The sequence below is a fragment of the Rosa chinensis genome, chromosome 2 (genome assembly GCF_002994745.2).
Source record: "Rosa chinensis cultivar Old Blush chromosome 2, RchiOBHm-V2, whole genome shotgun sequence".
NCBI lineage: Eukaryota > Viridiplantae > Streptophyta > Magnoliopsida > Rosales > Rosaceae > Rosa > Rosa chinensis.
The window spans coordinates 69,748,614-69,888,010 of NC_037089.1; the positions used below are offsets into that span (position 1 = coordinate 69,748,614).

Sequence of the window (139,397 nt, forward strand, 5' to 3'; positions counted from 1 at the left end):
TTAGGAGAGGAATTCTTCATATATCACTTATTGTCCTAGCATACGATGCAAAGATGACCTCTCAAGCGGCAAAGAAGAATGAAGCCTAAACTCAGCAAAAACATTTCTTCCAACATTTTTTGGAGTAGCCAAAATTGACTTTGTAAGAAGTATATTGATAAACTCATGCCAGCTCTCTAGAGGACTACCTTAACAAATCATTTTTGACTCCATACATTTACATTGGTGAAATTACAAATAAAATTCTTGCCATATGTGTGCCTGTGTGTACAACTTCTAACATGCATGCCGTGAAAGGAAATCTATCAACATGTATAAAATTCACATGAAAATATCAATTGCTAAATGGTGAAGAAGTGTAGCTACTAGCTAGCTAGTCCAAAATCACATTTGCTTAGCTATTCCTGGGGCAACCAGTCTACCACACTACTAAGAGCAAGTTCACCCGTTGGGTCACCGAATCACCCACTATTCACTGCTTTTTAGTGTTATTTTCACCTTTTGGGTTACGAGTACAGTGTATTTCGTGCCCTGGGAATCCTGGATCACTTTCTGGGTCACCCCGCACAGTGTATTTCGTGTCCCCTGAATCACGGGCACAGTGTATTTCGTCACCTAGACAATGAAAATATACACTTAAAAGCATTGAATAATAGGTGACCAGTAATCCAAACAGTGAACTTGCTCTAAGGCTTTCCACTTTAGTATTAGGAACCAATTAGTGAATGCCGGTTGCCAGGTTGCTACTCATGTACGGGGCTGTACGTGATAGTTTCAATTACCCAAAATGCCATATAATTGGTTGACACCTGCACTTAATTGCCACTGGGAACAATAGTCGACCAGACAGACAGTGAACCAACTATAGCACTTGTACAACGGTGCTTTGTTACGTCACTTCACATTACACACACTTTGTTCGTGAACTCGTAGTTGATGAGTTCTACCAGAAATTTCATTCACCCTAATTGGTCATGCCCTACAATCAAGGAGACTGCTCAAAATTTCACCCAAACCAACCATCTTTCTCAGCTTATGAATGTGGAGGAAGGTGCTTCAAAGGAGCACTACAAGTTTCTCTCACCCTCATCATTAGGCATACCTCCTTCCACAAGCTTTATTTTAAATTTGGTCCCATTTCGATGGGAAGCTAACGGTGTTGTCTTTCTATTTTGAGCTGGTTATAACATCTTGATTCTCTATCTTGGCTCTTTATTTTAGAGGGTATGTTTAGTTTTTTATTTATTTATTTTAGTAGCTGCATTAGACTCTTAAGTGTCTCTTCATTATAACTTTTAGCTATCTCGCTCATAAATATAGATAATGAAATGAGGTTCTTTATAATTTAAAATATTCATTTTAAGTTATTTTATGTAATTTATAAATACATTTTAAACTAATTAATTTTTATTTTTAAAAATAATATAAATTCAAAACTAGTTAAAATAGAGAGCATTGATGCAGACTTATTTCTAAAGTGGTTAGCTAAAATGATTTTTTAGCTACTTTGGCTAAGATTTGACTTTAAAATGGCTAGCATTGCTAAACTGCTAAAGACACTCTTAAATTTAAAGTGTTTCATCACTTTTAGGTTTGCAGATTTTTTGAAAAAAATATGTAATTTCTGGATAACTTTATATTTTTATCAATTTCGGCGGGAAGCTATCATATTAGTTTACTATTTTTAGTCCGCTACTTTCAAAATGCGTCATAACTTCAGATTTGGAGATCTGTCCCAAAAATAATGTAATAATATTCTTCTATATGAAAAACAAATAATTGTTAAAAAGAAAAAAAAAAACAAATAACGTAATAGTTTGGTGCATGACTTCCTCCTCAATGTTAGACTGTGAAAATGCAAATGAAACTCGACGACCATAACAAACGCGGTTTTGCAAAATCTTCCTTTTTAATCTTAGAAATTTTTTTTCTTCTTCTAGGAGAACTAGTTGATATTCCTCAACTCCTCTGTATAAAGTTTTTTACATTTCTTGAAAGGTAAGTAACATTGACTTACAACTTTACAAGGTGAATTATTTACAGTGGAATGAGTTAAAGTTGTTTTTTTGTCCGACCAAAAAAGGGTTTGTTTCCATTAAGTTGTTTCTCTAGAAACAAACAAGCTTTCCATGAAGGTGATGAGATAATTGAGAGCATCATCCTAGTCAATGGTTGCCAATCCTCCACTACGATGACATTATTGAAAAATTCCAACACAAACACACACAGGCCTCACAAGCTGCTGTCCACATATTTCTCACTTCCATTTATCAGCTCAGTGCAAATTCTTTGAATATGGCTGCTCTTGGTAAGAGAGCGAGTAACATCCACACATGGTTAAAAGCAACGTAGATGAGCGCTTTTTAATTTTTTATATTGTTAGAAGCTCAGAAAAAACTATTGGTCACCCATTTGCCAACCCATTCTTCCAAAACCTTCTCTTATATTTTTGCTGCATTCTCCACTTTCCAATCTCCATAAGAGCTGGCTAACCTAACAGCTCCCACAACAGCCTTGCACTGGAAACCCAGAAGCCAAAAAGCCACAAAGCCAAAATTTCCAAAACCAACTCAGAACTACCAATTCTAATCCTCCTTTGATATGTCTGGTGTTCTTCTTTGGGTGGTGAGTCCCAAAGAGAATGCCACCTCTTTGCTTGGTCTTATGCCCAGAATTGGTAACCCAAAGAGGTCCAAGTTCTGCTCCAGGCTGAGTTTCTCACCGGGGATTTTAGCCTATTCAGGAGCTGTTGCTCACCCATCAAGGTCTTCAGAAGAGAGGGTCTATGAAGTGGTGCTCAAGCAAGCTGCTTTGGTGAGAGAGCAGAGGAGGCCCAAAGAGAAAGCTTTGGACTTTGGTGAAGGGGTTGAAAGTAGTGATGGGATGACCAACTGGGATTTGCTGAATGAGGCTTACGATAGGTGTGGTGAGGTTTGTGCTGAGTATGCCAAGACTTTTTACTTGGGTGAGTGGACTCTCAGCTTCTCCAACTCTTTCTTTCTCTGGTTCTGGTTTAACTTTCTGTATATTTTATTTTGTATTGGGTCTGGTCAGATTCTTGGATATACTATTTTACTTTGAATATCATGAAAAGCAGAAAAGGGGAGCAAGCACCATACTTGGTTTCTTTTTCATTAGTCAAGAATTAGTCTTTTGGAGAGGATTTGGATTATTTTAGTCCCACTTCGTAGAAAGGCAATGCTTTCATCATATTCGATTTGTTATTGTCTGCTAACTATCAAGGCAGGAATATATGATGTTAGGAAATTTTCAGCTTTGATGATTGATTGGCAAGGCACTGTTTTTAAATCAACTTGTTTCTGTGATTTTCAGGCACATTACTTATGACACCAGAGCGGAGACGAGCGGTTTGGGCAATTTATGGTTCGTATAACAGTTCTTCTTCAACATCGATTCTAGTCCTGTCGTAATTCTTGTGGTTCATAACACTTCAGCCATATCTTTGTGGATAGAGTTTGTGCTTAGAACTCCTATATATCTAGTCAATTAGGTCTTTGAGCATCTTTGCCTCTTGTAATACCAAGAAAACAATTGAGACCTCAAAGCCCCTGTTGAAGAAACCATCCAGTATTTTTGTTGAATTAAAAATTGAAAAACATAGGGTCCCCATTATGAAGTTAGATGTCTAGAAGTTGCAAATGACACCCATTATGAGGTTAATTGACTTGTTTCTTTTAAACATCAGGTGTTTGACCATTTCTTTTTAGACAACTTGTGCATAATCTAAAGCTCAGAGATCAATTCATTCTCAATTAACAAGTAATGGATTCTTTTATGCAGTATGGTGCAGAAGGACTGATGAACTAGTGGATGGACCTAATGCTTCATATATCACACCTAAAGCTCTTGACAGATGGGAAAAAAGACTGACTGACCTTTTTGATGGTCGTCCATATGATATGTATGATGCAGCTCTATCTGATACTGTCGCAAAGTACCCAGTGGATATACAGGTACTAACTACCACATGTCTAACATCAGGGTTTGAATTCTCTTTTCTGTATTTGAAGTGAATGATTCACCATACAACTTTTTTCTCTCTTTGGTGACAGCCCTTCAAGGACATGGTAGAAGGAATGAGGTTAGACTTGAGAAAGTCAAGATACCAGAACTTTGATGAACTTTACCTCTACTGCTACTATGTTGCTGGAACTGTTGGACTGATGAGCGTTCCAGTAATGGGGATCTCCCCTGAATCAAAGGCTTCAACAGAGACTGTTTACAATGCTGCATTGGCCCTTGGAATTGCTAATCAGCTCACTAACATACTTAGAGATGTTGGAGAAGAGTAAGCTTCGTCTTATAAACACTTGAAGACTTTTAAGCATTCCATGAACTTTTTCGGTGCATTAAACTTGTTGGGTTAAACGCTTCTGCAGCATAATGTTTTATTCCCCATCAGATTGCAACTTGCTTTATGTTACATGTCATGGTGCGAGCTTGTCAATCTGAAGCATTCATAATATGGAACTTTGTTTATTCGTAGTCGTTTAGATTAACACTTCCACATCATAACATGCCAGAGAAGATTTACCCACAAAATTTTGTAATCTTTGATCTATGCGTTCATGATTTCACTGCATTCTCAGTAAAATCTTACCCTTTTGAATTTTGATCATTTCAGTGCTAGGAGAGGAAGAGTCTATCTCCCACAAGATGAGCTTGCCCAGGCTGGACTATCGGATGACGATATCTTTCGCGGGAAAGTGACAGACAAGTGGCAAAGTTTCATGAAAGACCAAATAAAGCGAGCTAGGATGTTCTTTGATGAGGCTGAAAAAGGTGTTGCAGAGCTCAACTCAGCAAGTAGATGGCCAGTATGGGCTTCTTTGTTGCTATATAGGCAGATTCTAGATGCCATTGAAGCAAATGGTTATGACAATTTCACAAAGAGGGCTTATGTAGGAAAAGCAAAAAAGTTGGTATCATTGCCAATAGCTTATGGCAGAGCAATTATAGGCCCCTCAAAATTAACTAAGCCGTTGGTGGCAAGATGAACTAACATTTTTTGATGTCTCAGTTTGTAGCATATGTATACCATATTAGAGAAAATTATAGTTGAATCTCAAGTTCATGTGTAAATGTAGATTCATTTTTATTTAATTAATCTTCATCGGATTGATATACGATTCTAGACTCGCTTAATGTTGCATACCCTATCATCCCCAAGTTGTAAAGCTGTAATGTATAACAACTATCATTGGTATGGATTTAGAATTAATACTTGCAATTTGCTGCTTCTAGATTGCCACTAGAGAACTATTACAACTACTTACCAAGAAAAGAAGGGAACTACTACCATGAGCGTACCTAGGGGTGGTCGATAAGGGTCAATTGACCCCTCTCACTTTAGCTTTTAAGTTTAGTTTCACATAACTTGCAAAGCCTTGTTGACCTCTCTATGTCTTTCCAAATTTTGTGACTTTCCATTATTATTATTATTATTATTATTATTATTATTATTATTATTATTATTATTATTATGATCATTTTCTACTTTTTAGTAAACTATCCAAGTTTCAATAAATTTAAGCCACAAACATACAAAGAACCATAAAACTATCATTATTATTTACTATGAAAATTCAGTTCTTTGTACGTAAGGTTAGTGAGCTATTTCGATAATGTTCTTGACCCTCCTTCATAGAATTTCTGGCTACGCCACTACTACTACTATTAGTAAAACAAATATGTAGTTCTACTACTAGTGATACAAATATTGGTTAGCATCTAGGACCAGCCATCCCTTAGAGAGTTAGAAGATATCATTAAACGATAATCGATTCCTAATGAAATAGATGTTGTGCGTAGTGGCTTGTCGAAACCATACAGGGCTTCAGTTGATCTAGAATTGATGTAAGTGCAATGTATGTGCCATTCCAAAGTGATCTATTAATCTACTAATTAGCTATACGTTTAATAGCAGTTCCATCTCTCGATCATAGAGGAGTGCAATGATATATGGCGGCCCACCGCCCACCATTACTCACGATGGTTCATCCATTGATTTGATCTAGGTCAATACCTTAATGATCATCAATTTGGCTGAAAATTTGCATAAGTGATCTACTCATAATGACTTAAAAACTGAACAGTTGAGATGACGAAATGTGATAAAAAAGTGGGTCTCACAAGAAATCCTTTAAAATGGCCAAAAAGTGAAATTCCGGCGAAATTTCCATGCACCACCATAAATGGCGGTCCACCACTACTCACGATGGTGCATGTATTTTTAGATCATATTATGGATGAGTAAGTAGGAAAAGTAACATTGCACCTATTCCATCATTCTATCATAACCAAATCCTAAACCTTTTGGTTAAACTCAACTTCATCCCTTTTTCCTTTCGTCCACACAATCTCAACTCTCCATGTGTTAATGTTTAAGATTTGGGCGGTAGCCTAATCTTGGTTAATGCGGGTCTGGTGGGCGGACCGCTACTTGTGATATTCTCAGAGCTTCCGCTATCTGTCAAATAAAATACAAAGTGGCGTCAAAGGGAGACCGCGCTGGGCGGTCTTCTCTTCTCCGATGCCTAAGTTAGTCAATGTATTTATGTTGACAAAATAACAGTAGGGAAGTAGTAAATGCGTAATTAATGAAGAGAGATGAGTGAACCTTTTATAGGTGGGGAAAAGGCTTTTATAGGTGGGGAAGAGGCTCACCTCTTCCTTGTTTTCGATGTGGGACTGATACGCTTCAGTTCTCAGTTTGTGGAGCTTCTGATGCTGTTTTGGCGCGGCGCGTCAGCAGTGATTTGGCGGTGAGCCAGGGCTCAGGCGGTAGCCTGCTTAGCTGTGTTTCTGTAGGTCACACCGTTAGTGGTTATTGGTACCGCTGGCGGTAGCATGAGCGTGGCTCATTATAGCTAATTATGTTTGGCAAATGCTCACGCAAGTACACCATGTTACCCAAAAGTCCACCCTCATCATCACTTAAAAATCTGCCTTGTTTTAGGGTGTAATCACCATCTTTTCCCTATAATTACCTACCATAATCTACACCATCCTCTCCTTACATTTTTTCCTTGATTTTGGGATCTATTACCACTCTAACACTCTTCCTCTTTGCCTCTTACAAGAATCTAGCTGCTCTTTTTTGCTTCATCTATCATTATCACACATCTTCTTCCCCTATATAATCACCTTATCTCCTTACAATTGAAACCATCACCCATACCACCCCATTACATCTCTTTTCTATCTCCATCTTTACTAGGGCTGGGCACGGGCCGGGCCCAAATTTTGTGTTTAAATTTTTGGGACCGCATCAGGCCCAGACAGTTTCTTTTCGGGCCGAGTTTCCTGGCCCATTTTACTTGTTTTGAGAGAGAAAAAGAAGAAAAAAATTTCTCTGTCAATGCTTCAACCAAAGGCTACCTGTTTGGAGGTCAAGACGCTGCCATTAAAATGACATCGGAGACCTTCTGTCGGTGCTTCAATACTAGACCCAATTAACCAAGATCATGACCATGTAAGTTAATTATCAATTATGAATCTTTAAAGTATAACACTTTGGCAAAACCACTCCATTACCCAACTGAAGATATATTAACTACAGTGATTCAATTCGAAACATAGTCTGACTCTTCCTCTGTTATACAACAATGATTTACGTCATAAAGCAATATGCTTGACAAAGAATGAATAAAAAGGATGAAAACCTAGTGTACATACTACTAGGTAGTTTACTAGGTTTGGCAGTAAACTAGGGCCCGTAGGAAGACCAAGGTACCAGGCCACAAGTCGTGGGTTCCCACCATGACGGTGCTCATCGGGGACGACACCACGGCTACCTGGGGCCTGGGACATGATCAGCACTGTCCATCTAAATATACACCAGAAGGTTGATATAGCTGTAAGGGGACAACATGCGTCCCATATCGAAGATAGGGGAAACCCCTTTCCCTTGCTCAAGTATTAAAGCATCATCACAACCACCTTTTACGGGTAATAACTCCTTTATCCACTATTTACTTGATCCACGTATATATTGGTTTCTCACTCAGGCATCGGAGAGGCGTAAACCGTTCGGTACGGTTTACCCCTCTAACGCCGTGTTCTTGGTTCAGGATTTAGGAGTTGGATCGATATCCCAGGCGGTATAGCATTCTGTGTGAGGTACCCAGAGAAAGCCACCAGAAACACCTAAATACCTTTAGGTCTTAATGTAAGAGAAACAACATCAGCAAGCATGAGACCAATTAAATTCCATCACCCAAATCCAAAACAAACCCAGAAAAAATCCAATGCTCTTCCTTTACATTGAGAAAAACTGATGGTCAGGATAGCTCCTCCATCTCTATCGAGATTGATGCCATCAGCGACATGAACATGGCGCAGCTCAACATGTATCATGGAACGCGTGATTGGCAGTGCACCGCGAGTAGGTTTGAGATTTCTTTTGGTTCTTGGAAAGTTGGACTTAGATTGTGAGATTTCTTACTAGATTAGGCTTCAGGATTGAGGTTTCTTTAGAATTGAAGTAGAAGAGGAAGAAGTGAGAGAAGAAAGAAGAAGAAAACACTGAAGGAGAAGAAGTATTTGACGCGTGGAGTGTAGAAGATAAATACCTAATAATGATATGTACGGGAGTGGCGGGCTTTTATTTTTTGAAAACACAAGGTCTGAGCCCGGACCGTCCTTTTACATACTTCAGGCCCTGACCGAACCGTTTCGTATAAAAAAATTTAGGGCCCGGACTAGGTTGTGACAGGTTGGGCCGGGCTTCCGGGCTTTCGGGGCCCAGCCCTAATCTTTACCACAAAACCTTCATTTCCACCTCCCAAATTCAAACTCATAATACCCATACTACTTCATCTTCTTCATCACCACCATCACAACTATCATATTCCACCACCATAAACTCGATCACCACCACCACTACTCTATCACTATCACTCAAGGTTAGCCAAAAGAGCACCATATCTTCAACACCATTCTATTCATCATCAACAAGAAGTTCATCATCGATCCATATATTCCACCATCAAGGAGGATTCAAGGAGCATTGAATGAGGAAAATGAAGGAGAAGCTACCAATTAATTTGTCAAGCTTCAACTAGTTTATTTTTTCCTTAACTCTTTAATTTACCTTGAAATACTTATAGAATTGATGCTGATTTGTATAATTATGAGTGAGTAATTACTTTGTTGGGGTTAGGGTTGAAAGCCTTAGCCAAACTTGTATGAATTGATTGTTTTAATTTACATTTGATGGAATTTGTGATTTTCATCTTCATATGCTAATTCAAGAAGTAAATGCATTCATTCAGACTTAACTACTTTGCATGTGTTGTGTTTTTCATCTCATGAAAAATATTTAGGGAGTAGTTAACCTTGAGCATTGATAGGATGGTAGCATCCTCTATGTGCTTGTGAAGGTTGAGAGTTAAAATCACATAGATCTAGGATTAGTTTGCTTGCATGATTATCTAGACTCAAAACTTTATGCATCTAGGAACAATGAATTGAGACTTAACAGGTGATAAGATTTGTTCTTAGGTAGTTTATTCTCGACTTATCCGGTTGAAATTGATAACATTAAAGGAGTTTAAGCCTTTGTAGTTCTTATCCGGATGCAAGGAGGGTAGTTGGGAAATTAGAATAGTTTCACTTGTATTTGAACTTCAATGCTTGCAAGAGAGGTTAGTGGTAAACAATCCAACCCCTAACTTCATCTATTATTGTCACGCCCCGATTTTCAAGCACAATTTAAAAACAAATAACAATGGGCGTGATGGTTCAGACATCAATACAAAACACTAGAAAAATTTTTCTTTAAAGAACAGCAAGTAAAGATGTCATGAACCCACAATGTCAATATAGAGCCGTTTTTTAGAGTCGTGTATTACATTACACTAAGTTTACAAATTAAATTGAAGTAACAATTCAATATGTAAATAACTCCACCAAACTCTTTACACAGCGAAAGACTAACAAGTGCACACAACAATTTAAATTCCTAAACTCACAACTGCAACGGCAGGGGACCACAGCTCCATCACGTTCATCCTAACCTGCAGGATAGACCCCTACACCATTGAATAGTGCACCGGGTTGAAAATAACAAACCCGGTAAGCTTATGAAAACCCGTGTGAGTAAACTCAAAACAACAAACAAGAAACACATGCTTAAACCATTTCAACCTAACAATATCATTATACCATTATCACAACATAACATATCATGCTCACGTACGTTAACACAATCAAAAACCCACATGCTCTGACAACTCAACGGATGTAATTAATTTCACATATGTATAACTAACAATCAAACTCCAGTAACGTTTTAAAACCATAAAAACTCCAGTAATCCAAAATCACGCTCCTTTTATCTCATTCAAATCATTGTCACGTTAGTGACCTTTCAAAATCAATGTAATCTCAACAACCACTTCTCGGAAAAGTAAAGCACTGATAAATCAAAATCATGTAAAAAGTAATCCCTGCATGTGAATTAGTTCATGAGATCACATCAAAAGCACATCAAGCAAAACATAGTAATCCCAGCATATCATTTAGTTCCGGTGATTACATTAAAACAATCAATAGAAGTCATAGTAATCCTTGCATATAGTTTAGTTCAGGAGACTACATTAAAATTTAAAACCAATCAATTCAGAAAACAATAATCCCTGCATATAGTGTAGTTCAGGAGATTACGAAAGAAAAACAAGTAATTCGTTAATAAGAATAAACAAGAAAATCAATACACGTCCATCTACTGATAACACCAACACTACATCAACAATTTCAAACATCAATCACTCAGCAATAATCCATATCTCATTTCATAACAATCGTCACACAAATCGCCACACTGGTTCCGCCACACAGGTCTTACCACACCACACTCTATTTAATTACTCCTACGCCACACTGGTTCCGCCACACAGGTCCTACTACACCACACTATTTATTTAATCATACAACATTACAATAAAACTGATTGCCTCAAATATCGTTTCCTTATCTCCAACAACCTCAAAACCATAACAAAACATTTCCTAAATCGTTCTAGTTCCTTTCCAAAACGGAAATCTAACACATCCTTATTTCACTTTTCAAATTCATTTATTTTCCTTAAAATCACCTCACAACCCAATAATGATACAATCACGCAAAACAATGTTTTACACTTCTCCAACCAATTCCAACTATATTTCACAATCTATTCAAACCAAAAATCATTTGTAACAAATCCTTGTTTTTACTTACCCATGAACCGTTGACGATGAAGTTCATATATTTCAAAACAAATATTTATTTTGCATCAGATATGATTTTACAGCTAACAATTTATTCTACTAACTATCACTCAACTAATTTATCACCCAAAACTAGGGCTGGGCACGGGCCGGGACGGGCCGGTTGTTGAGTGATACCGAGCCCGGTACCGAAAATATTATTCGGGACGGGCCGGGACGGGACGGGATTACGTTTTTTCAAAGTTGGTACCGAAACTTACCGGGATCGGATCGGGCCCGGGCCCAATTCGGGATGCCCAATTCCTTTTTTTTTTTTTTTCCACATTTAACTACTTAAGTACTTTAACAGCTATCCAAAATTTCCAGATTTCAATCATTCTAGGATGCAGCTGTCCTCTTAGCACTGCAACTTATAAATCTACACAATCAATTTGGCCTTAAACCAAATCAAACAATGTAAAATACTAAAATGAATTGAAGAGCTTACTGGAGGGAACTTGCTGGAGGAAGAGCTTCAATTTCCCGAGGAGCAGAAGGTGAAGTTGAGGTTGGAGAGTCTTCAATCCCCGAAGCGGTTAGATGAGGCCGAGCAGCTACCTTCTTTGCTCTAGCCATCGAACGATTTGAATCAAATAACTGACCTGGAGATGAAGTATGAATCAGCAGCTATCTGATGAGTATGAAATTAATTTATAAACAGAAATAGCTCAAATTTTTAAGTAAAATTCTTCAATTACAGAAACAGGATGAGACTCCTTGACTTGATCATGCTAATTCTGAGCTAACAAACAATGATCAATCTAATGTAATCTATGATAACTTGTGCAAGAAGGAATTAGACCAAATTGTGAATAACAGCAACAAATCAAAGAGTAGTGAAAATCGACATTGCGAAGATGGCAATCATAACTGAGAGAATACGCAAATAGGAATAAGAAAGAGATGAGAGAAGCTCAAGTATCGTGTACAAATTCGCCGCCTCAAGTCTAGTTGCGGTTCCACAGTTCCACTTGGAGTTTCCAGGCGACCGAAACAGAGAAGGTAAATGAGAGGGGAAACAAAATGATGGTTGAGGGGCATCGGGGATTTAGATGAAGAACAGAAGAAGATCCGGAGGGTGGAGAAGAGAGCTTAGAACTAGGGTTAGTGAATTGGGGATCGACTGATCGAGCATGATTTACAACAACCTGGGCCGGTCGGGGCTGAAGGTGAGTCAGCTGTCGTACGGCGCGTTGGTGAGCTTCGGGAACCAGCTGGACGTGAAGGAGGCGAAGTCGCTACTCCAGTGCTGCCGCGACCACGGCGTCAACTTCTTTGACAACGCGGAGGTCTACGCCAGCGGCCGCGCCGAGGAGATCATGGGCCAGGCCATAAGCGAGCTGGGCTGGAAGCGCTCCGACATCGTCGTCTCCACCAAGATCAGAGATTTAGATGATGAACATAAATCTATCTGGAGAGTGGAGAAGACTGGAAGAGAAGTGAATTGGGGATCAGAAGATCTTCATTAGTTCGTTTAGCGGCTTAGGGCCTTAGGCCGTTTAGGTCAAAATGTTTTGATCAGGTGTGGTCATTCCTTTGTGTTCCCACATTAAATTACCCAATCAAAACCAACCAAGTAATATAAAAAATTAAAGATTTAATTTAATTAATTTAAACGGGACGGGACGGGATCAATCGGTTTCGACTAGACTAGTACCGGTACCGGGCCCGTTTCCCCGGGACGGGCCCAAATAGTAAATTTCAGATTTTAGTCCCGGCCCGTACAGGTGAATTTCGGGACGGTTTCGGAACGGTACCGGGACTTCGGTTTTGGATGCCCAACCCTACCCAAAACAATGTGAGATTTACTCACCTCCATATCCTGCTGCGTCTTCACACAAAAACCAAGACAAGCACAAAATCATCCAAACTTCGCTCACGCAATTCTGTCAATCACCTAATCACATCAAGGTCACATTCAATACAACACAAAGTACACAATCATTTTAAATTCGAAACACATGAACCATAAATTGAATAATACGTCAATCGAGGCAAAACTTCGTCCGAGACCACCAAAGTCTCCAGAACACTCCTACGGTCAAAACAACCAAAACCACAAGTCAATCGGACGACCTAATCCTCAAGGATCAAAAACTGAAATGAAGCGAAAATGTTAAAACACTAACATGCTTATACAATCTCCAAAAATTACAAACCATATATCGAAATGCTCGTATCGACGAGTAGATCGAAATTAGAAATGGAAACTATCCCTGAGGTGGCCTGAAAACACCACCACAGTGGCGGCGCCGCTGCCGGCCAAAAGTCAGAATTTGGCCAAACTTCCTAAACTAAAGATCTTCATCTCAACTCCAATTACAACTTTCTTAATTACATCAAAGTCAAAATCGAAGCCATACGGCAGGAATTTACCTCGCAAGGTTTGAAATCCGAAGAACCCTAGAATCCCAATCTTTAAAATTTAACCTCTACACTTTGAATCGTTGCAAGCCACCTTGGGAGAAAACATCTACGTCCTCTGGGCTCCAAAAGCCCTCAGAATCACTAGCTATGGTGGCTGGAATCTGAAGTTCCGATCTAGGCTCGACGCAGTGCCGCCGCCAAATTTTGCCTCCTTGCTGCGTCTTCCTCTGCTCGTTTCATGCTCAAATGCTACCACATACTTCAAGAGGAGATTGAGGCGAAGCTATTGCAAGTTGTCTCATGGGCAAAGGTGGCCGGACGACGGAGAACGACGCCGGTGAAGGGAAGGAGGCAAAATTGGGGTCGGGACCGAACAGAGAGAAAAAGTTTCCCATTTTGGAAACTTTGATTTTTCTGATTTTTTTTTTTCGGATTTTTCCTATATATCCCAAAATGGAAACTTGTTCTGATGGCCATAACTTCTTCATACGAACTCCGATTCTCGCGATCCGCAATTCACGAACTCGTATGGATGCCCTCTACAATATCTGTGAAGGAAGTTTTCACAGAATCCTAACGTATAAAAGAGTCAACCCTTGAACCCATGAAATAAAACGTTTCAAGAAACAAATTGTTCCGAAGATCTTGTACTTCACCCTAGAACCAACTAATCGCACAACAATCAAGAAAATAAATTCCGAATGACACTCGAAAATTATAACTAATTTACGGGGTATTACAATTATATTACTATTTTAATTTACTGTTGATCATTTATTTTAGGGTTATTATCACAAATGGTACCTGAACTATACTTCAATCTTATCGATGATACCTGAACTTCAATTTTGATCACAACCAGTACCCGAACTTTTCGATTTCATTTTAAATGGTACCTAGAGCCACCTTCGATAACTATTTCGACTAAAAACGGCATGGGAGGCAATCATAGTGATGATTTTTGATGATTTCGAGGGTTGCAAACATATATAGTGATGATATTTTGGTAATAGACTTGCCTTGAACTTGTTTTTTTGTTTTTTTGTCTTTTTAGATTTGGCTTTTTTGGCTGGAATAGTGATTGAATGTGGCCTTAGGTACCATTTAAAATGAAATCGAAAAGTTCAGGTACTAGTTGTGATCAAAATTGAAGTTCAGGTACCATCGATAAAATAGAGGATAAGTTCAGGTACCATTTGTGATAATAACTGATGCGCTTCTAGCAAGCGCATAATTTAACCCTGAAAATATCGTTAGTAGTATAAGCAAATAGGGATCGTTCTATTCCGGGGATTGAGGGTACACCTGTCATTGTCAAACAATTAAACAATTAAAATTAAAACAAAGTATAATATTCACAAATATATTCACAACTATAAACATTATTTACGAAAAAAGGGGGGATTTTGTTTTTGGATTTTCGAAAATAAAACTAAGTTAACAAAATAATTAAAATGCAAAAACGTAAAAATACTAGTGGAATGAGAGAACAAAGATCAAAATCGAAACATATGATTAAAATTGAATCAAACCCTAATATTGTTCATCTAAGTCATGAGAAAGGAGTTGATCATGGGAAACGTTAAAAGTAAACAATTTCCCATATTTTACTTTTCAATGCTAATTAACCTAAGCGAAAGCACCTAGATCAATCCTATCAAACATGCATTCAAGCACTAGAAAGCTAGTTAATCATAACATGTTTAATGCATTACACATAGAGAAAGGCTATCAACTCAAGTGTACAACTTAGTATGGAAAAGTCCACCTAATTGCAATCCTTGTTAATTAAATTCGATCTTTGTACAAAACCTTTACTACTTTGATTCAAGTTTACACAAAACGAAAAATCGATTTCATGTTCTTAAACCTAGCAACAATTATGCAAAAACCCTATAAGTGTCGACCCAAATAAGATTAATACACAAAGGATATCTATAACGCAAATTTAATTAAGCAAACCCACATAAGCAACTCTCGAAGAACAATGATATGAATCTGAAAATATCAATTAATCATAAAAATTCCAGAAATAATACTTTGTTCATACATATATGTCAACTAGAACAAAACCAACGAAATCAAAGCAAATGTTACAAAGGAGAATCGGATTACACCGTGAGATGGAGATGAGATTAACGAATTGAGGATGTATTCTCTTGAATCTCGAAAGCAAGCTTCAAGGATGATGATGGAGGATGATGCTCACGGAAATTCTTCTTCTCCCTTGGCCTTGCTTGAACTCGTGGCTTGCTCTAGAGGGTGGAAAGGAAAATGGAAAGGAAATGGAGAGACAAAGAAGATGAAATGGATGAAGGAATGTATTGTGTCTTTGTTTTTGCCTCTATTTATAGGCTTCCAAGCAACACTATTTGGCCTTTAAACAAATCATAATGGGTTAGGTTTGAGCACTTAAACACTTAGTGGATTTGTTAGGTGAGAGCACTTAAACACTCAGTGGATTTGTTAGGTGAGAGCATTTTCTCTTCCTTTATTCCTTTAATTTTTATCTCCACTAAGAACTCAGATTTAGCCTTTGACTTCTTCATATGAAATTATCCACCATGAGTGTAGATTACTGTGGTAAAATTTCAGAATCTATTGCCATGTGGTTGGGCCGGAAATGCTGCTGGACCTCTTACAGGTCCAGTTTTCTAGTTTTGCTTATGCAGAAAATTGGACTGATTGTTTGAAGGCCTTCCACTTCTATCTGGATCTTGCACTCTTCATATGAAATGTTCCTTTGGGTGTCTAGAATGGATCTGGAAGGTTTCAGCTCATTTGAAGTTCATTTGATCAGGCGGCCGCTCCTTCTTCTTTGCTTGGCTTGGTTTCTCCTCGCCGGAGTAGGAATATGTGTAAAATTGATCTTTTAGTACATTTCACCTTCATCTACTCCAATGTACCTTCATCTTTGCTCCCCTTGGTGTTCGCAAGCTCCTCTTTCTATTTATGAGTTCATTTCCACTTTTTAGCTCGGAGGTCCTGAAAATAGAAACTAATAAAAAAAATAGAAACTTTCCTAAACTGAAAATGGAAACTTACTAAAAATGATAAATAGAAACTACAAAAATATAAACTTTCTACAAATAGGAACTTTCCCAATCAAAGAATGTAAACTTTCCTAAACAGGGTTTTAATAAGGAAATAACGCAAGAAAAGTAGGGAAATGCAGTTAAAACGTAGCATTAAAATGCTCATATCAATAACCCTTTATTTTAATTTGGTTCACCATTCTATCCAACAAATAATTCCACTACCACCACAATACACATACTCACCATGAGCCTAGATTTCTTTGTGAATTTAGATTTGTGATTCTACATGTGCATATTCTAGCTCTCCTTAGGTTAAGTCCTAGTTAGTGAAAGGAATCCAATCCTTGTGGGTTCGACAACTTTTTTTATACAACCATACTATTAGACTATTAGTTGTATCCTTTTATACTTGAGGGTGGTTATTTAGCTAACACTAAATAGAAATAACATTTAATTTGGGTAAAATAAGTAACTAGGTTTAGCTAAAGCAGTAGCCATATTTCTCTTTCATCTTTACTTTTCTCTTCGGCCACATGTCAACTTATGATTTGATATAACATTTTATATCACTAACTAGAATTGCTGGAGAACAATTGTTAAATAATAGCTATATTTGACATTTTAAACTATTTTAGCTGAAGAAATAACTTATACAGTTAAAGATACTCTTAATTCTTTCTCACGTACTTTGAAACAATCAAGATATAGTGAAAGACAAGTAGAGATGTGGAAAAATAATGAAAACTAGGATGAAAGTGGTTTTATCAAAATTGAATAATAATAAAAAAAGGATGAAAGTGGTATATTTGTGTGGTTTTTTTTTTAATCGAAGGAGGTCAGTCAATTTTATAATTCAGCAAGCAGTACCAGAAACGACACACACCAGAGGGGCTGACAGAAAGAGCCGTCATTTAGGACATACAAATGACCTATTCTAAGAAAATAGAGTCTCGCACTCCCGGGTACACCCATCTTTTAAGGACAATCAAACACCTTTATTCTAACAAAACCTAGAAACTCAGAAACTAATAAAATATCTTTGTGTGTGTGGTTGATTTCCTTTGTTGCTCAATTATTTAGTAAAAGTATTTTGACTATTTTCCAGCAAAAAAAAAAGATGTGAGATGTATTACTGCAGTTTTAGTTATAGTTAGCATTAATGAAAGCTAATTATTTAAAAATTGGATGAAGTTAATGGAAAAACTTGTTTAAGAAAATTCATTCGAAATTAAATGTTAGAAAACACAATAACAACAGTAGATCAGTGGGCAACAAATTTGTGTACGTAACATAGAGATCATTGATCTAGCCCTTTCATCTCAAAGAATCTTTCCTTTTCAAGATTAGTCAGACTCTTATTACTCAGTTCATACAGGATTGCATGGTAGAAAGTGTCTTCATCCAGATCATTATATAATTGTGCCCATATCTCAATGAGGGTTAATAAAGGTAACATTGTCTTTAGGAAATAAAGCAACATCCAAGAAGTATTCTTTGAGTGTTTTCATCCAAGGCATCTAAACTATTTTTGAGGCAAAGAAGCAATTTTCTCTCAGAATCCAGAAGAGTATAACCTTTAGACCTTTCGATTGCTTTCTTTCTCCAAATGTGTAGAGGTTGCCTACAAAGTGATCTTCCCACCACTAATGGCAAGGGGAAAGCCGTTACAATGCTCTACTATCTTTTCTGAAAGTTTCAAATATATGAGATATGTTATCTTCCAAAGATGCTGAATGACGAAAAAGTTTCATTACATTGTCCTTATTCAACAATTGTAAATCATATGAAGGACCAAATCTTAGAAATTCAGATCTTGATGTCACTAAAATCTTGTGATGTGACATTTCAAATTGAAACAGTCAAGAAGAGATTTTGATCCGGACCAAACATCATCTAGAACCAAAGTAAAGGCTTCTACCGTTCTTCCTTGAAAAATGCTTGCAACCGCTGAACTACATGCACTTTGTTTTCACATTCAGGAACTATAGAACCTTTTTGTTTATATAATTCTTTCACAATAAGCTGCAAATTGCCCTTTTGTGAAACAATGATAATGTTGTGGTGGAATTTATCTTTAAGTTGTTGATCTTGACACAACATTTTAGTAAGGTAGTTTTCCCACATCCTTCAGGAGTAGTAACCACAAGCATTGACCAACCCTTATCTATGAGAAGCTCTTTCCTCAATCTCTTTAAAACATTCAATAAGCTGTGGAATCAGTGCAAGTATAAGTACTTTACGTAATGCATGCTGTGTACTACTACTTGAATTTTCTACCGATTGATTTCAAGCAAGAAAATAGCGTTCTCTTGTGGATAATTAAGATATACTATAGCAGTTTCTTGACATGGAAAGACATTGTGATACTACCACACCTAGAAAAGAGAGAAGAATTTAGTAGACTGCACATAGTAAAAATGTTTAAATGATGAAGACTTACCATACTCATAATACTGTGAGCCAACTCTCTTGGTTCTTCATAACGTTCTTTACAAAGAATGTCATCAAAATGGAGTTATGGCTTTTGATGAAATTTGTCACTTTCTGAATGATGTTATGTTTAACCTTTAAACATAAAATTACAATGGTCAACCTAACTTCTTTGTAAGAATTTTTCTTTAAAAATTTCATCACATAGGAATTCAAATAACTTCTTAGCCAAAAAAAAAAGAAAAAAGAAAAATAAAATCCTCGTAGTAATCCTACATCATATAGAAGTTTCACCAGAAAATAAAAATAAATAAGTAGCTAAATAGAAGTTACATTTAATTTTGGGTAAAATAAGTAGCTTCTGTATCATAATGTTTTATGCCCCATCATATTGCAAGTTACTTCACATGCATGTGATGGTGCAAGCTTGTCAATTTGAAACATTCATAGAATGAAATCTTGTTTAATCGTAGTCGTTCAGATTTCGCATCATAACATGTCAGAGAAGATTACCCTACAAAGCTATGTATTGATCTCTGCTTTCATGATTTAACTGCATTCTCTATGAAATCTTACCCTTTTGAATTTTGATCATTTCAGTGATAGGAGGGGAAGCGTCTATCTCACACAAGATGAACTTTCCCTGGCTGGACTATCAAACGACAATGTCTTTCGTGGAAAAGTGACAGACAAGTGGCAAAGTTTCATGAAGAGCAATAAAGCGAGCTAGGATGTTCTTTGATGAGGCTGTAAAAGGTGTTGCAGAGCTCAACTTAGCAAGTAGATGGCCAGTATGGGCCTCTTTGTTGCTATATAGGCAGATTGTGGATGCCATTGAAGCAAATGGTTATGACAATTTCACAAAGAGGGCTTATGTAGGAAAAGCAAAGCAGTTAGTATCATTGCCAATAGCTTATATATGGCAGAGCAATTATAGGCGAGAAAATTATAGTTGAATCTCAAGTTCATGTGTAAATGTAGTCATGTAGATTCATTTTTATTTAATTAATCTTCATCGGACTGATATACATTTCTAGACTCGCTTAACATAGCATCTTGGTTGTAAAGCTTAACAAATGATTGAACTTGTATATGGACTTATAAATTTAAACTCCTTCCCAGGTTGTAAAGCTGTAATATACTAGGTTTGGAATTTGAAATTAATTCTATTCCTAAATTATTTAGGCTGAACTTGCAATTTGCTGCTTTTGTATTGCTACTAGCTATAGGGAGCTATTTCTACTATTTGCCAAGAAAAGAAGGCAACTACTATTACTAGTAGTGTTCAAACAAATATATATCAAAACAAAATGGTTTAGCTTCTTGGACTAGCTAGCCATCCCTTAGAAGCTATTAATAAAATATCACAAATTCCTAATGTAATAGATGTTGTACGTAGTGGCTAGTCGGAACCGGGGAGGCCTTCAGTTGATCCAGGATTGATGTACGCGCAGTATATGTGTCACTGCGAAGTGAACTATTAATCTACTAATTAGCCATACGTTTTAATAGCAGTTCCATTACTTCCATCTATCATAAAGGAGTATTCTCCATCATAAACTACTACACAGAAACACATGAATGACGTTTTCAAAACGCCATCCCCGGACGCTGTGTATACCTATGCCGTCTTTTCCTAGACAAATAAATGGCGTTTCCGAAACGCCATCAAAATTTATTCTATGACGTTTTATAAACATCATCAAAGTTTATCTCATGGCGTTTTGGAAAATGCCGTTAAAGTTTATTCCATGACGTTCCAGAAACGTCATTAGAGTTTGTTTCATGGCGTTTCCAAATGCCATAGATTATCTTTTGATGGTAATTCAAAAACGCTATAGTTTTTTAATGACTTTTGCAAAAATGTCACAAAAGTTTTTAATGGCGTTTTTGAAAATTGCCATGAAATTTTTCTCAAGGTACATATCTTCTTTTCATGGCATTTTAAAACGTTGTAGAAACCATATTACGATGACGTTCACAAATGTCATCTAAAATAATGTTTTATATTTAATATGAGCATAAATTATTATAAATAAACTGGAAAAATGCACTAACAGTGTTTGGACTCAAAGAGGACTGTCAAAGTGATACCCGGACTTTAAAACGTATCAATGTGATACTTGGACTTATATATTTTCGTCAATGTAGTACCTATGTCAAATTTCCATCACGGCACCATCAAATTTGACCACGTGTGACGCACAGAAGGCAGAAAATGAGGGCAAAAAAGACTTTTTACTCCATCAAACCTTGAATGAAAATATTAACAATTGAAAATAAAATTGAATAAATTATTATAATGAAAATAAAAGTTGAATTCTTGAACAACAAAACCGCCGACATGATCCCCCCTCCTTCGCCCCCATAGCCTCAGCGTTCCCCTCCTCCGCCGCCACCGTCACGTTAGTAACAACAACATCTGGCATCGCTTTGATCCCCTCCTCCTCTTCGCCCTCGTCGGCACTCTCGATCCTCGGCCTCTTCACCCTGTTCCACTGACTAACTGCTCGTCCGATTCCCCTCCCGCCGCCCAGTCATCCCCACCTCCGATCGGTTATGGTTTCCCTACTTCAAATCCTATGGCAAACTGGAATTGTGCACAGAAAGTTCGCCGCTCGCTCAGAATTCATCCCCGCCGCCGCCGCCGACGACTTAGTCGCCACCACTCTCGTTCTCTCCTCGGACCCTGATAGGCGCATTTTAATGTGATATTTTAAATGTTAATTCCTCACATTTTGCTTAGTTATTCCTTAACGAATCGATTTTTAACTTAATTTCTATTTTTAGGTACATTGGAGTAGATGAAGAAGAAATGAGTGTTACGTCCATAATTACCTAGAAATGATGGAGAAGAATGAAAATGCACTAAAAAGTCAACCTTGAATATTTTCTTACTCCGGCTAGGAGAATTAGAGCCAAGCAAGGAAGAAGGAGCGGCCACCTGACCAAATGAACTCGAAATGAGCTGAAACTCTCCAGATCCATTCTAGACACCCAAAGGATCATTTCTTATGAAGAGTGCCAGAGAAAAATATGAGTGGAAGGCCTTCAAACAATCAGCCCAATTTTCTACAGAAGCAAAACCGGAAAACTGGACCTGTAAGAGGTCCAGCAGCATTTCCGGCCCAACCACATGGAATAAAGCTCTGAAAATTTGTCAGGATGATCTACACTCATAGTGGAACATTTTTTATGAAGAAGTGGAAGGCTCATTCTGAAGTTTTGATGGAGAAATAATTGAAGGAATAAAGGGGAAGAAACTGACCTGAAAACAGCTCAACACCACATATTCATGTTTCCCACCCATATGAAGAAAGCATTTCTTTTTCCTTGGATACATTTTTTCTACTCTAAAAGATCATCATCACTTCCACATTTCTTCACCTTCATGCTTTGCTTTCATCATTACCTCATCCTTTACATATTTTACAAACCACTCTCATACTCCACTTTCATTATTTTTCTTCATCTCATAATTTCACTCTTCTTTTTCTTCCCTATTTAAACACCTTCTCCTCTCACTCTCAATCACACATTCCTTCATCCATCTCATCTTCTTTGTCTCTCCATTTCCTTTCCATTTTCCTTTTCCATTCTCTAGTTCTTAGTTTTGCATTTTCAAGTAAAGAGAAGAAGAAGAAGCCGTGAGGACATAGCCTTCATCGTCCACCTTGAAGACTTGCTTCCAAGATTCAAGATTCCAACGTTCAAGCTCTCCATCTCCATCTCCCCTCACGGTGTAATTCATTCTTTTTTTCCTTGTAATTTCTTTTGGTTTTCTTTGTTTAGATTTGTAGAACTATGAATTCTAGTTAACAAATAATGTTAAGGGCAAAGTTTAAAGCCCGTTTATATGTTTTGAGATAAAGTTGTGATTTCTATATGTTGATTTTTATGTTGCTTTTGTGGGTTTGTTTAATTAAATTTGCATGATAGAAAACTTTTGTATTTTAATCTTATGTGGTTGCAAACACTTAGGGTTTTGATATAATTGGTGCTAGGTTTAAGAACATGAAATCGACTTTTTGTTTTGTGTAAACTTGAATCAAAGTAGTAAAAGTTTTGTGCAAAGACCGAATTTAATTAAAGAGGATTGCAATTAGGTGGACTTTTCCATACTAAGTTGTACACTTGAGTTGATAGCCTTTCTCTATGTCTAATGCGTTGAACATGTCATGATTGACTAGCTTTCTAGGGCTTGATTGCATGTTTGATAGGATTAATCTAGGTGATTTCGCTTAGGTTAATTAGCATTGAAAAGTAAAATATGGGAAATCATTTGCTTTCGAATGTTTCACATGATCAACTCCTCTCTCATGACATTTAAAATCAACTATAGGAATTGTAATTGGATTTCTTGCATATGGATGTGGTTTTGATCTTTGTTCCTTGCGATCCACCCTTGTATATATGTTTTTACATTTTCTTTATTTTATTTATCTTAATTTTCAATTCTATAATTCTTAAACCCCCCTTTTTATTTTCTTACTTGTATATATTTCTATTCTTTATTTTATTTTTGTAAATAATAATTTTCTTTATTTGTTTCACAATTACAAGTGTACCCTTAATCCCCGGAATAGAACGATCCCTATTTACTTATATTACTAACGACATTTCAGGGTTAAATTATGCGCTTGCTTCGAGCGCGTCAGACCCCCTTGTATACACCATTGATCAGAAACTCAAGACCCGCCAGCCCTCCACTCTCAAATCACAGCTCCAATCCCACCCCGCCATCCTCTCTGTAGTTTCCGACATGCAACACAACCTCCACACCACCCGCACCTGCAACTTCATTGGTCTCGCCGACAACTTCGGCCTCTAGCTCAACTTCGACACCGGAAAACAAACTTTTCAATTTCCTAAACACTAGCCCAAATCAATTTCAAAGAAACAAGCTTTCGAAAGTCATCGTTCAATCTCCTCTCCTTTCTATTAGGGTTTTGAGAAACAGATCAGTCTCTAATGGAGCTGATCTAGGCTCTAAAATCTTCTCCTTATCTTCAATCTTCACCAACTGCTGTACTGGGTTTCAATTTTCACAAAAGATAATGGAAAAGATAGCCACAGATTTAAGGGCAATGTGGTCAACCTTGAATGCAAGCTCTCGATCAGAGGCAATTGCAGGCCAGAGAATTGAGAGTGAAGTCGAAGGTGGATCGATTATGGGTAACTGATGATGAATGAGAGAGAAGAAGAATTTTTTTTAATTCTTTCTTTATTTCTCTCTCTCTCTGTCTGTCTCTCTCTTTATCTTACTTATTTATAAAATCCATTTAAATTAATTACTTTATTTATATTAAATCATAAATCAGATAAAAAAGCAATTTGAGGGGCACATAAGTCATTTAGCTATCTTTTTCAGCGTCACGTGCATCACACGTGGTCAATTTGACGGCACCGTGAGGGAAAGTTAATATAGGTACTACGTTGACAAGAAAATATAAGTCTAGATATCACATTGATACGTTTTAAGGTTCAAGTATCACTTTGACAATCCTCTTTGAGTCCAGACACTGTTGGTGCATTTCCATTCATAATAATAATGGTGCACTATGAATTGTTGTCGAAAGTTACTAATTAATACATATAAAGATCTAACTCATGCTAGTTTGAAAGTTCCATCTCATATTCAAAATAAAACATCAGCAAAATGAGAGGCCCAGCCTTCACCACTGTATATATATAGCTCTAGACTTCCTCTTCTAATCCAACGTACTAACCAGCTTCATGATAGAACTATAGAAAGAATCACTTTTATGAGTCCATCAAAAAAAAAAAAAAACCCCATATGCCCGACAATGATCAAGAAAAAGAAGATGTCATTATGTCCTATCTAACACATAAATGTAGCTGTTGTTAGACACTCATATATTGAAACAAAAAGAGACATTCTTCCAATAAGACAATCTAATCCCACAAAAAGATAAATTTCCAGCAAACTTTAAACCCTTGAACTAAGACAACATGCAGGGCAAGAAATGTTATTTTACAACATGTTTCTTCATCAAAAACAAAGTTCTTTATTGGCCAAGCAATTATGCTTCCAAGTGCATCATCAAGGTTCGCAAATTTAGGCTCAGTCAAATAAAATTCTGCTCTAGGCTTGAATACCTCTTCAATGGAAATTCTATAACAATCGGGTCCAAGTTTGTACCCATGCACAATTGATTTTGGATCTATTGTTGATAGTGAACATCTTGCCACTACTTCACCGTTGCCATCCCAATTTAGCAACTTGCATTTGTCATTAAATGAATGATGGGTGCTGTCCAGTCCCGACTACATAATATGAAACACATTTAGTTTATGAATCTCGTTTGTCATTACATTTATCATTATTTCACATATATATGAAAGAATATTTGAATGTGAGCTGCATTGAGCAATTTCTAGTTCATGAAGACATTAGCCTAATATTGATAGAATTGTGAAAACCCGTGATAGCAACGCTTTTTTTTTGAAATGGAAAGAAAGCATCTAATTTTATTCAAAAAAAAAAGAAATGGAAAAAAAGCATCTAATTAATCTAACAATGATGACATATAAAAGCAAGGTTTCTCCCGCGCTTTGGTTTGATTCCCATTAATTAGGTTTTGCACAGTCCTAGTATGAATAGGTTTCCCAATAATCCTAATTTAATTGGGTTTCCCGTTTCGATTGGTTATGTTGTCCTAATTTAATTGGGTTTCCCGGTTCGATTGGCTATGTTGTCTATAAATACCTCCCACAAGAGATAAATCAAGACGATTGAAATCAACTAAACAACAAACGATAAACGATAAAGATATCTTGACTGACGATAACCAACACTGACCGTAGTGAGGAGTCGCCTAGGATGTCAGAGCTATCACGACCTTCAATAACAAACAACAACCGCAGAGGTCGTCGCAGTGAGGAGTATGAGCCTAGGTTCTCAAACCTTCCACCACTCCCACTACCGCGTGTCAATTACCGCCGGGGTCATCGCAGTGAGGAGTCGCCTAGGATTTCAGAGCTTCCACAATTGACACAAACAAACAATAACCGTGGTCGTCGTCACTGGCAGCAGCAGCCTGCTTGGATCTCTGACCTTCCAGGCTGCGACCGGTGTGTGACTATGAACCTGTCGTGCTCCGAGTGTTGGGAACGTGATCATTTGCGAACATTATTGGAGGACGAGGAGCTCTTTGATCGTGAAATGCAGGAAATGCGAGACTCTTACTGTCGAGAACAGGAAGACGCTATTCGAAGAACAAGGTCGGCGTCAACAGAGACAAGAGAACAGGAGGAAGCTACGCAAAGAACAAGGTCGGCGTCAACAGCGACAAGACACAGTATGTTTGACAGATTGGTGCAACTAGAATTTCAGATGTTTAGGTCAAAAACTACAAGAATTGATGATGTGAAAGCCAAGGTCAGGGGCATGCCAACCATTATGGCAATTGATGATGAAGCTTGTGCAGTTTGTCTCGAAGGCTTTCATTGTGTGTTAAAAGATGACGAGGGTAGTACCGGGAAACAAACACCCTGTGGCCATTTCTTCCACCAAACTTGCATAGCAAAATGGCTTTCAAACCCAAAGTACAATTCTACCTGCCCTCTATGTCGCTACTCATTATAGAACTCTAGCCTACAGTTATATTTGTATGTATTGCTGACTCGAACACAAATGGTGGGTCGCTCTTGATTCAATATATAGTCTTGAACATAATTGCTCGTGAAACAAGTTTACGATCGAGTCTCAGCTAATTATTATTATTTTTTTCTGCTCTGAAATGCACGCACTTCTCATATAAGATGCAAATAGTTGGCTATTTCTAGAGTTACTGTGAGGTCCCAGTATATCTCTATGCTATTTCGTTCTGCTGCAGCTACCAGTTTCATTAATGTAAAATACAAATAATCAAGATAAATGAAAAGACAAGCACAAATATGTGTTTAGTTCTATTCTTTTGCTTCAAATAATAAAAGTATTTTCCAGTCTCAGAAAAAATATTAATCCAGTTTCAATTATAGTTAGCATTAATCAAAGCTAACTATTAGGATTTAGCCCAAAAAAAGAAAAAGACAGCTAACTATTAGGAAATTGGGTGTAGTTGATGACATATTCAATTTGAAATTAATGTTGAAAAAATAAAATAATATACGTAGATGGGCAACAAATTTGGTTCATCGCAAAAAAAGGCCGGCAATTCTTAGTAATATCTAGTTTTGATCTAAACGCTATAAAAAATACAATGCAAAAGATCAAGTAGAAAATAAAAAATCATAACGACAATACAACATATAAAGAAAATACTATACTTCTGCGGAGAACTAGGAGATGCTGCAACAGCCTCTTGACAGGGAAATGCACTGTCAAATCGCCAGACCTAGAAAAAAGAGAATAATTTAGTAGTTGACTACACTAATTCTCTCAACTTTTTAAAAAATAACAATAAAGACTGACCTTGCTTACAATACTACGAGCTAACTCTCTCGGTTCCTCATCACCTTCTTCCCAGAGAAGGTCATCAAATATTGAGTTATGGCATTTTACGAAATTTGCCACTTCCCAAGCAATGTTATTTTTAACCTTAAAGCATACGATTAAAATAATCAATAAATGGAAATTTTTTTTTTGTTATATGAATTTCTTGCAAAGGAAGTCTACCATAATAGAAAGCTCATTAAAAAAGGGAAAAGATGAACAATTTCTCTCTGATTCAATGAAAAAGAAGGCTACCTCGAGAATGTCATATCTATCGATCAGAACCAACAAGCTGAATACCAATCTCAGCATTGGAGTGAATGTCGTCATTCCCTGTTAGTTGCATGAATTAGGTACGTGATTGACAATTAAGAAAAAGTTGCACAAACAAGCACATAAGGGATACTTACAAAAATAGACATTGCCCTGCATGAAGCACAATGCTGGAGGATATCCATTGAAAATAAAACTTGAGCTCCAATGGTCCCATACGTGTGACTAATCCTCAATAATACCGCAAGCTTCGCTTCTAGAGTCCGTGCTTGCTGCATCAACTCTCGAGAATATCCACCCTCCTAAGAAAATATGTAGAAATTATGTAAATTACCATTACAATGTAATGGCCATATGAAAGTTCCCAAAAACAGAGAACTTTAACAGAAGATAAAATTGTACATATAAAATTGGAAAGTTCATTGAATAAGCACCTGATCAGACAGACTCTCAATGCAATTTCTAAGAAAACCAGTGGTTTGAAGCTTCTGTAAAAAGTATTTTTCATCATCAACAATCAAGAGGGCATCTAAGACATAGAGGGACATCGTTTTCATCTTTTCACTTCCTTGACTCGCATCACTTATTACCTGAAGATCAAAGTGAAAATTTGAGAAAAACAAAAATAGAAGAAGAGAAATAGTATATGCATAAAGATATGGAACAACAGTTCAATGTTTAATGAGTTTAGCATTTAGTAAACACTTACCAAATCCAGAATAGGTTGAGCTTCTTTCCTTAATATAGAGAAATTAGTAAGAGCAAACTCTGCCAATGCGTCTGCTCGTTCTTGGTTCATCTGAAAATAAGACAAAACAGTGCCAACGTTCTTCATTTCTGTTAAATAACAACTAGAGCAGATTAAAAAAATTATATAGACTACAGACCAGCCTATCTGGATCCGGCGGATCAATCTCAATATCTGGATCGAGTGCATTTTGACAGTACTGGAAAAAGCTAAGAAGTAAACCATATTGCCTGAAGTAAAAAGAAAGGGAGGTCAGATGGTGTTGGTGACTGAAATACTTAAAAGCATGGAAGCAGCACTAATTTGACCAGAATCTTACCGTACTATTAAGGATTCTGATGATCTATGTTCAAAAATTTTCAATATATGCTTTAACAGGTCGTCATCAGGAAATAAAAATCTCTCATCTCTTAATTTGATCATGCAAGTCAGTGCAACCTAAGGAAACATTACTTTATTAGAGGATAAAGCGATAAAGTATTTTAGATTACAGCAACATTAGGACCAGGAAAAATAAATAAATCATACCCTGCACAATCCCTCTCTCATCTTGTCGTTACAGGCAGGGTAAGTAGTCAGAGTAACAACAATAATCCTGTCAATATCAGAAGTATAAGTTCTGGAGAACATAGAAATAGGGAAAAAGAAAAGAAAAAAGAAACAGGTTATGATCATACTGATATAGAACTTCAGTTCGTTGTCCAAGTGATGATATCCTTCTCAAAGCAGAGATCTACTCAAGCAAATAAAAAACAAAAATGAACACTAAACCGGGCGAACCATTTGGAAAGCGTAACCAAAAATTTAGCACTTAAAACCCAGTGGAAAAGAACAGACCTCAATAATGTCTGACCAGGCCTTGAACATATCAAGGTTTGCATTTACGTCCATGCTGGTATCCCGCAAACCAGATTGGACTATCTCAAGTAACTCCAAGACCTGAAACAATAGAATAAAAAGTCAAGAAAATTGAACAAAACAATAAAAGTCAACACTATTATAATTTTCTTCACTATCATCAATCCATCATGAACATCCTCTCAATCCTTTATAATATCAGGCCTGGTTACTCAATGCAGAGGTTTTCATTATTGCTCAACTCAAAGATAAGAAAGAAGTGAATATGCATAGATTTCCCAAAGGAAAGACAAATGAAGATAAATTTTAGTAACTTTTCCAATAATCATAGTGGAATACGACTGGGGGAAATTCACTTGAAAAGTTTAAGCAATTAACAATACCTTACTCTTGGTATTTTCGACATTTGCATGCCCAAAAAGATGCTCAAGAATGCTATCACATGCTTCTAGATCAGTGGATCCATTGACATCGCCAACATAAAGTTCAACAGCTAATAGTTTCAACAGCCAAGTTCTCTGTGAACAGTAAGAGAAACAGTATACAATTAGTAGTACGAGAAACAGTATACAATTAGTTGTTAAGTTTAGGACAGGAACGCGAGCATAGAGATCTGCTAAAGATATGCAAAGGTAACCAACCATGGGTGTCAAACATATATGTCAAAAACTATGTACAATCTAACTAAGGCTCTAGGTTCAAGAGGAGTGCAGTTAAGATAGACAAACTTACACTGCCCATGGGTCTTTACGCACTTGAATGCCAAATGAGCATATCAAAATGAAAGACATTTAACATGGATTATAACACCTTAATGAAAATCAAATAATGACAGGAAAATTCTACCTAGAGTAGAACAGGGCCATGTCCAGTTCAAAGTTAATTTAATAACACTTCTTGAAATGTTTTTCTTGTAATTCTACAGAGTAATACTAAACTAAATAAAACCCAAGAAGACAGCTACAGAAAAGAAATTCGTGCAATGAAATCTGTATGGCCTTGTCAGAAAACTGCAAAGTCCAATGAAACATGCAATGTTGTGAATGAAAACAGAAAAAGAAAAAAAGCTAAATAATTATGGAAGCAACCTGGTGAAGGGAACTGATGCACAGGGAATGTTCTTCAGGAAGAGGGCAAACGCCAATTGTATCTAGGTGCTGAATGATAAAGGTAAATGCATTTTAGATATACATGAAAGAACACAAACATACAGTGGAACAGAACAAAGACAGATTAACATTTTAAAGTCTTATTAAAGAGCTTCAGAAAGAAATAAATTAGACCCCTTTTACCTTTGCAAAGAACAGATACTCTTTACCCCTCAGCAGCTTCATCATAGAATCGTGTGTCTTAGCATCCGAGCACAACTTATAAAGGAGCTGGAAAGGATCAAACAAATATCAGTGGAACAGAGCGTAGAAAAATTCAACAAGAAACTAAATATGTTATCCAGAGAGAACAATAAGAAGAAAACATTTTCCAACTGTAGAGATTGCTTCAGCTAACCTTAAACCCAGATTCATGAAGTGACATATTTACTTTAGGCTTTGAAAGCTTGTCCAGAATTTCAAGAATAACTTTCAAACAACTGCAAATAACATTTAAGAGTACACTTCAAGAAATAGAAATTGAAACATATAGAGATGAACTGATTGCAGAGCTTTTAAAGCAACTTGACCTGTGAGGAAATTTTGGTTGTAACACAAACTGTCCAGTAGGACTCTCAAGATCAAAATGGAGCAGAAAATGAGTGATATTGGGAGCTGGTTGGCTTATATTGTCTTCTAGAAGCTGTAAAAATGTAGAATAAGAATATGGACATTCTAGAATGTAATAATTAATTCAAGAAGGATGGAATAATGGTATTGTACGAGCCAACCTTCATTATCAGTATAGCTGGTTCACTTGCATCATCAAGGGACTTACAAACTTCTGAGCGTAATTCTAGGCAGGCTGCATACTTTCCAATCAAAGATATTGCAGCATTGGATCTTAGCAGTAACTCCACGAAGCCATCCACGCGAGAACTTTTTTGTTTTGTTTTGGGCAATATATATATATTAGGTCTTATCTTATCAGATACTTTGTATTAAAAGTGTATCCAGAAAAAATAACATCATACGCAAAATTAGGAAAACATATTGTAAGCACAAAGCTGGAGGCCATATAAGAATCTAATGGATCACAGTGAGCAAAGAAGAACACAGAATGGAAGAGGAGGAACCTCAATATAGACATGATCTTGATAGAGCACAGCTGAATTTGTGGTTCAAAATAATATCCGACATACTCCAACAGAGCTAAAATTTGATTGAAGTCTAGAGAGAGCATAACTTCCAACAGTCGCCACTGCAGGAAAAGAAAAAGGAGAAACAAATGACAATCAATGACCAAATATGGCTATTTAGGTCTCATCCATTATGATTTAGACAAGAGGACAGGACAAGTTCATATATATGTTTGTATGTACTCTACTTTTCCAAGTGCTTTTGCTTGGCAAAGAACCATATATAAGAAAACAAGCATAAAGCTAACAACTGCGTAACAAACTTTTTGATATAAAGTGAAGGTTTTATAATTCTGTATTCTTGTAGGTAGTAAATGAACCAGATTTGAGCACACTGTTACACATGCTGGATACAAAGTATTGTGTACTAACATGCTCAACCTGCCAAAAAAATTTCTGAAGTGTCCTAAAGATCACGATCTTTGCAGAAAATGTTAATGATGAAGTATCACCTCATGCAAATGAACAATTATTTTAAAGTTCAAAACCCAAATCAAGTTAAAGGATCCAGCTACTTAAATGGTCAACTCAAGCATTTAAGCTAGCTAAGCAGAAACCTATCTAACAGTAGCAAAATTTTTGACCAACTCCAACTGTCACCCATGAAGGGGAAAATAGACAGAAAATAAATACCCTCACCAGAAACCATAGATCCAAGAGGGCGAAAAGTAGGTATAGATAATGACAAGTTTCCTTCAGTTAGTTAAAAAATTAAATTCACATGCTACGATAATAATACTGACAGCAAATCAGACATTTATTCAATGATATAAATCAATCCTGAAAAAAGCTGTCGAAGTCTTGTGTAACAAAATTTATAAGGAATATTAGAGATTAATATCAGTTAAGAAATCTGTAAGGTCATAACTACCTGGTAAACTGCAAGCAAATCCTTCTCTAATACAAGGACTATAATTTCCATAGACAGTTGGACTGCCTTCTCCAAAAGTTTCCCATACAATTGATTTGTCCTCTCAGACATAAGCTCATTGACACCCGGCAAAAGAATACACATAATGTTTTGGAAAACAGTATTTCCACTTGTGAAATCCTGTAACAACATGTAGAAAAGAAGGAATCCAATGATGTTCTTCTGTATTTAATGTCAGCAATCATGATCCAATCTAAACTTGTACTATCAATTAAAAATGCCCATGAAAATACGGGTTAACTTTTGCAATTAAACAGTTCAACAGCGAAACATAAGTTTGACAAAAGACCTTCATATGGAGCATGCACAATATAAGTTGCACCAAATAGATAGATATACAAAAGCTTGCTCTAGTATCATAAATAAAACAAATTTGATTCAAATCTATGTTAAGTTAAATGGGAAAAAGAACAACTCCAGCAGGAGTGGGGACTGCCCAGAAGTTTTAGGGAAAAAAAAAATATGCTCTAATATTCATTGAACATAGTGAAGAATAAGAACGTACTTCTAGAAATTCTACTATGGGTATTACTGTTGAACGCTGAGAATTGACAAGGTCACTGTTGATGCCCTCCTCAGAGATGTCATACAGACGCAAAATCCTGAATGTTAAATCGTACGATGATGAAATATTTTCTTTACAAAAGAGACAAGAAAACTTGCAGAGATAAGAAACATGTGAACCCCAAAATCACAAATACAAAGCTTGAGTATAGGATAAACTCACGTGTGAAAATGCTGGAGGCAAGCAACTACCAGCTGCCATTTCTGAAAAGGATCTGTATACGCTCTTTGAGGGAATAACCGGAAAACATCATTATAAATGAACCAAAAGAAAATTGCAACACAGCTGCCAAACAGGAAAAAACTACTGATCAGATTGACAAATTCACCAAAAGAAGTAAAAGATTGCAAAGAAATGTTAAGGAAACCAGCAAACTTACCTTTGCTTTAGACAATCCAAGTCTCTTTCTTCCAGAAGAAGAGTGTTTAACAGGTCAAGGAATGATATCGTCGAAGGATAGTTCTGAATCATTGCTTCTACTTCATTCAGCTCAAATTGCATATCATATACCCGTAGCATATATCCACTCTTCCCATACTCCTCAAGTTTCTCCCAAATTTCATCTTTTAGGACTGGGGAGACGTGTACAAAGGCTTTTATTGCCCCCAATAAGGCACCCTGCAACAGTTAGTGGTATATTTTAGCAATAAAATGACTTGAAATTCATATGAAGCTTCTCTCCTACAGCAAAAAATTCACATGATAATATGGCCACCAACCTTCACATAAGGAGGCGCACCAGAGAGAAGGAGCTTGAATAAAGGTTCTACGTAAGCAAACGAGTTTAATTCAAGGAGGTTTCCATGTTCCACAACCTACAACAGATTGCAAAGAAACATAAAATCGGTAATTCATTTCAATAAAAAAAAAACCCATGAGAAGATTGTAATCTACATTTGTATCCACAGCTCTGCCAGAGAGATAAATGGTTCCAACCTAACCTCGACATGACCAACAAGCACTTTTGATAACAAATCATGGAATTTGTCTGCTGCTAATACATTCTGAAAAGGAGGTACTACTAGTAAGAAATAATGCATACCTTTTGAAGAATATTCAAATACGAAGCAAGTTCTTTTCCCTCTTCCTCTGCTAGTTGTAAGAAGCGAGCATGATAACTTGTTAAGTGAGCAAAGAATGTTTCAAACTCATCACGCCACCTAAGTAATTCAAAAACCTTTGAAGTGCTTTCTTGACTAGAGGCCTGAAAGGAACATAAAACAAAGAGATAAAAAAATTGTAGGAAATTGCAAAACAATATTCAAACCAGCCCAAACATTCTTCATACCAATGAACTCAGCATATTCAAGAAAGCCACACGGGTTTGAAAATTTAAAGATCCCTCTCCAACCATATTCACAAATGTCCACAACACATAATTGCCAGACAACAGCTCTTGATTCTTCTGAAGAAAATCATTTGAAAAAAAAAAATTATTATTAGGTCCAACTGATATCAGCATAAGAGGACGAATGAAGTCTCTACAACTCGTACATGAAAAGTTACAAATGAAGTGTTTTGATGCAGACTAACCTCATAGATTTTTCCCACCAGTCCCAAGAGAGAGAGAAATGGTAAAGGGCCAGTTTCACGACCTTGTGATGTTATAGCCATGTCCTTTGATTGTCTGACCTGTGAGGATGAAGGGTAGAATAAACATCATAAAAATGTGTGTGTGTGTGTGTGTGTGTGTGAGAGAGAGAGAGAGAGAGAGAGATTTTACTAGAACTGACCCTTTGTAGGGAAAGTGGGTGAGATACCAAGCAGGTGATCAGCTTGCCAAAATAAATGTTGTATATATAGCTCATATCCTCATCATCATGGTTCTGATATGCTGCAGTACCAAGAATTCCATCTGATATAAACTGGAATACATTCTTCTGAAAAACTAGCTCCAAACAAGAATCCAGGTGATCCAAATCTTGTGTGACTATCATGTGCGCTGCCCAAGCTAATCTTATGCAGCCAATAAAGCCCTCAACATTTGGATCACATCCGGTGGCCATTACCTGAAGCATAGAAGATAAGAAGCATCAAAATTTAAAACCCTTGCAAGTGAAAATTGAAAGTAGATAGACACAAAGTTTATTTCCTTACAATTTCATGAAATTCATTTTTGAATGAATCTTCCAGTGTCACTATAGATGCATTTGGAGAACCTGATACAAATGCGATCACAATAGAGAAAAGAAGACTAACAGCAACCTACAAAAACATGGAGTACATAAATGACCAGATGGTAAGATAAACAATCTCATTAAGGAAAATTGAACATGAAGCAGAATACCTGATGTCGTGTTGTCCGGTGGCCAAGATAAGACAAACAATCTTTCAAGGAAAGAAAAATTTCCTTTATATCATCTTGAGCTGCAAAGGTTAATGAGTGTAAACGTTTCAGTATTTGGTTTGGTTAGAATATGGTACGACCACAAAAGTTTTCACCCTAATAAACCAGTAAAAACACATGTAGCTTACTTGAGCCAACAACCAGTGTCGAAAGGCAAAGGCAATGCCCAAGTATGAGCTTTTCCAAGGACAGTACATCTTCCCGCCGGACGAGAACTCCACTAGAATCAAGAACACATGGTTCAGAATGAGGCCCAACCAGGTCAGCTGGCTCTTCTCGATTAAGTTCCTACAATGGCAACCCATAATCAGTATGTCAAACTGACACATAGGAAACATTTAATCATTGATTAAGGGGAAAAAAGAAACATCCAAAACAGATAGCAAAATTCAGATATATACAGTAAACTTGCCTTGAGAAGAGATAGAATCCTTTGTCTCAGCCCATTACTAAAAATGTTTTCCAAAAACTTGACAAGGTCGGATTGAATTTCAGGTTCTACTTGATCAAGTACTGCAGTCTGGTATATCAATAGTTCCAAATTAGAAAATCAAATATTAAGCAGGTGCTATAGTATGTAACACACATGGGTTAGTATGGCACACAGGAGCAAGAAGAGAGTGATATACCCTCAACAAAGTATACAAATCTTCCAGAATTTCCCTCCTCTCCTTAAACCACAGCCGTATTGCATGCTTCAAAATGTCTTGAGGAGCTCCTCCGATGGAAGCCCACTGACATAAATACAGAAAATGACGTTGCACATTTCGGATATGAAAATCTAATCCAGCTATGGAGTTATATACATGACAAAGGAATATACCTCTAGATGTGCAGACTGAATCAAACGGACACAATGAGTCACATTGAGATGCAGTTCATCACTCATATCCAAAACCTATAAACATACATCATGATCATCAAAAACTCAAAAATCAAAAATCAGAGCTCTCAAACATGTGTTGGAACAATAAGGTCGAGTGAAACTAACCATTTCAATGTCCTCATCGTTATTAAGTGAATCGGGCATTTCAATTTCATCCAGCTCTGCACGAGAAGAGTCCGATGGACCCGTAAAAGCCAAGAGGGACTGAAATGAAGTGATAGACTCGTTGAGTGCTTCGTTCAACTCCCGGCGCTCCGACGGAGTAGGAGACGAACCGCCTCCGCAGAGCAACGTCGCCGAAATCACTTTTCTCAGTCGGTTGCTGCTCATTGCTGCTGCTCCGGGTTAGGGCTCGGTTTTGGTCTTTGCTCTTTGCTCTTGCTCTGCTCTGTGGGGAGACACAACTGGTTTCTGCTACTCGGCTAGTGTTTGGTGTTCGGTTTATGTTTTTGCTCTGTTCGGTACTTTGGGAGGCACAACTGGTTGAAAAGGCACTTTTTGAACACGTCAACTTTGCCACATGGAATTTTCGTTTTGTTTTTCCTTCTTTCTTTTTTTTTTCAATTTTTCTTTTAATAAAAAAGAAAAATTACATTTGAAAATTACTTTATGAACAAAAGAATACTAAAACTAAACAACCAGGTGAGCAAAATTAATATAAAATTTAAAGAAAATGTCAATTTACCTAAATTTGAGTTACACTAACCTCACTTATTCAAATAAATTATAAGCTTACCCAATTATGAATTACCCATAAGATTATTCATTTTTCTCCAAGTTCTAAATTAAGTTTATTTTATTTTTATTTTTTTAAGACTATTTTGCCCTCTCTCCTCTTGTCACTTAGAAATACAAAAGTCATCAGAGGACTTCGCTGGACTCCAGTCATCGGCACCTGAATCCAATCACCGGTCACAAGAGGAGCAATAAAAAATTATTAGAGGCAATGAAAGTCTATGGCGACCTCTCCAGTGTCAAGTGAGGTTTCTGGTGAAGTCTCTGATGACTTAATTGGAGGCCAAACTTGCCTTTTTACCTTTAAATGGGGTAAGTGGACACAAAATGGACTCCTAATGGGACAAATTTGGACATTTAGTCAGGAGTCCTAAAATTTATAGTATTCTTCTATTAATCGATCTTAACACCGTCTATAATTTTTTTTTTTCTTTTTAGTTTTTTTTGCCTCTTGATCTACGTCTTAAACGTTCCTCACCTTCACCTTAAACTTAAATGGATGTGTTCACCTCTTGGTTACAACGGATCCTCGAAAATGATTAATTTTCATCATACTTTTTTTTTGTGTTAATGAAGCATTTATTACATAACCTAAAGTAAGTTCGTTATATCCTTACTAAAAACTGTTATTAGCAACTTTATCCAAAAAGTTCTTCAGATTTATGTTTTAATAAACACAGATATCATTGGAAAATGGATAGTTTCATATTCCAAACCCTGGAGTGAAACAAAGAACATTGTTTTGATTGCTTTCCCAACGTTCCATAGGAAAACTTGGTAAACCTCCTCTCACACAAGAGGATCAATTGTACTGCATATTTATATCATGTTCAGGTTATACAAGGTAAGTATTAAACACAGAGATTAGAAAAGAATAAAATTGGGCAACAAGTTGGCTTAACATAGGCAGAGGTAGACTAGGTGAAGAGTTGGAAGCGATCGGAAACTCTGTATCACGTTCATCAGCTTCAACCGTCTCCAATGCGATTGGTAATCTCCAAAGACTGAAAAGAATTGAATGTAATAAGAGTAAAAAGGTTTTCCTTTCCATTCATCACTAAACAGCATGTGAGATAGAACATTAAAGTGACCTTAAACTAAGAAATTTAAAAGGGTAAACAGATTCTGAGAATTTGCAGACTCGATAATGGAGGGCGGAGAAAGAAGTATTACCTTGTCAGATAACCCAACTTCCTGACACTGCTGAGCAGCTTCATGCAGGAACTGTATCCTTCCTTCCACATCAGTGAAAAACCTTGACAGTTCACCTTCCTTGCCTCTTGAACCAAGAAGAAGGCAGATACCACCCTCTCGCATCAAAAGCTCTGTCAGGACGTGCTTCAGCATCAAATTTCTCTGCCTTTGCTGATCCACATTACCTCTTATAGGCCACGACAACCGTCCACCACCAAGGACAGCAGCAGCTTGTGCATAATATTCTAAAGCCATTGATAGATTATCAGGAAGGAAATTCACAGATCCATACTGCTTGGTGATGCGAGATGCCTTTTCATAAGCATCCATCACACCAATCCCTTGTCCGGCACCAGCAACTTCAGAGAGGACACCGTGGTCCGCTAGCGCAATTGATATGTGGGCAGCATCAATGTTATACCCTTCACCTCCAATTTCATTAGACATGTATACGATAGCTGTTATCAACTGGATACTTAAAAGCAAAACATAAGGATACATCAGAGGGTCTGCTCCATTTGTTGTATAAGTTCCTGGGGCAGAGTTATTCACATAGACCTGCAAATCCTTCAATGTGTATGGTTCCAAGCCAGCATTCATAACAGTGGATGCAGCTCCAACTGGTTCTCTTATAGATGATAATCTAAACCAGTAGAAATCCTCTTCAGTGTCGAATAGAGTTGGCTGATCTTCTAGCAGGCTGTCAAAAAGGCTTCTTGAACCAGATATGAGAGAATATAGTAACAACTTTTCCTTCTCATATCCAGCTCCACCCTTAACATTAACTGGTCTTAACATCATATCCAATTCATCAGAAGCTGTGGCTGCAATCTCCACAGACACCATCCCTCCAGATGTAATCCACTCATTGAGCTGTCCAACAATGAAAGTAATATCTAAGGTTGCATAATTAAATACTAAATTATAGGCATATGAAAAGACTTTACCAGAGGCGCAAACTCCTGTGAAGCATTTGATGATGAAGCAACGGTTCTTGCTTCATCATAATACCCAGCTCTCATGCAAAAGTAAATCTAGCACATATAATAGATAGAGCTTAGTGGAAATCACAAATACAGTTGCTTTAAATTGTAACTACAAATGCAATATTTTGTTCATCAACAAACTGTACCAACAGAAAATAGGGGAGAGAATAAATGAAGCTAGATTTCCATCAATATATTCCTTTTCTGCTTTCAACTATATAACAAGTAACCAAATATACATACTCTTTTACACCTTCTGCATATTATAAACAAGACTGGGGGCTCACATTCCCATTTGTATATTTACTTCTCCGTTTATTCTTAATGTTTAATTCTCTTTTAGTTGTTCTGTCACTGAAGGATCGATTTAAAGATTAAAGAGAGAGGTGGATGTACAAAATGAGCGACAAGCAAAAGGTTTAGAACTGAAGACCTGCTGCCAAGTGGTATCGACAGGAGGCGGACTACAAGCATCATGACCTGCATCAAAATCTAGAACTCCATAATCTTTTAAATGCACCTGCAGAGAAATAAAACGAACACGCTAGTGAATTGCATGATAAAGGTCCTGAAGGATAGCATATATGTAACAAAACAGAAGTTGTCAGACTTTAAGTAAGAAAGTCATCACAAACCCTGAGGAATGCGCGGATTTGTTTCAAGTTTACAACCTCCCCTCCCAGGGCAGCCTGCAATAAGATCAAGAGATGTCCATGAATTATGATTGCTGTGACATAAGTGGAATGCAGTAGCAAAGCAAAAAAAAAAAACACAAATTCAGTAGTACCAGTACAGGATCCTCTGAGATTCTGCTCATGATGTATTTCACATGCCTCCATTCCAGGTAGCGCTTTGCACCAAGTACCAATGACATTTCATTTGAAATGCTTCGGTGTTTACGGCTATGGTGTATGATATCCTCACCTGCCAGCATCTGCAGTGCATTGTAATTGTCAAGCTTAATGGAAATGAACCTAAAACTTGTCTAAAACTAACACACGCACACACACAGAATGTAATCACCATACCCGGACTAAATCCCAGATTTCGCGAATGCTAATTTTTCCTGTGGATTCTCTAACGGATAAGCTCGTGTAGGAATCCCTAAAAGCCGTCGCCGGCTAGTGAATCAAACAATCAGTAAGTCATAATCTCAGATGAAAATGATCAACAAAGGATGTAAAATTGACGCTTACATTGAACCGCAGTGCATTGAGCCTCGCGTGGTTCAATTTCTTCACCACCTCAGCATAAGCTAATGCTTTCTTCTGTTTGTGACCGGTCAAAACCGGACCACTAGAAGAGGTGCGAGGTAAATTGGTTCTGAGCAAGCTCAGAACCTTGTTGTGTTCTTCAATGAACTCCGTCTTCTCCCTCATCCAAGACGCCTCCAGACCCATTCGTATCTTGTTGAAGCTTTTCAAATTGTTGGCGGCAGCCTTCTTCGACACTGACCTCATAGCTGTAATGCGGAGCTCCTTCAGACGATCCTCAACTTCCAATTCCATGGAACGGTCCATTAAACCCTACAATGTAGGTGATAGAAACGAGAGAGTTTAATGAAACTTGCAAGCAAAATCAATGTGATTAGAAAACTTTTAGCTTGTTACTTTGTTAGTAGCACCTGAGAAACAATTGTCTCCACAGCATTTACTTTTCCAATGCTTCCATTTTATTAGCTTTTAAAAATGTCATTGTAAATTTTTTGAATCAAGAGAAATAGTATATTTATCACAACCCACAATAAACTATTACATACTCTTCTTTTGTCATTTAAGAATATAGATTAGGGCTGTCACTCGTTAGGTTTGAATCAGTTATAGGTATTACCAACTTCAAAACCAAAGCTTTCCGTTTCAAAATTGAGTTACCAATTACCAATGAAATTTTTTGATTTTTAATCATAACTACCAAATTCTGTATTTCGGTTTTCGGTATTACCAACTTTAGAACAACTAATTCTTTGTAATTAAAATTAGAACAAACAAAATTAGGTTCTTCAATTTTATAGTGGTAAACTTTGTACTCATCTCCTAATTATACCTTTCTTTTGTATATATGACATCAAGTTTGAGTCATTTTCAATAAAACTAGGTTATTTAACCATCTTTGACTAGGTTACTTAAAATACATGTACTATTAATGTAGTATATGTAGTCATGTTCATACTATTATGAAAAGTTTATGTTTATTTCTTAATATACATGTATGTGTATTAAAAACCATAGTATATAAAGCTAATATTTAGATAATCGGTAGATTCGGTATTTACCAAAACCAAACCAACTTTTTCGGTAATTTTCGATTTCGGTTTTATCGGTTTCGATTACCAAAAAGTCGGTTTCCCAAACTTAAAACATCGGTTGGTATTCAGTCGGATTAAGGTAATTACCAAACCAAGCAGCAGCCCTAATATAGATAGACAAGAAGTTATTGGTAGTACCCACAAGGCCCACAAGTGGTACATATATAGAAATAGACATACTCATTCTACATCTAAATACATAGAGATAGCGGAGATCCTCTTTTGGTCACTGTAAATACTAAAACCTGAACACTTAATAAATTTCATAATGTCATCATAATAATCATTAATACTGGTCTCATTTGCAGTGTAAGAGAATTTGGAAAATGTGACATCATATCCGAAATGCCTCAAGCTCATTTGTAGGAATGTAAACAGGAGATTTTCTCTCCGGTTTTTATTTTGATTGCTAATTTTGGGAACCTAACAGTAATAACACTAATAATTATCCTTGCACACTCCAAATCTTCCATAATTCCAAACTTGTAAGATATAATTTCAAGCATTGAAATCAGTAGGGGTGGGCGCGATGCGGTTCGGTTCGGTTCGGTTTGAGGCCCAAACCGCAACCAAACTGCTTTTTTCTGTTGACCTATATATCAAACCGCAACCGCATTATAGAAGGGATGAACCGATTATTTAGGTTACATCATTTTTCGGTGTGGTGCAGGTCGGTTTTGGTTTCAAGTAAATAAAATGTAATTAAAATAAATTCGGTGTGGGTCGGTTTAAATCGGGCGGTTTATGACCGGAAACCGCAACCGAATCGCTTTTATACGGTTCGGTGGGGTGTGATCATAAAACGACACCGTTTTAGTTCGGTGCGGTTGCCGAACAGTTTTTTCGGTGCTGTTCGGGTCGGTAACTGCATTTTTAGTACAAAATCCCCACCCCTAGAAATCAATTTAGCTTTCTCGAGAGTGACTTTTCTTGGTTTGACAAAGAAACTCAAGATATATAGAAAACAATGAAAAAGAATTTTTTTTATTTTTTGGGATTCTCAGATATTTCCTAATTTGTTTAGGAAAGCTTTCATGCTTAAACGTTGTAGGGGATTTCCCGTTTAATATTCAATAAACACTATTGTCCCCCAATAAATTTTTATTGGGGGCAATAAAAATTTATTGGGTTTCATTGGGGGGGGGGGGGGGGGGGGTAATAAAAGTCTCCGACGACTTCTCTGGTGACCTATAAAATTTCTGATGACCTCTTTGGGGACCTCTGACGATCGGTGACTAGTGAACGGAGTCCCGCATCCGGTTTTATTGGCCTCCAATAATACTTGATAAACTTTTATTGTCCCTCAATAAAAGTAATAAAAGTCTCTGGCGACTGGTGACTAGTGATTGGAGTTCAACATCCGGTTTTATTGCCTCCAATAATACTCAATAATCTTTTATCCCCCCCCCCCCCCAAAATAAAAGTAATAAAACTCTCCGGTGACCTATAATATCTCCGACGAACTTTTTGAGAACCTTCGGTGACCCTTGAATGGTGATCGGAGTCTTGTGTCTGGTTTCATTGGCCCCAATAATATCTCAGAAACCTTTATTGCCCCCCCTAATAAAACCCAACAAACTTTTATTGCCGCCCAATAAAAATTATTGGGTTTTATTGGGGGGTAATAAAAAGTCTCCGACGACCTCTCCAGTGATCTATAAGATCTCCGACGTATCTCTTTGGGAACTCCGGCTGATGACCGAGGCGGCCAATGACTGGAGTCCAATGAAGTCTCCAACGACTTTTTAATTATTTGGAGGACAAACTTGTCTTTTAAATGGGGTAAATGGACATACAAATCTTTTAGTGGAATAAGTGGACATTTGTTGGGCCAAATTAGAAAAATAGTCAAGGCCAATGAATTAAGCCTCGTCAAGGAGTTTTCAAATTAGATGTTGATGGAACTCAAAATAGTATCTTTGGAAAAATTACTGCTGGAGGCATTGTCATATGCTCTTCTGAAAATTGGATCATAGGGCTGTAGGTGAATCTAGGTATTGGTGAGGTGCTTAATTAATGCTGAAGCTTGGAGGTTGTTTCATGGTCTCAAGCTTACTATCAAGTGTCACATTGAGAAGCAAGTAGTGGAATCAAACTCAGTTATTCTAGTTAAACTTGTGCTGGATAGTGATGTCTCTCTTCACCCTCTTGGCTCCCTTATTTCTTGCTATAGTAACTTGATGGAGAACTTCCAATCCTTCTCTCTAAAGCATATTTACTAGGAGAGTAATATGGTTACAGACTCTCTAGCTAAGAATATAACTCTGCATGCTTGACTACCCTCCTGTTCATGCTTTGAAGAGAATTATAGAAAAATGACCTCTTTTGAGAGTCCAAATTGGTTTTTAACCGTCTTTTCTTAATCACAAGATTTTTTATTATTTTTTATCAAGATCACAAGATGTGTCTTCTCTAATCCCAATTACTTTCTCACAACGACACGGTCATAATACCACGTTGAACTCCCTTACCCTCTTCTCCTAGAACCATCACCACCCTAAATATATAGAAGCACCATTTTTTGACATGGACAAAAAGAATCTAATTTTATTCAAAAAAGAAATGAAAAAAAAAACATCTAAATTAATCTAACAATGATGTCATATAAAAGGAAGGTTTCTCCCGCGCTTTGGTTTGATTCCCTTATTAATTAGGTTTTGCACAGTCCTAGTATGAATAGGTTTCCCAATAATCCTAATTTAATTGGGTTTCCCGGTTCGATTGGTTATGTTGTCCTAATTTAATTGGGTTTCCCGGTTCGATTGGCTATGTTGTCTATAAATACCTCCCACAAGAGATAAATCAAGACGATTGAAATCAAACTAAACAACAAACGATAAACGATAAAGATATCTTGACTGACGATAACCAACACTAACCGTAGTGAGGAGTCGCCTAGGATGTCAGAGCTATCACGACTTTCAATAACAAACAACAACCGCAGAGGTCGTCGCAGTGAGGAGTATGAGCCTAGGTTCTCAAACCTTCCACCACTCCCACTACCGCGTGTCAATTACCGCCGGGGTCATCGCAGTGAGGAGTCGCCTAGGATTTCAGAGCTTCCACAATTGACACAAACAAACAATAACCGTGGTCGTCGTCACTGGCAGCAGCAGCCTGCTTGGATCTCTGACCTTCCAGGCTGCGACCGGTGTGTGACTATGAACCTGTCGTGCTCCGAGTGTTGGGAACGTGATCATTTGCGAACATTATTGGAGGACGAGGAGCTCTTTGATCGTGAAATGCAGGAAATGCGAGACTCTTACTGTCGAGAACAGGAAGACGCTATTCGAAGAACAAGGTCGGCGTCAACAGAGACAAGAGAACAGGAGGAAGCTACGCAAAGAACAAGGTCGGCGTCAACAGCGACAAGACACAGTATGTTTGACAGATTGGTGCAACTAGAATTTCAGATGTTTAGGTCAAAAACTACAAGAATTGATGATGTGAAAGCCAAGGTCAGGGGCATGCCAACCATTATGGCAATTGATGATGAAGCTTGTGCAGTTTGTCTCGAAGGCTTTCATTGTGTGTTAAAAGATGACGAGGGTAGTACCGGGAAACAAACACCCTGTGGCCATTTCTTCCACCAAACTTGCATAGCAAAATGGCTTTCAAACCCAAAGTACAATTCTACCTGCCCTCTATGTCGCTACTCATTATAGAACTCTAGCCTACAGTTATATTTGTATGTATTGCTGACTCGAACACAAATGGTGGGTCGCTCTTGATTCAATATATAGTCTTGAACATAATTGCTCGTGAAACAAGTTTACGATCGAGTCTCAGCTAATTATTATTATTTTTTTCTGCTCTGAAATGCACGCACTTCTCATATAAGATGCAAATAGTTGGCTATTTCTAGAGTTACTGTGAGGTCCCAGTATATCTCTATGCTATTTCGTTCTGCTGCAGCTACCAGTTTCATTAATGTAAAATACAAATAATCAAGATAAATGAAAAGACAAGCACAAATATGTGTTTAGTTCTATTCTTTTGCTTCAAATAATAAAAGTATTTTCCAGTCTCAGAAAAAATATTAATCCAGTTTCAATTATAGTTAGCATTAATCAAAGCTAACTATTAGGATTTAGCCCAAAAAAAGAAAAAGACAGCTAACTATTAGGAAATTGGGTGTAGTTGATGACATATTCAATTTGAAATTAATGTTGAAAAAATAAAATAATATACGTAGATGGGCAACAAATTTGGTTCATCGCAAAAAAAGGCCGGCAATTCTTAGTAATATCTAGTTTTGATCTAAACGCTATAAAAAATACAATGCAAAAGATCAAGTAGAAAATAAAAAATCATAACGACAATACAACATATAAAGAAAATACTATACTTCTGCGGAGAACTAGGAGATGCTGCAACAGCCTCTTGACAGGGAAATGCACTGTCAAATCGCCAGACCTAGAAAAAAGAGAATAATTTAGTAGTTGACTACACTAATTCTCTCAACTTTTTAAAAAATAACAATAAAGACTGACCTTGCTTACAATACTACGAGCTAACTCTCTCGGTTCCTCATCACCTTCTTCCCAGAGAAGGTCATCAAATATTGAGTTATGGCATTTTACGAAATTTGCCACTTCCCAAGCAATGTTATTTTTAACCTTAAAGCATACGATTAAAATAATCAATAAATGGAAATTTTTTTTTTGTTATATGAATTTCTTGCAAAGGAAGTCTACCATAATAGAAAGCTCATTAAAAAAAGGGAAAAGATGAACAATTTCTCTCTGATTCAATGAAAAAGAAGGCTACCTCGAGAATGTCATATCTATCGATCAGAACCAACAAGCTGAATACCAATCTCAGCATTGGAGTGAATGTCGTCATTCCCTGTTAGTTGCATGAATTAGGTACGTGATTGACAATTAAGAAAAAGTTGCACAAACAAGCACATAAGGGATACTTACAAAAATAGACATTGCCCTGCATGAAGCACAATGCTGGAGGATATCCATTGAAAATAAAACTTGAGCTCCAATGGTCCCATACGTGTGACTAATCCTCAATAATACCGCAAGCTTCGCTTCTAGAGTCCGTGCTTGCTGCATCAACTCTCGAGAATATCCACCCTCCTAAGAAAATATGTAGAAATTATGTAAATTACCATTACAATGTAATGGCCATATGAAAGTTCCCAAAAACAGAGAACTTTAACAGAAGATAAAATTGTACATATAAAATTGGAAAGTTCATTGAATAAGCACCTGATCAGACAGACTCTCAATGCAATTTCTAAGAAAACCAGTGGTTTGAAGCTTCTGTAAAAAGTATTTTTCATCATCAACAATCAAGAGGGCATCTAAGACATAGAGGGACATCGTTTTCATCTTTTCACTTCCTTGACTCGCATCACTTATTACCTGAAGATCAAAGTGAAAATTTGAGAAAAACAAAAATAGAAGAAGAGAAATAGTATATGCATAAAGATATGGAACAACAGTTCAATGTTTAATGAGTTTAGCATTTAGTAAACACTTACCAAATCCAGAATAGGTTGAGCTTCTTTCCTTAATATAGAGAAATTAGTAAGAGCAAACTCTGCCAATGCGTCTGCTCGTTCTTGGTTCATCTGAAAATAAGACAAAACAGTGCCAACGTTCTTCATTTCTGTTAAATAACAACTAGAGCAGATTAAAAAAATTATATAGACTACAGACCAGCCTATCTGGATCCGGCGGATCAATCTCAATATCTGGATCGAGTGCATTTTGACAGTACTGGAAAAAGCTAAGAAGTAAACCATATTGCCTGAAGTAAAAAGAAAGGGAGGTCAGATGGTGATGGTGACTGAAATACTTAAAAGCATGGAAGCAGCACTAATTTGACCAGAATCTTACCGTACTATTAAGGATTCTGATGATCTATGTTCAAAAATTTTCAATATATGCTTTAACAGGTCGTCATCAGGAAATAAAAATCTCTCATCTCTTAATTTGATCATGCAAGTCAGTGCAACCTAAGGAAACATTACTTTATTAGAGGATAAAGCGATGAAGTATTTTAGATTACAGCAACATTAGGACCAGGAAAAATAAATAAATCATACCCTGCACAATCCCTCTCTCATCTTGTCGTTACAGGCAGGGTAAGTAGTCAGAGTAACAACAATAATCCTGTCAATATCAGAAGTATAAGTTCTGGAGAACATAGAAATAGGGAAAAAGAAAAGAAAAAAAGAAACAGGTTATGATCATACTGATATAGAACTTCAGTTCGTTGTCCAAGTGATGATATCCTTCTCAAAGCAGAGATCTACTCAAGCAAATAAAAAACAAAAATGAACACTAAACCGGGCGAACCATTTGGAAAGCGTAACCAAAAATTTAGCACTTAAAACCCAGTGGAAAAGAACAGACCTCAATAATGTCTGACCAGGCCTTGAACATATCAAGGTTTGCATTTACGTCCATGCTGGTATCCCGCAAACCAGATTGGACTATCTCAAGTAACTCCAAGACCTGAAACAATAGAATAAAAAGTCAAGAAAATTGAACAAAACAATAAAAGTCAACACTATTATAATTTTCTTCACTATCATCAATCCATCATGAACATCCTCTCAATCCTTTATAATATCAGGCCTGGTTACTCAATGCAGAGGTTTTCATTATTGCTCAACTCAAAGATAAGAAAGAAGTGAATATGCATAGATTTCCCAAAGGAAAGACAAATGAAGATAAATTTTAGTAACTTTTCCAATAATCATAGTGGAATACGACTGGGGGAAATTCACTTGAAAAGTTTAAGCAATTAACAATACCTTACTCTTGGTATTTTCGACATTTGCATGCCCAAAAAGATGCTCAAGAATGCTATCACATGCTTCTAGATCAGTGGATCCATTGACATCGCCAACATAAAGTTCAACAGCTAATAGTTTCAACAGCCAAGTTCTCTGTGAACAGTAAGAGAAACAGTATACAATTAGTAGTACGAGAAACAGTATACAATTAGTTGTTAAGTTTAGGACAGGAACGCGAGCATAGAGATCTGCTAAAGATATGCAAAGGTAACCAACCATGGGTGTCAAACATATATGTCAAAAACTATGTACAATCTAACTAAGGCTCTAGGTTCAAGAGGAGTGCAGTTAAGATAGACAAACTTACACTGCCCATGGGTCTTTACGCACTTGAATGCCAAATGAGCATATCAAAATCAAAGACATTTAACATGGATTATAACACCTTAATGAAAATCAAATAATGACAGGAAAATTCTACCTAGAGTAGAACAGGGCCATGTCCAGTTCAAAGTTAATTTAATAACACTTCTTGAAATGTTTTTCTTGTAATTCTACAGAGTAATACTAAACTAAATAAAACCCAAGAAGACAGCTACAGAAAAGAAATTCGTGCAATGAAATCTGTATGGCCTTGTCAGAAAACTGCAAAGTCCAATGAAACATGCAATGTTGTGAATGAAAACAGAAAAAGAAAAAAAGCTAAATAATTATGGAAGCAACCTGGTGAAGGGAACTGATGCACAGGGAATGTTCTTCAGGAAGAGGGCAAACGCCAATTGTATCTAGGTGCTGAATGATAAAGGTAAATGCATTTTAGATATACATGAAAGAACACAAACATACAGTGGAACAGAACAAAGACAGATTAACATTTTAAAGTCTTATTAAAGAGCTTCAGAAAGAAATAAATTAGACCCCTTTTACCTTTGCAAAGAACAGATACTCTTTACCCCTCAGCAGCTTCATCATAGAATCGTGTGTCTTAGCATCCGAGCACAACTTATAAAGGAGCTGGAAAGGATCAAACAAATATCAGTGGAACAGAGCGTAGAAAAATTCAACAAGAAACTAAATATGTTATCCAGAGAGAACAATAAGAAGAAAACATTTTCCAACTGTAGAGATTGCTTCAGCTAACCTTAAACCCAGATTCATGAAGTGACATATTTACTTTAGGCTTTGAAAGCTTGTCCAGAATTTCAAGAATAACTTTCAAACAACTGCAAATAACATTTAAGAGTACACTTCAAGAAATAGAAATTGAAACATATAGAGATGAACTGATTGCAGAGCTTTTAAAGCAACTTGACCTGTGAGGAAATTTTGGTTGTAACACAAACTGTCCAGTAGGACTCTCAAGATCAAAATGGAGCAGAAAATGAGTGATATTGGGAGCTGGTTGGCTTATATTGTCTTCTAGAAGCTGTAAAAATGTAGAATAAGAATATGGACATTCTAGAATGTAATAATTAATTCAAGAAGGATGGAATAATGGTATTGTACGAGCCAACCTTCATTATCAGTATAGCTGGTTCACTTGCATCATCAAGGGACTTACAAACTTCTGAGCGTAATTCTAGGCAGGCTGCATACTTTCCAATCAAAGATATTGCAGCATTGGATCTTAGCAGTAACTCCACGAAGCCATCCACGCGAGAACTTTTTTGTTTTGTTTTGGGCAATATATATATATTAGGTCTTATCTTATCAGATACTTTGTATTAAAAGTGTATCCAGAAAAAATAACATCATACGCAAAATTAGGAAAACATATTGTAAGCACAAAGCTGGAGGCCATATAAGAATCTAATGGATCACAGTGAGCAAAGAAGAACACAGAATGGAAGAGGAGGAACCTCAATATAGACATGATCTTGATAGAGCACAGCTGAATTTGTGGTTCAAAATAATATCCGACATACTCCAACAGAGCTAAAATTTGATTGAAGTCTAGAGAGAGCATAACTTCCAACAGTCGCCACTGCAGGAAAAGAAAAAGGAGAAACAAATGACAATCAATGACCAAATATGGCTATTTAGGTCTCATCCATTATGATTTAGACAAGAGGACAGGACAAGTTCATATATATGTTTGTATGTACTCTACTTTTCCAAGTGCTTTTGCTTGGCAAAGAACCATATATAAGAAAACAAGCATAAAGCTAACAACTGCGTAACAAACTTTTTGATATAAAGTGAAGGTTTTATAATTCTGTATTCTTGTAGGTAGTAAATGAACCAGATTTGAGCACACTGTTACACATGCTGGATACAAAGTATTGTGTACTAACATGCTCAACCTGCCAAAAAAATTTCTGAAGTGTCCTAAAGATCACGATCTTTGCAGAAAATGTTAATGATGAAGTATCACCTCATGCAAATGAACAATTATTTTAAAGTTCAAAACCCAAATCAAGTTAAAGGATCCAGCTACTTAAATGGTCAACTCAAGCATTTAAGCTAGCTAAGCAGAAACCTATCTAACAGTAGCAAAATTTTTGACCAACTCCAACTGTCACCCATGAAGGGGAAAATAGACAGAAAATAAATACCCTCACCAGAAACCATAGATCCAAGAGGGCGAAAAGTAGGTATAGATAATGACAAGTTTCCTTCAGTTAGTTAAAAAATTAAATTCACATGCTACGATAATAATACTGACAGCAAATCAGACATTTATTCAATGATATAAATCAATCCTGAAAAAAGCTGTCGAAGTCTTGTGTAACAAAATTTATAAGGAATATTAGAGATTAATATCAGTTAAGAAATCTGTAAGGTCATAACTACCTGGTAAACTGCAAGCAAATCCTTCTCTAATACAAGGACTATAATTTCCATAGACAGTTGGACTGCCTTCTCCAAAAGTTTCCCATACAATTGATTTGTCCTCTCAGACATAAGCTCATTGACACCCGGCAAAAGAATACACATAATGTTTTGGAAAACAGTATTTCCACTTGTGAAATCCTGTAACAACATGTAGAAAAGAAGGAATCCAATGATGTTCTTCTGTATTTAATGTCAGCAATCATGATCCAATCTAAACTTGTACTATCAATTAAAAATGCCCATGAAAATACGGGTTAACTTTTGCAATTAAACAGTTCAACAGCGAAACATAAGTTTGACAAAAGACCTTCATATGGAGCATGCACAATATAAGTTGCACCAAATAGATAGATATACAAAAGCTTGCTCTAGTATCATAAATAAAACAAATTTGATTCAAATCTATGTTAAGTTAAATGGGAAAAAGAACAACTCCAGCAGGAGTGGGGACTGCCCAGAAGTTTTAGGGAAAAAAAAAATATGCTCTAATATTCATTGAACATAGTGAAGAATAAGAACGTACTTCTAGAAATTCTACTATGGGTATTACTGTTGAACGCTGAGAATTGACAAGGTCACTGTTGATGCCCTCCTCAGAGATGTCATACAGACGCAAAATCCTGAATGTTAAATCGTACGATGATGAAATATTTTCTTTACAAAAGAGACAAGAAAACTTGCAGAGATAAGAAACATGTGAACCCCAAAATCACAAATACAAAGCTTGAGTATAGGATAAACTCACGTGTGAAAATGCTGGAGGCAAGCAACTACCAGCTGCCATTTCTGAAAAGGATCTGTATACGCTCTTTGAGGGAATAACCGGAAAACATCATTATAAATGAACCAAAAGAAAATTGCAACACAGCTGCCAAACAGGAAAAAACTACTGATCAGATTGACAAATTCACCAAAAGAAGTAAAAGATTGCAAAGAAATGTTAAGGAAACCAGCAAACTTACCTTTGCTTTAGACAATCCAAGTCTCTTTCTTCCAGAAGAAGAGTGTTTAACAGGTCAAGGAATGATATCGTCGAAGGATAGTTCTGAATCATTGCTTCTACTTCATTCAGCTCAAATTGCATATCATATACCCGTAGCATATATCCACTCTTCCCATACTCCTCAAGTTTCTCCCAAATTTCATCTTTTAGGACTGGGGAGACGTGTACAAAGGCTTTTATTGCCCCCAATAAGGCACCCTGCAACAGTTAGTGGTATATTTTAGCAATAAAATGACTTGAAATTCATATGAAGCTTCTCTCCTACAGCAAAAAATTCACATGATAATATGGCCACCAACCTTCACATAAGGAGGCGCACCAGAGAGAAGGAGCTTGAATAAAGGTTCTACGTAAGCAAACGAGTTTAATTCAAGGAGGTTTCCATGTTCCACAACCTACAACAGATTGCAAAGAAACATAAAATCGGTAATTCATTTCAATAAAAAAAAAACCCATGAGAAGATTGTAATCTACATTTGTATCCACAGCTCTGCCAGAGAGATAAATGGTTCCAACCTAACCTCGACATGACCAACAAGCACTTTTGATAACAAATCATGGAATTTGTCTGCTGCTAATACATTCTGAAAAGGAGGTACTACTAGTAAGAAATAATGCATACCTTTTGAAGAATATTCAAATACGAAGCAAGTTCTTTTCCCTCTTCCTCTGCTAGTTGTAAGAAGCGAGCATGATAACTTGTTAAGTGAGCAAAGAATGTTTCAAACTCATCACGCCACCTAAGTAATTCAAAAACCTTTGAAGTGCTTTCTTGACTAGAGGCCTGAAAGGAACATAAAACAAAGAGATAAAAAAATTGTAGGAAATTGCAAAACAATATTCAAACCAGCCCAAACATTCTTCATACCAATGAACTCAGCATATTCAAGAAAGCCACACGGGTTTGAAAATTTAAAGATCCCTCTCCAACCATATTCACAAATGTCCACAACACATAATTGCCAGACAACAGCTCTTGATTCTTCTGAAGAAAATCATTTGAAAAAAAAAATTATTATTAGGTCCAACTGATATCAGCATAAGAGGACGAATGAAGTCTCTACAACTCGTACATGAAAAGTTACAAATGAAGTGTTTTGATGCAGACTAACCTCATAGATTTTTCCCACCAGTCCCAAGAGAGAGAGAAATGGTAAAGGGCCAGTTTCACGACCTTGTGATGTTATAGCCATGTCCTTTGATTGTCTGACCTGTGAGGATGAAGGGTAGAATAAACATCATAAAAATGTGTGTGTGTGTGTGTGTGTGTGTGTGTGTGTGTGTGTGAGAGAGAGAGAGAGAGAGAGAGAGAGAGAGAGAGATTTTACTAGAACTGACCCTTTGTAGGGAAAGTGGGTGAGATACCAAGCAGGTGATCAGCTTGCCAAAATAAATGTTGTATATATAGCTCATATCCTCATCATCATGGTTCTGATATGCTGCAGTACCAAGAATTCCATCTGATATAAACTGGAATACATTCTTCTGAAAAACTAGCTCCAAACAAGAATCCAGGTGATCCAAATCTTGTGTGACTATCATGTGCGCTGCCCAAGCTAATCTTATGCAGCCAATAAAGCCCTCAACATTTGGATCACATCCGGTGGCCATTACCTGAAGCATAGAAGATAAGAAGCATCAAAATTTAAAACCCTTGCAAGTGAAAATTGAAAGTAGATAGACACAAAGTTTATTTCCTTACAATTTCATGAAATTCATTTTTGAATGAATCTTCCAGTGTCACTATAGATGCATTTGGAGAACCTGATACAAATGCGATCACAATAGAGAAAAGAAGACTAACAGCAACCTACAAAAACATGGAGTACATAAATGACCAGATGGTAAGATAAACAATCTCATTAAGGAAAATTGAACATGAAGCAGAATACCTGATGTCGTGTTGTCTGGTGGCCAAGATAAGATAAACAATCTTTCAAGGAAAGAAAAATTTCCTTTATATCATCTTGAGCTGCAAAGGTTAATGAGTGTAAACGTTTCAGTATTTGGTTTGGTTAGAATATGGTACGACCACAAAAGTTTTCACCCTAATAAACCAGTAAAAACACATGTAGCTTACTTGAGCCAACAACCAGTGTCGAAAGGCAAAGGCAATGCCCAAGTATGAGCTTTTCCAAGGACAGTACATCTTCCCGCCGGACGAGAACTCCACTAGAATCAAGAACACATGGTTCAGAATGAGGCCCAACCAGGTCAGCTGGCTCTTCTCGATTAAGTTCCTACAATGGCAACCCATAATCAGTATGTCAAACTGACACATAGGAAACATTTAATCATTGATTAAGGGGAAAAAAGAAACATCCAAAACAGATAGCAAAATTCAGATATATACAGTAAACTTGCCTTGAGAAGAGATAGAATCCTTTGTCTCAGCCCATTACTAAAAATGTTTTCCAAAAACTTGACAAGGTCGGATTGAATTTCAGGTTCTACTTGATCAAGTACTGCAGTCTGGTATATCAATAGTTCCAAATTAGAAAATCAAATATTAAGCAGGTGCTATAGTATGTAACACACATGGGTTAGTATGGCACACAGGAGCAAGAAGAGAGTGATATACCCTCAACAAAGTATACAAATCTTCCAGAATTTCCCTCCTCTCCTTAAACCACAGCCGTATTGCATGCTTCAAAATGTCTTGAGGAGCTCCTCCGATGGAAGCCCACTGACATAAATACAGAAAATGACGTTGCACATTTCGGATATGAAAATCTAATCCAGCTATGGAGTTATATACATGACAAAGGAATATACCTCTAGATGTGCAGACTGAATCAAACGGACACAATGAGTCACATTGAGATGCAGTTCATCACTCATATCCAAAACCTATAAACATACATCATGATCATCAAAAACTCAAAAATCAAAAATCAGAGCTCTCAAACATGTGTTGGAACAATAAGGTCGAGTGAAACTAACCATTTCAATGTCCTCATCGTTATTAAGTGAATCGGGCATTTCAATTTCATCCAGCTCTGCACGAGAAGAGTCCGATGGACCCGTAAAAGCCAAGAGGGACTGAAATGAAGTGATAGACTCGTTGAGTGCTTCGTTCAACTCCCGGCGCTCCGACGGAGTAGGAGACGAACCGCCTCCGCAGAGCAACGTCGCCGAAATCACTTTTCTCAGTCGGTTGCTGCTCATTGCTGCTGCTCCGGGTTAGGGCTCGGTTTTGGTCTTTGCTCTTTGCTCTTGCTCTGCTCTGTGGGGAGACACAACTGGTTTCTGCTACTCGGCTAGTGTTTGGTGTTCGGTTTATGTTTTTGCTCTGTTCGGTACTTTGGGAGGCACAACTGGTTGAAAAGGCACTTTTTGAACACGTCAACTTTGCCACATGGAATTTTCGTTTTGTTTTTCCTTCTTTCTTTTTTTTTTCAATTTTTCTTTTAATAAAAAAGAAAAATTACATTTGAAAATTACTTTATGAACAAAAGAATACTAAAACTAAACAACCAGGTGAGCAAAATTAATATAAAATTTAAAGAAAATGTCAATTTACCTAAATTTGAGTTACACTAACCTCACTTATTCAAATAAATTATAAGCTTACCCAATTATGAATTACCCATAAGATTATTCATTTTTCTCCAAGTTCTAAATTAAGTTTATTTTATTTTTATTTTTTTAAGACTATTTTGCCCTCTCTCCTCTTGTCACTTAGAAATACAAAAGTCATCAGAGGACTTCGCTGGACTCCAGTCATCGGCACCTGAATCCAATCACCGGTCACAAGAGGAGCAATAAAAAATTATTAGAGGCAATGAAAGTCTATGGCGACCTCTCCAGTGTCAAGTGAGGTTTCTGGTGAAGTCTCTGATGACTTAATTGGAGGCCAAACTTGCCTTTTTACCTTTAAATGGGGTAAGTGGACACAAAATGGGCTCCTAATGGGACAAATTGGGACATTTAGTCAGGAGTCCTAAAATTTATAGTATTCTTCTATTAATCGATCTTAACACCGTCTATAATTTTTTTTTTCTTTTTAGTTTTTTTTGCCTCTTGATCTACGTCTTAAACGTTCCTCACCTTCACCTTAAACTTAAATGGATGTGTTCACCTCTTGGTTACAACGGATCCTCGAAAATGATTATTTTTCATTATACTTTTTTTTTTTGTTAATGAAGCATTTATTACATAACCTAAAGTAAGTTCGTTGTATCCTTACTAAAAACTATTATTCAACACTTTATCTTTATAGAATTCTTGTACATATTTCCATTATACTCAATTTTAGAAAGGGATAGACTTGACAAGATTGTATAATACTTCGAATACCATCTTCGCCCTGTACTCAATTTCAGAATTCGAATAGACTTGACAAAAAAATAAAAAAGCAAGTGATAGACTTGACAAAAACGTAAAAAAGCAAATCGCTCCACCAACTAAGAACGGATATGGCTTTGTTTCGCCCAATCAGCTTATGCAACACCCTTTACAAAGTGATATCCAAAGTTCTGGTGGCGCGGATTAGACCGTCGTTGAAAAATCTTATAAGTCCTAACCAAGTCAGCTTTGTCTCTGGTAGGCATATTTCAGACAATATCATCATAGCTCAAGAGGTTTTGCATAAATACCAACACTCCTATGGTAAGAAGGGCTACTTGGCTTGGAAAATAGACCTCTCTAAGGCCTATGATCGCCTGAATTGGAGCTTTATAGCCTCTGTTCTTTTTGAAGCTCAGTTTCCTGATAAAATGGTTAAGCTAGTGATGGATTGTGTCTCTTCTACTAGCTTCCAGGTGTGTGTTAATGGAGAATTATCAAAAAAAATTGAAGCTGGTAGGGGTCTCCGGCAGGGTGATCCTTTGTCCCCTTATCTCTTTGTTCTTTGCATGGAAAAATTATCTCATCTAATCACTTCTACTGTGGAAGTTGGACAATGGAAACCAGTTCGTGCATCTGGATCTGGTCCCCTTATATCCCATTTATTCTTTGCAGATGACTTGATATTATTCTCTGAAGCTACTTGTGATCAAGCTAGAGTCTTAAAGAAGTGCCTTGATAGGTTCTGTGAGCTCTCTGGTCAAGAAGTGAGTTACAATAAATCTGTGCTTTTTTGTTCTCCCAATACTGATAAGATGCTTGCAAAAAATATCAGTGACATTTGCGGCTCTGCCCTTACTACCAACCTCGGTAAATACTTGGGAATGCCTCTACTGCACTCTCGAGTCACCAAGCACACGTATGCATCCATCATCAACAAAGTTCAGAGTCGACTGGCTGGATGGAAAGGTAAGTTGTTAAACCTTGCTGGTAGAACAACTTTAATTAATTCTGTAATCTCTACCATGCCAGTCTATACCATGCAAACTGTCAAGATTCCTGCTTCTGTCTGTGATACTATTGAGAAAATGAGTAGAGATTTTCTTTGGGGAGATAATGATGGTGGTAGGAAGGTTCACCTTGCTAACTGGGACTTAGTTTGTAAACCGAAGAGGTTTGGTGGATTGGGGATTAAAAATATTAGACACATGAACCAAGCTATGCTTGCCAAGGTGGGATGGAGGATGTTTCAAAACGATGAAGGATTATGGAGCATGGTCTTACAGAAGAAATATGTGAAAAATATTCCTCAGCTGCACTCTGATTATGTTAGTTCTCCTAGAAGCTCTAGTACATGGAACAGTATAATTCATGGAATCAGATTATTAAAGGAAGGGCTAGTCTGGAGAATTGGTGATGGGAGTTCAACCAATTTCTGGAATGACAGATGGGCTATTGATGGTCCGCTTCTACAACATACTCTGAATCGGGCTTCTGTCAATGATTGTCTCAAAGTCAATGATTGTTGGAATGATGGTGAGTGGGATTTGAATTTTCTTAAAATTCATTTCTGTGATGATATTATCAATACAGTTGTTAGAATTCCCCCTGGTTTTCCAGGTTGTGGTTCTAACAAAATGATTTGGGGAGGAACAAGTAATGGTCACTTCACTGTTAAATCAGCTTATCTCTACTTGGTTAAGGAAGGAAACACAGTGGACTTTCCTTGGTTTTTTTCCTGGAAATTACAAATACCTCCTAAACTGAAATATTTCTTCTGGTTAGTCTGTCATGGTAAACTCCTCACCAATGTTGAAAGAGTTAAAAGAAGATTTGCTGCCAATTATTATTGTCCTGTTTGCCATGATCAACCTGAGACAATTTTACACATGCTTAGAGATTGCCCTGCTTCCCGGATGATTTGGAACAGTGTCATATGCTTAGATTCTATTTCTAGGACTATGCAGCTTGATTGGTATGGGTGGTTCTTTGCTAACTCTCAATGCAAGAAACTATGTTATGGGAATCTTCAATGGTGCTCAATTTTTGTGTATACTTGCTGGCACATATGGAAGTGGAGGAATAAAAAGGTGTTTGATGTGGGTTTCCACTACCCTTTTAATCATGGGAAAGTTGTTATTGATTCTGCTAGGGATTGGAAATCTGCCAACACTCTCAAGCCTCATCAGTCTAGTAAAACTTCTGTCAGGTTGTTTTGGAAGAAACCACCTATGCATTACTTTAAATTAAATGTTGATGGTGCTAGAAGTATTAATGGGAAAATTGGTGTTGGCGGTGTCTTAAGGGATTCTACGGGTGCTTGGGTTTCTGGGTTTTATGCTAATCTTGGATGCGGATCTGTCCTTCAGGCGGAAGCTTGGGGGTTACTTCTGGGTCTACAAATGGCCATCTCTCATCATGCCCATCATCTTCTGGTGGAAAGTGATTCTCAGGTGTTAGTCTCCCTCGTCCAGCATGATGTGGATGATTTGCACCCCTTAAAAACCATTACTGATTGTTGCCAAACCCTCCAAAGACAATTGCATAGCTGCGATCTTAAGCATGTCTACCGCGAAGTTAATCAGGTTGCTGACATTCTCTCCAAATTTGGTTTGGATGCAGAGATTGGAGTTCATTTCATGGAGCAACCCCCTCCACAAGTTAATTCTAGCTTGCTTGATGACCTGTGTGGCAGTCCTAGAATTAGGACTATAAATTCTGAGCTGTAATGTGTTTCTTTGTTTTTTTCTGTTCGGCCTTTTGGTCTCCTTATATCCAAAAAAAAAAAAAAAAACATAAAAAAGCAAGTGATTTAAACTTCATCAGTGAATTGACTTGACAAGATTGATCAAAATAGTAAAACTTGTGAACAAGCATAGCAACAAAAGTAAAATGTCCATCGTTGTTCAGCTTATTGTGAAAGGGAAGCTAACACAGTGACACAACCTCGTTATTGGGTGGACTCTGAGAGTCTTGGCCCTTATATATCATCAAGTAAAATGCCCATAATTTCATTGCCTTAGCTATTTTTTTTTTTTTTTGGGTCAAATGCCTTAGCTACATTGAAGCTTTTTTGAGATGATACTGTTATTGGGTGGACTTCTTTTAAGGTCCTATGCCACAGAATTGCAACTAAAAACTCACATCCATTGAAGGATTCTTAGTCGTTTACTACTTTAGATTTGCATTGAATGAGAAATGATGTAGCTCATATATACACCGAGAACTCTATACCATTTACATGTCATGGAGACAAGCGAGGTTCAGAAGGGGATAGATGAATAAAGATTGTATGCAACTGGATATACAATTAGATTTATCTTCGGTCACACTTCTTAAGTGAATATCAGCCCCATCAAATCTCATTGCCTCTTTGCTAATGTCTTCTTCAATCCCTTCAAAATCTTCCCAAACCATATCAAATTCATGACAGCTAGTATCGGTGGCACCCCGAAAGCTAAAAATTGTCCAACGGCGTGCATTTGTTTTACCTGTTGACAAGAGCATGTAGGATGGTAACGTAAGTCTTAGTATATCACAGGCTTACAGAATAATCAATTTGCAAAGTAAACTTCTAATAGGTGACAGACCAGCACTGTACCACCTCTAGAACTGATCAATTAAGTACTTGTAGGCGTACAAATCACCTGTTCATAATGCAGGTAGAGATGGTAGAACAGAAACATGAACAGAAGGATTCTGGCAACCTGCACATAAATGAAACGTAAGCATGTCTAAGATCAAAGATAGAAGGAAAGAAGAGTCGGAAAAGATTTGTCAAAAGACCCTTCCTTTGGTAGATTTGATGCAGAAAGTAATTCAAGAACAAGGGAAAAGATGGAAGTTTTACAAATCTTATGAATAGAATTGACTCACCAGCCAAGCAATGAATATTATAACCCCGTTTATCATATAAGTTTTAGTCCTCTTCATTCCAGCAGTGTCAAGATACCTTCAAAGGCCCACCACGAGTAAGCACCAACAATGGAAACAAAATATTATCTTTTAGGAATTGCATATTGTAAGAAATTTATACCATCTCAAATTGATACCGGGGGTGGTTGTCTCAGAGATAAGAACCATGTAGGTATACAGTTGTCCTTCCCCAGTCAACATTGCATATGCTACAGATGCTATAGAAAGAAGATGATGAATCACCTGTAAGATCAACATTATGACTATATATTGGAACAGTATCAAGGTGAATTCACTTCATAAACTAGAACCTCCAGCGAGTTTGTGAATTGTGCAGCACAGATACAGTTTCAGCCCAACTACACAATTCAAAAGGAATGCACTTACATATTCCAATCCACCTAAAGCAGGGTAAAACCAAAAGATCATGCCAAGGTCAGATAGGAAGTACCCAACTGAAACCTGCCAAATTACACAAAACTTAAGTTAATACAGAAGGTACTGAATCATCGTTTAGAATCATCTATAACACAGTTTATTCCCAATGATTGGCTTCCCTGATGTCTTGTAATATCGTATGATGAGTTTAACTTTATCAGCATGACTCCACTATAAGACTACATTAATTTCCACATTGATTTCAAACATGCATCAACGCCCCCTCTATTGAAAACAACTATGACTTCAAAATGAGAACACAATTTCCAAATTGGTTTCAAACATGCATTCAGAACCCCCTGTTGAGATTACAAGCATACAAGTTTCTGGGGATCCCAGGTCCTGCTTTAACACAACAATCTCCGAAAACAAGTAACAGCGCGAAATAGAGAGCAGACACAAGCATTGCAAAAGAGTCCTGAACATCATAAGAGAAAGCATCGATCATTACCCCCAATACAAATGTAGACAATGGGGAGCTCTGCAAAGTAACAAATGGCTTGAGTTGGTTGTCAGAATAGTCGGAATAGAGATTCGACCAAAACACCAAGTACAATGACATAGCTGTGATAAAAATGGCATGAAGAGTTGACATAGCCCTGCATAAACAGTTCAATACATGAGCCAGAGATCAAAATTGTAACAGAGGGAACAAACACTGTACCTAATTAGAGGTCAAACAAACCACCTATTGTTCCACTCAATACGTTTCATCCTCGAAAGGCCAGAATATCCCTTGAAGTAAGCAGCACTGAGCAAATGGTTAACATGGTAAACCTGACAAAATCAAAAAAGGGTATTACAAATTCAGAACGAGCTTCCATTGAAAGAGAGTAGCAATGGTGTTTAGAGACAATAAGAGCATACCAATTTGCAGGCGCAAATCCCCAAAAGCATAGATGTGTAAGGAACAAAAGGGTCAGAGAGCAGGTATTGCTCAGCCACCATCTCATAGGATTTGATTGCCATTAGAGCAAACCCTTCTGCCCAGATAGCTCAAATTTTCTGATACGGGGGGGAAAAGCCAGGAGCATCAGCCACAAAGAATCGAGCTTTTTGGGTTATAAAAAAAGGTGACGAAAAATTGAGGATTTTGCGACGAAAGTTTCAGAGAGGAAAAGTGGGTTTACCTGAAAGTGAGAAAGAGAGAGAGGTTTTAGTAACGAGGAGAAAGGATGTTAGGCTTGGGGCGGAAGCAACAAAGATAATCTCTGCGCAAGCAACCTAACACGTGAAACTTCCAGAAACCAAAGGAAACACCAATTCATATTCCCCCTTCTTTTCTTTCATTCGTTTCTTTCGATTAATTTCATTCGTTTCTTTTCGATTAATGACACAACTTTGTTTTTTGTCTTTATTTATTTATTTACTTTTTCTTCTGAAATAAATATATAGAAAGAAAAAAAAAAAAAAAATTGTCTAGCATGTTCTTTTTTTGTCATGTGATCCATTTCTCAATTATCAAATTGCATTCGTAGTGCTTGGACTATCAATTCATATCAAACTCTTATATTAATATAATTTTTTTCTGAGTTAAAATAATGTAATTTCTACGTAAAAGGGATTGGTAAGGACAACAAATACGAACATAATTCAGGGATGATGCCCAAAATGCTCCCTACATTTATCCTAAACTTTCGAAATTGGCCTTATTTTTCCTACTTTTACTAACCGCCCCCTACCAAATACCAATAGGTAAACCGGTATATAGCAGCATGGCTAAACATGTGAAAACATTTTTTATATCAAAATTACATGGATGGAGAAATCGATCCAACAAGAGGGACCTTTTCTGGTAAGTGATAAACCTATAGTGGCTATTGGTCTTCACTATTGTTTCAATAAGATGAACACCAAGATTCGCTTTTCCATTTCTTTGTGCTGAAGAACACCAAGATGTATTAAGGATTCTATCCATCGTCATGGCTAGGCAAAACATAAAGGATCCAAGATAAGATTGAGTAGTAAGACAAAACTCTGATGCTGATTTCTGTTATGTTCCTTCTCAAGAAAATTGACCAGAAATATCCAAACATTGAATGATGAGGTAACAATGCTTCTGTTGTTTCTGGCAATTTGGGAAAGGTAAAAACATTGCTTATGCATCATTGATAGTCCATATCGAAATAGAACAGGATGCTGAACTAATATGACGATACAAATCCAAATTTCTAAGTGAAAATGAGGACGTGATGAACAAAACTAAATCAGAATTTGCAATTTGCATGTATTTATTATTGGGTGGACACTATGGAAGAATATTAAGCTGACAACCCCACAACAGGGAAATACAAAGAACAGGCATTTGCTTTTTTCTTCTTCTCTAAAACTGGTAACTCTTGAAACACTTTACAAGCCAAATACCTAAAGTGATATTTTACAGACTCAATCTATGATACAGAAAGCCAAAAAAAAAATAGGCTCCTAAAGATGTTTGAGAGAACACATACTAATGTCACGGCTTCCTACAAAAAGTAATTAACTTCAACTTTTCCTAACCTTGTTCTGATTTACCCCCTCCTTCAATTAGATGAGGATGTCAAAACAGACTGGTTATTTTCAGCCTTTTCAGCCATGTCCTTGCAAAATGCCTTCTGTACATCGGCCTTGAGTTCCAAGAAACGCCTCTTCTTGTTTTTCTGCTCTTCAGGAGTGCCTTTCTCGAGAAAGTAATCACCCATACCGAGATCATCCAAGAACTTATCAAGAACTGCTGAGCAATGGGGGAAGAAGCGGCGACCCTTTTCCACTGCCATCACCATAAGACATAATTACCGACAGCTCAGAGAATAATCAGGATACAAAATAAGCTATTTTCTAACCTAGTTCCAGTTGCAATGTTACATACAGCTGTCTACCTTTAGACCTAAATTGAAAGGTTATCAAAAACTGTCCTGGGAACTAACTTCAAGCTGTTCTAGAGAAGTTGGATCCCATGTACACTTGACTGCAAAAGATACTTCAATTTTTTCTTTAACTAACTGCTAACAAGATAACAGGGAACTGAAATCTTGACATTGCATCATAGACCCAACTATCTAAAAAATTCCAAGTTTCAATTAATTCTTGACGTTTCTACCTGAAATCTCATAAGAACATTGAGAAAAGGATCCATTGGACCATGGAGACATCAATTGTAGAGTTAAACAAAAGTAGAAGCTAATAAAGTTAAGAATCCCAACATAACTGACCAAAAATAGAGATAAAATCAAACAGAGCTAGAGATTACCATCTCTACTTCAGAGAGAAAAAAAAAGAAAAGAAAAAAGAATAAGATAAGAAAGTGCATGGCATAGCTGATTTTAAAGTGAATTGCTTTACAAACAAGTAACAACCCATCTTGAAAGTATTTCCCAACTTTCTCCTAACAGGAAAACAATGCTAATATGGTGGCAAGCTACAATCACTAAATCAATTTTATTTTTTCACAAGAGATGGGTTGTCTAAACCCATAGTACAATATTGAGAGAACAAATGCCTCTACATTCACAAGATAGCACATTCTAGATATTATTGGATCATAAAAAAAAATGATTGGAAGTTGAAGGAGATGTTAACACATGTTAAGTACAAGGAGACGTGCAAATCACACAGGATTTATAGTAGGGTTTGGGATACATATCAGTTGTCACAAGTAAAGGAACCATACCTGTTTTAATAAGGGTTTGCAATTTTTCTTGGAGTCTTTTGGCCCTTCCAGAGGGTGTTTCATTCAAATCAACCTCACGTAAGTTTCCATTTGAGGTTCTTGATCCTGAAAGGCCAGTGTACCCTGATGTTAAATCAGCATCTGCCATTTCCATAGCAAGCTTGGCTTCGGTAGGAAACAACAAATGTGCAAATGCCACTGCAAAACAAAAACCATTTAACACTCATTTCAAGGATAATAAAATATGAACACAAAGCAAATATCTTGATGAGATTGAGAATGTGGTAAGCTAGTGTCAGACTTTATGAGCTAACAAGTGGAATTTCTACAAGTGGGCTTGTTGGAAGTTTCAAGGTCATACAAGCAGATCCCGGTAATGCTCACTCATGATCATTATCTCTCCTTAAATATTCTTGGGCTGTACCGATCCGAAACAATAAAAACAAGACAAAAACTGAACCCCTTGGTATCAGGGGAAACAACTAATCTGCAGTAGCCTTTATGACTAAATGTACTGTAAGACAACTAAGAAATATCACCTCTATTTTCTAGATAGCTCAGGCTCACGTGAAAATCATCAGCTACCATCTGTGATGTGTTTGACAAGTTCCCACATATCGAGTTTCTTCGCATCTCTCTCTCTAGAAGATCTATACACATTCGGTCTTTATTAGATTCCTCTCCCTGCTTTGTGTTCTCATTATAATCCTTTGGTCTAGTCAACCTCCGGCAAATTGCAACAGCAGTTTGACCATCTGATGTAGTTTCTAAGGCAGAGGCTCCCTTGTTCAGAAGATGAACTATAACTGATGGCTCCTTACGCCTTGCTGCCACATGAAGCACAGTATGTTCTCGTGCATTGCGAAGGTTGACATCTGCCAACCCTAGACCAAGAATCTCCTTAACAATCTTAGGATCACAGTATGCAGCAGCATAGTGGAGAGCATGAGCATCATCTAATGTGATAGAATCAGACTCATTCAGAAGAAGGGTAACAAGTTCAACATCATCAGAGTCTAATGCCCTGAGGATTCTCCTGATGCTTTTAAGCCTCTTATCCTCCCTCGGCTCCTTCTCCAGCATAATTGATTCATCCTTTTCCTGAGATTCGAGACGGAGTGATTTTACATCATCTAAAACTTCATGAGGAAGCTCTTTCTCTAGAGCCACATTGTCGAGATCTGACCTTGAGACCCTCTGAACACAGTGTGAGAGCAGCTGACTCAGTTGGCAGTGGAAAGCAGCTACAAGAATTGGGATCACATCTTCAACAAGAGCTTTGTCAACAAAGTTCCAAAGACGGCGCTGCATGAATTTGTGGAAATAGTCAGCATACACATATGATCATACAGCTGGAATTTGGCTAGTTTTGCAATATAAACAATACTTTTACTTGCATATATTATGTATGTGTGTGTGTGTGTGTGTGTGCGGGGAAGTTGGTTAACAGGTAACAATGATCAGATAGACAGTTGAAATCCCCAAGAAAAAATGATGAAAAGATCTGCTAGATGTGTGCATGTGTTACTCAACAAACTTTAAATACTTGAAAGATTGTGTTTAAATCTAACAGTTAAAAAATAAATTAGAAAGAAAAACCCCAGAAAGAAACTGTTATGATCCTGTTCAAAAATTAGAAGAAAGAAAAAGTAAACATGATATCACAATCCTACCAAAACCATCACAAGAAAACTCAAGTACCTAACCCTTTGCTACACAAGACAAGAATCACAGTATCCCAATAAAATATAAAACCAAAGGACAGTGTTTATGATTTTGGAAAACTAGAGCAAAAAGCAATCTTTATGCTTTAAAACCTCTAAGAACAACAAAACGAGTTGTGACTAAGAAATTATGGGCCACAGGCTAGTGCACTGAGAAGAACAAAATAACATTTGCTGCACCCAAGTAATAATTGTTATGCTTCAGAGCTTCTTAGAACCAAAAAAATAGTTGTGACATAGAAACTACAGGGCTCAGGCTAGAAACTGAAACAGCCTGAGACTGTTAAGCCGGAGCACAAAATTGGCAAATATCAGAAAGAGAGTTGCATTAAAGAAAAAAAAAAAAAATATATATATATATATATATATATATTAAAAATGAAATTTCCATGCTAATTTCTGGCTAATAACATAATTTTATACCACATAGATAGGGACAATCTTAAAACATTGATATCAGTATTTCATCAGAATTTCATAATTTCATCAAATCTAAGGAACAATAGGTGAATTTAAGAGAATTGATGTAGTAAAGTTTTCAGATTGTAAGTATCAAAACTATGCAACTAATTCCAAATATGGAGTAGATAAAGAGAGAACATAGTAACAACATATTGCATGGATTCTGAGTTCCAGAGATGAAACCAATGCCATTGCTTTGCTCATTTTGGTCAATCCACAGCTTTACATGTCAAATTACAATTCGGATGCTATGAAATGTCAAGTCAGAGCATTTTAAGGTATTGTAACCTTATAGGACAATATTGTAGGATGTATCATCACACTGTTCAATTAGGACAACCAAGTTAACAAGTTGTCAAAGAAAACCCTATCATGCATGTGTATTTTTAAGAAAAATATATAATTGAGTGTCATCAATTGCACAAGAGAGATCTTTTTAATTACAAAGGAAAGTATGAACAACCTGAACAACTTGAACAAGCTCCTTCATTTGAAACGTGGAAGAAGCATACATCAATTCCACAGCATAGTTAATAGCAGGGCCACATGCATCATGAGCACAAACATCCTCAACACATGTCGACACTTCTGGAGGTGATGGCTTAAGCTTCCCGGTGTACAAATAGTTCAAGAAAACATTGAAGGCCTCGTAGCCAACCCCACCGTGAGGAACCAATTCAGACATCAGATACTGCGGTTTACCTTCTTTCATCGAATTATCATTGCCCTTCTGAAAAAGCTCATGAAAAAACTGACTACGGGCAGCTAATATACACCGATTAACACTAACAGGGATGCCCTCAACAACAATCTCTGCATCACTATAGTCGTACTGAGAATCAAGTAACAACCTCTCTAGATTGTCACTCAGTTTGCTTAGACTCAAATGCTCAGTAGTCAAGCCGGGTTGAGCATTGGCCGAGGCAAGTCCATGGCTTCCACTAGACCCATTTGACAGATATGAGGAGGCAAAGCTCAACGAAGCCGACAGATCATTCACATTCTCCATTCCTCGAAATCTATACAGTTTCTATTCAACCTCGGCAATACTATAAAATCGATCTAGAAGCATAAACCACCCTATTAAGAACACCATATCATTTCTCAATTCTCAACAAACAAAGCATACTAATATGACTCAATTTCTCCAAACTGTAAAATACTGAGAACCTAGAAGCTGGCAATACTCAATTCTAAGCATTACCCACTTGCTGAAACATTGAGCAGAATCCCAAAAACAAAGAAACAAGAGTAATTCATATGCAGCTATATAAAAGCTAGGTACCCAACTTGAGCCGGTAAATCCTCAGCATCCCAAAATGGGATCTTTATTACTCGTCAAATCTGAAGCTTGTGGTATTGAATAGAGAGAAAAGGATGAAGCTTGTACCATAAAAAGAGACCCTTTGACTTGGGTTTGATGCCCAAATGAAGCAAGAGCATGGGATATGGAAGATGAGGCAGAGAGCCAATGAAATAGCTTACATCTTCATAGCCGACAAAGAATAGATTCAGTCAGTCAATGAAACTGGAGTTATATAGCAAAAGCCGCAATCTCAAGGTTGCAAGTACTTATGGCGGTGGGGGCTCTAATACACGAACTGGAGTTTTGGGAATTTTGGAGGGACAAAGACAACATATGGTCAGTGGTTCATTAACAAAAAGAAATTAATATTTTCGATGAGTTTTCGAAAAATAACAAAAACAAAGTTTTTTTTTTTTTTTTTTTCCAATTTTCCAACTTTCAGGAAAAAAAAAAAGAGAGGAAGAAGCAACGGTGTTATTGCCAATAAAATAAATATTGTTGGTAATAGGAGGTCTCTGATTAGAATCTCAGTTTGGGAAAACCCAATGAGGTTGGTCTAGTGAAAGCATGCAAGGCTACAAGTAGGGCGGACGCTAGAGAGTTTCTCCTGACAAACCCCACAGCTTGTGAAAAACATCCCTTGGGTAGGAGCCAGGGGCCATATCCAAGTTGTTCTCAGCCACAAAGTGATATCTCATTCAGCCACCATTTTATTATTCAAAAAATAAAATAAATATTGTTATTGATGGAACTTAATCGGTCAAACTATTATTGAGAACGGAAATTTATCGGTAAAATTATATAAAATTGCTATATTAATATTTTTAGGGGCATTTCATTTTACACCCAAATTTAATTGCACCTATTACATTAAACCCATCCATTATTCTTTTTTAATATATACCCAAAAGGCCTGCTCATCTAAGGGATTGTGAGGGACAAGTGAATCTGACGGCTAAAAATAAATGCACAGTTTTAAGTTGTTATAATTTCTGCTTTTATATTTAATACATGTGGTTGAGATGCATTTGTCCCTCACAGTCCCTTAAAACTGTCCCTTAGGTGAGCAAAGATGATATACCCAAATCTGTTAATTAGGTTGATTACAGAAATAAATTCTCATTAACTGACATACAAAATAAAACATGTTTTTGTCAAAAATTACTAAATATGCCACAAGCTCTGAACTAGACCCTTGATTGAAGCTCTTGTAATCAATACCAAAATCAAGGTTTATGACTGATTTTCTCTATTTTGTGGTCTGTTTTTTCTTTTTCATATAAACACTTGAATGGAAAGCAAACATAGGTTAATAAAATATATATCATACAGTGACTACAGTTGTTCTATTTGTAAGGTATGTATGCTATTTCCAATTACATGCAACATAAAAATTTTATCTAAAAAAGGTACCCGATCATTAGAATACTTATATATATATATATATATATATATAGATAATTTGATTTCAAGTATGTATCTAATATAGGAGGTTTACTTTTTGTTTCTATATATTCGATTAAAGCCTAACAAAGTTCATATTATTTTTCTAAAAAAGTTCATCTTTTTGTTTCTATATATCTAACAAAGTTCATATTATTTTTCTACAAAAAAACTCTGCCGACCTAGCTCTGCTAGGGTTTGGATTTCGGCGTTCCTTCGGGTTCACCGCTCCTGCACCTACTCCATATTCATGGAGTCTATCATGGGTTTCAGCCTATTTCTCTTTACTCTCGTCGCTCTCCACAGTGGCGGTGGTGGGGTGTTTGTTTTGATTGCTCGGGCAGAGGATGTTGGCTGCGGTGGTTGTCTCCTGGGGTTTCCGAAGTCTGGGCAATGGAGATGTGGTGGATTCTCTGTGCAGATGGTTGCTGACATAGATCTGGTGAAGGAGGATGTTGTGAGGGGCGCATGGGATAGTGGTGGTTTTTTTACTGTTGTTCACTGTGGCTAGCTGACAGAGGTGGCAAAATGCGGCGATTTGGTTTATCCAAGTGGAGGCATCGCGGCCTTGCGCAACTGGGGGTTGACAGGGACTTATCGAGATTTGGCTGGTTCTATTGGTTTTGATTTTGATCTTGCAGGTCTGGTGGTTCGCTCTTCATCTTGGTCTCTACATCGCTTGGGGCGGTTGGTGTGGGAGTGAGTCAACAGTGGTTCTGGCGATGGGAATGGAATGTGAGTCTGTTGCTTCTAACCCAGAGCCAACTGTGCATGATCCGGATCCGGGTGGAATCTGCAACAGGATCCGGATCTGGGATCCGGGTGGGTTTTGGATTTGGACTGCGACACGCTATCTTTGTTGTGTTGTGTGTCAAATGCTAAAATGGCTTGGGACTCCTGGGCGTTATTGGTAGTGGATTCAGGACCCAAGTTTATGGTACCTATTTGTGAAAGATCGTCTGCCAAATGTTCTGACACCCTTGGCCGGCTTCAATCTTAAGGTGGGAGACTGCCCTCATTCCAGTGTCAAATTGGTTTTTATCAATTTGTGCGTTGGAGTTGCATGGGTAGTCAAACCACCGACTACTCAATTCACTACACGGATGCAATCAGTAATGTAAAATCAGTGATGCGTTTCGACGTTGTTGCTCTTGCATTTTTAATTCTTGTATTTCTGATGCAATTTTCGCATCTTTTTCATTTCGTACTGTTAAGTTATTTCTTGATGCTTGAACAAAAAAGAAACAAAAAAAAAAAGTATGTATCTAACATATAGGAGGTTTACTTTTTGTTCCTATATATTCGATTACAGCCTAAATGTTGATAGTTTTTGTATAACATCTCTATATTAGAATTTTTTTTTTTTGTATCATACCTCTTTGTTAGGTTTTTTATTATATTATACCTATGATAGTGGTATATATCATTGCGTATCGACACCTATTAAGCTTGAACATTTTTATTATCTAAGCCCTACCTACATATTCATATTTAGTAAATACATTAGACATGTATTATTTGAGAGAATGTAAAAGGGCAAATTAGACATATATGAAAATAAGGAAAATATTGGTTGTAGGCATCCACTCTGCTTGGAAGGTTTATTAATCTGACTTGGGTGTAAATTTAAAGAAAAGTATGTATAGGTTTTTCCTAATAGATGGTTGAATTTTGGGGTTTATATCTAATTTTCTCATATTTTTATTGACGACAAATTATCAGCAGAAGATGTATTGCACTGTTATTGTCAAGAAATATATGTAGATGAAGGTGTTATTGCTTATGAATAATAATGTTACCAACGAAATTTCGTCCACAAATGTGTTATTGCCAACAAAAATTTGTCTTTATAGGTTCATACACACCTTTCATCTAGAAACACAAATTACGTAAAAAAAAAGAACTTTTTCTGGCGAAATCTTCATCGACGATTAAGTGATTAACCCCCTCCTTCAGAGATAATAAGGATGATGATGGGATCCGGCCCCTCTAAAGTGAGGAGGGTGTGAATTTACTTCATTTCATAAAATCATGACTCTCCGTCTAATCTAAAGGTCCTGCAAATTGACACATCATTCTTCCACCAATTTTTGATTTTTCGTCTAAACCACCGTTAACTTGCCGTTAGCCAAAAAAGAAAAAGAAAAATTTGGGATTTGGCTTGGAGTTGCTGTGCGCGTTTGCTTCTCTGTTCTTCCATGACAACTCATCCATGGTTGAAGAAAAGAAAGAAATAAAAAATCGTGCTAGCTGTTATTGACTTACCATTCAATTGTTCATTCTTTCTAGAAAGCAAGAAGACATTAAAATAGTAGTTGACAAGGTCCTTATGTGCTCACAAAGAAAGAGCCACTGAGAGATTATGTAAGATTCTTATCCAATTATGTAGGTAGTCATCAGCTTTCCCTCATCATGTATTGTACACTAAAAAACATAAAATTATGCATGTAATCCATTATCTGAAGTTGTGAACCATCGTGGCCTGGGTCTGTATTCAATGCAAGCAGTTTTTTTTTTTCCTTCTTCTTCTTCTTCATGCAACCATGAATTGCCATGGAAGCACAAAGCAAGCAAACGCAAAATTCCTAATTTTTTCTCTAGGGTTAACGGCAAGTTAACTGTGGTTAAGACTAAAAACCAAAAATTTGTGGAAGAGTGATGTGTCACTTGTTAGAACTTTTAGATTAGACGGAGAGCCTAGATTTTATTAAATTGAAGTAAATTCACATCCTCCTCACTTAAGAGGAGCTGGATCCATGATGATGAGGCTGTCAAAACTGACCCTGGTTTTCAGCCACATCCCTGCAAAATGCCTTCTGTATATCATCTTTAAGTTCCATGAAGCGCATCCTCTTCTTGTTTTTCTCCTCTTCAGGAGTTCCTTTTTCAAGGAAGTAATCAGCCATGTCCGTCTCATCATCCAGAAACATATCAAGAACTTCTGAGCAATGGGGGGAGAAGCGCTGTCCCATATCCACTGTCAATCACCATAAAACACGACTTACAAATTTGTCAAAGAATAATCAATGTAAAACACGGTTTCCCTAAAGTAGTTCTAGCTGCATATAAGTGACAAGCTTTAGAGCTAAATCAGATGGTTTCCAAAGACTCCTTGAATCTGTACCAACTTCACCATGGTACTAGAAAACTTGGATCCCATATCACGATTTGCAAAATGTTACAATTTTACTTTTCTACCTTACTTGATCACTCATCAGTCATCAACAGGAAAACAAACTAACAGAGAACTGTAGATCTTAAAAGTGCATCATGGAGCAGATGCCCGAAACTATATAAAAGTCTCAGTTCCTTCTTAATTTTTCTGCATAATTATTTTAGGTTGTCTTAATCCCATAGTACAGCCGTTGAGAAAACAAAGGCATCTATGACAAAACAATCCCATACTAGATGGTATTGGAACGAAAGGGGACAGTAACAGGTGCATTAGTGAAGGATCAGACTCCAGAGAGTGCTATGGTCAAAGAGGTCAGGCATCGGAAAATACTTGTCATAACACATGTCAAGGAGGCATGCACATCACACAAAGTTTTAGAGTACAGTTTGAGTTACATGTGGGTGGTAAAATGACCATACCTGTTTTAATTAGGGCTCGCAATTTTTCGTGGAGTCTTTCGGATCGTACAGAGGGTGTTTCATTCAAATCGACCTCTCGTAAGTTCCCACTAGAGTCTGATGTTGGATGATCCGCCATTTCCATAGCAAGCTTGGCTTCCGCAGGAAACAACAACCGTGCAAATGCCACTGCAAAATAAAGGAAAACTATTTGTTGACACTCATTTCGACGATGGAATACAAAACTCAAAGTAGAAATCTGGATAAAATGACATACTTTCTGCATTAATTAATTAGTGCAATTTCTACAAGCCAAACACTAAGAACGTAACAGAAAGACAAAAGCAATATCATGAACTTTACTTCACAGGGATTGAAGCCTTCAGTAGCAAGAGATACAACCTGCACTACCTAGAACTCAAACCGTTATCATAATAAGCGATGGATTAGTGTAACGGTTAGGAAGTATCACCTCTGTTTTCAAAATAGTCCAGCCTCACATTCAAATCATCAGCTATCACCTGTGATGTGTTTGACATGTTCACAGCCATTGAATTTCTTCGCATCTCTCTCCCTCTAGAAGCATAAACCACCCTATTAAAAACACCATATCATTTCTCAATTCTCAACAAACAAAGCATACTAATATGACTCAATTTCGCCAAACTGTAAATTACTGAGAACCTAGAAGCAGGCAATACTCAATTCTAAGCATTACCCACTTGTTGAAACATTGAGCAGAAATGCAGAATCCCAAAAACAAAGAACCAAGAGGAATTCAGATGCAGCTATATAAAAGCTAGGTACCCAGCTTGAGGTGGTAAATCCTCAATATCCCAAAATGGGATCTTTATTACTCATCAAATCTGAAGCTTGTGGTATTGAATAGAGAGAAAAGGATGAAGCTTGTACCATAAAAAGAGACCCTTTGACTTGGGTTCGATGCCTAATGAAGCAAGAGCATGGGATATGCAAGCTCTCAAATATCTTATATCTTCATATATAGCCAACAAAGAAAAGATTGAGTCAGTCGATAAAACAAATTAAATGAGAAAAAATGTTTATTAAAAAATTACCTTTTTTTTGTTGGGTCAGATAAAAAGATTACCTATTACAAATGAACAGCCCCGTTCCAGCTAACTAGGGATTATTTGCTCACTAACCGTCTGATTTCAATCGGACGGTTGATAGATAAGTGATGAAATCTAGGATGAGATCTGTCAACCGTCCGATTGAAATCGTACGGTAAGTGAGCAAATAATCTCTGGTCAGCGGAACGGGACTCTACAAACGAAATCGAAGGTCCAAAATTATATAAAAGAAGTTTGGTTAGATGAGAGAACTCCAGCTTCAAATCTTAAATTTTTTTGGGGTTAGTTGTCGATCGTCCTCGTCGGACTCCAAGGATCGTTGTGGTTAATTGGATTCCTCCAATTATGGGCTGGGTGAAGATTAATACAGATTGTGCCTGGCAACGTGTTTCGGGAAGAGCAGGTTACGGTGGAGTGCTTAGGGACTATCATGGCTCTTTTATGGGTGCTTTTACTTCTAATCTTGAGATTCTTAGCTCCGTTGATTAGGAGATCATGACGGTTATTCTGGCAATTAAGCTTGCTTGGGTTAGGGAGTGGAAGCACATTTGGCTTGACGTTGATCAACTATGGTACTTAATTTGCTCTGTGCACCCCATCTTGTTCCATGGAGGCTCCGTGCTGCTTGGGATAATTGTTTGCACTGTATCTCACAAATGCAATTTTTTTTTTACTTTGTCAAGGGGAACCCAAAGGCTTCCTAGGCCCAAAATAAACTCATTCGACGCATGTGAAATGCTCCAACTGTGCATTGAGCACAGTGCCTGGCCACTTCGACAGCTTCGGGGTTCGAACCTAGGTTGGGGAGCACACCCAACTAGGTAAGAACCACAAAACTACTTGCAGTGGTTTCGCAAATGCAATTTAAATCTTCTCATATTTTCAGAGAGGGAAATCAGGTGGCAGATGCGCTTGCTAATGTTGGTTTGTTATCATCAGGCTTGGTTTGGTGGAATGAGACTCCTCATTTTCTTCTGGATCTTTGTCGACGAAACTCACTTGATTTTCCGAATTTCCGGTTTATTTGAGTTGTAGTTTTCTTGTAGCTTTTAATCTGTTAGACTAGAGGTTAGAACCTCTTTAGTTTTTCTGTTTTTTGGCTAGGGGTATGGGCGTTGTCCTCCCTTCTTCTGTTTATAACATCCAACTCTTTTAATAAATCAGGTTGGGAGGCACTGCTCTCTCCAATCATATTTTAGCCAAAAAAAAAAAGGAACTCCAATATCCCACCAAAGAAGTTCGGCCTATTTCTGTGTTTGGTTTGTATATTTGGAAGATGGAGAAATAAGCAAGTCTTTCATCAATCTTTTTAGGACTAATTTCAGTTTACCCCCCTGAGGTTAGGGGTCGTCACCATGTTAGTCCCTCGAGTTTCAATTTAATCAGTAACACCCTTGTACTCTCCAAATTCATCAGCCTTGTCCAATTTTTGGACCTCTGTCCAAATTGGCTGTTAAATCTGTTATGTGGGCCCCACGTATGGGGGTAAAATGGTAATTTTGAGCTCCAAATTATAAAAAATATTTTTAAAAAATTCTGTTTTTCCTTTTTTTTCTTGTTTCTTCATTTTTTTTTTCTGTTTCTTCGCTTATTATTATTATTATTTTTATTTTTTAATTTTGTCTTCAACCTATACACCACAAGTTATAATAGGTTTATAAAAACAAAACAAAAAATACTCTAGGTGTTTCTTTTTATTTTTTTATTTTTCTTTTTTATAAATTTTTTCTTCAACCTATACACCACAAGTTATAATAGGTTTATAAAAATAAAAATAAAATACTCTAGGTGGTTCAAAAGCCTCTCGCTGGTCTACGATATTTGTGATATATCTCCGATAAAGCGAAGAATTTTAGAATATATCTGTAAAATATAATAGGTTTATAAAGTGAAGAATTTTAGGATATATCCCCAATAAAGTGAAGAAATATCTATAAAATGTGATTAAAAAAATAAATACAGATATTTCTTCACATTATTGAGGATATATAATAAAATTCTTCTCTTGCTGGTAACATCTCCGATAAAGCGAAGACTTTTAGGATATATCCCCAATAAAGTGAAGAAATATCTGTATTTAATTTTTTAAACATATTTTATAGATATTTTTTCACTTTATTGGAGATATATCCTAAAATTCTTAACTTTATAAACCTATTATATTTTACAGATATATTCTCAAATTCTTCGCTTTATCGGAGATATATCACAAATATCGTAGACCAGCGAGAGGCTTTTGAACCACCTAGAGTATTTTTTTGTTCTTATAAACCTATTATAACTTGTGGTGTATAGGATGAAGACAAAAATTTTTTAAAAAAATTATAATAATAAGAGAAGAAAATAAAAATAAAAAAAACAAAAAAAAAGATAAAAAATGAAAAAAAATCTTTTTTTTTTGTCTTGAAATGACCATTTTAGCCCTCAAAAGTCAGACTTAACGGTCCAAATTGGACGGAATAGTAGAAATTGGACACAGTTGATGAATTTAGAGAGTACAAAGGTGTTACCGATTAAATTGAAATTAGAGGGACTAACATGATGACGACCCCTAACCTCAGGGGAGTAAACTGAAATTATTCCATCTTTTTAACCTCCCTATTAATTAATACCATACGCATCATCACTTCTGCTGCTTTAGAATGGCACTCTGCTAATTAGGTGCAGCTAACTTTCACGACTTAAACTATGTTTTTGGAGAGTTAAGGGGATTGGATCATGGTTTTATTGCAAATCTTATCTCGAGGCTGTAATGATGATATCTAATGGATTACTGGAGAATCAGACTAAGATGCTTTAGTGAATTTGGTGCCTGAATATGAGTGATGAACTTCATTCCCTTGCCTCAGTGGTTAGGAGCTGCAGACATTCCATGAGCCTTTGTGATAAGTTTGATCTGAAGCACATGCACAGAAAGGGCCTTGCTAAAATTGAAGAGCAGACATTTGGTGTATCTCTAAAATTGTTAACTCTTGTAACAATTTACAAGCCAAACAACTTAAAAGTGATATATTACATGTTCACTTAACTAGCTCATTCTATGATACAGAGAAAGCCACAAAGCAGGCTTTCTAAGAATATATGAAAGCAAAATACAACTACAAAACTCATCAAAAATCATATGGCATCCTACGATATAATCAACTTGACCTTTTCCTAACCTTACGATTAACACCCTCCTTCGGAGAAGATGAGGATGATGATGAGGCCGTCAACTCTGGCCCCCGTTTTTCAGCCACATCCCTGCAAAATGCTTTCTGTACATCATCTTTAAGCTCCAAGAAGCGCATCTTCTTGTTTTTCTGCTCTTCAGGAGTTCCTTTCTCAAGGAAGTAATCAGCCATATCCATCTCATCATCCAGAAACTTATCAAGAACTTCTGAGCAATGGGGGAAGAAGCGTCGTCCCATTTGCACTGTCAATCACCAAAAAACACAACTAAGAAATTTCTCAAAGAATAATCAATATAAAACACTGTTTCCCTAAATTAGTTCTAGCTGCATATAAGTGACAAGCTTTAGAGCTAAATCAAATGGTTTTTAAAGACTTCTTGAATCTGTACTAACTTTATCATGGTACTAGGAAACTAAGATCCCATATCACTTGAACTGCAAAATGTTACAATTTCACTTGTCTACCTTAATTGATCACTCATCAGTCATCACTATGAAAACAAACTAACAGAGAACTGTAGATCTTAAAAGTGCATCATGGACCAAATGTCCGAAACTATATAACAAGTTTCCAAGTCTCAGTTCCTTCTTAATTTTTCTCAATAATTTCTTTAGGATGTCTTAATCCCATAGTACAGCCGTTGAGAAAACAAAGGCATCTATGACAAAACAATCCCATATTAGATGGTATTGGAACTAAAGGGGACAGTAACAGTTGCATTAGTAAAGGATCAGAGAGTGCTATGGTCAAAGAGGTCAGGCATCGGAAAATACTTGAAAGCTAAAAGACATCATAACACATGTCAATGGGACTTGCACATCACACAAAGTTTTAGAGTACAGTTTGAGATACCTGTGAGTGGTAAAATGACCATACCTGTTTTAATTAGCGCATGCAATTTTTCTTGGAGTCTTTTGGATCGTACGGAGGGTGTTTCATTCAAATCGACCTCTCGTAAGTTCCCACTAGAGCCTTTTGATGCTAAAAGGCCAGTGTACCCTGATGTTGGATGATCCGCCATTTCCATAGCAAGCTTGGCTTCAGCAGGAAACAACAACCGTGCAAATGCCACTGCAAAATAAAAGGAAAACTATATGTTGACACTCATTTCAATGATGGAATGCAAAACTCAAAGTAGAAATCTGGACAAAATGACAGACTTTCTGCATTAATTAATTAGTGCAATTTCTACAAGCCAAACACTAAGAACATAACAGAAAGACAAAAGCAATATCATGAACTTTACTTCAAAGGGATTGAAGCCTTCAGTAGCAAGAGATATAACCTGCAATACCTAGAACTCAAACCTTTATTATAAAAAGTGATGAATTAGTCTAACAGTTAGGAAGTATCACCTCTATTTTCAAAATAGTCCAGCCTCACATTCAAATCATCAGCTATCACCTGTGATGTGTTTGACATGTCCACAGCCATCGAATTTCTTCGCATCTCTCTCTCTAGAAGATCTATGCATATTCGGTCTTTGTTAGACACCTCTCCCTGCTTTGTGTTCTCATTATAATCCTTTGGTCTAGTCAACCTCCGGCAAATTGCAACAGCAGTTTGACCATCTAATGTAGTTTCTAAGGCAGAGGCTCCGCTGTTCAGAAGAGGAACTAGGACTGCGGGTTCCTTACGCCTTGCAGCCACATGAAGTACAGTATGTCCTCGGGCATTTCGAAGATTGGTATTCGCCAGACGTAGACCAAGAACCTCCTTAACAATTTTTGGATCACAGTATGCAACAGCATAGTGGAGAGCATAAGCACCATCTAATGAAATAGAATCAGACTCTTTTAGAAGAAGAGTAACCAGTTCAACATCATCAGAGTCTAATGCCTTGTGAATTCTCCCGATGCTTTTAAGCCTCTTTTCCTCCCCCGGCTCCATTTCCAGCATACTTGATTCATCCATTTGCTGAGATTCGAGACGGAGTGATTTGATACTATCAAAAACTTCATGAGGAAGCTCTTTTTCTAGAACCACATTGTCAAGATCTGACTTTGCTACCCTCTGGATGCAGTGTGAAAACAGCTGACTCTGTTTGCAGTGGAAAGAGGCTACAAGAATCGGAATCACGTCTTCAACAAGAGCTTTCTCGACAAAGTTAGTAAGCCGGCGCTACATAAATTTGTGGAAATGGTCAGTATCTAACTTTTCAAATGCCTAACAGTTGGCAAACACACAACATAAAAGATACAAACTTGCTGTTTTCTTGCATAAATATGGCACTTAACAGGTTATAATGACAGGATACAAAATTGAAATCCCAATATATGAAAGTATTGACAAAGTAATTCTGCCAAAACTATAAAACTATAACATATTGAGAGTTAGATATACCCAAAAAGAAGAATTAAAATGTGCTGATGTCAATAACTGAGATCCTTTTGTAAATAATTTAGATATCAAAATCCTACCAAAACGAAACAAGTGAACCATATCAACCAGACAAGAAAAGTTTTCGTACCATGGTTCTAGTAGTAAGAGATACATGAAACAACAAGCACAAAAGAAAAACAAGCATCCAAGCACAAAAGACTGTTTCATACACAAAAGAAGAATATTAGTATTCCTAAGGAACAACTAAAGACACAAATAACAAATTGAAAAAATAGATCAAACAGCTAGATTTATGCTTCAGAGATTCTCTCTTCAGAGAAGAAAAAAGTAGGGTTTGATTTGAAATCATAAGCCGCAGGCTATAGTGTACTAAAATAAAGGAGAAAGAAAAGCGGCTGTTGGACACATAGTGATTGCTATCCTTCAGAGCTTCCTTTAACAAATATTATAGCTGGAAATCATAGGCCACTCAAGCTATAGTGTACTCAATCCAAAGAAACTGAGACTGCAACATGTATGACAGGACTGTTGCACCAGAGGTTTCGATTTGGCATACTAGTATCTGACCAAAGTACAATTCAAAGCATTCAGAGGGACTATCATAAAACATACAAGTCTATTTCATCATCTTATCCATGATTTCGTCCAGTTTAGGGAAAGGTGAATTCAGAAATTGTATTTTGCAAAGCTTTCTGACAGAAAGTATCATAAGGATGCAACATATTACTGAGGCAAAGCAAATAATCACACGTGTTCCGGACATTTAGAGATGAAAAACAGTGTCATGTCTTTGCCACTTTCATTCAAAAGCTTTACAGACAAAAGTTGGATTCAGGTACCATGAAAATTCAAGCTAGAGCAAGTAAATATCATCAGCCTTTTCTAGTTTAAGCCATTTTAGCTTTAAAATGTATGAAAGAGATCCCTTCATGCTGTTTCTTTAAGAATACAAATAATTAAGTGGCTCAAATTGTATTAACAAAAGAGAATGTTTTAACTACGAAGGGAAGCATGAAATACCTGCACAACATGAACAAGTTCTTTCATCTGGAAAGTGGCAGCAGCATACATTAATTCCACAGCGTAATTAATAGCAGGGCCGCATGCTTCATGGGCACAATTATCATCAACACATGTTGATACAGTTGATACTTCTGGAGGCGGTGGCTTAAGTTTTCCAGTGTACAAGTAGTTCAAGACTACCTTGAATGCTTCATAGCCAACTCCACCGAAAGGAACCAATTCAGACATCATATACTGCGGTTTACCTTCCTTCTTCGAATCATCATTCCCCTTCTTAAAAAGCTCGTGGAAAAACTGACTGCGTGCAGCCAATATACACCGATTGACACCAACCGCGACCCCTTCAACAACAATGTCCGCATCACCATAGTCATATTGAGCATCAAGCAACAGCCTCTCCAGGTTATCACTGAGTCTGCTCAGACTCAAATGCTCTGTACTTTGAGAATTGGCCGAGGCAGATACATAGTTACCACTTGATCCATTCGATAGATAAGAAGACGCAAAGCTCAAAGATGACGAAAGGTCATTCAAATGATCCATGGCTCCAAACGTATGCAGTTCTATTTGAGCTTAATACGTCTATAAACAGATCAAGAACCACCTTAATAAGAAGACCCTATCATTTCTGATGCAAAGACCCAGTTTGAGAATTCATCCAAAATCCGAAACTCAGTTCTACAAATTACCCACTTGCTCAAACATTAAGCAGAATCCCAAGAACATAAAAAGAAGAACAATTTGTGAGTACAGCTAGGTACCCAACTTAAGGAAGTAAATCCTCAACTTCCCAATACACACATATATATAACTTGGATCTTCATAAGCCATCATCCCCATCAAACTCAGAAACCACAAAGCACCCTTGAAACCCTCAAAGGATTGACAAAATCCGAAAAAGAACAAAAAGGATTAAGCTTGCATACAAAGACACGACCTTTTGACTTCTAGTTACTGAAAAGCAACAGAGCTTGAGATGAACAAGATGAGGAGGAGCAGAAGAGGCAAAGCCTTCTGAACCAACCAAAGACCTGACAGGAATAGAGTCTTTGGAAGATGCTCTTGACATTCAACAAGGACTTGAACACAAGTTGAAGCAGCTTCCAAGAAGATCAATGGTCATAATCGATTATGGAAAAAGCCGCACTTCACAAAGACGGAAGTAGTTGTGAATCTTTCCATTGTTGACTGACTGCCTGCCAAAAACAATAAGACAAAACAATGGCAAAGGCCACATGACTACTGTAATAATGACAATGTCACCCCAAATGTAGATAATTTATTTTAATTTTTATTTTATTTGTAGGGATTTCCCCTCTCATTGAGCAAAGTTGAGTTGACTAAAGACTCCAGACTTCGAAACATGAAATCTGGCAGGGGCGGCTACTATCTTATATTGTCTGACGCGTACATTTAATGTACGTCACGTACCATTATCATTATCATTCTGATTATCATTTTATTATAAAAGATAGTCTAGTTGGTATGAATTCTACTGAAGTTTTTTTTTTTTTTTTTCACTTTAAATGGAGTTAAATGGAGTTTAAATTTTAGAGAGATTATTCAGAGCACCGCCGTATACTTGCACCAACATAAATGAATGGTTAGATTGCATTAAGTATGTTTTTTGTTTATTAAAAATAAAGTTGATAATAAATATAAGGGTTGAGATTATTTTATAAGGGTTTGGTCACTTACACCATCGGTGCATAGAATAATTTCCATAAATTTTAATTTATTTTTAATGGCAAAGAGAAGAAGCGTTTTGCTCCTTACACATGGATTAGTCTCTAAATCAAAGAAGTCTTTTGAGATACCATGTGACACTGATAGGAAAAAAAAAATTCTATAATTATTATTTTTTACTAAAGAAAATTCTATTCATATCTCCTCAATTGATATGTACACCTCTCATGATTTTTGAACAATTTTATTTTCAACTTTGTCCTTCTAGAAATCTGAAAAGAAAAAAAAAATTATTATTGCACAAAAGCCCTCTATCTCGTCAATGCCTTTGATTTCTGGGAAGAAATATTTTGTTTGATTCATTGCTGGTTTGTTTTGAATATTGTTGGTTAACAGAACAAGTAAATGAATTTTTTGATACTAAATCTTATTAAAACATTGAATGATATGACCTCTTTGATAAGCACATAAAAGAAGCATAACTGAACTTTCTAGCCCATAATTGAATTTTTCTCCAATTATGATATGATTTTCTCTTCAAATACCAAGACCAATCACCTCCAGACTCTAGTTGAAACTTTAGATTTAATAAACCCATATCAATATCATATCAGCATCAAAGTATTGTCATGTTCATTCTCGATCTATGGTTCACCGTAGTAATCTATCTCTGAAACAGACTGCAAACAAAGTGAAAAGATAATTCACAAAGGCTTCAAGGGGAGAACGGGCGATGGTGGATTCGACCACATATATACTTGATTCGCAGTAAAATGAGTCGCCCTTTGACGTGGAGGTTGGAGGTAAAGGTATCGTGTATAGAGAAAAAAAGGCTGATTGTATAGAGGAAAAAAAAAATAGAGGTTAAAATCGATAGTTTAGGGTAAAAATTTGAAGATAGAGATTCAAATACCAAATTTAGAGATATAAATATAAACACTTTTTTACTAATTAACTTTTCGAAAAAAGAAAAATATTATCATTACTAGTGCTATCCCACGTGGCCAGCTATGATTGGAGGGTGGTGTGAGTTTTGATGAACTCGACTACAGAGTATACAAGCTCATGAACCGCGACACCCGCCGTAGTATCCACCACCACCTTCGGCACGTTTCCGGCATCATAATCCGTGCAACCGTCGTAGCTTTCCAGCAGCCTCTCCATCTCCCGCCACGTGGACGGCTTGTGCCAGCTGGCTTCATCTTCATCTTCACCGCCGCCGCGCCGCTCGAGCCTCCGGCGCCACTCGTCCTCGTCCGCCGGCCTGCACTCCACCACCACCAGGCGGGCCCCGCCGGACGTCGCTATCTGGAGGAGCCGGTCGAGGTGGGCCCGCCGGGAGAGCGGCGAGTCCACGACGACGCTGAGCCCGAGGCGGAGCTGCGTGGACGCGAGCTGCCAGATGGCGCCGTACGACATGTCGTTCAGCAAGGAAGAGGAGACCCCGGCTTCCTGGAGAGTCAGAGTGGAGTCGCGCACGTCGTCTTTGTCTATGAGAGGGATTTTGAGGGTTGAAGCTAATGAACGAGCCAGAGTGGTTTTACCGGTGCCGGGATGGCCTTTCATGGCTATTATCACCGGAACCGAACCGCCCTTTCCTTCTTCGTCGGCCATTTCTATCGTTCTGTGACGAGTTTGGATTTGAGTCTCTGTTTTTATAACCTTGGTCTGGGAAAGCTGATAGGCCAAGCTGAGTCATGTGGTTTACGTTTATCTTCTAGGAAGCTTTATGATCCAAGTAAAAACAAGAAAAGAAAAAATCCGGTCTTGAACTTTTGATCATTATCTGAGACTATCTTATCACAGTTTGACTACAACTTGAACAAGAAATTTCCTAGAGGTTTAAGGAGAACTGAAACAAGGGCCTAAAGGAGTGGTGGGAATATGAAGCATTTGCATTTTCTGCTTCCCCATATATACGTCTATATAGTACAATTGCATCAGATAAATAACTTTTATCCACCATACCCACCACTGTTGGGACAAAGCAACCATCTTGATGCCGTCTCTACTGCCCTACAACATACAGTTCGATCTCGATACCAATCATCGTTAACCAGCCTGATTCCGGCGCTTCTTCCGCTTGTTTCCTGCGACAGGACCTGCTGGAACTTGTGAAGTGGGCGGCGGGATTGTGTTCGCAAAAGCTGGTGGGGGAGCACTGTGAATTGATCGGTCGCCACTCAACTTTGCAACTCCATTTATTAAGGCAGGTAAATCAGTAGCGTTCGCGAAAGCCGGTGGGGGAACGCTCTGAATTGATGGGTCGTCACACAACTTTGCAAATCCATTTAAGGCAGGTAAATCAGTAGCTCGCGATAGAGACCTCTGACAAACTACTCTCTGACGTAATGGCTCCTTTGATTTTGCTGCTTTATTTCCTGTCACTTTAAACTGTGCCTTTCCATCTTTACCGATCTCAAGTTCTAAATCTGAATTCGGCAAATCCATAGGCTTTGGCAATGGAATCCCAGATAGACCATCATAAGATAGAACACAGGCTATAGCATAAATAGATGCCCCAAGATCGGGAGGTAAAACTTCCTTTGGATGAGTAACCTACAGACATTAATACAGAATTAGACAAAATGGAAACTCAGTGGGTTTCAGGATGTAAATGCATTATTGTGCATCACTGAAAATTGCAATGCAAAAAACTAGCTGCAGAAGTAAGAATAAAGGAAGTACCGTAAATAGAATTGCTGCAGACAGGCGTTCCCTCAAGCAATAGATCTGAGCAACGTCAAGAGCTTTCAACTCAAAACAAAGCCACCCATCCACTATAACCATGACAGATTTATCAGGTGATGACATAATCTTCTCTTCGGCCTGTTCACCCGACTTAGAATCTATCTTCATTGCATCTTCATCACTTTCATACTCATTATCATCGACATCACTTCCCTCATCATCATTGGCTGGAGCAACAGCTATTTCTGTCGACAGCAATAGTAATGGAAGTGGCCCGACAACAGTACAGTTTCGTATATTCGAACCCCCATCCCCACGGGTTATCTCATCATATACAACCAAAGGAGAGCCACCACGTGCCTTGAATGCTATTTTAAAATTAGCAGATCGAGGGTGCAAACGAACTTTACTACCATCAGGAATTTCTACAAAGGATCCTTTTTTTTTCCCACTCTTAGTAGAAGAAAGCAATCTTCCCAACATGGGATACAGACCAGCCACAAGGACAGCGTGGATTATACCTGGATTGCGTGCATTCAAGCTACATCTAGACACATCCTCAGGAATAAACCCCAGCCGAATTAGCTCTGTTTGGAGTTGCTTTCGCATACCAGATAGCATCTGCATGGTACTTGCAGAGACAAAGTATTTAGCACAGAACCGATTCTCTTTACCCTGTTCTTTTGCAATCTTCCAGCAGTCAAATGCTGCTATGACTGCTAGCTGATCACTGTTCCCACCATACAATGAACACAGTTCAGCCTTAGCAGCAGCAGCTTTCTCCTTTTCCTCAGGCATCATAGGAAGAGAGAATGGATCCTTGTAGTCGGCAGCACAGGCCAGAGTTAAAGCTGGGTCGAGACAGTTCATCAGTGTGGCAAAGAATAGCATCTTGCTTGTCAATGGATGAACAGGTAAAGAACCTAGCTTTTCCCCAAGTTCTGTAAGTTTATCGTCCACCGACAAAGCCCCGATATCTCGAAGAACAGAAATCGCATTGTGTATGGTCTCAGAATGAGGAGGATCCAGCGTCTTGTTTAGGAACTCGTCTATCTTGCAATCCGGATCAAGCAACTTCACCTGTCAATAAGAAACATAATCATGAAACTTTAACACATCACCTCATCATACTCAATCTTTCACACATAGACAGCATCTTACTTTCAAGTCTAAAATTAATATTGAATATAAGGAGAAAACAAAACTTCTTTCTTAGTAAAGAGACAACTGTTCTTTTATTTGTTCGGAACAGTAGATATAGATTTATTGCAATCTCTCTACACGAAAATCACCCACACCGTCTTGTGAAACTTCTTTTATGTTGTCTGTTATCATTTCTCAGTTATAATTGCTAGTTACGATTGTACAACTCATCATTCGATAATTTCTTTAGTTACCAATATAGACTGAAAAACTAAATAAAGATCATTTGAAACGTTACTTGCCCTGTGCAAAGTTTCTTCTCTATCACACAATAACTTTCAACTATTCAATAACACACATAAGATTATACAACAGACAGCAAATTTCAGAACAAAGAGTACGCAATTTATTTCATGATTCAAAGTAACAAATTAAAACAGCATATACCTGAAGGCAAAGTTCCTCGATTGGCATTCTCCTAATCTCAGGCACCTGAAAATCTGACAATGCAGCTGCTCGAAGTTTAGAGTAAAGATGATAACAGATTCCAGGCTGACAACGGCCCGCACGCCCCTGTCGCTGCTTGGCATTCGCTTTTGACACCCAAGAAGATTGAAGAGTTGAAACATTACTAAAAGGATCATAATTTTTTTCTTTCATCCGACCCGTGTTTATAACATAAACAACATCATCAATAGTGACTGCAGTTTCAGCAATATTGGTTGAAAGAACAATTTTTCGGCAACCACTAGGTGGACGAATGAAGACCTTCTTCTGTTCAGCAGCTGGAACCATTGAATGTAGAGATATAATCACACACTTAGAAGGATCTCTGAAATATGGGTTCGTGAGTAATCTGTCCCTCATTTTATTTATATCATCCCACCCTGGAAGAAAAACAAGAATAGCTCCATCTTTCGAATCACTAAAAATTTTCCCTAACAATTGCTCAATAAGAATGAAATCAATATTCTCAGGATTAAAATATTGGAGATATTTATTGAGCAAATTTTGTTCTTCCATAGAGTTAGAACGAGCACTTTCCATATGCTCTTTCAACATCTGAGCAGATTCTAATTGGTTTACCTGCTCAGCCAACTCTAATGCAGTGGTTCCATCCTTGGCCCGTAATTGGCAGTCTGCACCAAATGATAGCAGCATGCAAACATCTCCTACTCTACCCCTTCCAGCAAATACCATTAATGGTGTAAGTCCAGTTACAGAATGCTGGTAATTAAATATTTTACGGGTTCCTTCAGTAGAAACCAATTCTAGAAGTGGATCAAATTCATCATCTGACCAAGCCAAACTAATTGCTTCATCTAAAGCAATCTTATCTTCCTCTGATAAGTCACGGTCTGCAGTTGAGGCACCTAATGCTGGGTTATCTAAGTGATTATTTTCTACAGATCTCAAGATAGACAATACATCCTCCAAATAGAAAGATTTGACCTGATTCAAAAATGATACAACATTAACAGGAAAGCAGCATGAGGTAAACAAAATGACAATCAACAACCTAAAAAAGAGTTCTTACAGGATAAGTGAACCCTGGGACACGGATAATTGGGCAGCCACCAAAATATTGTGAAAACCGTTCCACATCAACAGTCGCACTCATCAATATCTATCAAAATAGGTATCGTATGAAATAGACCATACATTAGCAATTAAATCAGCTCTTAAAAATTGCAAAATATATTTATACACCAAGAATAAAATATAAAAGATAAAAATTGTGTGCATGAACTAACCAGATGCAGATGAGGATGCGAAGGAAGCATGTCTCTGCACATTGGTCAATAAAAAAAAGGGATGAGTAAACTGAAGTCGGACTAAAATGTTCCAAATTAACGGTTCATTCAAATAGCTATTACCTAATAAATCTTCCACTTTCATCATTATTTACTTCATTATTTATCAATATTAAGTATTCATCATATTTAGCTGTCCCCAATCCAATATACTCAAATTTTAAGCTCCCATTCAGACCAGGAGCAAATACGCATACATGATAATTACCAAGCAAGTGATTACTGGTAATACATCAGCAAGTAAAAGAGTATACCTGAGAATAGCCAGAATGAAATCAGAGTGGCGATCCCTTTCATGAATTTCATCCTACATAGTTAACCACTGATCATTGCCTTTGCAATCCATAAATGACAGAAATAAAGAAAATGGGATCATCTGTTTAAACTTGTAACGAGGAAATAAATTCTACTATGCTCATGACCTTCGATGACAAAACACAAATATGATAGATAATCCAATAACTGGAATATATTCCTAATACATGTTCCAGAAAGAAATTAAGGAACTTAAAATGAAAAGAGGAGTTCACATCAGAAGCAGAAAAACAAAAGAAAGAGCAAGTACCACAATAATGTGAGTTATGTCAGAGAGATCTTGTTGTTTGGTTTCTTTATTCGATGCATCTGTTTTTGACCTACCACCGCCTCTGGAAATTAGAATCCTCAGTAGAATCCCATTTGTGCAGAACACCACAGATGAGTGCCTCCCACCTTTGCTTTCCAACCGTATCTAGCATTCCAAAAAAAAAAAAAAGTTCAGCAGAAGTCTGAAGTGGTCCAAAATTACTATGGAAGAGATCCATATGACATGGAATCCAATAGACCCTACATGGGACTTCCGTACATAATTGTATTATAACAAGCAAATATTTATTTATTGTCCTGGTACAATAGAAAAACACAAGAATTTCTCATATAGAATAATTGAACATTATACCACGATTGCATTTTGCACTTGGTCGTAAAATTGAACAATGTTCTTCCTATTTTTGCAATGACAAACCAATTTGTTCAAAATCCACAGACTAATGAGTATGGACTTGCAGAACTCATTTATTGCCTATTGACAGTCATTGTCTGGGACCTAAACAAAATTCAATAGTAAGCATGGAAGCAGTTCGTTATTTTTTTAACAACAGTTATGACAGAATGGTTGTTCATAGGATAAAAAGGCGACTAGTGCAAGACAACTCAAGAGTAACATTACCTTGTACCCAATATCCTCCCCAACATTCTGTCCTCTTTCATAAGAGATTCTCTCAGCAACTGAACAGAAGAACAAAAATATGAGAACTTTGTACGGTGTACCAGAGAAGAAAACAGAACAATATTTAATCAAAAACTAATAGCTTTGTATGCACAGAGAAGAGAGTAAACCTGATATGGCTGAGATACGCCTGGGTTGAGTGCACACTATTTTACATGCCTCACCCTTACCCCACATATGGTCCAAAAGATATTGTGGCACCTGAGTTATATTTAAAAATAATAATATTATAAGATTAATGGTCTAGTATATTAAGCAGGAAAGCTAGTTATTAGCTTAAAGGCAATATCAAGAAATTTCAGAATGATCTCATATACGTCCTCAGTAGTGACCATAATAAACTGGTAAGGAATTGGTACCTGTGTGGTCTTTCCGCACCCAGTCTCGCCAGATACAAGAACAACCTGCTTTCAAACATGGAACAAACTATAAGTCCAATAAGTTGTGCTGGAAATCCATTCAATCCAAACCACAGTTCAAGGAAGTTGGTGATACAGAATTTCTCATAGCCAATGACAAAGGGACGATGCTGAGACAAAAACACATCACATATATAACCTACACTGGGGAATTTCAACAATGACATTCATAAAGTGATCTATCACATGAGCCACTGTAACATAGATATTTAAGCACACATGGAGTAAAAGTTATGAAAAATAACCTGGTGAGATTCAACTGCTGACGTTACCACATCCCTGTAGGGTGCCATGGGTAGGTTAGACCTCTCTTTAGTAATCTGCATAAATAAAGTTGTAGAGCTCAGACTACTACATCTAAATTGCACAAGAATGTAACAAATCATTTTTAAGTCATAAGAACCTTGGCTTTTCTCATTTTGGCAGCCTGCATTTCCACTTTCTTTGCAATTTCGTTCTGGCTCATCGAAGGTCTGCAGAACAGCGGGTCTTTCTTGCGGTGGAGTTTCTGAAACTTGTCACTATCTTCACGGATCCTTTCTTTGGGTTCCTCTCCATCTCCGGGTGGGTACCACGTAAACAAATCCCCCAAAACTTCTCTTGTGTCCCCGGAAAACGTCACCTGAGGGATTCTTTCCTTACCATTGCTGATTGCCTCCATCCTAAAAAGCCTGTAAACCGAAACCTTGCGCGTTTTACCCGACCTACACAAAATTCATGCTCATTATCAGTAAAACAAGTAACCAAAACAATCTTTGCAACACATTTGTGAGTTGTGAGTGTCACTCACCCGGAGCTCTTGGATTTCATATCCATCTTGCTGCACTGTTCGTGGACGTAAGCACGTTCATTAACCGTCAGGTCTGTCCCAAATGTGTAAACTGCAAGCAGATATCTCATATAATTACATTCAGTTTGAATTGGCTATGAAAAAGCCTTGGCCTTTGCAACCATACACACAACCCAATAAGTCGAAAATCGCATTCGAATTACAAAGAAGACAGTTCGCCGCACAAAGACTTGACCTTTACCTTCTTCATTGGACTCCAGGAACTGCTGGAGTATGTCACGTATTCGGATCCTTGCCTCTTCTGAAATCAGAGTGGCCGGTCGTCCTCCTTTCTTCGTCCTCACCATTTTTTTTTGGGGGGGTTAGGTCGTGAATCTGAGTCGGAGTTTTTTTTTGGCGCTAAAGGCCCTTACAGAAGAAGGAAGAAGAATGTTGAGTGGAGGTGTTGAGGGGTCTTGCTCTTATAGCTGTGGTTGAGTTGAGGCTTGGCATGTACTTTTTCGATGCCTTTTGGCTTTTGCTGTTTTGCATAAGCCGGTCGGCGCCTTAACCCTCCCTTCCTCTCAAAGATTTGGAACACTTCCCCTGGAAGATTTGTAACACTTCCTAATTTCTTTTGTTTTTTTTCTCTCTATATGTTAAGGAGGGTTATTGAGTTTGGTGATATAAGTTTGGAGAAAGCTTTTAATGAAAATCACTGGAATGAGAATTTTATGATGATTTTATAATTACGGTTTGGGATACTTATTTTTCAATTACATTACAACAAATCAACAGATAGATATTTATATATGTAAAAATATATCACTCATGAAGTTCTCATTTAGTGGTCATTATCAGAAGCTCTCCTTATAAGTTTGTTTTAGTATATAAAGGTCTTGAATTCAACTTAAAAATCACTATGTACATGTGATAGGTACGAGAATTTGTGCAAATATATAAATGTTAATTCTTACTTTCTAAAATTAAAATTTCTTCTAATGAAATAATAAAATATGCTGTGAGGAAGAAACAAAAAACCAACATTTCAAAATAGTTGACATATACATTATACTAAAGATGGATCCACTGTTTATCACTGCATATCAATGTTCATGTAACAGTGGAATGACGGTTTTGCCCCCAGTGTTTAACTAAAATTACAATCCTTTTTTTTTTTCTTTCAATCTTGCCATATCTTTTCATTTAAACAAAAAAATTATTTATTATTATTTTTTTGTGAGAGAACAATTCTGTTTTGTATTTGTAAATTTCTACAAATGATACCTAAAGTAGATTTTTTTTTAAATCTTAAAAATGGAAGAGTTTCATTAATCATATTTCTGTAATTATAGTTCTCGCAAATGTGTAATCTGTTCAAACAGCTTATTAAAACTTACACTATAGAAACTTTTTTTCTAAAATTGTACTTCTCAAACTTATGTAACTATGATCTATTACATTTTTTATCAGAATTACAAAAAGAATTGTTTAACGACTAAGCACTATATAAAAAATTGTTAACAACTAACAAATCCAATTCCCGCGGCATCGCGCGGTTGCCTTTTCTAGTGTCAACTAAACACCATGAGTCGAAGATGAACAATCTATAACCAAAATAATTGACATTTATCAAAGAGTATATAGAGCAACCAATCTCGAGAATCATGATAAATCCATATAGCCAACATTGAGATGAATTTCACCCACTTTTACATCGTGTCTCAAAAATATTAGACCACGTGTTAGGGTGCTTAACCAACACACTAACAATAAAAACATATTAGCTAGTAATAAGACATTTAGCCCATAAAGAGCAAGCCCTAACCATAACACAACAACAAAACTAAGACCCTTAAAATGCAAACTTGGAATAGGAACTTATTTTATTTAGGCATAAAACAAAAATCACAAACCAAACAAAACTAGAAAACGAAATTGCCATAACGCTTTTCCTTATCCTTTCCTTGGAGTTTGGCACCAACCACTAATAGTAATGAGCAACCAAAATGAAATAGCTAGCTACACGACCCTATTTGTAGCTTGTAACTAAAATCTATCACTCTTGATTGCCTACTTAAACCACTTGAAGTTGATCTCTAGTATTGTTGATGTTCCCAGATAAGGGAAAATAAAGATCACCTGCAACAGTTATAACCAATCAACGACAACAAAAATAACAATAATGTTCATTTAGTCAGTAAGTGACTAAGAAAATTATACTCAACCACCAATGAATGTTAGTTCAATGGTGGAGAGAATTATTATTAAGTTGAGTTGTTTTGTTTTGTTTTCTACATTTAGATTTACATTTAAGGGTGATTGAACATAATTTATTTGGTCAGTAATTGACCAAGTAAACACCAATGCAAAAACAAATGTATAGAGATAGATGCCTCATCCGACTACACTCACCACGAGCCAACAAGGCAAGATGCAATTCCAACACATGAAAGGAGCGGCTAGGTGAGAGATGAGACCTTGAAAAACCAAAACATAGAATACAATGATTATTCAAGACAAGAGAGCTTGTGCAATCTATTTTTATTATGCAAAATCCTAACTTGTCAACGTGACATTATTAAATATTCATATACAGTACACGTTTTTAAATAACTAGCCTAGTGACGATTCAAACTGTTAGAGAGACCGAAATTTCCTATCTAGTAACGCCTTTCCAACTTCATTCGTTCTTGGCCCCTGTTTGTCTTTTCGACTAGTTCTCAACCTCTTTCAAGTTTAATAAATTCAAAATGATATTGGTTCCACAAACGTGGAAGTGAAAGCGCCTGCCTCCCCCTACAAGAAGCAATGCAAAATGGACCTGGACATTAACCATTGCCTAGCCCAAGTGGCCAAGTCACAGCAAGTTCCCTAACATTGGCCCAAATCTGACCTGTGCACATCTGTAGGCTTCCCCATGTGAAGGTTGTGAGAAGGTGGCACAAGTTGAATTCGAGACTCATCTCTCTCTTACTCTATATAGACTCATCGAGTTGGTTTCCTCCACGCAAAAGAAGAAACTCAGAGTGTGTTATACGACAAAGGTACCAGATACTTTATTCATTTTCTTACAGGAAATAATACCACACCCCCTTTTCCCTCAAATCCATAACTCATTGGGGCATTCATTGTAAATTTGCAATCTGCTATTTCATTTTTTTCTATTTTCCATCTCTCATATATTATCTCACCTCAATCCGGTGTTTACTTTTAATGTGCCGACAGAGGAGAAAAAGCTAGTTCTTGTTCGGATGCCTTGGTCTCCTATTCTTCTCAATACCCATTATTGATTCTTGAATTCTCGACCTGTTGCTGTTCTGGGTTCTTGATCGGATTCGGTTCCAAACTGAAATCGCTTTCTGGGTATTAAAGATTTATGCTTTATAGTTTGTTAACCTCTAAATTTGGGCTAATCTTATGGTTGATTGTGTGCTCTTTGTTGGGTGTCATTTCCATATGATTGTTCTTGTTCTGGGTTTATGTCTGCTCTTATCTTGTGTTGTTTTTGGGTTCAGATTTCATTTTTTGATTTGTTTTCTATTGCTTACTATAGATGGATTGCCACGTTTTGATTGTTTCTGATATGGGTTGATCGCTAAGGATTTGTTTGTAGTGTCAAAATCATATCTTTATGGTCTGAAATTGGACTGATGCTGTTTCCTTAGTGGTCAGATCATTAGTTTAGTGTGTTCTTATTAAGCTCTTCATGATGCAGGGTATCAATAATTTGATGGATGATGTACATTCAATATTGAATGTTGATCATTTCATTAATGGTACATTTGGTCTATCATTTGACATTTCTGGTCATTGAATGATTTGCTGAAATCATAGGTTTTTCTAGTCATTTGTGGTGAAAAATGAAGAGAAACCATACTGGTTCTCAACTTCATCTTCTGATTACTTTTGATGTGCTACAAAGTTTCCCTGGAAGCTTTTCCTTAACGTGTCACTTTGAAAGATTGGTACTTTTGCGCGAATTTTATTTTAGATTGCTATCATGTAAACTGAAATGATTCCTTTGTCAGTTATTAGTGCCCTTTTTGTTATACTAGAATCTTGGAAGATTTGGTATGAACTTTTGTGAACTCTAACTTGGTGATATTAATACGCTATTAATGGAATTCTGTCCTTTGGTAACTATATGTAAAATTCAAAGTGTAAAGACAAATGCAAACTAGTCTTGATATATGTTTACATATAACGGATTATCTTTGAATATTGAATGTATGTGTCCTTAGGGTTTAGAGTTTGGTTTACTGCTTTAGAGAGCATCGTTTTAGTAGCTGCGTTTCTGTTTTGCTGTTTTGTTGTGATTAAATTTAACATAGAGTTTTATTTCTTACATTGAACTCTCAGAAACTTACTATTTTCATACTATATTATTCAGGAATTTGTTTCTTGTGACTGACTGGAGACTCTTGGGAAAATCTGCCTTGTTTTCTTTCATTTTAAGAATATATGGGCTGAGGTGCACATTTCATGGGAGGTGTGGGGGATGAAGAACCAGCCTCAAAACGCATGAAAGTATCCCCTGGTGAATTGAGAGGCCTTTCCAACGGTTCATCTTATACAGAGCCTGTAGCTGGCCCTTCAAGAGACTTGATGGCTCGGCCCCTACCATCCGAAGGGGACGAAGAGGTTGTTGGTTCAAAAGGAGTTATTAAGAGAGTTGAGTTTGTCCGACTAATAGCAAAGGCCCTATATTCTCTTGGCTATAACAAAAGTGGTGCTCGTCTGGAGGAAGAGTCTGGAATATCTTTGCACTCTCCTGTGGTAAATCGATTTATGGAGCAAATTCTCAACGGCAATTGGGATGAAAGTGTCGTCACGTTGCAGAAAATTGGTCTATCTGATGAAAATATTGCTAAATCTGCTTCCTTTCTGATATTGGAGCAGAAGTTTTTTGAACTTCTAGATGAGAAAAAGGACATGGATGCATTAAAGACATTGAGGACTGAGATTGCACCTCTTTGCATAAATGGTAGCAGAGTTCGTGAGCTTTCATCGTGCATAGTTGCTCCTTCATTTGTTGGGTCCCCCAGTCAAAACACTGTGAGGGCCAAGTCTCGACCAAAGTTATTGGAGGAATTGCAAAAGCTGCTCCCACCAACTGTTATGATACTTGAAAGAAGGTTGGAACATTTAGTTGAACAAGCCCTCGTCTTACAGCGTGATACTTGCATTTTTCACAACTCTTTGAACGAGGACATGTCTTTGTACACTGATCATCAGTGTGGGAGAGATCAGATTCCTTCTCGAACAGTGCAGGTTGGTCTAAGTTTATCTTATTGATGGTTATAAAATTAGATAGAGCTTATATACCTATTGGGTTCAATTGTTTGGGGGAATAGGGTAATCTTTGTCCTGATTGATTATGATATGAGTTATCTCAATTAAGTAGTATCAGTCTTGGGTAAGTTGGATGATTTTCCAGTCTTGGTTTATCATGCTTTATGTTCCTTATGAGAAGAGACTAGCGTTGTATTAGGTAAAGATGCTTTTTGGTTTGCAGTTATTCTTACATTTCATAGACCATGCGTATAATTGCTGGACAGATCTGCACCAGAAGAAGCACCATTAACATCCGAGAACAATTGGTAAACAAGACAGTGTAAAGTTGTGTGTTTTCTTTTTGGCACACTGGCAAACTGTGAAACCAGGGTCTCATATGAGACTACTGCAAGTTTGAAACCAATCGTCCAATCAATTACCACTCACTTTTGCTTCATGGTGTGATGGGAAGGAGCACTTGTGACTTGTGCAAAATGCCATTGGAAGTTACTTTTTAGTTAGAGACAAGGATATGGTACAATCTACCTTGTTCTAGGAGGAGGCTTTAGGCTATCACAGTTACATAGGGCATGATTGAAAAATTGTAGAGTATATAGGATCAGTAACTAGAGGAGTTTCAGATCAGAAATAGAGGGGTAAGTAGGTTGTCAGTAAAACTCCCTTGAAACTTAGATTCATGGAATTTCGGCTCAGAGAGGTGCACAGCTTGTACCGACCAGATTGGACATGTGGTACTTAGTAGCTTTTTTTGATAAAGTGGATGCATAATAAGCTCTTAGGCGCAGAATATTAAAGTTGGTTTTCTCCATTTTGTAGCATAAACTGTTTCCTCAATACAGTGAGTTGCTGTACTTGTATTTTCAAGCAATGATTCCTTAGAAGATTTTATGCAATGATAATGTGGGATATTGTTAGGTAGGTTGGTCAGCCTGTAGCTGGTTTCACCACGATGTGCGACCCCCCCCCTCTTTTTCTCCTCTGGTTGTGGGGGTTAGAAACTTAGAATTTAGATGATTTTAACCTGAAATGAGTCAAACTACAATGTGGCTCATCTACAGCTCTTAAGCGTCCAAAATTTGATTGAACATGAAAGCCATGGATTTGCTGACATTGTATCTTATCCTTTTGCAATTGGAAGCACTCAATTTTTTCAAGGTTCCTGGTTCTCTTCTTGTTAATATTTGCTGTTATTATCAGTAGTTCAATTCAGACATTTGTGATAGGTGCATTGAGAATGGCAATGTGTTTCCAGGCATCCTTGTTTATTACATCTCCCATCTCAATCAATTTCTGCTCAAGGTGTTCATGAGCTTGATCTATGTCTGATATCATATAATTAACTTGACCCTTTCTGTTACTCTACATTCTTTCCAACTGATGTAATTTTAATCCATTATATCTCTTCCTGTCTATGGTTTGTCTATTAATATGTTATGTAATGAAGATTGCCCTCCCTCCCTCTCTCTCTCTCTCACACACACACATACTGTACTATCCCTGCTGTATACTTTTTATTAATCTTTTTGTTGTGGATAGATAATTTTGCTTGTTTGGACTAGCCACTTTTTGGTTCTTAGCTATTAGTTGCATCTTTATTCTAAATCTGTCTTATCACATTTTTGTTTTGCAGGTATTACAAGACCACAGTGATGAAGTCTGGTTTGTTCAATTTTCACACAATGGGAAATTCTTGGCTTCATCATCAAGTGATAAATCAGCTATTATATGGGAGGTAACATTAATACTCTGTGGAGCTATCTTTAAACTTGTGTCTACTGTCTTTTCTCTACTTGAATTATCCATTCTTTACTCCGTGGATTAAATTTGATTTCTATTCCATCCGAAACAAAATGAATCTCTGTCAATGTATAGATGAGTACATCTCTGTTAGTGTGTAGATAATCTCTATTAAAAATTGATTTCTATTTATTTCAATTATTTCTTGACATCTACTTTTTGCATTCCAATCCTACGTTGGCATTCCATCTCTGTTTGCACTTTTGCTATTTCTTGATCAGATATCATAATTTTCTTATTATAATTGTTTGAAAGTGGCGGTATAAGTTCTTTTCATTATTTCTACTATCTTCTGTACTTTGAAGAAGTTGTACCGTGTATATATCAGCAACCTCTTTGTTAGTGTGTAGATAATCTCTATTAAAAATTGATTTCTATTTATTTCAATTATTTCTTCACATCTACTTTTTGCATTCCAATCCTACGCTGTCATTCCATCTCTGTTTGCACTTTTGCTATCCTCTTTTGCTATTTCTTGATTAGATATCATAATTTTCTTATTATAATTGTTTGAAAGTGGCGGTATAACTTCTTTTCATTATTTCTACTCTCTTCTGTACTTTGAAGAAGTTGTTCTGTGTCAGCAACCTCTTTGTTAGACTCGACTAATCTTGTTATGGCTCACATAACCCCATGTTGGATGGGAGAGTTGGAAATATATGAAAATAATACACGATCAAACCAAAAAAAAAAAATGAAAATGCATGCATACAGTCTAATTTCAGAATTGTTGCACTACTTTTGATTGGGCTGAGCCTGCATGCCCAATTTTTATCAGAACTTAAATCCTGGCTTAAAACCATTTCCAAGCCAGTTTGGAATTGAGAATTCCATGTGCATCCCGGTTAACCCTTGGGCTTATTTTACCTATTTTTATAGTGTTGCAATACAAAACATTTCAGAGTATAATTCTTATTTAAAATGATGCCGCTCTTGTTGTCTTCTAACTTTATCCTATTGTCTGAAGAAGTTTATACCCTACATTTTCATTTTTTAGGTTGATGTGAATGGCTGGGTTTCATTAAAGCATAGACTAGTTGGTCACCATAAACCGGTTTGCTCTGTTTCATGGAGTCCTAATGACTCTCAGCTCCTCACTTGTGGAGTGGAGGAGGTTGTCAGGCGTTGGGATGTCTCTACTGGTGAATGCCTCCATGTTTATGAAAAACCTGGCCTTGGTCTATTGTCATGTGGATGGTTTCCAGATGGGAAATGGATATTCTCTGGTGTCACTGACAAGAGTATCTGCACGTGGGAGTTAGAAGGGAAAGAGCTGGAGTGTTGGAAAGGGCAGCGAACTTCAAAAATCTCTGATTTGGAAATAACTAGTGATGGAAAGAAAATATTAAGTACTTGTAGAGAAAATGCTATATTGCTACTTGACAGGGAAGCTAAAGTTGACATACTACTTGAAGAGGATAAACCTATAACTTCTTTTTCTTTATCAAGTGATGATAAGTTGTTGTTGGTTAATCTTCTGAACCAAGAAATTCATCTCTGGAGCATAGCAGGTGAAGTCAAGCTTGTTGCCAAGTACCAAGGTCACAAACGCACCCGATTTGTCATCAGGTCTTGTTTTGGTGGACTCGAACAAGCATTCATTGCTAGTGGTAGTGAGGATTCACAGGTAAAAAATTTTGTTGCATCCTTCTAAGTCTTTTTGCTTCTTGTGTACAAGGAATACTGGAGGAGTAATGTTAAAGCATTAGATTGGGGATATACACATTCTTTAGCCTGTGTTTATGTTCATCAAGTATAAGGTTCTTATCCATCTTTGATGATTAAGCACAATGTTTAATTCTGGAGAGAAACACACTCACATTATATCAATTATATCACTTCTGTTGTTCAGAATATGTCTCCAATATGTTGCTGGGACCATTCCTGTGTAGATCATCATAGGAGAAATGAAATGATGAGAGATTAATGTTGAAGATGAATTGCGTCGTAGGCAGATGGGCTAGTTTATTTTGAACTTTTGTATGTTTTGTTCTAGAGCTTTGTTTATTAAGCTCTCCTGGCGGATGGGCAAGACCAGGAGTAGCTTTAAGTCCTCTAGGTTGCATGGTGTCTAGGAGATGTTGACCTATAAAGATAGGTGTGTCTGCACATGCGGTGTTTTTTTTTTTAATTAGTCTAATATTTTGAATTGACATTTATACACACATTCATGGGTTTGCTGGATGTTGTGATATTACCGACTGCCACTGTATGGTGAAGTCAACATGATGAAACTGCATTAAGTGGCATCACACAGGAGAAACAGACTTGTTTAGATATATAACTTTGCATTTAAATTTGAAAAGAAAATGTGAACATTTATTTGTCTTTGAGTGCTAACAAATGTGTCTCACTATGCAGGTTTATGTATGGCATAGATGCTCAGGGGAGCTCATAGAGGCATTGCCAGGACATTCTGGAGCTGTTAATTGTGTCAGCTGGAATCCAAAAAACCCACACATGTTAGCCTCAGCTAGTGACGACCGTACAATTCGGATATGGGGACTAAATGAGATAAAAGTGAAACACAAGGATGCACACAGCAATGGCATCCATTATTGCAATGGGGGAAGTTGAAAAAGACTTGGAAAGCAAAGAGCTGGTTATAATTTCTTTCACTGACCATTGCATTTGTGTAAATACTTTATCATTGTCAAAATCAGACATTCATGGCAAACAAGCATGTGGATTGTGCAGCAAGTAACACACTATATAATAAATCTACTATTTCATTTCAAGTACTTCTTATGTCTTTTCTTTTAAGTGCAACTTTTGAATATTTGTACATGAGTAAGGTGGTTGGCCTATTGGTTGCAAGTTCTTAGTTAGCATGCTATCTTGAGAAGCTACTTGTGCATTCAAAAATTGCATTTTTTTTTTATGGTAACTCATGAATACATGGAGAAGCAACCTCAATTGACCGTATTGAGGGTCGGATAATCTGGTGACTTGAGTTTCCTCTCTAGTACCTTACTAAGCTATGATTGTGTTTACTCATTGCTTGTTTTTCATGTTCAATTAAGCCTTTACATGTAGGATTGATAATTAGGGACACCCTGGATGGTTATCAGCCAAGGGATTCTCATACATTCAGAGCAAACTGGTTTAGGAATAATGGCCTGGAGCTCCTTGGATTTGTTTTGTGTAATAAGTTTTTCCAACCGGTATTGGTGTCCATATCAAATATATGTTAGGACTGGTAGACACTGGTACCCCTTCTACATATAAGATGGGAGTGTGGGTACTTCACAGCAATCCCTAGTTTTCTCAGCCTCTGAATCTGTGATCCTTTATCAAGTTGCCCAACTTCTTTTCTCAACCTCTGAATCTGTGATCCTTTATCAAGTTGCCTAACTTCTTCTCTGGCTTAAGCAGTAGAAGAAGACTCACCAATTTGAGTAAAACCCTTGGTTGAGTATTAGTTCCACATTGATCGGACTGAACAGAACCATTTGTCTTCTTCACTTAACAGTTTGAATTTTTGGGGTTTATACTACAATATGAGGAACCTTGATGACCAGATTGTGCCACCAACAGATGTTAGGTGAAAATTGAAGTATATCTCAGTCCCATATAAGTATATATTAAGCAAGTATTACTGTTGGAGAAACCATTTGTCTTGGAATTGGTAAACAGTACAGGACAATAATAACCCCCTCTTAATACTTTTGAAAGTACTAGACAGTGAGATCACTGAGATGGAAAAACTCATTTCAAAAGGGTTCTTTATACCATGAAATATTTCAATTTGCTCAAGGCTACTCCAACCAGTTCTCTCAATTATAACCAACTCTGAAACATTTGGGAGAAAAAAGTAAAAAGAAAAAGACTAGAGAGCTCAACACAAATCTTCATCAGTCTCAAGGTGATTTACATATACAAACCCTCTTTAGATTCTTATTTAGGCAACACTGAAAGAGGTTACAGTGTTCTCCACGAACTTCTTTGCTCCCTTGAACCACCTCTTGTCTCCGGCTTGGGCCTTGCAGATGTAAAGCTTGCCGTCCTTCACGGTGGCAGTGATCAGTTGGTGCTTACCACCTTCATCTCCATCAGCTGTCCTTGTCAACACAGAGATGAAGTAGTATGGTTTCCCATCAATTGTCTGAGTTGCAGATTCCAATATGTTGGCTGTGGCCACAGCACCTGAGTCGAAACCTCCCTACACATTTTAAAGTCAAATTCCATAAGAACTCGCGGAGATGAGTTGCCCGTTATGCATATGTTGTCATATATAAGGATTTTCTGCAACAAAAAGTTTGGTGACCCTGACAAGGATTAGAGATCAAAGCGCATTCATTACCTCAGAATCAGTCTTCCCAAAGTAGGCTTGTTTGCCTAGCAAATAGTCCACCTAGAAAACAATAGCAATATCAGAACCGAATCATTAGTAATGACAGTATTTTAAGTGATGGATCTGAATATCGAATATGGATTACATTGTCATAATGAGCATCAAGGACAAGCTAGCTAGCATCTATAGGCATATATACCTGGTTGAGGAATTGTTCAGGGCTCCCAAAGTCAGTGATAGACTTCTTATCAGTTGGGTTGATTGTGACAGTCAAGTTGCTGGTAACGTCGAAGTTGTCCTCGTATCTCAGAACTTGACCCGGATATTCCACCTCTTTGCTGGGATTCCATTTTGCAGGGATCGACAGCTTGAACCCTTCTCCAGCATATGTCAAGAACTCTGTGTTTGTCTTCGGCTTTCCGAAAACATTGGCTGCGCGCATTCATTTACGCGCTATTAGTCAAGCCCATTTGGTATATCATATGCTTTTGAATTGACGAAGTGCTTTCAGATAACCAAAATCATTTTCGACAATGTTTAGCAAGAATAGCTAGGTCACAGAAACATTTTTTAATACTTGCTTCCTTAAAAAGTAAGTGCATTCATAACACTCTGGAAGTTTTTGGATGATCAATAAAGCAAAAGTGCTTCCGCTTTCAAGCATATCATTAGAGACCAAGCAAAATTTCTTTGAAGCTAAAAACACCTTTGGTTTTCAAGTCAAGGAATAGAAGTGTATACTATACCGGATTCTCCATAAGCTGCATCAGCAGGTGCAACCTTAGTGCTAAGAGCAGCGCCACCGATGAGGAGGGTAAGAGCCAAACGGCGAGAGACAGCACCGCCGTCTTCCTCCTGGGCAGACTGCTTCTGGGCCCTGCAGATCACAACCTGGTTAGGCTTGATGCTCACCACTTGGCGCTGCGACGAGGAAGACCTAGCGGCAGTTGAAGTAGTGAGTGCATGGTGGTGCAAAAAGCATGCAGTCGAGGCCATTACTCTACTAAGCTCACTTTGTGATTGCTGTGGGTGTGTAACAATGTGAGAGCCAAGGAAAATGGGTTTGGATATGTTGTCTGTGTGATATGTGAAGGGAAATGGTTGGTTTAATTTTTTGGATATTGGATCAGGAGAGTGGATGATTTGGAGGATTGGATTTTGATGTGGGATAAGGTTGTAGGGGCTCCCATTGGTTCATAAGTGCCACGTGGCGACATTTCAGAGTCATGAGTTTGCTGGACTTGGACATTTGTCACTGTACCTTTTCTTCTCAAAGTGTCATTGCCTGTGTGGCTTTGTTTTGATCATGTTGTTGAAACTTGGAAGCTGGGACTCTGGGAGGGTGTACTTTGAGGCCCATTGGATGGGTGCGATTGATTATTCCATTGCAGATTAGATAATATGGACTTGAAAACCTGTCGAACTACTTATCTTCTAATTAGGGCAACTCCAACCATGGCACCATTTGGGGTGCTATTCTCATTTTAGCACCCCCGAGTTGCACTATTCATATAAAATTCAATTCTTATCTCCAACCATGAGGTGCTATATGGGGGTGCTATTTTCACTATTCTTGACTAAAATATAATATGAGTATAATTTTGATGAATATTATATTAAAAATATGTTAATTTAATTAAATAAGGTAAAAAAAAATAATTTAACATTTTATCATAATATTTAAAAATTATTATTATTATTTAATGAATTAAAAAAAAGTTTTTTTTTTTTTTTTTTGTCGGCATATACGACAAAAGTGTCGGCACATACGACAAAGAATCTAACTATTTAGAAGATATTTTGATGTTTTGTGTAGGCATATATGCCAAATAGCCGAATTTCGATGTGATATCAGCGCCATGTGTCAATCTCTAATTGGATGTTCAAATTACAGTTGAGTCTTTGTCCGCCACGTGTCATATCTTATCTAATGAAATGAACTCAATCCGTCCATAAATATGGGGTCATTATCATCCTCATCTCTCACAAATTCACAAACACTTCTCATATCCAAATCACACAAATCTTTCTTTCTTTTCCGTTTTGATTTTGTCAAACCATTTCTGCAATGAATCGTTTAACGAAATGGTTGCAGAAAGATCAAGAAGAGGCCGTCACGAGAAGTCGTCGACGAGCCTTGATGATGGCTGTCGCTGCCTTGCAAGTCCAAACTCTGGAAGATGAGGATTCACAATGGGGTGGTTCTTCAGAAGGTCGTACCTATTAGGCCAGGGATCAAAGCTGATGGATCTTCGACTCAAAGCTCAATACTTCACGGATCCGTGCAAGTATGAACCAAACATATTTCGCAGGCGATATAGAATGCAACCTTGGGTCTTTGACAAGATGATGCGCGACGTGGCCAACTATGACCTATATTTTGTTTAAACAAGAGATGCTTGTGGGAGACTCAGCTTATCCACTGAACAAAAGCTGACATGCGCCATGAAAATGCTCGCGTATGGCATCACAACTGATTTCTATGATAATTACCTAGATATTGCGAAGACCACTGCCATTGAGATTTTTGAGCACTTCACAAAAGCAATCTGGAATGTGTACCATGAGACTTACCTTCGCCGACCAACACCGGCAAATTTGCGATGGATGCTTGACAAAGCTGCAGAACGGGGATTCCCGGGGATGATCGGTAGCCTTGATTATATGCATTGGCAATGGAAAAATTGTCCAACCGGATGGGCAGGGTAGTATACTGGCTACAAGGGGAAACCCACAATCATCTTAGAGGCGGTGGCCTACTACGATACTTGGATTTGGCATGCCTTCTTCGGACTTCCAGGTTCCCTGAATGATATTAACGTCCTTGGATGTTCACCGTTGTTCAATGACGTATGCACCGGTGAAACCCCTGAAGTGAACTACCAAGTACATAATAGGCATTATCGTCAATGTTATTACCTAGTTGATGACATATACCCTAAGTGGGGGTCCTTTGTACAAGCAATCTGAAACCCGAGGTCGCCGCAGACACAACATTTCACAAGAATGCAGGAAGCATACAGAAAAGACGTGGAGAGAGATTTGGTATTCTCCAAGCTCGTTGAGCAATCATAAGAGGACCAGCTCGTAGGTGGAGTAAGGAGAACCTTCAATACATCATGATGACGTGCATTATCTTGCACAATATGATTGTTGAAGAAGAGCATGATGAAGATGCAGCGCAGCCATTTGATCCGGATGATATCCCAACCAAACCAAGGAAAGCAGAGATATATAAGAGACCAGTAATGGACACCGATGTTGATCGCAATCCGCAACAACTAAATCAATTCTTGCGTCGTTATAGGGAGGTTAGATGTCCAGTGATGAATAAAAACCTCCAAGACGATCTAGTCGATCACCTATGGACCATGAAGTTACAAGCTGATCAGAACCACCAGCGAGCATTTTTTTTTTTTTTGGGTGCTTTCAATAAGTGGCCATGTTGTCATGATAAGTGGTCATGGCCTACTTTGGTTGTATTGTTGTGTAGTATGATTTTACTTTGTGTTGTGTGATTTTAATTTGTGTGGTGTGCTTTATTATGAAAATAAAAGTTCAATGTTTTTTACGAAGATGATCTACTCAACAAAATAATTTTTATTATCATAAATTAAAACACAAACCATTCAAAGCAACTAACAATATTAATTACATCCAAGATGTCTCGCCAAGTGGATCATAAGTGGTCAATCCTGTGTTATCTCCTTCAGGGGGTGTAGGATATTGAGATTGTTCCGGGATGCTTGAAGTTTCGGCCTCCTTATCAATTATTTGTTGTTGCTTCCTCTCCCAATAACTCCTCTTTCTTGGGGTGAAAATTGATGGATCCACTTGCATCGTGCGAGCATCCTCAGCGCGTTGCTCGATTAGTTGACCTTCCTCAAACTGTCTTTACCTTTGTTGGTACTCGCGTTCGGTTTGTTCATAACATTTCTGCATTTGAACTCGTAGGCCATCCGCATCCTGCTTATTGCCTTTTTTCTTAGCTAGCTTCTGTGCTTTCTGTCCTTGAGGACGTGCCTTTCTTGATGATGGAAGCTCATCCTCAGTAGTGGTTGTTCCATCGTCATCCAAGTTGACATGATTAGGAACACTAAAGTGGGTGTTTTCCATTGATGGCGTTTTCCCAAACTTTTCCGTATTTTTCAAGTATTGCCAACAATGCTCAAACACAAAATCGCAACCTTCCGAGTCATAGTACGTTGATTTACCATTCATGAGCTACATATAATATTAAGTAAATAGAATATTAAAAAAATATTTGCTTAGTATAAATCGATCAATAAACTAGATAACAACATTTTACTTTTAACAACTACATGAGAAATAAAAAAATAATCATTATTGAACATATTTCAATATAATTACCTCGTCCTCCATATTTTTGCCTCTTCTTCGTTGAAAGTGTTCGACCTTGTTAAGAGCTTGGCGCCACTTCATACATGCTGAACTTATTCTCTTCCAACGAGCGTGGCAACTAGAATGTGTTCTCTCCATGCAACCGGCCGGTTTGTGAGCATTGTACTCCTCCGCCACACGACTCCACAATAAATCCGACTTTTGATCTTTTCCGACGCAACCATCACCCCCAACGGTGATTCAAGCTTGGCAAAGAATAACTTCTTCATTGTGCCTCAATCCCCTCTTGGAGCTATTTTTTCCAAGACAAAAAAAAAGGAAGATATATTTAAGAACAAGAAGAAGGGTTAATGAATGGAAAATTGTGAAGGAGATGGAGGATATTTGGTGTGCGGAAATAGAAAAGAATGGGTAGGTATTTATAGAATTTCCTACAATTCACTGTTCCAACGGGTAGATTTTTTCCCTTAATTTTCTGGTAATTCTTTTATTTTTTTGGGAACAAAAAGGATATAATAACCCTTCAATTAATAAGAGCCGTAGATGAGTTTTTTTCCCCTCAAATCTGATCGAAAATACATCCGTTCAGTTAAAAAAAAAAAAGGGCAACATCGAACCGTCCATATTTAAACCTGATAAATCAGGACCAAACATTTCATGACCGTTGGGGTTCCAACGGTCACCAGGGGAAAGAACTTGGCGCAGGCCCCACGTCTGCAGACGAAAAAGCAGGTGATCTTCTCTCTCCAGTGGATGATGCGCGCGTGCTCTCTCTTCCCTTCAACTGGCGCGCGCGTCTCCTTCAATTTCCAGCTCTGGCGCGTTTGTTCCTCTTTTGGGCTTAGACAGCAAGTGGGCTGACCCCCATCTACAGTGACGAGTCCTGGTCTTGAAAAAGTCTCAAATATGAGACTACAAATGAGTCTAAGTCCTATATTTATAGGACCAGACCCCCCAAAAACACATGGTTGGAGATCCAAAGTCTCAAAATGGCCCAAAATCTGGTTTGGCACCCCAAGGTTGGAGTTGCCCTTAGGCCGGGCTAGGTTATGCACTCTAGCAGAAAAAGTATGTATTGATGAAAAAATTTTAGGGGCGAATTGTATGTAACATTTAACTCGCAGTAACATTGTTAGTAGGTGGTGTATTTTTTCTTTTCGGTTCGGAATTTTGTCTCATTGGGTTTTATTCTAGAAGATTTTAGTAAGATCATTTTTAGACTAGGTTTTAGTGGAGTAGTGAAGACATGTTCTTAAGCTAGGTTTTTATTTATTTATTTATTTTGAGAGAGAGAGAGAGAGAGAGAGAGAGAGAGAGAGAGAGAGAGAGAGAATGAGAATGTAATGTGGGTGTCAATCCAGGAAGAGGTAGAAAATGTTACATAGTAAATAGTACACCCAAAATCTGGGCTACGACAAGATTGAGTAATTTTTAGAAGCCCTAAGGCTAAACCAAATTGTAGCAATTAAAATAAAGACAACCTAACATGCAACCTTATCCTAAACTATAATAAAACCAAGAGAAAATTTTCCGACACTACTAGGGAAAGTTTCGAAACAATTCTAAATATCCTAGAGAATTACCAAAATACGAAGTTCTCTTCTCCTTTGGTTCTTTTCTTTCTTTTTACTTGGTTTGCAGGTTCAGAAAGGTCTAACCCTAATTTACTATTTAACTAGCAAAAGACCCTACTCTACGGCACTCACAAGAGTGCTACCGACCTCAGCCTGCTCCATGTTGACCTCCCCAGTTTCATTTATCACAACCGGAGTCTTCTCCTCCACAGTTGCCTCCATGTTCTCCTCCAACTCGAGAGCTTTCAAAGTGGCCTTGAAAGCTCGCTTCTTCCTTGGGTTTGGCTTCCCCACGCATCTTCAGCTTCTTGGCTGCATGCCCTCTAATTTAGGGTTGTTCTTCCTCCCTAGAGCTCTTCCTAACTTGGCCTTCTTGGTAGGAGACACCAGGATGACGCCATTTACAGTTTTCAAAGCCAACTCGAGTTCAAACCCTAGTTGGGCCGATTCACTACTCAATGAGCAGCAGACACCGCCACTGACGTTGTGTGTTTGTTCTACTGGATCAGTGTCAAGGGTACACCAGCTCACTTCTTGCTTGTAATGGCCTCAAGCGCTAGGGAAGGCGGAGTTGGAGATATTGTCGCCATTGGAGCATCAGGGACCGACTGCTAGAAACACTCAAATTGTGTCGCCAGATTGGCGTCGAACTTGCTTAGGAGAGACAACGCAAAAGTCCAGGGTTAAGCCGAAAATGGGTTGGGGATTGGATCTGGTACCTAATACTTGTACCTGCCAAAGAAGAAGGGCGATTGGAAACCCTAACCCTCACTATTTTCACCATAGGCTGCCCAATATAGTCGAAACTTGGGTGCTTTAGAAAGCTATAGGTTTTGTAGTAACCTACCATCCTCTCATACTTGAGCTGGACTGTGGTCTCCGCCTCCGCCCCTGCCACGAACTCAAAAGTCAGAAAAGGAAAACCTGCTTCACGGGGGACGAGACCACATGTCGGACCCATACCCTTGCAGCCTTACCACGGCGCACTATCGGACCGTCTAGATTCATCACCTCCCCCAGCATAGCCACGATCAACGCCATAGCCCCCTCCGTGATTAGCTTCGGTAGAAAATCAAAAATCTCAACCTAGAATGGGATCTACTTGATTAGAGCCACCACAACATCCCTACCGCTGTTGGTAGGGTTTCGTGCTGATAACGTGTTTAAGGAAAACTGAAATTGTGAGAGAATTGAGTCGGGCTTTCTAATAGAGGACTCTTTATATAGAGGATTACAAACATAGAATCAGAGTTGTACATGGAAACATAATCGTACAATGATTGGACATCTACGAATATCTCCGAGAATATCTCTAATACAAACCCTATTACAACTTGCACAAGTAACCTAGAATTTGGGCCAAACAAACAATCTAGGTGTCCTTAAACACATATGCATATGTACAACTATGAGTGAAAATGATTGTTCTAAGTGCATTTTTTCAATAGAGAATTAGATAATATTAGTTTTTCGGTTTTCACATGAAATGCTTACCCTCCTTTGAAAGAGAGCGGATTCCTATAATTGGGAACACACCACCGTCTCTCCATTTCATTATGTTATTAAAGGAGAAAAATGATGGAAGAGTGAGACATTAACCAAAACTTAGCAAGCAATATAGCAGAAAAAGCACAGCTAAACACATGATAGGTCTGATAGTACCAAGACACCACCATATAAATAAGCTAGCAAGAGGAAAATGATACGGGTGTTCCATTCCGGAAGAACAAATATGTGTTCCATTTATGGGAAAAATGATAACTCCTCTGCATGCTAACTTAGGAAGATTTAGTTTTTCACCTCTTTCATTTTTTGTTCCATATCTCTCTACAAAGCTCACTGACAATAGTTATTGAAAATCTCATCCCCTCACATAAAGAACAAGCAAATTAACACTCAAATTATGCTCTAGACGTTTTTGCAAAACTACGCAAGGGAGTTATAGATTAGAATTATTGACAGTCTTATGTTAAGTTATTAATCTATTATCTTAAACAACATATAAAGATAAAGTATACTTGCATTAATCAGAAATAACCTTTTGAAATATATATGGCAAAATACTGTTTAGTCCCTGAAGTATGTCTTCGTCCTCGTTTCAGTCCCTGCTTTTCTAATTTAATCTGAAAAGTACCTGAGGTCACAATTTCGTGTCTAATAGGTCCTCGCCGTCTAAATGCTTCGTTAACTGGCTGACGTGGCCGATCGGTAGACGCCAACTCAGCGCCACGTAAGCATGGTGGGTGTTAAAATGTCGAAAATAACCCTACCCTCCCCTTTTAATTTTTTTAATTCTTTTCTTTTTTGTTCTTGCTGCAATCTCTTCTTCCTCTTGTTCCTTTACCCAAAAACGGGCCTCATCACCCTAGCTCTTCTTCTTCCTTTCATCAAATCCAACCTCCCAATCTCTTCTTCCTCTTATAACATTAATCTTTATCGCATAGTATAAAAAATACAGAGAAGAACGCGCGCGAAGAGAGAGAGAGAGGAAAATAGTTCAGTTCGTCCGATCTCTCCCGGCCAAATGCTGTCAGCGCTCCCGCCGCTGCTTTCCGACTCGGGAGAGGATGTTGTTCTGGGGTTGTAGTCCGGTTTCTAGGCAGAAGCGCGGTTCATGGCTGGAGAATGATGGGTCGTCCTCAGCGTAGGCAGATCGATTTCGATATGTCCTTCCTAGATCGTGAAGGGCAGGCGAGGTGCAGATCTCTGGAGCGTGGCTTGCCGGCGATGAAACCTGGCGTCACTGTTGCGATGGAGATCGGAGCAGTGGTTGAGAACTCGATCTCATGTCAGGGGTGAGCCCGGTGAGCACCTCGGTCTCTGATTGACCAACACTGTTGGGCTTCTCAAAGAATCGAGCTCTGGTTCAGATCTCGTGATCAGAGTTTGGCCACGGAGGCAGAGCTTTAATGACCATGACATCGGTCCGGTTCCATCCAAATGTAAGATGAACCAGACTACAGACCGACAGTGATGGTGAGTACGAGGCCAAAGGTGATGGCGATGGCGATGCATGTGGTTGCGATTTTGCTAAAGCAGGCTGAGGATTGGGATAGGTAACTCAATCTCAGTGCTTCAGATTGATTGTTTTCCGGTAATTTTGGGTTTCAAAGAAAGAATTGGGGTTAATTTGATGTGGAATTTAGTTTTTGATGAACTTGAAAATACCCATATGTTGGATATGTTGGTTTGATTGATTATGCAGGTGTAGTTCTTGGAATTTGTTGATAAATCGCAATGGAATTGTTGGTTGAGCTCGGTGGCGGTTCTGGTAGTTTTGGTGGTGGTGAAGGTAGGGATTTGGGGGATTAGAAATGACGAGTTGAGGGGCAATGGCTTGGAGAAGTGGGTCTGGGAATGGTTGTGGTGGAGGGTAAGGGTGGTCGGATTGGGTGTAGTGACAAATGGAGTAGGAGGTGGTGAGAAGGTGGATTTGGAGATGGTGACTGTGAAACTGCTCTCAGAGACTTTGTTCCTGTTCAAATTTTGGTGGTGCAGCAACAGAGGGAATTCGAGTTTGAGTTCTTTGAGTAAGAGAGGAGGGAGAGAGGTTGGTTGATTTAGTTTCAGACAAGGCGGCGAGGGGTTGAGGAAAGCGGCAAGGGGTTGGGCTCAGAGAGAGAGCTTGGTGGTGGTTATGGTGGTTTTTGGGTGTGAAGAAGAAGAAGGGTTATTTTGGACAATTTACAGGTTGCAAATGGCTTGGAGTGCCACATCAGCAACATAATGGTCTAACTTGACGGAATCTTAAAGGCGAGGACCTATTAGACACGAAATTGTGACTTCAGGGACTTTTCAGATTAAATTAGAAAAGCAGGGACTGAAACGAGGACGAATGCATACTTCAGGGACTAAATAGTATTTTGCCCCAATAAATATATATATATATATATATTTATGAATATCCATTGATGAATTTATTTAACAAAAATAAGTAGTGATATAAAGGAGGAGGGAACCCAAATCAAATCTCTTATGAAAACAACATTAGTTAAATGCGGAAATCGGAAAGAACATTTTTTTTTTTTTTTTTTTTTTGAGAATGGGAACTTTTATCGGAAAGAACATTTTAAAACATGAAACAAGTGAATTTTTGTTAATACTAATCCAATGAGATGAGGAAGGAGACACTACTCTTCTGTAATACTTGAAGTAAAATTGAATTCAGAAAAAAAAAAAAAAATCCTTTAATATGTATTATTATAATGGTGTACTTTTGTCTTTTCAGAGGTCAGCAGGGGTCTGACACGTTTTCCAAAACAATATAAAACAGGAGGCGGCTCCAGTTTTTTTCCCGAGGGGCAAGTTCACCGCCCTTTCAGTAAAGTACAGCAACCAATCAAATGATTAGAATAGTTACCATCTAGTGCAGTTTTACTGTTTATTGGTCAACAAAAACAAGTCTCCTACCAGTCAACATCCTAAATGGAGGCGTTTACGTTTGACTGTGCATGTTGTACTAAAATAATAATTCTTCGTAGAAAACGGGGGCAAATATTCAGTTTCTGCACGCAAATTTATGTCTAGTTGGAGTTCTTTACTTCCATATTCTCTGCCATCACACTTCATAATCTTCAAACAAAACCCATCATCCTCTGCTTCTTTGTTTTGCTCTGTTATCATCAACTCGGTGAACCCATCTTCCATTTCGGCTCTGGTTTGTGTTTCTTTAACATCTTATTACTGGTTTCTTCCGGGTTTGGATTGTGTAATTTGTTGTAGTTTCTTGTGGATTTTGTCAATTTTATGTTGTGAACTATGTATGGTCTTTGTTTTATCTGTTCCTGTATTGGTTTTGTAGGAGCAGTGGTTGGTTTTAGTTTGCTAGTGAGAAATTGATTTAACTGGGTCATTTGAATTGGGAAGTATTTTGGGTGATGTGAATTGGAGCCTTGGTTTTTAGTTTTCAAAATCATATCTTTTTGGATGCAAGATCATATCTTTATAGGATTCTGGTTTTTGTTTTCTCTTTTCCTGTAGTGGTTTTGTTAGAGCAGCAGTTGATTTTAGTTTTAAGTGTAATCGAATTTCTGGGTTGGGATATGTTTTCGAATTGGAACTTCTTTGCGTGATTGCCTTCAATCCTAACTTTCAAAATTGTATCTTTATAGTATGCAAGGTAGAGAATGGCTTTAATCATCATATTGGCGTTTTAGGACATATTCTATCCCTTTTCAAATTTCAGCTTCTTAACGAGTTAGTTTGATTCCCTAATGTAGCTTGAAATATCTTTCTGGAATTTTCTGCCTGCTTGGTTTGTGCTGCTTAGCCCTTTAGTGGCATAAAAGTGGGGATCACAGGTCAATGAGGTTTTGATTTCTTTGACTTAGCACTCTGATGTCCTCATAACTGCCTGATGCATACTATAGGACAGATGCCCAATGCACAAAGTTCTGTGTCCGTCATGGTAAATTAGTTAGACATATGGAGGTCATGAGTGAAAAAAATTGCTCTTCTATTGAAGCAGCAGTTACGTATCTTTTGTCGATTTGATTTCCCAGATCATGTGCTATATTACAGTGGATATTGTCTTCAACTGTTCTTGAAAAATTTCAAAGAAATTTTACTCAGCAAGCAAATAAGGATCTTGTAGTGAAGAGAATCTTGACTGCTATTTTTGGCTGTGTGATCTACCAAATTCGCTTTTTCGAGATACTTTCTAAATGCTCTTCATTTCGGGATCTACAGTTTTTGGTATTAGTGTAGATGGCTGAGAGTATCAAGCTAGCTTTCGATTAATCTTTTTCTGCCTCTTTTGATATTTACATAAAGGTGGAGGGATGCACATCCGCAATCCTTGTGTTTTTTTCGTCCTAAATACTTATCTAGTGGAACAGTCATATGGGTATTATTTTTCATTTATGTAAGGGTACATTGTTTTATGATAAGTGGCTTTGCTTACCTTTTCTTCTGTGCATTCATTATAAGTTATAATGCTTTTTAATCTTTTCCGTACTTCAGCTACTGGTAATATGTGCTTAAGTGAGGAGCACCCTGTAACACAGGAAAAAATTGTCTCTGACAGTTCTCTACATCCAAAAACTTTGAAATGAAAGCAGAGATAGTGTTACTTCTTGACAGGAATCTTTGTTTTTGAAGTGTAGGAACAATGCCTGAGAAAATAACTGCTGAGGATCTTTTGAACAACATTGTGGGCACAATAGCTGAAAGTAGTTCAAAACAGAAATCTGTGTCTTTTTTTGGCGACGACAAATCAGACTCTGTCGGTTCTCAGTTGAATCGGCTATTCGGACGCCAAAAACCTGTTCACCACCTTCTGGGTGGAGGAAAATGTAGGATCATTATGTTTCTTACATTCTTGTTTCTTCGTGGTCGTACAATAACAAATTTTGAAGTATATAGTCTTTAATAAAATGAAGAGAACAAAGAAAGAACATCAGAGAAGCCTTTTATGCAATTAAAAGTTGTTGCTTGTACTATAATAATCTTTTTTTTTTTTAATGTCTGAATTGTTTAGCTGCTGACGTGTTGTTGTGGAGGAACAAAAAGATATCAGCTAGTGTTTTAACTGGTGCAACTTTTGTTTGGGTGCTCTTTGAATGGCTGAATTATCATTTCTTGACTCTTGTGGGTTTTGCTTTGGTCCTTGGAATGCTTGCTCAATTTCTCTGGTCAAATTTTTCGGGATTGGTTAACAGGTGATTCCAAATGCTCAGTTTGAGCTTCTGCTTTCTTCTTCTTCTTCTCTCTCTCTCCCTCCCTCTCTCTTCTTTATTTTTTTTTTCTTTTTTTCTTTTCTGCTTTCTTCGGGGATCTTGTGTTATGTGGAGCTGAATAGTATGATCTCGGTCTTGCATTCTTCTGGTGGTAGGTCCTCATCAAAAATACCTCGCCTTGTTCTACCAGAGGACTTATTCGTCAACATTGCCATCTCAATTGGTGCTGAAATTAATAGAGGGCTGGAGTTTATTCAGGATGTTGCTTGTGGAGGAAATCTGAAGCAATTTCTTGTGGTATATTGAACTATTATTTTCTTCCTTTTATAGATATGTGCATGTTCTATATGTACAGATGTGTTCTAAGTTGAGGATTATCATGGAAGATTTGCATGTCGGTAGATTAGATATGAATGACTAATATCTCGAAGATTGTAATGAACTCTGGAGACATCTTCCCAGGTTGTAGCAAGCTTGTGGGCTGCTTCAGTGATAGGAAGCTGGTGCAACTTTCTGACAGTTCTGTACATTGGTGAGTTTCCAATCGCCCCATTACCAAGAATGCAACTTGGATAAACTTTAAAGTGGTGAAAGAATTTTTGATTCTGGACCAAGTTTGCAACATCTTTGTATTAGTATTTGCTTGGTAAAATTAGGTGTCTTCACCATTACAAGGATTGATGCATTACCTCACTATGGATTACTATTAGTGGCATCCTTAGTGACCATGGTTAAAAAGCTTATCACTTATCTGATATTTTCTTTGTATAATTGTCAATCTCCCTCCCTCACACACACACACACACACACACACACACACACACACACACACACACACACACACTATTGTGATGTGGCTTTATTAAAGCATGCAATTCTTCTTCTTGTTATTGAATGAAGATTAATGCCTATACTGCATTCTGTAAGTGTTGAATTAAAAAGAATAAAAAATAACAATTAAAACTTTGATTACTTTGTTGCATTTGAAATACATTTAGAACAACTGCTGTCTACTTGGGATCATAAAGCTGTAATCTCCTTTATGATTTCCTGCATTTGCTTTCGTCTCAACACAATGAATACAAGCTGTGCATTTTAGTCTCTTTTATTTAGGCCAACTGTAAAGTTCTATTACTTTTCTTGATATTGATTATTTTCTCTGCTTGAGCTAGGAATATTTGTGGGAGTTATCTAGAAGCTTTTATGTTTTATTAAGTCTTTAATTCTATGGTCTAGTTATATTTGTTGCACTACTATTGTTTAATGCAAGAGACTGATAGTGTTGATCATTTGGCAATTAGGTTTCATTGCTGCTCATACATTGCCAGTTTTGTATGAGAAATATGACGATCAGATCGACAGCTTTGTGTACTCAGTCTTTGGACAGCTTCAAAATCATTATCGCAAGCTGGATACTAGTGTCCTCAGCAGGATCCCTAAAGGAAATTTGAAGGCAAAGAAACATGATTAGATACATGTCTTACCCAGATATACTCTATGTTTGGGATTTAGCATGTAAGGGAGTAAAATATTAGATATTCTTGTTCATGTTACAGAATCATACTCTTCAAACTTCATGTAATTAAATCTCCTCTTGAACTTGTTACCTTCTTAAATCTTAGTATTCAGTTCAGGGATTTCGTTAACCAAACAAAATGTTGGTTGTGACATCAATTTCATTTTCATAGCTAGAAAGAATGAGGGCATCGGATTATGTTTGTTAAGAAGGAATATAATCTTCACATCTTTGGAGTAAAATAAGTTTGGGGTCAAATTTTGTGTTGTATGCTTCGGACCGATTGGAAGTCACGGCTGTATTTGAGGGAAGCTAAATGAGGCATCTGCCATGAGCTCCCCATATATATTTTAGGGGGTCCATTTTGCGGTCGGCTCCGTTATAAACTTCATCTAACTGAGCTGAGGTTTAAACTTTCAACTATATATCACTTGCCATTGGCCATATACCTAATTGGGTTGCAGCTAACTGCAAGTATATTTCCAAGGGATTGATTGCATGGTTCTCGATAAAGGAAACAAAAACAGCATCAAGTACATTACATAGTATCTGAGCATGAGAATATAGCTCTCGAGAGTGTGCATGGACTGGGGTGTCCATGTGTGGAATGTGCAATGCAGCAACCTTCCATGAGTTCTGCTCACTTCTGGGCCCTCAATTCCATTTCGGAGAAATATGTGGAGCTCGGTTTATGATCTCCCTTTCTTTCATTTTCATCCAATAATACCATGCAGATTCTCTGCCCCCTTGAAAAGCCAACATTGTCTTCCTCTAAACTCTAAAGCTTTCCTAAAATGATTAAGTATTACCAAAATGTATATTATATAACAGATTAGCAATTAAGAATGATCGAGTTGGGAACTATTGGGATCTGCAATTGTTGACCTTAATTGTATATACTATATATCATTAGTGCTTATGACCCATCTTGCATTACACAAAAATGTTAGTTTGCTATAGATGATTAATTTTTTTTTTGAAAGGATAGATGATTAATTTTTAGGCGTTCAATGTTTGTCTAACTATATATAATGTACATGTGTCATGATTTTAGTTGAAGGAGCTTTTAGGTTCAAATCTCTCGTCTCTAATCTCCACTTGTTTATTTGTTTGCAAAGTTTAAATTAAGACACACGCACTCTCACTCACATAAACACACGCGCGCACACACAAACACACGCGCATTAATAAGCTTTCCATTACACATTTTATGAATACAATATTTGAAGATCATTTAATTTCAACAAATGCATTGATTTTATCGCGTAGTCAACATGATCATGAATGGCTACAAAATGTTCTCGACATTATTGGTCGACGTGTATAACATCAGTACCACGTTTCTCGATAGAGAGTTCGACATCTTATCTTTTTCTTTTTGTATCATTTTTGTTTCCATATGTTTTTACTAGTCTATAAATTAAGCGGACTTGAGTTTTATGAATTAGAACCATTTTGATTAAATCTCAAACATATACTTACATCCCCGGTCTATCTTTTGTTCATTATTCATTCCTTAATGGTGATATTCTGTGGCATGAAACCTTGTTTATCCAAGTTGGTCGTGAAGGAAGACCAAGTTCCAACTCCCATCTTCCTTTATACAGAAAATGATGGAGATGATGACGACGACGACGACGATAATGATGTAGCACCAGCAGCATAGCTTGCTATCGTTTATGTTACGAATAAGAGCATACGTGTTTGATACTCATCAACATGAGCTCACGAAGAGAAAATTCTACAAAAGTAGTAAGATTCATCATCAGCATATCTATGCAGGCCTTATATATTTATAATCCCCAATATATATAATGCAACTATTGCATGTATATATAGAATGTTGTACGTATGCGATTGTTGTATAAGAGTATCTGATCACGTTTGTTGGTCTGTGTTTGTTCTTCCACCTACACTTATATACACTGAAATCTTTAGAGTAAATTTGCATGAAAGTTTCACAAGATATAGAGAAGTAGAATCCAAAACGTCAATCTTCTTACGAATTAGCTAGATGGATACATTTTTCTTTTGGCCAAATAAACCTTCCAGTGCTAGCTCCAGCGTGTCAGATGACACTGGAGGCTGAGAGTGTGCATGGACTGTTCAATCCACAAATGGCATGTGCAGTGCAGCTACTTGCCATGAGCTTCACGCCTTTACGAAAAACGTATGGAGATCTGACCAGCATATCGATCCCTTTCATGATCTCGTTTTCACCATTTCAAAGTAAATATCTGCATAATAATTCCGGCCTTTCCTTATAAATAAGGGGTGCAGAGCTCCTAGCTAGTTTCATAGATTGAAACTCACAATGTTGAGTTATTCTATCATGAGTTATAGCAAGTTGGTTGATGTTAGGGTTCAAGATCCGTATTACTTCACTGGAATCACGACTCTCCTGAGTCTCCTCCATGTTCATGAAGAAAATGATGATGACGACGACGACGATGATGATGCAACCATTGTAGCGCCAGCCGCGTAGCAGCTATCAGTTATGCAGTACGGGAAGGTCGACTCAACGCTCTCAAATTGCAGCTCATATTAACTTTCTGCTTTGCAGTTAATTAGTCTCAATGATCTGTCTCGATCGAGCATGGCATATTTCTTCTTCTTTTTTATAAATTTTTATTATTATTACTACGTGAGGACGATGTTCTAACCAAAAAGGAAAATGTATTAACAATTGATGGCCTTAGATATTGAAAGTATGGTGAATAAAATAGCTTTTCGTCCTTGATTTGGAAAAATATGTTTATGCTGCTAGCATATGTATAGAACTTTCCTCCAAGATTGAGGCCACTCCGATGTTCATTGTGATTAGAACAGAAAGTCCAGGAAGAATCAACCAAGACACGACCTAGATAGCGACTGATCACAATGTTTAAAACTTTAAAAGGTGAACACCATGTTTAACTCCTAATTAATTAATGATCAATCAATTAATTAATTAATTAGTAGTTTTGGTTCATATATTTGGACCTTTGCAGACTCTTTAGTCAATGCAAGAGTCAAAGAAAATTAAAGCTAATTACGTTTTGAACAATTCTTAGGTTCACCCCTGGGTGAACAAGCATATTCACCCCTGTGATCGATTAAGTCACTTTTACTTAATAAATTTATAATCCAACGGTCCATATCTTAAATTAGCATTTAAAAATCATCTCTGTAAAAAATCAATCGAATCAGAAATCATTTAATTATCTAATTGAATCAAATAAATGGACGGTTCTAACAACACTTACTGCTATTATGATGAACCGTCCATGTATTTCATATAAATGAATAATTAAAAGGTCTTCAATTTGATTGATTTTTTACAGAACTAATCTTTGTATTACATTATACAACTTGAATGGTTGGATTAGAAAATTAAAAAGTTATTATGCATTATTCATAAGAGAGGGTGAATATGCTGCTTCACCACAAGGGGTGAACCTGAGAATTGTTCTTAAGTTTTCACCCGGATATAGGTATTTTTCACAGCACCATTCTATTGAAAGGGTCTCAATTTCATTATTCTGTAATGTAAGGGCTTGTTTGGAATTGCATTTTGGAGATTAAGAATCGCAATTGAGTAGTTCTAGTCAGACCTGCAAATGACCTCTTTTACTTATTAAATCTCTAATTCATTTTTTTTTATTACTTAAAAAACCAACTATACATCTTTAATTTTACCAAAATACCCTTAAATAATTAAATCTTGTTAAAGGAAAAACACATTATGTGTCTTCGTCAAAGTGATTGACGGAGAGAGAATCAAGCAATTACCAATTAACATCAATCAGTATGAATTACGGACCAATCAGTAGTTATTGTCATCATTGTAATTGTTATTTCCATTGTAATTCTCTCCCTATATAAAGGGGTTATGAAATGAAATGAGTACACCAATTCCATTATCATTTTACTTTTACACGTTATCAGCACACTCAGAGCCAAAGTTTTTCTTCTTTTCTGCCGTTATCAAAAAAAAAAAAAATCTCTCTCCAGAAGCAGATCGACCTCCATTGCAGTCGATCCCAGCCGCTCTCACAAAGCAGCACCTCTGCCTTGCACGTCCCACCGGCCTCCATCCTAGCCCACCTCGCTGCTGCACCGGCTAGCCCAGCGCGCTCCAGCCCCGCTCTTCCAGACCGGCCAGACTCTCTCTCTTCCAGACCGGCCTCCATCTTCCTCTGCCGTGTGTTTCGCTCCCAGCCCAGCACAGGCGCATCCCCACAGTGATTTCGACCTGTCTAGCCTAGCCTAACCCTGCACCACCGAGCCATCTCCAGCTCTGCCCAACGCTCGCTCACCTGCAGGCCAGAGCACCAGAGACATCCTCTGCCTTTTCCAGATCGCCCTCCGACCCCTCGTCTGCGCAGATCCCCGCACCGGCTCACCACAAACCTGCAGCGCAGCCTCGCCTAACCTCGAGCGGCCTCCCACCTCGCCTAGCCGACTCAGTCCACCATCTGTAAACCCAAACGGAACAGAAACAGAAAAATAACAAAGAAGACGATCAAAGAGACAAAAAAAAAAAAAAAAAAAGAAACAGGCCTTTCTGCCTAGAGAAAAAAGAGGAGCCCCCCGGCCCAGAAAGAAAAAAAGAGGAAGAGGAAGAAAAAAAAAGGGCAGGTTGACCCGGCCCAGCAAGAAAAAAAAAAAAAAAAAAAAGCATTGCGGCCCAAAGAAACAGGCTGGTCCGGCCCAAAAGAAAAAAATAAAACAAACAAAGGCCCTGCAGCCCAGCAGAAAAAGAAGAAGAAGAACAAAGTGCTAATTCTCAGCCCAACAGAACCTGAAAAAAAAACATCGCTACGCACGCCTGCATCAACACGCGCGTGTGTTAGGATTGTTTTATCGAAATCAAGTATGTTTTCTTTATTTTATTTTATGATTTTAACAAAGCATGCTTTATACTTTATTGTTTATGCTTTTATTATATATTTTGTTATTCAGCATGTTTAATTAGATAATTTTGATTGTTTTAAGCATGCATTATTATTTATGTTTTATATCATTATATTTAAGCATGATTTATAATTATGTTTAAGCATGCTTTATATTTTATTGCTTATGTTTTTATTATGCAATTGTGAGCATGTTTTGTGAATTTTGTTTACTCTTATATAATTATTCCTAAGCATGTCTTTATATTATGCTATTGTTTATATTTTATTTTACGCATGATATATTATTGCTATTATTATATGTAGCATATATTTTGTTGTATATTTGTGCAATTTGAGCATGTCATATAGTTTATTTTTATATATGCTATGTTTTATTTATTATTAAATGTGTTATAGTTATTTTTGTAATACAACATATAAAATTTCATTTTGCCATGATAATGAAAATTCATGCGCATTATACACACACTTACTGTGATAAAGTATTTTCACCTAGCCTCGAAAAAAAAAATGTGACCATTACGAATCTTGGTCTTGAAATCTAATTCATATGTTTGGAAAATAATTTACGTGGATGTCTTTATGACTGCATAATTTATATCTTCTCTCTTGTTTTATGTAGATGGCTGATCCAACTCGACCTGCGTTTGACATCTTGGACTCAGAAGGACTTGAGTACCATCGTTGGGTTTCCGATATGGAAACTGTCTTTGTGGCAAAAGACTACACTGCTACCATTACTAATCCCAAAGATGATGAACTATCTAATAAGGTGAAAGCAGATGCCTTCATTTTTCTGAGGCGACATATTGATCCTAGCCTACGCTGGGAGTACCTTTAGTTGAAGACACCCAAAGCACTGTGGGATGCCCTTAAAGGACGTTTTGGGAACATTCACGATACTTTGCTCCCAGGACTAGCTGTTCAGTGGAATGGAATCCGCTTGCTTGACTATAAAAAGGCCAATGACTTCAATAAGGACATGTTGCGCTTAAAGGCACGTCTCAATTTCTGTGGTAGGGAAATCACAGAAGATGATATGATCTACAAGACTCTTACCACTTTTCCTAATTCAGCTTTTATACTAGCGAACCAGTATCAGTTGGATTATGACAACAAAAGAATCACAACCTTCAATAAATTGATAAGCCTACTGCAAGTGGCTGAGAGACAAAATGAGATTCTCTTGAATAACAATGCCAGGCCCACTGGGACAAAGAAAATTCCCGAGGCTAATTATGGCAAAATGAAAAGTGGAAATAACTCCAATGCAAGGGGGTTTAGACGTGCTGATCCCTACCACGTGGCAACAATGCACCACGTGGAAAGGGACATGGGGATCATGGAAACAAGATGCAAAAGGAAAGAGTTGACAATGAACCATGCTATAGGTGTGGAGTCATTGGGCATGGGTACAAGAACTGCCAAGCAAGCAACAGAGTAGCAGCCAATTACAAGATGTATAGAGAGTCTAAAGAACAAGTGGCTCACTATATGGAAGAAGGAGGTCATGACCTAGACGTCAACCTTACAGTTGCAGACTCAAATGGCAAAGAGGAACTTGCTAAGTCAATGGATGCTTTCAATCTTGACTGATATGCTTTATTCATTTTATTTTCCAAAGATAGTTGTGAAGGCATAATGCCTCATTTTTAATTAGACTATTGTTTGGTCTTAAAGTTTATTTTCAATCATGGATTGATGAATAAGATTTCTGAACAAGACCTTGATTTGATTATCGTTGGCTTATTAATAAATTTTGAATTTTATTCTGAAGCACTGAATTTATTCAAATTTATTTACTATACACATATTTACATGGTTCGACATAGCACTATAAAGATGTAAAGCAATACCTCTAGAGAAAAATTATTAGAATGAAAAGAATACCATTCTACGCAAATAGAAATACTCTAAAGAATATGAGTTATATTTTCTAAATACCTCCCATTTATTTGTAGGAATGAATGGAGGAGAACTTGAGTGCTTAGATGATAGTGGGACTACCCACACAATATTAAGAAATAGCAATTATTCATTGAACTAATAGCCTATAATTCCTCTGTGACTAAGATGATTGGATGGCGAGGAACTGCCAAATTTTTGCTGCCTAATGGCCCAACATTTCAAGTCACAGACGCTTTATATGCACCAAGAGCTAATCGAACCTTGTTAATGTTTCAAAGCAATTTGTGCCAACGGTTATCATGTAAAAACACACCGTGAGAATGGAACTGAATACCTTGATATTACATCTAAGGACTGTGGAAGGAAACATATCTTAGAGAAACTTATGAGTCAATTTAGTGGACTGTACCTCACTACATTTCGGATCATTGAATCCTATACTGTCACCAACAATGAAATGTGGGACACTGACTCATACAGGCTTTTGCATGACCGCCTATGGCACCGAGGTCGTGACATGATGATCCGTATTTTTCAAGAACTCACACGGACATCCCTTCTTTCGAGTGAAAAATGAGAGAAAAATCCGCCACACTGCAAGGTGTCGGTTCTAGGATTGCTCAAATGCAGTCATTGCTTCTCTGAAGTACCAGAAGCACTACATCCCTCCCATTATACCTCATTGACTATTTTAAAGGCACATCACTCGTTTTGCAAAGCCTGCTCTTTAGCAAAAACAGGATCGAGACCTTCCTATGCTAAAGATACAAAACAAAACATTCCATTCTTACAAAGGATACAAAGAGGTGTTTGTGAACCTATCCATCCAGAATGTGGACCATTCAAGTACTTTATGGTTCTGGTGGATGCTTCAACAATCTGGTCACATGTCGTTTTATTGTCCACAAGAAATGCTGCAATACTCCTAGCACAAATTATACGTTTAAGGGCTCACCACCCTAATCACCATATCAAGTCTATAAGGCTTGATAATGCTGGAGAGTTTACATCAAAAGCATTTGATGATTATTGCATATCTATTTGGATCGATGTAGAGCATCCTGTACCCCATGTGCATACACAAAATGGTCTCGCAGAAGCCACCATCAAAATGCTACAGATGGTGGCTAGGGCATTGGTTATGTGCACCAAACTGCCTATATCTGCATGGGGTTATGCAATATTGCACACAACTTTACTTATTTATTTCAGACCCACAACTAGCCAACCATGTTTTGCGTACCAGTTGGTAACTGGATATGAGCCTGACATTTCACACTTACGCATATCTGGTTGAGCAGTATATGTGCCTATTGCGCCCCCACAGCGCACTACAATGGGTCCTCAGAGACGATTAAGTATTTATGTTGGATATGAATCCCCAACAATTATCCGCTATTTGTAACCCTTGACAGGCGATCTCTGTACTGCTAGATATGCGGATTGTCACTTTGATGAGACAGTCTTCCCGTTGTTAGGGGGAGATAGGAAAAAGGATTTTCCAAGGGAACGACAGGAATTGTCGTGGTTTGTCCCCACTCTGTCTCATTTTGATCCCCGCACTTCACAAAGTGAAAGTGAAGTGAAAAGAATAATCGATCTTCAAAACGTAGCAGATTCGATGCCTGATACGTTTACTGATATCGCAAAAGTGACGAGATCACATATACCAGCTACAAATGTGCCTGCAAGGTTAGAAGTCCCCAACAAGGGGCACAGTGTCGCAGATAGAGGCACTGCAACCGCACTTAGTGGAGGTGTGGTTGAGGCCGTGGCTCCCCAAGGAAGAGGGGGAGGTCACTTGGTTCGATTGACACTCACCCAAGGAAGGAGAGGGTGAGTAAGGCACAAACCAATCATCAATGTATAGAATCCCTCTCATGAGATTATCTCTGATTATAGTTATGTCCATGAATCAATACTGGAGGACGCTCCGATGATTGAAATGATTCCAGAGAACAAAGAAATCTCAAAGGATTACGAGAGTGTGTATGAGTTGATAGAAAGATCTTCCATACACATTGATGATATATACTGTTGCTCAAGGAATCATAGAGCACGATGATATCGAACCACGCTCTGTTGAAAAATGTCAACAAAGAGCAGATTGGCCTAAATGGAATGAATCAATCTAGATAGAATTAGATTCTCTGACAAAGAGACAGGTATTTGGTCCAGTAGTGCTAACCCCACCAAGTGTAAAGCCTGTAGGACATAATTGGACCTTTGTCAGAAAGCGTAATGAGAAGAATGAAGTCCTAAGGTACAAGGCTCGCCTTGTGGCGCAAGGTTTCTCACAACGCCCTGGAATTGACTACGAGGAGACATTCTCTCCCAAAAATGGACGTTATAACGTTCCGCTACTTAGTTAGCTTAGTAGTTTCCAGACTGGAAATGCAGCTCATAGATGTGGTTACTGCATATCTCCATGGGGATCTAGATTCAGAGATATATAAGAAAGTGCCTGATGGCCTTACATTACCCAAGTCAAGTGACTCTAAACCACGGAGTGCGTTTACAACTAGGTTGAAACGCTCACTTTACAGATTAAAACAATCCAGGCGGATGTGGTATACCCGTCTAAGTGACTACTTGATTGGGAAGGGATATAAGAACGATAAATTATACCCCTGCGTATTCATAAAGAAAACAAGTTCCGGATTGGCAATTGTAGCAGTATATGTCGATGATATGAACATAACAGGTACTCTTGATGAAATAAGAGAAACCGCGAGCTACTTGAAATCCGAATTTGAGATGAAGGATCTTGGGAAAACTCGATTCTGTCTAGGCCTTGAACTAGAACACCGAGTTTGTGGAATACTAATCCACCAGTTTGCGTATGTCCAAAAGATGCTCAGGCGATTTAACATCGACAAAGCGCATCCTGCTAGCACTCCTATGATCGGTTGAAGTTTGGATGCAAGGAAAGATCCATTTCGTCCAAAGGAAGATGACGAAGAGGTGTTGGGAGCTGAAATTCCCTACCTAAGTGCAATAGGCGCATTATTGTACTTAGCCCAATGTACTCGACCAGACATTGCATTCTCAGTGAACTTGTTAGCTAGATTTAGCTCAGCGCCAATGCAGCGTCACTGGAATGGTATCAAGAACATCTTCGATACCTAAAAGGAACCATTGACTTGAGACTGTTCTTTCCCTACAGAGAGACAAGAGGGACCGCAGATGAAACTGCAATCCCTGAAGGAAATATTGATGGCGAAGGTGCCACTCACTACACCAAAACACCAAATGATGTTTTGGTTGTTTTTGCTGATGTTGGGTATCTCTCTGACCCACATAAAGGTCATTCCCAAACAGGTTATGTATTTACCAATGGGAACACGACGATATCTTGGAGATCAACCAAGCAAACCCTTGCGGCTACCTCCTCGAACCACTCAGAGATCATCGCCCTATATAAGGCAATCTGTGAGTGTGTATGGTTAAGAGCTATCATCACACATATTCGAGGGACTAGTGGTTTGAGTTCTACCACTGAAGAGCCTACTTGCATTTACGAACACAATGCAGCTTGCATCAAACAGATGAAACTAGGTTATATTAAGGGTGATAACACAAAACACATATCGTCAAAGTTGTCCTACAATCAGCAACAACAGACTCTCCTCAAGATTCAAATGAATCAAGTAAGGTCTGAGGAGAATGTGGCAGATTTGTTCACCAAATCATTGCCTAAGGACACATTTGAGAAACATGTGAAAAGCATAGGAATGCGAAGACTTTCCAAGCTCCCTAGATTAATGTAAGTATCAGGGGGAGGTGTAGACATCAGGGGGAGTTTAACACACACATGTCATACTCAAATATAAAAGGTGCGTTGTGCTCTTTTCCTTCGACCAAGGTATATTTTTGTCCCACAGGGTTTTTATTGTTACTTGGCGAGGTTTTTAGTGAGGCAACAACTCATGCACCATTTCATCTTTGACTTGGCACAAGGGGGAGTGTTAAAGGAAAAACACGTTATGTGCCTTCGTCAAAGTGATTGACGGAGAGGGAATCAAGCAATTACCAATTAACATCAATCAGCATGAATTACAGACCAATCAGTAGTTATTGTCATCATTGTAATTGTTCTTTCCATTGTAATTCTCTCCCTATATAAAGGGGTTATGAAATGAGTAGACCAATTCCATTATCATTTTAATTTTACAAATCTATATTTTTAACAATTTGTTGTTCTTCTTTTTTTTCTCTTATTTCTTTTTTTATTTTTTACTTTTTTATTTTTTATCTTTTTTTTTTTAATTACTTTTTTTTTTATCTCTATTAATTCAACCATGAAAGATTCTTATTAGAGCAACTTCTTCGTCAATTGCAACAATGACACCATAGTTTTACTTATTTTTTAAAGGGGATCAAAGGGTTTCACTCCTACCCCCATGGTGACTCGAACTCATGACTTCGTACATAGATAGTTGGTGCTCTAACCACTGAGTTAACACCACTGAGTAAACGATGACACCATAGTTAAGAGAACATGGGCAATCTATTATATTGTCCACAGTAGTTATGACGGAACAATTTCATAAAATTATAAAGCAGGGGACTTAGTTGAAGGAAACATACTCAATTTATAGAAGAAAATAAAGTAAACCAATTCAAAATTGAAGACAGCCGGCTGATTTTACTCTTAATTACCACACAAAATTATAGATGACAATTGATTTATGAAAACTCTATATTGGGATGAACCCATTCTCATTCCCTGTTTTACTCTCATAGTAGTATAAGAAATAAATGATTTTGTTTAATTAATTGGGGGGGGGGGGGGGTAATTCCCAACTCATTATAATAATGAATTGACAAAATCTGCTTACATTTGTTTTCTTTTTCTTTCTCTATCCTTATTTATCTTTGTCTTTTTATATGAGTTGACAAAGTCTAATAATAATTAATAAAAGGACAAAATACTGTTTACTTCCTATACTTATAGGGTCTCGACGTTTCAGTCCCTGACGTTTCAATTTCACCCAGATAATCCCTAAACTCTCTAATTTCACACAATAGGTCCCTGTCGTCAATTTTTCGTCCAAAACTCTGTTATCTGACTGACGTGGCATTTTTTTAGGCTGAAATGACTATTATACCCTCACCTTCTCTTTTTTTATTATTATTTTTTCTCTGTTTTTTTTTTTCCTCTTTTATTTTTACCTCTTCTTCTTCTCTCTCTCTCGTCTTCATCCCCTCCTCTTCACCGACGAGGAGCACTTCTCAACAAAATAGAACGACGTCGAACGAAGTCCACCCCTCATTCCTCTCCTAACCTAAGCCTGCCTCCTCTCCTTATCCCAAGGTCCGAATCAAGAAGGGTTTCGACAGCAGGAGCGGCGAGAATTGGAAGTTGTTGGGTCAAGGTAGGCCATGAGCTCAGATTAAACGGCAACCGAAAACAAATCCATTCTTCGCACTTGGCCTGTAGATCGGAGGTCTGGACGGAGGCAGCTTCCTGAGATATGAAGGAGTGGATATAGAAGAGTGCGGCGGTGAAGCCAAAGATGAGATCGGTGGAGAGGGGCAGCAGAGCAGGGGAGCACTCGGAGAGGAGGATGGCGAGCGTTAGGAGCAAAAAGAGGAAGAGAGCAGCAACCCTTGATGAGTGGGTCAGCATCCAAGGAGGTCACCGACTGGTGGACGACTGCGAACCAACCCGCCTCTGCACCTCTGATTGACAAGCTTAAATCCACCTCAATCTAGCCACATCTCTCTCCTCCTCTGTTAGTGCATAATGCTAGTTTATCTTCCTATTGTTCTAAATTTGGTTGATTGTGAGATTTTGAGCTTTATGGGTCGAGGTTGAACCAGATTAATCAGAGAAGCATGAATGAGAGGTCGCCGGAGGCATCGACGACTCCAATTGTGCCTCGGCAGTCGACATGAGAAGGGCCGGCAATGATCGGGTTTGAGTTTACCCTGGGATATTGATTGGGTCGATTTTCTGCTCGTCTGTTAGGGCTCTGGAGGCTAAGGGGTTGGCGAAGGTGGTGTGGTAGAGGTGGCATTAGGGTTTAATTTGGAAGTTGAACCACCACCGATTGCGGCGGCGGAGGAGGAGGCGGTTAGAGGTGTTGATGGGTTGTGGTTTTTGACGAGCCGGTTCAATTGAATATGAACAAGTTCTTGTGGGATTGATGCTTTGTCAATATGAATGTGTTAGTTTGCTTGTTTTCTTCCCGTTGGTTTCACCTTCTAGATAGATGAGTTTTGCATGAACATCATAACAAGCTCCAGAAGTGCAGTTGAGGAGGTGCAAGGATAGAGAGAGGAGGTTGGAGACGGCAGAGAAGAGGTAAAAAGAAAAGAGAGAGAGAAAAGGGAAAAAAAAAATCTCAATGAGGGTAAAATAGACATTTTAATGTAGAAGGGATGCCACATCAGCAATTTAACGGAGTTTTTGACGGAAAGGTGACGGCAGTAACCTATTGTATGAAATTAGAGAGTTTAGGGATCATCTAGGTGAAATTGAAACATCAGGGACTGAAACGTCGAGACCCTATAAGTATAGGGAGTAAACAGTATTTTGTCCATATTTTTATTACCTCAAAAGAAAGGAAACTTTATACGTGTCGGCTCTTGACTACTATCTTTTCCATTTTCTGGTGGGGAGGAGGCCAAGGGATATCCAAACAAATGTATGATTGTTTTGTTGAGATTAAAAAAGAAAAGTTTCGTAAAGTTAACAAAACATCAATGTATTGACTCATTGACTTAGTCGTGTGGATATTTTACTTTCAGTTATTCTAAAAATGTTGAGTCTTGGGCGTTGCCAAGCATGATAAATATTTGGGTCTTCCGGCTGAGGTAAGTTATTCCAAAACTGAGGCTTTTCAATTTATTATGGAGAAGACAAGGAATAAAATGAAGAACTGGAAAGACAAAACACTTAGTGTGGCTGGCAAGGAGGTGATGATTAAATCGGTTGTGCAATCCTTTCCCACGTATGTAATGAGTTGCTTTGAATTACCAAAACATCTTTGCCAGGAAATGCACCGCTGCATGGCCGAATTCTGGTAGGGTGTCTCTGATCAGGGAAGAAAAATTCACTGGCTTGCCTGGGACAAAATGTGTATCCCAAAAGAAGAAGGAGGTTTAGGCTTTAGAAATATGGTGGCTTTCAATCAAGCTCTTCTGGCCAAATAAGGGTGGAGACTTATTCGTTTCCCAAATTCACTTCTTGCCAGAACTTTACAAGCTAAATATTATCCTTATTCGGATTTTCTACATGCTTCTGTGAACCCTGGGGATTCTTATACCTGGTGAAGTTTAATGAAGGGGTTGTGACCACTTACCCAATTTTAGTTTAAAAATTGCTCACTTACTCCACTAAGAGTTATTTAACCTCATTTACCCAATCTAACATCTATTGACATTTTAGCCCCTATTAATTAAATTGAAACTCATCCCTCTCCCCTCAGAATCTCTCCTCCCAGACTCTCTCTCTTTCTCTCCCCCTCTCCCTCCCTCCCATCAGCGCCATCGTCTAGGCCCAATCTGAGGTCACCGAAATTGCGCCGTCGTCGACACTCAAATCGGTCCGGCATCGGGGCTCTCAATCCATCATCGTGCAGCACGGTTTCGACTCAGACAGAGACTCCAGCGCAGTCGTCGAGGCACAAATCGGTCATGCATCGAAGCCCAGACGAAGAATCTGTACCCCAAGTTGTTGGCGTCGCCGCACAGGTTCAACACTTGCTCGGTTAAGCCGGAGCGTAGAACAATACCTGATTGATGTAGAGCGAGCTCTAGTTTGGGGACACAAGAGTGGAATTTCCGTAATATTCTGTATATCTTCTGCGAACTCGCAGTGGGTCGGGTTGTCTGGGGTCTGTTCCGGGTCAGTTTCGAGGCGCCGAGAACTGATCTTCGTTCACTAAATACATGGTTGGTTTGTTTAGTCGCTGATTACTTAATTAGTAATGACTACTGACCTGTAAGCACTTATTGAAGTTTCTGCAAATAAGGCGTACTTTTACCAGGCTTATGGTCTCAGGACAGTTGGCACTCTTGCGCAGAAAATATGTTTTCATACCTCGTGAAGCAAAAGAAGTTTATTTGGTGTATATTTTGTCAAAAATGAAAGATATGGGTATTCGTTCACTTCAGCCATCGTGTTTGTCTCTACCTTATGGTATTCTTGCTTTTAAATAGTTTCAGTGCTGTTTTTTTTTTTTGGATAACCTGATTCATTTGTTGGATGCCTTGATGTTTGTATAATTAAGTTACCATCAATATATGGATTTCGTTAAGTGTGTGCAGGATTTGTCACTTATTGAATAAGATTATTGGGAAACCGTAATATGTTTATTGCGGACAATAAAAAGATTATTGGGGGGCAATAATACGCATATAAATTGATCAATTGTGCCTGTAGTGTATTCATTTTGGTTTTGGGAGTTTATACAATTCACTGGACGGAAATAATATGATTATTAGGAGGCAATAGTATGAGTATTGGGGGACAATAATATGATTACTGGGGGGCAATAAATTCAGATGCTGGAATCCGGTCACCAGTCCAATAGCCGGATTCCGGTGACTGGTTGTTGGATTCCTGTAACTGGACGCCGGACTCCGGTCACCGGTCGCCAGAGACCGCGGCCGGCCAATGGTCACCGGAGCATAGCAAGGTGGAGGATGACTTCTCTCTTTAAGTGAGAAAGAATGAGAGGGCAAAAAAGTCCCAAAAATAAATAAAAAGAATAAAAAAAGAATTAATTGGGTATTAGGGAAATAATCCCTTAGAGTGTTTTGGGTAAATGGGGTTAAAAAATTGTTAGTGGAGCAAGTGGACAATTTTCAAGCTGAAATTGAGTAAATGATCATTTCCCCTTTAATGAAGGGGAAAGAGCTTCTTGAAAAAGGGATACGTTATCAGGTTGGCACGTGGAATGATATTTCGGTCTGGTTCGATCTATGGGTACCCCGACCTCATACTTTCAGGCCTTATTCTCCGGTTATGGAGGGGTTGGAAGATTTGAAGGCTGCTGACTTAATTGATCCGGTTACTAAGGAATGGATGTTTGACTTTTTGGAGGAACTTTTTACAGCAGATGAGGTCAGCGTGATTAGTAAAATTCCTCTCAGTTTGAGACAACCAGTGGATAGATTAGTGTGGCACTTTGATCTGCATGAGATCTATAATGTGAAGAGTGGGTACCATCTTGCTAGGTGTGTTGCTGCGTTACCAACTCACACTTCTTCTTCTCATGGTAATGATGACATGAAAGCATTGTGGAAAATGATTTGGAAGGCTGGGGTCCAACCTAAAGTCAGGAGTTTTGTGTGGAGGTTAATTAAAGGCATCGTACCAACTAAAGAGGCTCTCAATAAAAAGGTTAATTTAGTGGATCAATTATGTGTGTTTTGCCATGGTGACGTTGAGTCCAGCTTGCATCTTTTTAAGAATTGCAGCGTCACAGCTTGTTATTGGCTCTACAGCCCTCTTAGCTTACGTGCAAGAAATCAGATTGATATTGACATTCAGTCCTGGTTTTTGGAAATTTGACTTTGCACCAGATTAATATTTTCTTCATGAGCCTTTGGTCAATATGGTCAGAGAGAAATCAAGTGGTGTAGAATGGTGCTACTTTTAACCCCCATAACGCAGTGACTTGGTCCTTATATTGGCTGAATGAATTTCAGCGTTTTCACCCCACCAAACCTCTTAGAACTTGCAGACAGCGCACAACAGCAAAATGGGAGTTACCACCTGTTGGAAAACTGAAGATAAATGTAGATAGTGCATTTCAGTTGGGCAATGGTAACTATGGCATTGGCGTTATTGTGAGAAATGAGGTGGGTGCGCTGCTTGGTCCAGGTATATTCCCAATTTAGGCTCTGCCCTTCATACCGAGGTTGAGGCTTGCAGAGTTAGGTTACTCTTGGCCATTCATCAGGGTTGGATGGAGCAGGACATGGAGAGTGATTCTTCTATATTGGTGGCTGCTCTAAACCAATCAGGTGACAATAACTCAAAGGTTAGTCGGATTCTTGATGATTGTAAGGATTACATGCAAGCTTTTGCTTATTTTAGAATTCGACACATTTATCGTGAAACAAACGGTGTGGCCAATAGATTGGCCCACTTTGCTAGTTTAGGTCAACCTATTGATCTTTGTTTAGAGGAGACTCCTGCTTTCCTGCAGGATGTTCTCTACGAGGACAATTGTAATGCTTATGTAATCGCTTGGGGTTCAGGTATTAAGTCCCCCTCGATGCAACAACTTATAATAAATAACAATATGGGCGTGGGGATGAGCCTCCCAGTTTGATTGGGTTCCAAACCCCGCTATTTCAAAAAAAAAAAAATTTGAAAGTGACAATGTAAAATACACTCCACTTTTTATTTACGTTTTGTTTAAGTAAAATAGATTCGAGAGAAAATGTAGAGAGAATTGTGTGTCATATTATTGAGAATAAGAGCCCTATATATAGGGATTACAAGTACATATTCTAATGTTATAAGGAATACTAATCTGCGTAGGATTAGGAATTCTAGAATCTTCTCTCCTATTACTACTCCTAGTTTGATTAGGCACACTAATAGCTGATTTCCTTCAACACTCCCCCTTGTGCCACTCAAACTTGGTGGTGACGCTTCATCCGTTGCCTCGTTAAAAACCTTGCTCGAGTGAAAAACCCTGTGGGACAAAAACACACTCGAGGAGGAGAAAAAGAGTACAACACGTCCTCTACTCTTCGAGATCAAACATGTAGACATCATAACTCCCCCTGATTGCTACAATCATGGGAGTTCGGATAACTTTCTCAATCTGATGCTCTTTACATGTTTCTCAAAGGTGGATTTAGGTAACGACTTAGTGAATAAGTCCGCTACATTATCCTCTGATCGGATTTGATTCACTTCAATCTTTAGAAGTGATTGTTGTTGCTGATTATAGAAGAACTTAGGCGATATATGCTTGGTGTTGTCGCCTTTGATGAAACATAACTTCATTTGTTCAATACAAGCTGCATGATCCTCATAAATGCATGTAGGTTCATCCGTGGTAGACTTCAAACCACAACTTCCTTGAATATGTCTAATTACAGACCTTAGCCATATGCATTCACGCACAGCTTCATGTAGAGCAATAATCTCTGCATGATTTGAGGAAGTAGCAACAATGGTATGTTTTGTAGACCTCCAAGATATCGCAGTGCTTCCCATGGTAAAGACATAACCTGTTTGGGAGCGACCTTTGTGAGAGTCAGAGAGGTACCCTGCATCAGCAAAACCTATCAAAACATCATTGTCGTTTTGATGTAGGGAGATAGGGTGAGGCCGGCCACCCTTGGTGGTGGTGGCGGCGTTGGCGGCAATATGGCCAGCCACTTTATCATGGTGGATAGTGGCTCTATGCCTAGTGGGGTCCGATCCCATTCTTCCGTCATTCCTCTTCTCTCTGTAGGGATAAAATAGGCCCATATCAATCGTACCTCTTAGGTATCGAAAGATTTTCTTTACACCAATCCAATGGCGGCGTGTTGGCGCAGAGCTATGTCTAGCTAACAAGTTCACTACGAATGAGATATCCGGCCTTGTGCATTGAGCTAAGTACAATAATGCGCGTATTGCACTTAAATAGGGCACTTCAGCCTCTAATGGTTCTTCATCCTCATCCTTTGGACGAAACGGATCTTTTCCGGGCCCAAGACTACGACCAATCATGGGAGTACTCACAGGCTTTGCTTTATCTTCATTAAAGAGCCTTAGGATTTTCTGAGTGTATGCAGACTGATGGATCAAAATTCCATCATGCTTCTAAGTTCGGAAAATTGTGAATGTTACTAAAACGTTCACGAGGCGCAACCCAAAGGTTGTAAGTGTTATCCTCATTCATGTACTCAAATTCGAGGGCCATCTTCATGTGGCGCTTCATTAGGATAAATGCCCTGGAATTATCTATCTCAGTTTGAGGGCCTTGAGTGGTTCTTTTAGAACAAGACTCCTGGATTGTAGGCAATAAATCAAGGGCAATTAGGTGGAGCTCAATAACATAAGCCCACAGGAAAGTATCAGTGCCCGTAGAATCTAATGGAGTAAAATCGAGCTTGTTCAAGTCTGACATCCTGAAAAGGAAAGCAAGAACGTATTAGTTTCGGAGTCAATGCTTCCACGAAAACTAATATAAGATTTCTGAGCCTTAATGCTACCAAGAAATCGATTTCCAAGAATATTTGGATTAGACAGAAACAATGATGTTTGAATGGTCAAAATCGATGCTCACGAACGCTCTTAATTAGTAGCTTACGAACGCTCTTAGTTCGTTAAATCGATGCTTACGAACGCTCTTAGTTCGTTAAATCGATGCTTACGGACGCTTTTAGTCCAAAGTTCTTACGAACGCTCTTAGTTCGTTAATTGCGTGAATCCCCACGATTCCGCTTTCTCAAAGAATCGAACCCACGTTATAAGAAAGGTGGGATGTAGAAGAAGGGAGGTTGCAAGTCTCTGAAGAAAAAGAAAGAAAAAAAAGGAGAAATTAAAATTCGGAAAGCAGGAACTTTAATTTAAAAACTTACTTGTTGAAATTCGGAACAGATTCTCTTCTGAACAGCTTGCACTTCGATTGGTGTACAGGTCTCAAAAAAACTCCGATAAGGCTTAAATTCAGAGGTCAAATGGAAGAGACAGAGACGAACAACTTTGATGAAGAAATGATTTTGATCTGAGGTTCCAAACTAGACGTTTTGGGGCTTGCAAGACGACAGACGTGTACAGGAAAGGAGAAGGATGCAATTGGTGTGCGTTGGTGTTGCAGGGGTAGCAGACTTGCAGCGGTGCTACAAGGATATGTGCGCAGGGACGCGTAGGTGCTGCAGGGCAGGTGCGCAGGTGAGGCTAGCGTGGGCTAGGAGCTGTGGTGATGAAGAAGATTTTTGGGTTTTTGGTTTTTGGTTTTTGGTTTGTGGTTAAAGCTCGTGTTGATAACGTGTTTAAGTAAAATAGATTCGAGAGAGAATGTAGAGAGAATTGTGTGTCATATTATTGAGAATAGGAGCCCTATATATAGGGATTACAAGTACATATTCTAATGTTACAAGGAATACTAATATGCGTAGGATTAGGAATTCTAGAATCTTCTCTCCTATTACTACTCCTAGTTTGATTAGACACACTAATAACTGATTTCCTTCAACACGTTTAGAATTTTGGAGAAATGATTCAATCTTGAGACTTTAACTACTATGGAAAAATTAAAACTCTAACTAGTTGATAAACTTGAAAATGAAATGAACATCATTTAATCCCACGACATCGATTAATGTCACTGCATAAATAAGAGATGATGAGTTCAACTCATAAATAAGTAATGGCCGTGCATTCGCAAGTGCTATCCATTATTATTTCCTCAAGTTAGGGGCAACACAATGACAAAAGAAGGAGGGGCCAAAACTAAAATTGCGTAATTTTATGTCTGAATGCATTATTATTTCCTTTTGTTCCTCCGAGACCTGTTCTTGAATCACTTCCGTCCAATGCATTAGGCAGATTCGGTTTTAGTCAAATCAAACACATAAGCTCCTCAGTTTGGTGACTTGATATGAAAATGGCGCATGCAGATCAAGCCGTCCGCATTATCTTGTGCTTCTGCTTGAAACTGGAAAGCACATACTACATGTCCAACGTGTCCAACGTGAGGACCATGAAACATGGTCTTCTCACTTCTCTCTTCTCAGCCCAACAAACAACATATCTCTACTCTTTTACAGCCTAACTCTCCTAACTTCTGGGGACTATAATATCACGCTTCTTGGTTCAGTTTTGAGCAGAAAGCTCTTCAATTTCAGAAACCCATTAACATTTTGTTGAATTGGGGGAGTGATGGCTATGCATGTTAGCAGTGCAGGGTTTTCTATTTTCAGTCACAGGAGAGTTAATAGAGTCAGAGCTGTTGCTTCTGAAAATGTGAGCATAGAGGAACAGAAGGTGAAGTTGGGGGCTTCTGATTTGAAGGTGACAAAGCTTGGGATTGGAGCTTGGTCTTGGGGTGACACCAGTTATTGGAATAACTTTGAATGGGACGGTAAGTTGCTCATTTTCATTTATGCAAGATTGAAAAGATTGAAACTTTGAGATAATACCCTTTTGAAATTGGAATTACTTTGAATGGGATGGTAAGTTGCTCAATTTCAGTTGTGCAAGATTGAAAAGACTGAAAATTTGAGATACCCGTTTGAATTTGTAGATTTATTATTGTACAGTTGTGGCTCAGCTCGTTTTCCATTTGACAGTGTTCTCTTTATTTAGCTTGACTGTGTGCACCTGTCTTTACATTGTAAAGCCAAAGTGGCTTGAAATTGAAATTGACAAGAAGTAGGGTGTATTCATATTTATGCAATGGCAATTGCTGTTATTATTTGATGGGATTTTATGTAACTTTGTTGGCCAATAAATCTTAAAATTTAAAATCTTGAACAAGTGACACTAGTTACAAACAAGCGCCCATGTATGTTTGAAGAATAGTAAGGATTGTGGAAGCTTGTCTAGTTTAGATTTAAGTACTTAGGTTAAGTTGGTTTGAATTTGTGTGAAGGAAATGAAATATTAAAAAGTTGTTCATGATGGCAATAATGTTTTGTGAGAGTTGTAGATAGGAAGATGAAGGCTGCTAAGAATGCGTTTGATGCCGGCATTGATGGTGGCATAACCTTCTTTGATACTGCTGAAGTTTATGGCTCCAGGGTGAGTAAGTTGCATCTTACAGTTCCTTTGTTGTTTTGTTTCAGTCAAATATACCAAAATTTTTTGGGAAATCCAACCAAAATCATCATTTTCCCACTATTGCAGGCTTCTTTCGGTGCTATAAATTCTGAAACTTTACTAGGAAGGTATATTGCGTGATTGTGAGTTTGTCTCATTCTACTCTCAAGTCCGAAGAGAGTGCAAGTAATCATGTTTGTTTTCTGCTTTGTGAGAATATTAGCATTCAAATCCAGTGAATTTCTTACAGATTTATCAAGGAAAGGAAAGAAAAGGATCCAGAAGTGGAGGTTGCTGTTGCAACCAAATTCGCAGCTTTGCCTTGGAGGCTGGGTCGGCAGAGCGTCCTCTCTGCCCTCAAGGATTCCCTCAGTCGCCTCGGTCTTTCTTCAGTAGAACTGTATCAACTCCACTGGTAGGTCTTTACTAGCCTTTTAGATGATCTTTCTAGGACCATATATATCTTTTCTGTTAATGCAACCACTAACTGCAATAGCTAATCATGTTTGTGTCTTAATTTTCAGGCCAGGAGTATGGGGAAATGAAGGTGGTTCATCTGTAACACCATTTTTTTAATTTAACAATTCTTTGTCCAGCTGATCTACATATGTTAATCACCTTCGTATCTGAAGAGGCTTAATCCTTCGGAAATCAATTTTTAGGATACCTTGATGGTCTTGGAGATGCTGTTGAGCAAGGCCTTGTGAAGGCAGTTGGTGTCTCAAACTATAGAGGTATAAATCTATTTATTATTGATAAAAAGTTAGCAGAGCGAACAATGAAATACTTTCTCTACAAATATAAGCATCCTGTCTTTTATTTTCTTCTTTAGTTTAGCAAGTATAGAAGATATTGGCACACTGAAAAGATAGCAATTTTGCAAAACTGCATGCCCTCCTTACCTTAATTAATCAGAACATGATGCATAAAGTTCCTTATTTCAGAAAAGAGATTGCGTGATGCATACGAGAAACTCAAAAAGAGAGGTATCCCACTAGCATCAAACCAAGTGAATTACAGCCTCATATACAGGGCACCAGAGGAGAACGGAGTTAAGGCTACCTGTGACGAACTTGGGATCACTTTGATTGCCTATTCACCTATTGCTCAAGGTACAGTGTGAAGCTTTTGCTGTTTTGCATTCACTAGTATCATTTTTACTCAATGTGGCAAGAAGTTATATCTTCTCAGTTCACAGGATTCAAGACCGTCTCTGCATAAGCTTTAAAAAATCTGACACTGGTACAATTATTTACATCAACTTAGTAAGGAATTACGGATATAAACTCAGAAAAAATTAAAAAATCATTGATGTTAAGAAAACAGGCTTACTCACTTTTTGATATCAGCCTCTTGATTAATGAGCATCTACTTTCAAGCAGTTTTCTTAACTTCAGTACAACGATCTTATTTCCTTTCCTGGTATTACTGTGAGAACTTTATTCATGCACTTGAAACTTCTCCATCATCTTCCTAGTATACACCTACAAAGTGTGAAGAAAATAAAATTATCTCTCTTGTGCATTCCTGTGCTTTGTCTCTTGTGAACATCCTATTGGCTTGGCTTATGGTTGAATTCAACTACTGGTGGATAAGTGGTAATCTTGCATGGTAAATCGCTTAAGTGAGTCATCTGAACAATAGACATGTGTTCAAATATTTGTTGTTCCACATGCGCACTCAATACTTCTACAAATTTACAACACAAGTCAAACAACTGGCTTTTCCACCTAAACTGGACAGTTTTTACTAAAACCAAGTGTGTTCTGAGGCAAGAAGGATGTGAATACTTGATAAAAGAAGTCTGTAGAGATTGTAAGTTATTGGTTAATCTGGCACAGCCCTGGGT

General features: G+C 37.8%; 15 protein-coding genes across 22 annotated transcripts in view; 6 read left to right on the top strand and 9 right to left on the bottom strand.

The window, feature by feature from the left end:
- The first annotated feature begins 2,601 nt into the window (after positions 1 to 2,601).
- Positions 2,602 to 5,150, top strand: LOC112190337 (phytoene synthase 2, chloroplastic). The gene is made up of 5 exons (XM_024329774.2): positions 2,602 to 2,965; positions 3,334 to 3,384; positions 3,802 to 3,974; positions 4,074 to 4,309; positions 4,646 to 5,150. The coding sequence occupies exons 1-5, from the start codon at positions 2,602 to 2,604 to the stop codon at positions 5,016 to 5,018; spliced, it is 1,197 nt and encodes a 398-aa protein (XP_024185542.1). The 3' UTR covers positions 5,019 to 5,150.
- Positions 5,151 to 25,952: 20,802 nt separating this feature from the next.
- On the top strand, positions 25,953 to 26,717 carry LOC112184875. The gene has a single exon (XM_024323104.1). The coding sequence runs from the start codon at positions 25,953 to 25,955 to the stop codon at positions 26,715 to 26,717; it is 765 nt and encodes a 254-aa protein (XP_024178872.1).
- A 479-nt stretch (positions 26,718 to 27,196) lies between these two features.
- Positions 27,197 to 36,887, bottom strand: LOC112184876 (nuclear pore complex protein NUP205). Its single transcript, XM_040515296.1, has 34 exons — positions 36,567 to 36,887; positions 36,399 to 36,473; positions 36,205 to 36,309; positions 35,988 to 36,095; positions 35,704 to 35,863; positions 35,516 to 35,595; positions 35,326 to 35,433; positions 34,962 to 35,237; positions 34,762 to 34,860; positions 34,517 to 34,633; positions 34,271 to 34,432; positions 33,948 to 34,043; positions 33,608 to 33,846; positions 33,391 to 33,513; positions 33,169 to 33,265; positions 32,604 to 32,783; positions 31,670 to 31,794; positions 31,325 to 31,472; positions 31,124 to 31,236; positions 30,952 to 31,033; positions 30,738 to 30,824; positions 30,534 to 30,602; positions 29,829 to 29,963; positions 29,425 to 29,526; positions 29,265 to 29,320; positions 29,116 to 29,182; positions 28,907 to 29,025; positions 28,727 to 28,817; positions 28,549 to 28,638; positions 28,274 to 28,429; positions 27,977 to 28,141; positions 27,822 to 27,899; positions 27,546 to 27,671; positions 27,197 to 27,468 (listed from the first exon to the last, which is right to left on the bottom strand). Exons 1-34 carry the CDS (start codon positions 36,789 to 36,791, stop codon positions 27,313 to 27,315), a joined length of 4,215 nt encoding a protein of 1,404 aa, XP_040371230.1. The 5' UTR covers positions 36,792 to 36,887; the 3' UTR covers positions 27,197 to 27,312.
- Positions 36,888 to 37,949: 1,062 nt separating this feature from the next.
- Positions 37,950 to 40,900, bottom strand: LOC112184877 (nuclear pore complex protein NUP93A). The gene is made up of 8 exons (XM_024323107.2): positions 40,573 to 40,900; positions 40,405 to 40,497; positions 40,164 to 40,310; positions 40,012 to 40,065; positions 39,810 to 39,896; positions 39,338 to 39,424; positions 38,370 to 39,263; positions 37,950 to 38,200 (listed from the first exon to the last, which is right to left on the bottom strand). Exons 1-8 carry the CDS (start codon positions 40,894 to 40,896, stop codon positions 38,165 to 38,167), a joined length of 1,722 nt encoding a protein of 573 aa, XP_024178875.2. The 5' UTR covers positions 40,897 to 40,900; the 3' UTR covers positions 37,950 to 38,164.
- Positions 40,901 to 44,581: 3,681 nt separating this feature from the next.
- LOC112184878 lies at positions 44,582 to 45,346 on the top strand. Its single transcript, XM_024323108.1, has one exon. It carries the CDS (start codon positions 44,582 to 44,584, stop codon positions 45,344 to 45,346), a length of 765 nt encoding a protein of 254 aa, XP_024178876.1.
- A 479-nt stretch (positions 45,347 to 45,825) lies between these two features.
- Positions 45,826 to 55,543, bottom strand: LOC112184879 (nuclear pore complex protein NUP205). Its single transcript, XM_040513987.1, has 34 exons — positions 55,223 to 55,543; positions 55,055 to 55,129; positions 54,861 to 54,965; positions 54,644 to 54,751; positions 54,360 to 54,519; positions 54,172 to 54,251; positions 53,982 to 54,089; positions 53,618 to 53,893; positions 53,392 to 53,490; positions 53,148 to 53,264; positions 52,902 to 53,063; positions 52,579 to 52,674; positions 52,239 to 52,477; positions 52,022 to 52,144; positions 51,800 to 51,896; positions 51,235 to 51,414; positions 50,301 to 50,425; positions 49,956 to 50,103; positions 49,755 to 49,867; positions 49,583 to 49,664; positions 49,369 to 49,455; positions 49,165 to 49,233; positions 48,460 to 48,594; positions 48,056 to 48,157; positions 47,896 to 47,951; positions 47,746 to 47,812; positions 47,537 to 47,655; positions 47,357 to 47,447; positions 47,179 to 47,268; positions 46,904 to 47,059; positions 46,607 to 46,771; positions 46,452 to 46,529; positions 46,175 to 46,300; positions 45,826 to 46,097 (listed from the first exon to the last, which is right to left on the bottom strand). The coding sequence occupies exons 1-34, from the start codon at positions 55,445 to 55,447 to the stop codon at positions 45,942 to 45,944; spliced, it is 4,215 nt and encodes a 1,404-aa protein (XP_040369921.1). The 5' UTR covers positions 55,448 to 55,543; the 3' UTR covers positions 45,826 to 45,941.
- A 4,183-nt stretch (positions 55,544 to 59,726) lies between these two features.
- Positions 59,727 to 62,215, bottom strand: LOC112186279 (TLC domain-containing protein 4). 5 transcript variants are annotated; one of them, XM_024324635.2, is made up of 9 exons: positions 62,050 to 62,215; positions 61,787 to 61,924; positions 61,608 to 61,696; positions 61,371 to 61,518; positions 60,869 to 60,943; positions 60,603 to 60,724; positions 60,443 to 60,518; positions 60,214 to 60,273; positions 59,727 to 60,057 (listed from the first exon to the last, which is right to left on the bottom strand). In XM_024324635.2, exons 2-9 carry the CDS (start codon positions 61,886 to 61,888, stop codon positions 59,929 to 59,931), a joined length of 801 nt encoding a protein of 266 aa, XP_024180403.1. In that variant the 5' UTR covers positions 61,889 to 61,924; positions 62,050 to 62,215; the 3' UTR covers positions 59,727 to 59,928. The 5 variants fall into 5 exon arrangements, with proteins under 5 accessions (XP_024180403.1, XP_024180402.1, XP_024180404.1 ...); XM_024324634.2 differs by lacking the exon at positions 62,050 to 62,215 and having other exon boundaries at positions 61,787 to 62,043; XM_024324636.2 differs by lacking the exon at positions 62,050 to 62,215 and having other exon boundaries at positions 59,916 to 60,057; positions 60,157 to 60,273; positions 61,787 to 62,043.
- Positions 62,216 to 63,112: 897 nt separating this feature from the next.
- Positions 63,113 to 68,399, bottom strand: LOC112186278 (BTB/POZ domain and ankyrin repeat-containing protein NPR1). The gene is made up of 4 exons (XM_024324632.2): positions 67,218 to 68,399; positions 65,108 to 65,873; positions 64,569 to 64,766; positions 63,113 to 63,668 (listed from the first exon to the last, which is right to left on the bottom strand). Exons 1-4 carry the CDS (start codon positions 67,761 to 67,763, stop codon positions 63,442 to 63,444), a joined length of 1,737 nt encoding a protein of 578 aa, XP_024180400.1. The 5' UTR covers positions 67,764 to 68,399; the 3' UTR covers positions 63,113 to 63,441.
- Positions 68,400 to 71,310: 2,911 nt separating this feature from the next.
- LOC112189679 (BTB/POZ domain and ankyrin repeat-containing protein NPR1) lies at positions 71,311 to 74,068 on the bottom strand. The gene is made up of 4 exons (XM_024329024.2): positions 73,989 to 74,068; positions 73,549 to 73,670; positions 73,098 to 73,265; positions 71,311 to 72,480 (listed from the first exon to the last, which is right to left on the bottom strand). The coding sequence occupies exons 2-4, from the start codon at positions 73,640 to 73,642 to the stop codon at positions 72,275 to 72,277; spliced, it is 468 nt and encodes a 155-aa protein (XP_024184792.1). The 5' UTR covers positions 73,643 to 73,670; positions 73,989 to 74,068; the 3' UTR covers positions 71,311 to 72,274.
- Positions 74,069 to 77,092: 3,024 nt separating this feature from the next.
- LOC112186569 (BTB/POZ domain and ankyrin repeat-containing protein NPR1) lies at positions 77,093 to 81,923 on the bottom strand. The gene is made up of 4 exons (XM_024325029.2): positions 80,705 to 81,923; positions 78,697 to 79,462; positions 78,218 to 78,412; positions 77,093 to 77,582 (listed from the first exon to the last, which is right to left on the bottom strand). Exons 1-4 carry the CDS (start codon positions 81,248 to 81,250, stop codon positions 77,308 to 77,310), a joined length of 1,782 nt encoding a protein of 593 aa, XP_024180797.1. The 5' UTR covers positions 81,251 to 81,923; the 3' UTR covers positions 77,093 to 77,307.
- A 2,233-nt stretch (positions 81,924 to 84,156) lies between these two features.
- LOC112186303 (DExH-box ATP-dependent RNA helicase DExH6) lies at positions 84,157 to 91,159 on the bottom strand. Its single transcript, XM_024324663.2, has 14 exons — positions 90,759 to 91,159; positions 90,518 to 90,608; positions 90,131 to 90,431; positions 89,973 to 90,047; positions 89,668 to 89,712; positions 89,419 to 89,509; positions 89,249 to 89,307; positions 88,607 to 88,771; positions 88,296 to 88,348; positions 87,982 to 88,015; positions 87,765 to 87,854; positions 86,675 to 87,679; positions 85,082 to 86,164; positions 84,157 to 84,952 (listed from the first exon to the last, which is right to left on the bottom strand). Exons 1-14 carry the CDS (start codon positions 90,862 to 90,864, stop codon positions 84,446 to 84,448), a joined length of 3,705 nt encoding a protein of 1,234 aa, XP_024180431.1. The 5' UTR covers positions 90,865 to 91,159; the 3' UTR covers positions 84,157 to 84,445.
- Positions 91,160 to 93,397: 2,238 nt separating this feature from the next.
- LOC112183295 (WD repeat-containing protein 26 homolog) lies at positions 93,398 to 100,332 on the top strand. Of its 2 annotated transcripts, none has more exons than XM_024321632.2 (6): positions 93,398 to 93,543; positions 93,725 to 93,862; positions 94,890 to 95,770; positions 97,425 to 97,526; positions 98,589 to 99,218; positions 99,953 to 100,332. In XM_024321632.2, exons 3-6 carry the CDS (start codon positions 94,982 to 94,984, stop codon positions 100,166 to 100,168), a joined length of 1,737 nt encoding a protein of 578 aa, XP_024177400.1. In that variant the 5' UTR covers positions 93,398 to 93,543; positions 93,725 to 93,862; positions 94,890 to 94,981; the 3' UTR covers positions 100,169 to 100,332. The 2 variants fall into 2 exon arrangements, with proteins under 2 accessions (XP_024177400.1, XP_040371520.1); XM_040515586.1 differs by lacking the exon at positions 93,398 to 93,543 and adding an exon at positions 93,611 to 93,629.
- Positions 100,333 to 101,290: 958 nt separating this feature from the next.
- LOC112183296 (oxygen-evolving enhancer protein 2, chloroplastic) lies at positions 101,291 to 102,981 on the bottom strand. The gene is made up of 4 exons (XM_024321634.2): positions 102,632 to 102,981; positions 102,085 to 102,317; positions 101,895 to 101,945; positions 101,291 to 101,753 (listed from the first exon to the last, which is right to left on the bottom strand). The coding sequence occupies exons 1-4, from the start codon at positions 102,879 to 102,881 to the stop codon at positions 101,493 to 101,495; spliced, it is 795 nt and encodes a 264-aa protein (XP_024177402.1). The 5' UTR covers positions 102,882 to 102,981; the 3' UTR covers positions 101,291 to 101,492.
- A 9,340-nt stretch (positions 102,982 to 112,321) lies between these two features.
- Positions 112,322 to 116,185, top strand: LOC112187736 (reticulon-like protein B8). 2 transcript variants are annotated; one of them, XM_024326641.2, is made up of 6 exons: positions 112,322 to 112,478; positions 113,921 to 114,114; positions 114,300 to 114,480; positions 114,654 to 114,795; positions 114,961 to 115,030; positions 115,800 to 116,185. In XM_024326641.2, exons 2-6 carry the CDS (start codon positions 113,931 to 113,933, stop codon positions 115,967 to 115,969), a joined length of 747 nt encoding a protein of 248 aa, XP_024182409.1. In that variant the 5' UTR covers positions 112,322 to 112,478; positions 113,921 to 113,930; the 3' UTR covers positions 115,970 to 116,185. The 2 variants fall into 2 exon arrangements, with proteins under 2 accessions (XP_024182409.1, XP_024182408.1); XM_024326640.2 differs by having other exon boundaries at positions 113,926 to 114,114.
- Positions 116,186 to 136,517: 20,332 nt separating this feature from the next.
- The window catches only part of LOC112190196 (uncharacterized oxidoreductase At1g06690, chloroplastic), a 3,867-nt gene continuing 987 nt past the window's right edge, over positions 136,518 to 139,397 (top strand). The window contains exons 1-7 of one of the 2 annotated variants that reach the window (XM_024329617.2): positions 136,518 to 136,871; positions 137,439 to 137,530; positions 137,636 to 137,676; positions 137,799 to 137,963; positions 138,073 to 138,095; positions 138,211 to 138,282; positions 138,493 to 138,660. In XM_024329617.2, coding sequence (XP_024185385.1) covers positions 136,670 to 136,871; positions 137,439 to 137,530; positions 137,636 to 137,676; positions 137,799 to 137,963; positions 138,073 to 138,095; positions 138,211 to 138,282; positions 138,493 to 138,660 — 763 coding nt within the window. In that variant the 5' untranslated portion in view covers positions 136,518 to 136,669. Of the gene's footprint in view, positions 136,872 to 136,909; positions 136,963 to 137,438; positions 137,531 to 137,635; positions 137,677 to 137,798; positions 137,964 to 138,072; positions 138,096 to 138,210; positions 138,283 to 138,492; positions 138,661 to 139,397 lie in introns of those variants that run through there. The other variant, XM_040514268.1, reaches the window with a different exon arrangement.

Coding starts and splice junctions, on each gene's coding strand:
- LOC112183296 (XM_024321634.2), bottom strand. CDS start 102,881: ATGGCCTCGACTGCATGCTTTTTGCACCACCATGCACTCACTACTTCA. Junction 101,946..102,084: donor CTGAACAATTCCTCAACCAG/GTATATATGCCT, acceptor ATTGTTTTCTAG/GTGGACTATTTGCTAGGCAA. Junction 101,754..101,894: donor TTGGGAAGACTGATTCTGAG/GTAATGAATGCG, acceptor TAAAATGTGTAG/GGAGGTTTCGACTCAGGTGC.
- LOC112186279 (XM_024324635.2), bottom strand. CDS start 61,888: ATGGCAATCAAATCCTATGAGATGGTGGCTGAGCAATACCTGCTCTCT. Junction 60,519..60,602: donor CCCGGTATCAATTTGAGATG/GTATAAATTTCT, acceptor GGGCCTTTGAAG/GTATCTTGACACTGCTGGAA. Junction 60,058..60,213: donor TCTACCTGCATTATGAACAG/GTGATTTGTACG, acceptor TCTTGTCAACAG/GTAAAACAAATGCACGCCGT.
- LOC112184875 (XM_024323104.1), top strand. CDS start 25,953: ATGTCAGAGCTATCACGACCTTCAATAACAAACAACAACCGCAGAGGT.
- LOC112186569 (XM_024325029.2), bottom strand. CDS start 81,250: ATGGATCATTTGAATGACCTTTCGTCATCTTTGAGCTTTGCGTCTTCT. Junction 78,413..78,696: donor GGACTATTTTGAAAATAGAG/GTGATACTTCCT, acceptor TTTATTTTGCAG/TGGCATTTGCACGGTTGTTG. Junction 77,583..78,217: donor GCATGCGCTAATTAAAACAG/GTATGGTCATTT, acceptor GGTGATTGACAG/TGCAAATGGGACGACGCTTC.
- LOC112186278 (XM_024324632.2), bottom strand. CDS start 67,763: ATGGAGAATGTGAATGATCTGTCGGCTTCGTTGAGCTTTGCCTCCTCA. Junction 65,874..67,217: donor AGCTTGTTCAAGTTGTTCAG/GTTGTTCATACT, acceptor AAATTCATGCAG/CGCCGTCTTTGGAACTTTGT. Junction 64,767..65,107: donor GAGCTATCTAGAAAATAGAG/GTGATATTTCTT, acceptor TTTGTTTTGCAG/TGGCATTTGCACATTTGTTG.
- LOC112190337 (XM_024329774.2), top strand. CDS start 2,602: ATGTCTGGTGTTCTTCTTTGGGTGGTGAGTCCCAAAGAGAATGCCACC. Junction 3,385..3,801: donor AGCGGTTTGGGCAATTTATG/GTTCGTATAACA, acceptor TCTTTTATGCAG/TATGGTGCAGAAGGACTGAT. Junction 3,975..4,073: donor AGTACCCAGTGGATATACAG/GTACTAACTACC, acceptor CTTTGGTGACAG/CCCTTCAAGGACATGGTAGA.
- LOC112183295 (XM_024321632.2), top strand. CDS start 94,982: ATGGGAGGTGTGGGGGATGAAGAACCAGCCTCAAAACGCATGAAAGTA. Junction 95,771..97,424: donor TTCCTTCTCGAACAGTGCAG/GTTGGTCTAAGT, acceptor TTTGTTTTGCAG/GTATTACAAGACCACAGTGA. Junction 99,219..99,952: donor GTGGTAGTGAGGATTCACAG/GTAAAAAATTTT, acceptor CTCACTATGCAG/GTTTATGTATGGCATAGATG.
- LOC112184879 (XM_040513987.1), bottom strand. CDS start 55,447: ATGAGCAGCAACCGACTGAGAAAAGTGATTTCGGCGACGTTGCTCTGC. Junction 47,656..47,745: donor TGAGAGAGGGATTGTGCAGG/GTATGATTTATT, acceptor ATGTTTCCTTAG/GTTGCACTGACTTGCATGAT. Junction 46,530..46,606: donor GCAGGGCAATGTCTATTTTT/GTAAGTATCCCT, acceptor TGCAACTAACAG/GGAATGACGACATTCACTCC.
- LOC112184876 (XM_040515296.1), bottom strand. CDS start 36,791: ATGAGCAGCAACCGACTGAGAAAAGTGATTTCGGCGACGTTGCTCTGC. Junction 36,474..36,566: donor ACGATGAGGACATTGAAATG/GTTAGTTTCACT, acceptor GTATGTTTATAG/GTTTTGGATATGAGTGATGA. Junction 31,473..31,669: donor AAGATCATGTCTATATTGAG/GTTCCTCCTCTT, acceptor AAAACAAAAAAG/TTCTCGCGTGGATGGCTTCG.
- LOC112189679 (XM_024329024.2), bottom strand. CDS start 73,642: ATGCGAAGAAATTCAATGGCTGTGAACATGTCAAACACATCACAGGTG. Junction 73,266..73,548: donor GGACTATTTTGAAAACAGAG/GTGATACTTCCT, acceptor TTTATTTTGCAG/TGGCATTTGCACGGTTGTTG. Junction 72,481..73,097: donor GCGAGCCCTAATTAAAACAG/GTATGGTCATTT, acceptor GGTGATTGACAG/TGGATATGGGACAGCGCTTC.
- LOC112186303 (XM_024324663.2), bottom strand. CDS start 90,864: ATGGTGAGGACGAAGAAAGGAGGACGACCGGCCACTCTGATTTCAGAA. Junction 90,048..90,130: donor CCAAAATGAGAAAAGCCAAG/GTTCTTATGACT, acceptor TTATTTATGCAG/ATTACTAAAGAGAGGTCTAA. Junction 84,953..85,081: donor CTGCAGCAATTCTATTTACG/GTACTTCCTTTA, acceptor TAATGTCTGTAG/GTTACTCATCCAAAGGAAGT.
- LOC112184878 (XM_024323108.1), top strand. CDS start 44,582: ATGTCAGAGCTATCACGACTTTCAATAACAAACAACAACCGCAGAGGT.
- LOC112187736 (XM_024326641.2), top strand. CDS start 113,931: ATGCCTGAGAAAATAACTGCTGAGGATCTTTTGAACAACATTGTGGGC. Junction 114,481..114,653: donor TTTTCGGGATTGGTTAACAG/GTGATTCCAAAT, acceptor TTCTGGTGGTAG/GTCCTCATCAAAAATACCTC. Junction 115,031..115,799: donor TCTGACAGTTCTGTACATTG/GTGAGTTTCCAA, acceptor TTTGGCAATTAG/GTTTCATTGCTGCTCATACA.
- LOC112184877 (XM_024323107.2), bottom strand. CDS start 40,896: ATGGACCGTTCCATGGAATTGGAAGTTGAGGATCGTCTGAAGGAGCTC. Junction 40,066..40,163: donor TCTCAGAGGATCCTGTACTG/GTACTACTGAAT, acceptor ATCTTATTGCAG/GCTGCCCTGGGAGGGGAGGT. Junction 39,264..39,337: donor CACAGGAGTTTGCGCCTCTG/GTAAAGTCTTTT, acceptor ATTGTTGGACAG/CTCAATGAGTGGATTACATC.